Here is a 144,179-nt window from a genome sequence, read left to right as displayed (position 1 = left end):
TGTGCTCAGGTGGCCAAGAAGGCCAACGGCATCCTGGCTTGTATCAGAAACAGTGTGGCCAGCAGGGCTAGGGAGGTGATCGTCCCCCTGTACTCAGCTCTGGTGAGGCCGCACCTCGAGTACTGTGTTCAGTTTTGGGCCCCTCGCTACAAGAAGGACATCAAGGTGCTTGAGCGGGTCCAGAGAAGGGCGACGAAGCTGGTGAGGGGCCTGGAGAACAAGTCCTACGAGGAACGGCTGAGGGAGCTGGGCTTGTTCAGCCTGGAGAAGAGGAGGCTCAGGGGCGACCTTATTGCTCTCTACAGATACCTTAAAGGAGGCTGTAGAGAGGTGGGGGTTGGTCTGTTCTCCCATGTGCCTGGTGACAGGACGAGGGGGAATGGGCTTAAGTTGCGCCAGGGGAGTTTTAGGTTAGATGTTAGGAAGAACTTCATTACTGAGAGGGTTGTGAGGCATTGGAACAGGCTGCCCAGGGAAGTGGTGGAGTCACCATCCCTGGAAGTCTTCAAAAGACGTTTAGATGTAGAGCTTAGGGAAATGGTTTAGTGGGTGGCATTGGCAGTAAGGGGATGGTTGGACCAGGGGATCTTAGAGGTCTTTTCCAACCTGAATGATTCTATGATTCTACGTTACACTGCTGAAAGGCTAAAGCCTTAGCTGGAAAACGTCATGTGGAACATGTGGAACAACATAGATAAGGCTGCAATTTGCAAGGTCCTGCAGTTTTGCCACCTAACCGCCCTGAGAAGGTCCTGGGGGTGTTGGTTGATGAGAAACTTAATATGAGCTGGCAATGTGTGTTTGGAGCCCATAAAGCCAACGATATTCTGGGCTGCATGGCCAACAGGGTGAGGGAAGTGATTTTTTCCCTCCACCCCTCTTCCCCTTTTTGCTCTTTTGAGACCCCACCTGGAGTGCTGTGTTCAGGTCTGGGGCCCCCTGCACAAGAAGGACAATGAAGTATTAAAACAAGTCCAGAGGAGGGCCATGAAGATGATCAGAGGGCTGGAGCACCTCTATGAAGACAGGCTAAGTGACTTGGGGTTGTTCAGCCTGAAGAAGAGAAGGCTCTGGGGAGACCTTGAAGTGGCTTTCCAGTACCTAAAGGGGGCCTACAGGAAAGATGGGGAGGGACTCTTTGTCCGGGAGTGGAGTAATAGGACAAGGGATACTGGCTTTAAATAAAAGAGGGTAGGTTTAGATTTGATATACAGAATAAATTCTTTCCTATGATTGTGGTGAGCCACTGGACCAGGTTGGTCAGAGAAGCTGTGGATGCCCCATCCCCGGAAGTGTTCAAAGCAAGGCTGGATGGGGCTTTGAACAACCTGATCTGCCAGAAGGTGCCCTTGTCTATCACAGGGGGGATCGAATTAGATGATCTTTAAGGTCTCTTCCAATTCAAGCCATTCTGTGATAACTTCAGTGTGAATTGGGGAAAAGATGGCAGCTATTAAAACAAACTTTGTGAAGAGGTGCTCAAGAAATAGAAGGAAAAGTGTTGTTTGGGAGCTGCAAGCAGAAAATGGCAGCACAAGGAAATATGGTAACCAAGATACCATGCAAGAAAATGTGGCAGATTGATGAGAACAATGGGCTCGTAGGAACTTTGCAGAATGCAGAAGCCATAAAGCTGGTCATAACATCAGTGTCTTCCATGTTGACAAAGTGCTAAAAGTTCCTGACAGAAGGACAAAAGTCAGGAGAGGTGTATCTTTTGTACTACTCAGAGCAGGGTAAGAATTGTGAACGTGGCTGAGCCTTTCTAAATCAGCACAGAAAATGCAGCAGGAAGAGAAGGGTAACAAACTTCCCTTTCGTTTAAGTTCATTTTGAAAAGCAGTGTGACAGAAAATTCTTAAAAGTAAAGGAGGAAGGAAGCTTAAAAAATTGTATTTAAGTCAGGAATTGGCAGGGGAAATGAGCTCTGAATTCATAAAGATACCTATCATGTGTGCCAACTCATTTAACTAGAAAAAGAACTTGAGAGGTGTGTTTTGTAATTAACAGGCATGAGTTGGAATTGGCTGAGAACTGAAGGGAAACCCAAAAATAAGGTGCCAGCAGGAATTGGTCTTACTGTGCCAGGGGGGTACATTGAAAGGTGAATGTTATTGAACTTTCCCTCTGGTTAGCTGGTGTGTGAAATGAACTCTAAGATACAGAGGCCAAGTAAGGATGCAGCTGAGGGGGCTGAAAACCATCTGGCAAAGAATGAAGAAAGAATTTGTTTTATTTTATTTTATTTTATTTTATTTTATTTTATTTATTTATTTATTTGTTACAGAATATGGCCTGTTTCTGACTTCAGGAGGGATGTGCATAGTAGCTAGTTAGATTCTCTGTGGGTTGTGAGGTCTTAAGACTAGCTGTTCAGTTATTGTGCCCCACCTCACTACTGCAGTGAACTTGAGAGAGAGAAAACCAGGCAGTAAATGACTCGTGGGTGGTTGGAGGAGGAGGATGAAAATTACTAGATGCATTTTGCCTGCAATCTGTCTGGAACTCATCATATGCCATGAGGTTCTGAGGTATGCTACTTTCCGTATGGTGTTCTGAGAGGTGTGGTGCCCTACCAATGAAATAAATTGAAAAACACCCCCACCTTATGTCCTTTGTAGTTAACAATGTCTCCGTAGCATTGTCATAACCTGTAACACAATCTAAGATCAGTAAGTATTGACTACACTATTTACAGTGATAAAGATTAATGTCAACATTTTATCTTTTTTCTTTGATAATTCATTCCAGATAAAACTTGTGATTCACTTCCTTTCTGGTACAAATTGATCAAGGCTATCATGTAATAGGCTGAGTTCATCAAGTTCACTGTTTGCATAAAATAAATTGGCACGATTTCTTCCTTCCGTCAAATACAAAATGCCCAAGAAATATGGCTGAAAGCAATTACATTAATGGCAAAGTATATTTTAGAATTGCTTAGCTGTTCTAATTTTTGAAAATAATACAAGATTTAAAAAAAAAAAAAAAAGGTTTTAGAAGATGAAATAAATTTTGGCAAATATGTCTTTGACTTAAGACCTTTGACATAAGACCTTTGACTTAACCATCTGCAAAGACCCCAACACTGAAAGAAATTTTGTAATGCAGTAGCAAAGTACTATGAAAGATTCTTTCCATTGGAGATTTAATGAACGGGAACTTAGGCCTTAGGAAAAAGCAGGATGCATCTTGGTTTTGTATTGAGCTTAAATCTGAAATTTCCATGGCAGTTCTCTGGGATATGATATAGACAAGTGTGAGTGACTGTGGTGGTTTTACCCTGGTGGGCATCTGAACTCCACCACAACCACTCTCTCTCTCCCCCTTCTCAAAGGAAAAGGGGGAGAAGATATGATGGAAAAGGCTCAAGGGTTGCAATAAGAACAGAGATGTTTTGCCTATTACAATTATTGTCATGGGCAAAACAGACTCAGTGTAGGAAGATTAATATAATTTATTGCCTATCACTAGTAGACTAGAACAGCACAAAACTAAAAGCTAACTAAAAATACCTTCCTCCATCCACCCTCCTCTATCTCCTCACCCTCAGTGGTGCAGGGAAACAGGGAATGGGGGATACAGTCAGACCATGACACTTCATCTCTGCTGCTCCTTCATGGTCACTTTCTGCCCCTGCTCCAGTGTGGGACTGCAGCTCTGGCCCGGGACCTGTTCCTGCGGGGGCTCTCCATGGGCCGCAGCCTCCTCCAGGCCACGTCCACCTGCTCCACTGGGGGCTCCTCCACGGGCTGCAGCGTGGAGATCTGCTCCATGTGGAACCCATGGGCTGCAGGGGGACAGCCTGCTCAACCAAGGGCCTCTCCACAGGCCGCAGGGGAACTTCTCCCCAAGTGCCTGGAGCACCTCCTGCCCTCCTTCTCCTCTGACCCTGGTCTGCAGGGCTGTTCCTCACTCCTCTCCCAGCTCCTGTTTTGCAGCAGTTGTATTCCCTTTCTTAAATCGGTTCTCACAGAGGCACAAACAACATCACTTATTGGCTTGGCTTTGGGCAGTGGCGGGTGCCTTTTGGAGCTGGCTGGAGCTCGCTCCTATCTAACATGGGGCAGCTGCTGGGCTCTGCTCAAAAAGGCCACCTCTGCAGTGCCCCTCCTACCAATACTTTGCCACCTAAAGCCAGTACAGTGACTTGCTACCTTTACAGATATGTGAGCTTAGTTTATTCTTGAGGTGTCTCTGTAGATGCAGTCATTGCTATACCTGTCTCAGTGAATTCGTGCTATATAAATATCAGTATTTACTGTAATAATTTATTTTGCCTCCAAACAGGATGTTTGTAGGAAAAGAAAAATGTTGAGGGGGCACTGAATGAGAAAACTGTTACTTGATAAAGTGCTTGCCTACAAGATGATAGTGCTAGAAAGAGGGAAGAAATGCCAGGGCTTTCCTGTCACATACACAGATAATGAGAGGGGAGAGAAGCTACCTGCAAAAGGACGGGTATGTAGAAACAGGAAAGATGAGACTGGAAGTAATTTATGAGCTCAGTGATGGGAAAGGGATGCACACCTGCAGAACAGTAAACTAAAATGTTTTAACTATAGCTGGTGAAAAATAAACTGAGTCTGGTCAGAAAGACTTGAGTATTTTTTTCCTATAGGGAAAAGCAACATCTTTTCAGTCAGGTATGCAAAGAAAACCAACAATCATATTTAACAACGTGTTTCTAAAAATGTTTCTGTTTGGGAACAGCTTTATAAATGGCAAAAGGTGTACTGCATTGTTTATGAGAGCTTGTTAATGACATGCTTCATGGAGGGTGGAAATAGGATATAGGATATAGGAGCAGGTGAGGAAGGTACTAAAGCTCACTTTTATGCTAAATTAAAAAAAAAATATATAAAAATCTGTATCTAAAAATAATGGCTTTTCATAGTCAAATCTCTAACAGAGATCTAATGGTAGCTATCCAGCTAGACATTAAGTGAAATAGCTAGCATTTCACTGAAATATGAAGGATGACCATTGGCATTTGAGAAGTGGCAATTATCCTGAGTTCTGCTGGTTAAAGCAACCATGAAGTGAACCTCTACTAAGGAGTTGAAGTTACCCATTTTATCTGGATACTTTTTTATCAAACTCTATACCTTACTTGTTTAGAGGTCTGCCCTTTTCCTCTTATACTCCCATATATCTAAAATTTTATTGGTATTCTTTACCTTGGAGTCACTAATGCTGTGAGTGAATAAACAGGGAGCATTTGGAATTTATTTATTTTGACCAAATGACTTGTATAACCTCCATGTTCATTGTTCAAATTTCAGCCCACATTTAGATGCATGCTGTTCTGTAACTGCTAATCTGCAGACTCAGTCTGGGATATGGCAATCACACTGTTTTTTTTCCCCACTCTTCTTGTTTATCAGCTAGCATAAATAGTCTGCAAGCCAAACTGATCTCATGAATATCTATGCCTGAGAATAACTTGAAAGATATATTGGAAAAGTGTTTCATCAACAAAATAGATCATTATAAGAGAACTTGCTTCCAACTTGCACTTTTTTTGACTATATTGGCTCCAATGGGAAAAGTGTTTGTTTAAAATGTCAAAGAAAAAAAATGACTACACAAAGGAAAGAGGTTTGTTGGCTACCAGAATACTACTTTATAAAGTGCCCTTCAAAATAAAGTTGAATACTAAGGAATGCAGGGAAGATTACATAGAACAGAAGGACTTGACACTTTAAAAGAAATACTCACTGGAGAACTTGTGAGAAAAGCTATTTGACAGACAATTTTTAAAAAGATGAACTAGTGCTTGCATATTAATGTGCAGCAGGTTAGAGTATTTTCTTTCCACTAGAAAACCAGTACCTGTGCAGTTGGGAGTGATACCAGCTGGTACAGCATTTTTATCTCAACTTACAAATGCATGCAATAAGCATTTAAGAGTTTAGCTAGCTAATGGCTCATTGAGTAATGTGAAAATGAATATACCTATAAGGTCATTAAAAAAAGAATACTTTGAATATTACTTAATAGTGAGAGGAAAAATCATGTCTGGTTTTCAAGAAAAACTGTTTTGTTTTTGTTGTTTCATGTTAAGAAAAGTTCTATCATGTAGGCTAAATGTCTTGGGTAATCACTGCTGCTTCTGGTTCTGCAATTTGACTAAAGTTCACCACAGTTTTTCCAAAAGTCAGACATGCCTGTCCACTAAATCTTTGCAACTGAATTTCCCTGTTGGATCCAATAAACAAATGGTAACAATTAGATGATATGGATCATCAAAGGAAGCCATGATGCAAACCATTATAAGTGGTGGATATTCATTCTTTGTTAATCCAACTAAGTAGTAGCAATGGATGTTTGTCAATTACTGTAGTTAGGTTAGCATGACCTATGTGGTATTTCTACAGTTACTGAATATATCCAGATCGGGACACCTCCACTGTTATCAACAGCCTTTGGAAAGTATTACTTGAACACGTAGTAGTGAACAAGACTTGATGCTCTTGACAGTTATGTTGCTAATCAAGCATTAACTGAAGTCTGTGGAAAGATTTTGTTGACTTTATGAGGTTTTGAATCAGCCCTGAAATTGTGCATTCTGTCCTTTAGGGTGTTACTGATTTCTCAAACCAGCAGCCAAGCAAGGCATTTGAACTGCAGGCACCAACATGTCATGAATAGGCATATCTGAGATAAATTTCTCTGGCATCATACAACAAAACAGTTAGTCTGAAGGTCATCCTCTACTTTTCTTGCCACTCAGTTACCTTTATCCTGAAAACCTGAAAAATACCTGCCTTTTGTTATACTTTGTTGTTTAAAATGAAAACACCCTTCTGGCATAGCTAACATGCCCAAGTCCTTTCTGTGTTTTACTCCTCCCTGTTCATGAAGGTCCTTTCCTTAGATGCCTTGCTCAGGCTGTGGATTGATCATGAAATCTCAGTTCTAAACTTGACACTGATGCATGACCCTAGACACTGCAAAGCCTAATTACTTCTGAGAATTATCCCAAATGCCTTGTGCTGTGATCAAACAGGAATACTCTGTCAGTACTGTAATTGAGCAAAGGCCTCCTGAGTCTGAGTCTTAACTGCAAGAATTTTTCTGTTGATGCTGGGAACTTTCTGTCCTTGGACATATAACTGATGACTTTATGAAGTTTTTCACTTAATCAAAACCTACCTGTCATTGAAGTTTTTAATCATAAAGGTCAAAAGCTTTTCATATGCCTTACATCATTATTGCAAGCTTTAACAGTGAATGAATTATTGAGTATATGTAGCTTACAGAGTGAAATGTGCACCAGAAATAATATTTGACTTAATTCCTTGTATAATTCTGAATGTAGGTCCATTGTAGGAGGAGTGCAGAGGAGCCCTAAACACAAAAGCCTCTGGAGAGAGACAAATGAGACAGAGGGAGAGCAAAGAGACTAATGCCTTGAAATTATACTCTGCCTCCCTTATTTAAAAAGTTTACGTGTAACTACATGATGAGCTGTAGGTACACTATTAGGCTTCATCACATATCCAAAGTAGATGGCAAATACTTAAAATATTTCAAATTAGATATTAGGCACAGTTCTTCCCTTCTTGTGATGTTTGAATGTGTTGTCATGAGGTCTAGATTACAGTCTATGTATAATGAGGACATTTATATCATTCTCACAGTAATCTGATAGACAAAACATTCAGCATACAGCTATACAAGTGCATAATAAGATAGGTGAACAATGAGCTAATGGGTTGAACTCAAAGGTTTATAGCAAATAGGGTTACATCAGGCTGGCAGCCAGTCACTAGGGGGTGTCCACAGGGCTCCATTTTAAGGCCATTTCTATTCAGTGCTTTTTTTATAAATGGTCTGGATGCAGGATTTGAATTCATACTAGGTTTGCAGATCATACTAAATTGAGAGGAGCTGTTGACTCTTTCAAGGGTAGAGAGGCCTTGAAGAGAGATCTTGACAAAATAGAGGTTTGGGCCCCGATTGTATGAAATGTAACGTGCAAGTGCTGGATTCTGCACCTGGGATGGGGTAACCGTGGCTATGCATACAGACTGGGGGACAAGAGGATGGAGAGCAGCCCTGCAGAAAGGGATGTGGTGGGTTTGGTTAATGGCAAATTGAGTATGAATCAATATTGTGCCCTGGCAGCCAACAGGGCCAACTGTATCCTGGGGTGCATCAAGCACAGCATTGCCAGCCGGTTGAGGGAAGGGATTGTCCTGCTCTGCTCTGCGCTGGTGTGACCTCACCTTGAGTACTGTATGCAGTTTGGGGCACCACAGTATAAGAAGAATATAAAAACATTGGAGAATGTCCAAAAGAGGGCTACAACTACATGTTGAAGGCACTGAATATGTATGAAGGGAAGATGTATGAGGAGCAGCTGAGGTCCCCTGGTTTGCTCAGCCCAGAGCAGAGCAGAGCAGGCTGAGCGGAGGCCTCATGGCAGCCTGCAGCTCCCTCATGAGGGGAGCGGAGGGGCAGGCGCTGAGCTCTGCTCTCTGGGGACAGCGACAGGACCTGAGGGAATGGCATTGAGCTGGGACAGGAGAGGGTCAGGCTGGGTGTTAGGAAAAGGTTCTTCAACCAAAGGGTGGTTGGACACTGGGACAGGCTCCCCAGGGCAGCAGTCACAGCACTGAGCCTGGCAGAGGCCTGACTCTCAGACACAGGGTCTGATTTTTGGGTGGTCCTTTGTGGAGCCGGGAGTTGGACTCCATGATCCTTGTGGATCCCTTCCAACTCAGGATATTTTGTGATTATATGAACATTGGTCCATTTGATAAATCCAAAGTGCAATAATTTAATTCATCAATAGTTCTGTCTTTGTTTCTTACTGCGCTTCATATTTTTTTCCTTCTGTATTTATATCTGTCACATGTATGAAGACAAGAAGGTAACCTAACCTTCAGAAAATATGCTGAAGATGGGATATAATATATCACACACCTGAGATGTTATTTTTCATTGCTTTGTGCATCAACACATTTATTTTTAAGCCAGTAAATCACAAGTACAAATTTTCATGCAGTGATGCAAATTTTGAAGTAGACTTGGAGGAGGCTAAATGAATGGTTGAGTGTTAAGACAGAAGCTCTGTAAAGTGTCGGGAATGACAGATAACTTTTATGTTCTCCTGTTGTGTTTGGCTACCTTGATTTATTGGAGGAGTCTACATGTAGAGACTCACCTCATACAGCAAGCTGATTAGATGCATTATCCAGAGTTTCAGAGAAGCTTGATTCATTTTGGGAACATTGAGAAATGCTTCTCCATACCACCCACTCTAGTTCTGCTCACTACTACAAGTTTCTCTTCATGTACTCACACACTGTAGTTACTCAGAACAGCGTCTTTTCACTGTTAAAGAATTAAGAAAAACTACTTGTGAGACATGCCTCCAGGTTTCCAATTGGTTTTCTGAGGAGTGAACAGCACAGAGAATACTGTGGTACTTTAAAGAGAGCAGATGTTTGCTGATAGGATGGGAAATGCTGGTTAGCTAAACTACGTCGGGTACTATAGCTGCAAAATGGAGTTTGAGTGAGACAGAACAGGTTGAAAGAGGTGCCAGCATGCCTTGGATGTGTCTCCAGTGCTGGCTGAAGTGTATCTGCTAACAGTCCTTTCAATGAAGAGCAAGTACAGCCTCCTTTCATGTAATAACCTAACAGATGGCAAATCAAAGACCTGTATGAAGGGGCAGATGGAGTGCTGCAGAGGAAAGGAGGGTCCAACAGCACAAGAGATGTGGGCATGAACTGGGAGAAACCAGACAAGCAGGCAGCTGTCTTTACTCTTAATGGAAATCCAGATTTCCACGTGCAGTAAAATAGCAAATTTGGTATAATCAACTGACTATGTGCTGGGAGATGTGATTTTTGCAGGCAGAAATGGAAGCTACTTTGGCAGATCTGATTGTTATGGAGAACTCTTCAACTCTTTGGGATAACTGTGTGCTCTGGGTTTTGTCTCCAAATGTTTTTAGCTCTGTAACAATTTTTATGCTACCATAGATGTCTAACTGCGTGGGGAGGAAGGGAGGAGATTGCACAGGGACAAGAGAAGGCAGGGATGTAGAAGTTTGCTGGGGTGTTATGTGCTTTTGATCAAGCAGAACATAACTTGGTCCTCTGGCAAGTTGTTCTGCAGAATTGCAGGTAAATACCAGATGGGTACTTACTTTTTTGGCTCACATCCTTTGTTTTGAAATGTGTTGAAACATTTTTCTGGGGAGGACATGGTGCCATCCAGAATTTGTCTCAGCCTTGCTTCATTGATTTGACTGGATATGTGCCTAGTTCAACATACTTCAGTTACCCATAGTGTTGCCTAACACAATTTGTAGGTTTGACACCTAATTCCTAATTCTTCTTTTTTAATTGATGAACAAGTAAATAAGAAAGAAAATTCAACTTTTCTGTGACCTGTAAGTCACAAAAACGTACGTTAAGCAAATTCTGTGTTAAATAAACTGGAAGATGGAGTGCTTCTTTTTGCTCTTGGCTCCATCATTTTTATTTTTTTTATTTTTATTTTTTGAAGAGTAATAAATACAGAAATCTGGAAAATTGATGAATGGCAATACTGACTAAGACTGAAAATGTCCCTTGGGGTTGTGGTTACCTGGGTTAATTTAGGAAATTCTGAACTTCCTGCTAACCTCATTACATAGATATTGACTTCCCCATTTCTAGTGTGGCTTGCTCCAAATATTTTGATCAGGTATATAGTATCCTTCATATATATTAACACAGATACTCAACTTGTACATCCCTCTGATTATAAAAATCCTAGACTAACACATACAAAAAGATGTAGAAAAGGACATCCAAATTCAGTAATCTCATTTCTGATGTACAGTGTATTCCAGGCAAATAAAACAGCGAGGAAGGGGTGACTTCTGAGATAATGAAACATATGTGAAATGTATAGTAATATGAAGACCTTAACATTAGGTCTTTCCTAAAGTTGTAAAAATACGTTTTTCTTTTGGCCTTCCCAACACTAGACAAGGTAAGTAAGGGAATTCTGTCCACCCTCATCCATCATGCATTTTTTGCTTATTTGCAGATCTATTGACATTTTTCACTTATTTGTAAATCACTTGCACTGTTTTCTGGGTGTGGAAATAAAAGAAAGGGAAGAGAATTTGTAGAAGAGAGGGAAGACAGGCACAGGAGTAAAAAACTTTGCAGGTTGCTTCTCAGTACTTTTTTGCTCATTTAAGCTTCCTTGGTATGGTTTGGTCTCCAGCACTCCTTTTTTTTTTTTCCATGCTTTAGAAGTCAAGTGCTTTTTATATAAAATATATATATATATATATATATATATATATATATATATATATATGTGTGTGTGTGTGTGTATATATATATATTTATATATTGCAACATTGAGAAAGGCCCATTGATATGAGAATAGACACTTGTATCTTATGAGTTTAATTATCTTAAAAAATAAAAATAAAAACAAATTAACTATAGTCTTTCATGACACACCTTGGAAACTGGCCGAGAGTAACAAATTGCTCCTTCTGATAAGTTATTGCTCTTTTAAGTAAAACAGTTTTAATTAACATAGAGTCACTGTGCCCCATGTCTCTCCTTTCTCAGGCTAGTGTCAGCATTTTTGTCAATACAACTTATGATAGTTAAATATATTGCAGTAGTAACCAAAATCATTCCTTCAACAGATTTCTCTCTGCACCAGAGCCTTCTTCTAGAGAGCTTGCAATAAAAACAGACAAGAAACAACAGACAACTGCTGTGCAGTTGGGCAGAGGGTGGGCAGAAAAGATACACAACTTCAAGCCTCAAGGAGAAAAATTCAAAAAGTTGTAGTAACTTGTGATGCATGGAAGCTGAAATATAAACATGTTTTTGTTTCAGCTCATCTATGTTTTTGACAGAAACTTGCCTGCATGGTTTTAGGATGTGCTTCTGTGATCCTCAGCTTTTCTGCTTGTGAATTACAGGGATGAGAGATGGTTTCTCCAGTAAGAATCAGATGAGCGTAGGCTTTCTTTCTGTTCAGAAAGCTCCACAGAATGTTGATCTGGGAATGAAGATACAATGTGTATGCTTTGTAATTAAATAAGTTGTACCCAAGAAACACCAGATCCTTATCAGACTGATAGTTGATGAAAATAACCTGGTGAAGACTTAGCTATCTGTTAGCAATTAGGGGCTGAAAGGAACAAAGTCTGTCTTCATCTAGATTGTAAAAGTCTTACTAGCATAGACCAAAACTATATTATGAGGCAGAGATTACTTTAAATAGAGTTAATATATGTAATCTCAAATATTCAGGTGGGAGTTAGGATATTTAATATTGAGGTATTTAAACCACAATAAAAACAAACAAACAAACAAAATCTTTAAAAAAAAAAAAAAAAGGCCCATTTTAAGAAGAACTTACTATAATCGAGGCCTACATCATTGTACCTTAAATAACTATCTCACAGAATAAGTTCTGAGTTGGCTTCATACTATGCATGAAATGAACAAATTTTTTGAGGACCAAATCTACAAAAATCAGCAGGGAAAGCAAAACAAATAAGCTCTGGATCAGGAGCTCTCTCTTTCTTTTTTTTCAATACTTTTCTTTTTTTTTTTTTTTTTAGATTTGCTTTTCAAAACTTGATTGCCTCAACATAGGGGAGATGGAGCACTCATTAACCTAATGGGCCAGAAAACAATAAATGTAAGTTTTTTTTTGCTGTGGACATGGAAGATTGAATAATGTTTGCCACATCCTTAGCGTTTTGTACTGTCCCTTGCTGTACAAAAGGACTCTTTTGTGACTTAGGTCATCTTGTGAAGGGAAGGAAGAGAGTCTTATGGGTTTTATTCCAGTATGTTAGATTCATATCTGTAGGATTCTGCAGGATGGGTTGTAAAATATGTGGGAAAACATCTAATCTATGTAGATCCTAACAAGACATACACATATGAGTACTGAGAAAGGTTTAGGAATTTTGGTTTTATGCTCAGTGCGGTAATACAGTGATTGCAAAAAGAGAAACTGCATTACCCACAGATTAATTGGTAGAAGTAGTAAGAGTTTCTTACATTATCTTCCAGGAACTATGTTTTTGGAACTATATTATTAAATATTGCCCCCACAGAAATGTTGAGAGAGATGTTCAGCAGCAAGCAGGATCATTAGTTATTTCTGCATGGCCTTTACCCATTTATAGGTTGTTTACTTTAGACAACATACTTTCCTGCTCTACTGTATTCTTGTGGCATATCCACCATAAATCGCAAATGGAGGAGTAGCGTAGCTTATGGTATCTTTAATAAACTTTAATGGCTAACAAAATGTAATGTCATAAAACAATCTTATTGCTTTCCAACTGAAACTAATCTTCCCACCTGTGATCGCTAAATAGTATTTGGAATTCATAAAAATGATATAATATTTAATCAGGTTCCAGTACAGAAATCTCTTCACTCTCCTCTGAGACTTTTTAAAATTACAACGTGTGCTCTGTTAATCAAGGTCCTTGTTGCTCTGAACAGAAATCGTTTTCTTCCTAGTAATGGAATTCTGTGCCCATGTAATGCAGAAAGTGACAACATACACTAATCTTACTATATTGGTAGAGAGCATGTAACTTAATGCTTAACTGTCTGGAAGCTGAAATTTTCCCCCCAAAATTTACTGTGTTATTCAGGCTAGTGGAATTCCTGGGTGAATAAATGCAACTAAACCTGCAAATCAACTCTGTGAACTTCAAAGATTCTAAAAGGTACCTCTAAACTATTCTGTCTTTCAGCCATGGTGCAACTGTCTTCTTTCATACTGAACTCACTATGTACAATTTAGAGCACCTCTGAAACTACAGGAACAGCAAATGACCTCTAAAAATGCTATGAAACAACAGTTTCAGAGTCTCCTAATTTGGACACTGTGCATTGCACAGTTTTTGTTTTGATATTCCAACAAATACATTAAGCAGGAAAGACGGACACATTTGCTAGGTACATGTAGGTTAGGACTGGCTGAAAATCATATAGACCCTAAAGATGTCATCACTTAATTACACTGGGTCACTCTCAGTGGGTCTTTATTTCTGTCCTAAATTTCTTCTGAATTTCTTTCCAAAATCTCCTTTTCAGTAGTTTAGTTACTTCACAATAAACTGAGGCAGATCTGTGTACACATAAGAAATGTTGTAGTTGCATCTCCTGGAAAAAAATAAAACAATATTAAAATAATAATAAAATTATGGTGACAGTGAATAGACACTAGATTACCAGTTGCTGAAAGGACTGCATCGGCAATTGCATGACAAACTGTCTTGCTTCTGGTTGCAGCCACGGGGTGATAATCCAAGTGTGAGAAGTTTCCAGCAGTGTGATCACATCAGCATCACATGAATTGGAAACAGATGCCACTACGGCAGATGCTTGTAGTAAGCTGCAACATCTTTAGGACCTGTATCCTTATACACTATTTCCTTCCCCCACCTCCTCGGAATCCTCTGTCTGGCTAGCATCCCGTCAGATTTGTGTGCTACTTATTGTATACATACAGCTGGAGAAATGGTAATTAAGAATAATGGGGAAAATACTGTTTTCAGTCTTTAGACAGAACAACCAATAGAATTGAAACCGGAATAGGAGGAACAATTACTGAAGAATGCTTTTCTAATTTTTCTTTTATTAGACCACATTATTAGTAATAACAGCTAGTCTGTTTTGCAGGAAAATATAACAGCAGCAGGAAATGGAAAGTGACCCTCTGAAACAAGGGTATAAGGTCCCCTTGTTGTCTGACAGCAAAATAGTGTGTTTCTCTTTAGTACAGGTGTTTTTAAATTTAAGAATCAAACCTCTGCTCCACCCTTTACATATTACTATTAACACCTACCTTTAAACATCACAGGCAAATACTGGTGACATTTCATGTATGAATAGGACCACCACATTTCAGAAGCTGATCATAAACAATGTCGTGTGTTCAGAGCTTGGATAAAAGTATGTCTCAACCAGCAGGAGAAAACTTTAATAAGTTTTGGAATTAAAACTGAAGCATACAATACAAATTCAGTGTTCTATTCATGAAAACATTACCACTTTATAGGTCTTCGGTCTTGTTCTCCATTTTCTCAATTTAGGCTCCAGGCAGTTCAGGATGTTCAATTTATACCAATTACATGTGATTGTCTTGTGTACTTTGTAAAGCTCGGGACAATCAGGGGATGTAATCATCTTTGTTTCTGAAGCAATGATGGGTTTCATTTCCAATGTGTTCATTATACAGCATGTACTTCAAAAGCTGGGTAAATCTAATGGCTTTTTTGTTTACGTCTGGCTTACAAGCTAGGATTCACCTTGTCTGCTAACACTCCAGCTATAGATTCTGGGTAAGGTAAAAATCAAAGCAAAATAAACCTCTGACAGATTTGTCTTTAAAAAACAACAACAAAACCTAGCATAGATATAATCCAGTCAATAAAATACTCCATTTATTGGGGAGTGAATTGTATTCATGTAACAAAAACCCAACATGAACAAATCTATCAGAATGGGCTACACACCAGGCTAAAGTGGCTTCAGTGCCTTTTCCTCAATCAGTGTGTTCCTGTAGTAACCAACAAAGAGGCAAATATTCTTTACCTAAGACCTGCCTTTACTGGTAATAACTGTATTATAAACTGAGGCTTTGTATTTTTTTGTTCTTAATCTGCTCTTGACTGAAGTTTCCTAAAACTGCCTTTTTCTGCTCTGTGTTAGGAAAAAGCAAGCTTTTTTTTGAGCTGAATTAGAGAGATCATCCTGGTGTTTCTGATATCTGTGCCAGTCTTGTTCCCATACATGGTCTCAGCTACCCCAGCTCAGTCACATCCCTTGAACTATTTCCCTGTCTTCATACTCCCTGCCCACATGCACGCTTCTGCACGTTGTTAAAAAGGAAAAACAACCTCAACTTTGTTCTTTCCCTGTCAGAGGCAGCTTCTAGAGCTTTCAAAATGAGGAATATGAACACGGTGGTAGCTGAAATGCCTTCCTTCTGCAGAATTGAGGTGCTAGATACAGGTGTGCCTGGGAAAATCTCTGTCCTCAGAAACAGTTGCTCCAAGGAATGCATGGATGCTCGCTTATCTCAAAGAAAAGCCTGCTGGGAGTGTTTGGGGGTGAGGAGAGGACTGCGATAGGGAGTGTTTCCTTCTTTTCTATCTATTTACAAAGTTACTCAAGTGCTTCATCTGGTTAGGAGGCACAGGTTAATTTTCCAGGTCTGTCTGGGGGATTCAGACTCTTGTTCAGAATCCTTGGTGCTCTAAGCCTCAGCCTTTGAGCACAAGCCGTTCCCCACCTCTCATGTCAGTCTGCAGGCAGGCCTCCCATGCTGTTGTGTTGGAGCACCTGGTGATGCACAGGGCCCCTCCTCCTGCTGCTCGGAGCATGCTCACCAGCAGGGATGGTGATGCCAGTGAGAGCTGCGCATGCACGTAACCCATACAGAGGTCCTGAAAACAGTGATGATAGCAGAACCCTGGCTGATTGCTCTTCCAAACAGCATTGCAATTATAAATGCTTGTTATACTGTGCACCGTCATGTATTTTCTCCTCAGCTCTTTGCACTTGGTGGATCTTAGGTTCTTTTTGCTTCAGCTTCAGCCACAGGGAGGAGAAGCGGTCTTCTCTCACTGGCTGCTGACACTCTCTTGCCAGGTGACACAAACTCCTCAGCCTGTGGGTATGCCCCAAACCTAGCCTTGCTTCCCTGCCAGTCAGCTCTTCTAAATATGACTTCCAGTACTGTGATCCCTGTTCAGCCTGCCTGCTGCAAATGCTGTGTAGGCTGGGGACACAGATTTTTCGACATCCCAGCATAAAAACACTTACTATTTGGATCTTAATGAGTCTTAGGTATGGACTGATACAACAGCAAGGCATTTAAGGAAATTCCAAGTAGTGCAATTCGTTATTGAAGCTGTAGCTGAAAAGGAATGGAGGATAAGAAAAGAAGAAGGAGCAAGTCCTTATGTGTACCAAAATCCTTGGCTATTAGGAAGGTATACTGTGGATTTCAGAGTAGTGGGACTGGTGAAATAAATTAAGAGTAAATCAGCCACATGGCAACCTCCTTACTCCTTGAAAAATTGAAGACCTGCTTTTGTATAAGGCTTGCCAGTTAAAAACAAACAAAAACTTTAATCATGCTGCAAAGAGCTCGTATACTTTGTTCTCTTCACAAAATATCTGAATTATCTTTTTATTTTATTTTAACTTGGATTTTATTTTTCCATCTCAGCAGTAGAGGGCCTGTGGGACACATCCTCTTGTATGTGATTCCCAAGCTTACTGTCTGCAGGAACAAAGATGTTCTCAAACGAATTAACTCTAGGAATTATTGGTAGTGACTCACACTCTCTCCTAGTCTCATAGAAAAGAAAATTGACTGAGTTAAGAAATGCTCAGCATAAGGGTTTATAAGAACAGGGCTCAGGACAGCAGACCTCACCAGTTCACTTCCTTTCAAATAGTTACTTAGCAAAAGGTGCATTGAGACTCTGGCTTGTTTTTCAGAGATGAAGTTAAATGCCCTTTTATGATTCATGAAGAATTATCAAAGGTCAGATGGCAGGTTGGAAAAAAATCTTTTTTTTTTTTTTTTCTAAGCAGAAAAATATTCCTATCTATCTAATCCATTAGTGACTTAAATTCTGTCTTTTGTGTTTCACAGCATCTAGTCCAATTTTATTCAGCCTGTATTGCTCCTATGACCCTTTAAATCTCTGTAAATATAAAACCAAGTTACATGTTTAAATAAAGGATAGACAACTAAGTAACATACCCATTCAAATTTACCAAAGTTTATAGGTTCACAGCTCATGGTGTTCCCCATTTCCTTCTTATTCCCCTCTGTTCCCACAAAGCTATTCAATTTTACTTGACTGAAGTATTCCGTATAGTTTGATCTTTGTAATAAACAGGATTTCCAAAGACTAAATCATCCTTATTCAAAATACTGCAAGTAGGTAAAGTTAACATCAAAAATTAGGATACTGTTAAGTCAAGTGCATCAAGTGTTGGTGACTGAATGTCACCAGCTTTCTCACAGTGCAGCTTGAAGTCACTTGCTACCTTCTGCCTTTCATATCAGCTTCACATTTGTTTGCTTTTTTTTTTTTCCAATTTATTTCGTTTGGTCATTCTCAGTTCTGGCCACATCTTAGGGATTGGCAGTAGAAAGATAAAGAATCATAGAGCGGGTTGAGTTGGAAGGGACCTTGAAGATCATCTAGTTTCAGCCCTCCTGCCATCTTCATATCATCTGTCATCTTCATCTCCAGGGTTCATGTGTGGTGAGGAGAGTAGCAATTTATCACTGTTCCTCAAGTATAATTGTGGCTAGTGGGGCTTGTCTGGTCCTTTCTGATTCATCTGGATATGGCAATTTCTGTCAATCCTATTACAAGTGAAGCTGTTAGACAGTTACTATGCTAAAATACATGGCATTAGCTTTCAATCTCACATTTACTGATTATGAGGCAGTTCTAAAAGGCTATTGAATGACATATGCTGAAGATGACTTCTTCACACATACCAAGAATTTATTGTGTAGGAGTCTTGTGAAAGTAATGAACAGAACAAGCACTCATTCCAGATTCTTTTCTGTATTTTTGACATTATATATTCTGCATTTTCTTCCTGAAATTAACAGCTGGAGACTACAGATTTAACCATTACTCAGTGGTTCATCATCATGACAAGTGTCTGAATTCAACAAAATTGACTTAAGGAGAAGTGTTGCAGTGAGTTGCACAACAGAATTTGATTTAGAAGCCTGTCTATATATAGATTAAATTATAAGAAAGAGATTTCAATACTGAAACATCTTTTCTTTTTGTCTTAAAGTGCATTCTGAAAGCTTAAACCTGGAGAATTCTGCATACAGAAATGGAAATTAGAAAGAGGCAGAGCAAAAGAAATGTACGGAATTGGGGAACAGGATACTCTCATTCACTATATCCATGAAAATGCAATTGAAATCATTGCAGAGAATGATTTAAAGTCACCTTCCACTGAAACAAACCAGGATTGTGATCTGCTTCAGAAGCTCAGTGGAAAAGTGCTCACTCTGTGCTTTAACTCCTTTCTTCAGCTCTGCAATTTCACATCTGCCAGCTTGCTTTTATTAATTCCAGTGGAACATATGCTTCAGCGTGTCTCAGCCCAACTATTTGCCCGAAGTGGCACATTTATGACTCCCTTTGCCCTTTTTCTTCTTCTTGCCAATACATTAGCCATGGCCATCAGTTCTTTCTTCTGATTTCATATACATTTTAATTAGACAAAGGTGGGTAGTTCAAGTTTCATTGGATCATGCAGAAATATTTGTTGGTGCAATTGGTACCCTGTGTGATTTTTTTTTAGGGATATATGGGAGGAGTGGGGGAGGCTTTGTTTTGTTTTCTGATAACTTTGATTTGGGGCAGGATTTTGTCACTCAGCTGACATGACTTGATGTGCTTACAGTGCCTTGAACAATAATGATCCCCTGCACCCTGCAACCTGTTGGTCTCAACAGATGTGTGCCAGTTCGTAAAAAATAAATGTATGATATGGCAGAATTTTGCTGTAACCTTGAAAAACAAGTGGTTGTCTGTGTGGCAAAGCTTAAACACACTTTGTGTCTCATTGGACTTGTATTAGTCCAGCTACAGAATGGAATAGGCTTTTAGGTAGTTGGGATACTTCCACATTTAGCTAGAGTGTTAGTTTGTCCTCAGTATCAGCATTATGTTGGTTGATCTTCTCTATACCCACAAAACACAAAAATGCACCATCTTCTGAGGTATGCACCCATTTTTTAAGTAGAGCTAAAACAGCTAGGAGTGTCAAAAAGGTTTTGGAAAGGTTTTGAAAAGGAAAAACAGAGCATAACTGTATAGATGCACTGCCTACAGAAACCAGTCTAAAGATACTTTTTGTTTGTTTTCTGTTTCTCTAGTTTGGCTTCCCTAACAACCCAATTTCATTCTAAATCGAGGTCAGGCTTATCTGAAAGGCTCAAACATTTTCAACAAGCCTATGCTGAAGACTTTACATATGTAACGACCAGCATTTCAGGAGCTTTCGCTAAGATTCTGTTTTGCTGTATCTTGCACAGTTCTACATGTATTTTCTCTCCTGATAATACCTGCTGTTGTTCTGAATATGATTTTAATATGGACTGCAATTGTTTGAGTGCCACAGATATGCTGCTATTGAACCGTGTGCTTCAATGTGCACTTCTGAAATTCAGTAGGCTTACTGAAACCCTGACATCAAGCACTTCATCCACGTGGGAGGATTCAAAGTAATTTAACATCTGCTTAATCTTTTTCTGTGTGTTTTTCAGTTTGTCATTAAAATTTTCCAATGGACAATATTCCACGGATCACCTACCTTGCTGAATACAGGAACTTAAACCTTCTATATTTAAAGTTACTTCAGTCTCATTTATGAAAAGTGGGTAAGAAAGGTAGATTAAACTGATATCATGGAATATAAATATATTTATAATACTGCCCCAAAGCCTACACATCTTGCTTCTCTCTTTTGTATTAGGAGCTCACCAAAGTCAGTATCAACATGTGTTAGCCCTTTCCTCTATCTCACCCCCTACAGTTGTACGTTGGTGGGAATAATTCCTTTTTTTTTTTTTTTTTTGATCATCCTGGGAAGCAGCTTGGTTGTAATCCATCCAGCTGGATGTTTATACATATATAAACACAGAAGTTACATTTGTGATCATTTGCTTATCTGTTCTTGTAAAGATGTGTGGGGGGAAAAAAAAAAAAAAAAAAAAAAAAGAAAAAAATAACAAGCAAGCAAAAATGAGTGTCATTAAATATAATGCACTGACCTCTCACTTTTCTATGTAAGTGTGATGCAAAAGGAAGAATTGCTCAGTTGGCTGATATAATGATGCAGACTGCAAAGAGGAGGTAATTAGTGAAACCTTAGGGAATTATTGCCTGGTAAAAGTGTGTGGGTGTTTTGAATACAAACCTGCTAGAGTACAAGGCGAGCTTGTCTAGCAAACACTTGTATGGAAAAACCTGAAATTACCAGGGCAGGCCAAGAAGAATGGCTCATACAAACTGAAATACATGAAGGTAGATATTTTTCTGAAAATAATGTGCCCCAAATGTATCTTTTATCTTCTGCTTTTCTAAAAAGAAGGGAGGTTTATGATACAGAAAATTATAAGAGCAGTTTATGAGAGCAGAAAGGATAAAGACAGACATTTTTACCCCTCTCAGATGAGAAATTGCTTTGGTTGCTTGCATGCAACTTGCCTGATATGAAAGGCTACAGAATATGTACAGGTTATCTCCCTCAAACTACTTCTGTGCCTGCAGAAAGTGCTTTCCCTGATGCTACCTGCTTGTTGCAAGTAACCTGCTTAGTTAAGCATATTAGGCCTCTTCTCTGGCCTTGTCAGTCACATTTATCATGAAAGGGAGAAAGACATGGACATTTTGCCATATCCTCAACAGCCATGCACTTGTACTGAAGTTTGATGGTCCCACTGCTTGCAAACAGAGTTCCAGTACCTGAAGGGGGCTACAGGAAAGCTGGGGAGGGACTCTTGTCAGGGAGTGTAGTGATAGAACAAGGGGGAATGGCTTTAAACTAAGATGGTAGGTTTAGATTAGGCATTCGGAAGAAATTCTTTCCTATGAGGGTGCTGAGGCAATGGACCAGGTTGCCCCAAGAAGCCGTGGATGCCCCATCCCTGCAGGCGTTCAAGGCCAGGCCGGATGGGGCTTTGAGCAACCTGATGTAGTGGGAGGTGTCCCTGCCCATGGCAAGGGAGTTGGAACTGGGTTATCTTTAAGGTCCCTTCCAACCCAAACCATTCTGTGATTCTATAGTTCTGTGATTCTATGGTTTTGTAATGTGGATGTGCCCTATAAGCCTATGTTATTGTATTTGCTGTTTTCAAATGCTACTCCTTTAGCACTTTTCTTAAATGTGAATGTGTCTATATGTCATTTTAGGACAACTGAGGAGATCTGGGCATTTTACCTTGCTTGTGAATGAAAATAGCTTCTAATTACTTACTTTCTTGCACATGTACACCTGAACTGGCGAACATGCAACCATGCCACTTAGCTAATGTCACTGTGTCCCTGGAGTGACAGCACTAAGTCAAAACTGCCTTGGTTAGATTTGGAAAGAAGTTCTATTTACATAAAAAAACTCCTGAAACTTGAACACAGTTGTCATGGAAACACTTAATCTAACTCTCCTCTTTAGTGCTTAATAAAACCTCATCTAGAACCTAAATTCTGAGTGAAATTCTGGTTGGCAGTACCCATTTTAACTATCTACTAGGAACTTACGATCTACTTTTCTCTTTCACATCTCATCACTTAGAGTTTGCCACTATCATAAAATTATGTTTGGATTTGCAACATTAAAAAGGCTATAAAACTATTCATTTTTTCAATTTTTTATTACTCTTTCCAGTTTTATGAGACCTGTGCAATTCCGAATCTTTCCATTTTTCTTCTGGACTTCATGTTTCAGTAATTAAATTAACAGATTATATATCCAGCTGGCTTTACAAGGCAATGCCAAAGTTTTTGTAGCAAAATACATGTATTTAAAATCATGTTTAGATATGAGATCAACCCCAAAATATTCAAAGTGTCAGTAAATGTTAGTTCTGTACATTTATTCATGTGATTCATCATCAGCTTTACACTGTTTTGAAGGCGTTTTGAAGGTATCTTCCAGCAATACAAAATACCTTAATATATTAATGCATCACGTTCACACTTACTTTCAGGACACTTTTGACCAATATTCTGGTTACTGGATTTGAAATTAAAATCTGGCTCTGTTCCTCACAAGCTTTGAAAAAAGCAAAAGCTGAAATTGCCTGTAATGCAGTTATTTTCTTCAATGATCCTTAGGACAAAAAGGCAGTAGTAATAACCTACCTCACAAAAGGAAAGCTGAGGGCCGGAAAACATAAAGGAGCAGTGAGGAAGGTACTCAATTCTCTGTTCTGATGCTGCTTCCAGGGTACTATGGGTTCGTTACAAGTTGATAGCTGTTGTGGTGTACAAAATACAATGGAAACCAACAGGAGAAAGAGCCTTTTGGAAACAGTCAAGATTTTTTTGTGTGAAAAGTACCAAATTTTGTGAGTTTCTTCTGAACAAACCACCAGTGAACAAGGTCTGCTTCCTGGAGAGGGCCTTCCTGGGGAGCAAGGTGAGAGCATTGACAATGGCAGAGAACAAGACAGAGTGTCTGCTGCTGCTAATCACACAAGTAGAAAACCTGATTTTTATGATGTGGTGATATTAACTGTTCAAAAGCATCTCTAAATTTCTGCAGCAGGCAGCAGCAAGTAGTCTATTCCAGCAAGCAAGTCCTGATCTCTGTCTGATGAGAAGGCTTCAATCACTACTTTCTGTTGACTGTTTTGTAAAATAAAGCATCTGATGCATCACAATTGCATAAAAGAGACCTTGATACAGACTGGCACAGACAGGATAACTCTATCAACTTCATCTCCATCAGCCATGAAAGTTGGTTCATGAAGCGATTCCGTTGGCATTGAAACTAACTGCAAGTTTGCATGATGATCTCTAGGAATTGTACAGGTAAGTTTTGGGGGCAGAGATCTAATTTCCTATTATTTGATTTGATTTTTGTCTTATTTTATTTTGCATGCAAGACAATTGGTATATCAGGGAGCTGGTTCATATTGAGGGACCCAAAGGGCTGTTGTGTCACTGATAGCAAACATAATTTCACTCTTTCTTGCACACCATGTAAATACCTTTGGTTGGAAAATGCTGTCTAAGATTCTTTCTTTATTCCAAGTTTTTCTAAAGGGGAGGGTCAAGGCAAGACCTTCCCATGCTTTGGTACTCAAATGAGACAGTTATATGGAACAAAGGACTAGCTGCCTGAGAAGGGGCACCACTGTAACATGCCCGCTGCAGTGGCTGACAAAGGACATTTCTGAAGGTTGATCTGATTCTATGCCAGTCTGCAAAACCTTCTCAGGACACTAGCAGCCCATTGCCAAAAGACTCACAGAAAGCAGGGAAGGACCCAGGGTTGTAACTTGCTGGTGAACTTTGCCTGCAGTGAGCTCAAAGAGCTCAAACAGAAGGAGCATAACATTAATTTGCTTGGAGAATATTCCAGTCATTAGCCTAGATGCAGAAAGCTCATTAATTTGCTTTTTTATTATTATTGCAGTGCGATGAGGTACAAATTCATAGGAATTTTTGTGCTACTTCATACATTTGTAATGCAAACCATTACCACCCTGATTTCCACAACAAGTAAAACTCCAGCAGTTTTAATGAATGAATCCATCACAGTTTCTTTCAAAACATTTTTTATAATGTTAATAAATCCTAGAATTGCCATTGCTGTTATCAGGAAAATTAAAATGAACAGGAAATTAAAATGAAAGCCCCAGACTAATCAATAAACTAATAAATTTGAGGCAAAATTTTGAAAATGGTGAGTTAACTGCTGCTGTTTTACTTCAATTCAAGGACTGTGACCTAATACCGTGGTACAGCTTGCTCAGTGCCAGCTCTTTTCTTGGAGCAATTCAATTCAAGACTATAACAGCATGAGATCATACTTTTGTCTTCTTGGGTATGGATTGGAGGTGAGAGAAAATTCAGTTTTGCCAAGGTAAATTAAGTTTCTCTCCTTATTGTTGTGTTTGCCTAGGCAAGTAATAGGATTTGCATTTTGTTAATTGTTTACAGATGAGAGGTATAAAAAGATTTTAATTTAGCAAAGAATCTAATTTTGGGTGGAACTTACCCTGTCTGTTATCGAGATGAATCTGAAGTTTTACAATATTTTTAAGGATTAGCTCTGAGATGAGAGAAAAAACTGCTCTTTAAACGGCATCACAGTGGTAGGAAGACAAAGCTAAATAATTTTGGGGTGAGCCCAAGCTCCCCTTGCCACCAAGGCTGCCCATGAGTTATGCAAAGATTGAGTGATGGTGGTTGGTGCAGTAGGGCTATTGGGGCACAACAAAGGGCTGTGCTCTAGGAATTATTTGCATATTGGCTGCAAGTTCCTCGGGCTCAGCTGCATGCAATACATCACATGTGGAAGTAGTTTACACTGCAGTATGGAAACACGCACACCTTGTACTACAGCCTTCAGCACTATCTTCTGGGGGAAAAAATGGGCATTTGCCAATATAGGAAAATTTATAATATGAAAAAAAAAAAGTAGGGGAAAATAAAAAGAAAAAAAGAGGCAGCAGGAATGAACAAAACCATGACTACTTCTTAAAAATATTCTAAACATAATAAAGGATGGGTACAGTGTACAGTGTGTATTTTGAGTTAGAAGCAAAAACCTGTGCAAGTAATGTTTTTAGTTCCTAAAGTCACCTGGGATCTGAAAATATCCATAAGAAACTGGGGATACCTGCAAGAGGGTGATACATTTCACATAGACACATAACCCTTGCTTTCATTTGCAATGTATCCTACAAAATCAGTAAAATTCTAGAATGGCCTGAATTAACTAAAGAATTTCGTAGCTTAAGTTTCAGTCGCTTTTAAGCACTACTGACTAAGCTTTCACCACTGTTGGCCCTGGGAAACCACTGAAGTCTGTGGCATGTACGAAGTTGGCAACTGAGGTTGGTATGGTGAACACGTACACAACTTTTGCATTCATGAGGTTATGTTGCAAAATTGTTTTTTGAAGTTACTCATGCAATGAATACTTGAACCTCCTGTTTTCATGCTTCTGGTATGTTAATCTCAGTTATATATCGTTTATATCTCAATAGCGAATGAGGTTTGTGCAGTAAAACTTGCCATAATTGTCTAACTGCACAGATTTAGTGATGGCATTACTTGGTGTGATTAGTACTTTAATCAACAAGTAATCCCTAAACAGAATATAAAAATGCCTCTTCTACGTGAGATGCATGTAGGTTGAATTCCACTCTTCTCCTGGCATTGCCTATGTAAAGGTTTCATCATTTCTTGGTGTTTCCTGGTACCTCATCACTGTTTGTCTACATTTAACACAACAAATCTTAAAGAATGCTATATTTGTGTGAAAGTGACCATGAAAACTCGAGATGAATAAATTTGTTTTGGCATGTACATTATAGCAAGGGTTTTGTTATTGTGTCCACACATTCCTATTCTGAGATTGAAAGGTATTTCAGTAACGTGCTCTTTTGGGAGTGCTGGGTTGCATTGAATTGAGCACGTTCCTGTCCCTGGCTTTGAAACAATTTCAGAATCATTAAGCGTCATTATGTTATAGTTAATAGCAGAGACGAACGTCTTTCATCTCCAAAAGCAATTTACAGCTTACAATAAACTGACACATAAGCCCCTCAGAAGGATCATTTGGTGCATTAACTTCTCCTGCTCCTCACAAATACATTTAGCCATGGCCTAGAGTCCAAAAGCTTTGCTGGGGGGACCTTAGAGCCTGCTATGCTTTGATTAGCTTCCCATGCAGTACAGAATCAGACATAACACATTAAATGTTAGACTGGCTCCTTAGTACAGGGGCGGTATACCAAAAATACAATATAAAATTGAGTGATTACTTTGGTTTTCCTGACTATCTAATAATAGAGGAATAGCATGTGAGGGGCATTTCTGCATTGTGTTGCCTTTGTATTAACGTGGGAAGCAAACTTAAGCTTTAATTCCAAGGCCAGCTGTTATCTGTATCCCTACAACTTTAACTTCAGTGTTTTTGTACATGCTTAAGGAATGCTGATTTTTATTGATTATGAATCACCTTAATTTATTTAATTCTCTGGTTCCATTCTTAAGACATAAAATACACATGCAAGAGCCAAACGTCACTTACCATAAATCAGCTGCCTTAATGCAATGATTACATTGGTCAGAGCTGGGCAAGCAAGCTCGTGTTTTCTGTATCTGGGTTTCATAACTGGACATTTTAAGTTCTTGGAGATTGTTGTTCACTCCATAGAAGATCAATGAAAGCAGCAGAGCAATTTAATAGACTACCCCCAAAATAATGCAAACATCGTTGTGTACATGTACCATGTTGTTCTAATAGGATTTCTAGAAGAACGCACAAGCAAAGACTTTGGGGTTTAGGAAAGAGATGATTTTTTTTTGAAACCTTTATTTTTTTTCTCTTGCATCAGGTTCAGAATAGGTGTCCATCAGGAGTTGGCAGTGTAGGATTTTGAGGAGCTAAAAACAACAGAAGGAGCAGAAAGCACGTACAGTTTTCTAATACACATTAGAAGTTATAAATACATGGGTTTATTATTTTGAGTGCAGTATTACCCATTTTCTGCTTTATCTGTTTCTTAACACAGCTGCACTGCGCTTTTTGTTTTCACTGGCAGCACTACAGCAGAAGCAGGCTTTTATTTCTGGAGATGATGTTAAGTGTGCTCTCAATTTGGAACTTTTTCCATTTTAACGTGACTGCAAGCAACTTTGAAAGTTTTCACTCCATTGAAATCTATAGCAACACTCTCTCCATAACTGAACCAGTCTATTGTGACAGGCTTCTGGTGGGTCCTTACCATTCTGCTATTACTTATATTGTTACTTCAGATCATTTCTTATTATGCCACTTCCTTATGGTTGTGATTACAGAAGTCCCATTCATTTACTTTTGCCTCTGTCTGATGCAAATGGCTTGTCACTAGCAGCATTACAATATATTTGTATCTTTTTCAACTCTATCCCTCTTACTCAAGTTTCCCTAGGCTATACTTTCAGGCCCTTTGTTATTTTAACATTCACAGCCCCTTGGGAAGCTCTGAGAGGCAGCAGCAGCCATGAGTAGGGTCCAAGTCTATTGGCACCCACCAGCCCCCATGCTACAGCTTAAACAAAAAATCTTTGTAAGAAGTGCCTTTTCTTTCACATTTTCTTCTTCCATTATCATTCTCATTTCATCTCTCTTTACATTCCTTTGCCTCCTGCTTTCTTTTCCACGAATATGTAGGACACAGTTCTAGGGCATTTTTGACTCTCCACTATCAACTGGATTAGGTTGGAATACTGCTGATAAACACTTTGCTTAAATCCAAACAAAGGAAATCTAGCAAAACTTGTAACTTGAAGCATACCAATTTTAATTTTGACCTTGTGGAGAAGGGAGTGTTTGCATGATTAAAGGTCAGATTTTATTGGTTAAACAGCAAGTTTCCTTAAAATAAAGGTTGTACATAAGAACTAAACATTTTGCCAGTATTATTGATTGAATTCTTTCCTCTCCAAAACCTATGTATCTAGAACTATGAGTAATAGCTTACAGATAGCAGGTATCTATGGCTTACAGGGGATAGATTTGATCATTGCAAGAGTGAATCTAAATTCACTGGGATTCTACACCCAGGAAAGGAGGAGTTGAGGCCTCATTACCAGCAGGCACACAGTACTAGCAGCTCTGAAGCACCTTCAATTTTTGTCTGTACAGAACGTGCCATGCTAACAGCGGGATGAGAACACAGGGGACAAGTGTGTGAGCACTAACAGGCACTTTGTGCTTATGGACACCTATTCTGTAAAAAAACAGAAAGACTCGACAATGTAAAAATACAGCCTAACAGCAACTTTGGTCTTTTCAGCAGGTGATTTAATCAAAAAAAAAAAAAAAAAAAAAAAAAAAGGTACTTGCCTTAAGCTAGTTTGTATGTCTTTTTTTTGTTGTTGTTGTTTATCTTTTAAATAAAGTTACACTAAACAGTCTTTTTAAAGTTATGCAGGCATAAATTTAGAATTTCTCTAGTGTGTTTTCAGACATAAAAGGTTTGGGCTTATTTTGTTAATCTTCCTCCTGTGCATTAAGAAAGTTGCTTTAGCACTCTCTCGAGAAGACAACACTATAATGACACTTGGTGAAAAGCAGAATACCTAGGGAAATTAACAGGAATTACAGAGCAGGTCTTAGAGACCTCCAAACGATCTTCCAAATTTCTGATCCAGACTAATCATGGCATCACGCTACCACGGAGTCTGTCACCTTATCTTAGGTGAACAGTCATTATCTCACAGAAGAAAGCCTGCGGCCTTGTAGAAATGTAACATCTCCATTTCAATCTCAGTACTGTTGAATGAAACTTTACAAAACACTTCTTGATGAAGTTAAACCAGCCTGCAGCAGAAGCCAGGATTCCTGGGGGGGGAAAGACTGTCTTTTGGGCGTTTTGCCCATCAAGGTACCTATCTATAAAAGTGTTTTGGGAAGCAAGAAAATTAGACGGACAATGTTAGGAGAGGAAAGGTACTTGACGTGCATTGCAGAAGCTGAGCCACTAACTTGCGGAGTTAACAGCTGTTACCTGATAGCTTCACGGAGGAGCAAGGTGGGGGCAACAAAACAAATCAGGTGCCTATTCAAGTTGATTACCAGCTGTTTGGTAGAAGGTAGAAAATAATTTACCCCAGTCATAGGACTACAGTAATTACATTGTTCCAAAACAAGATGTCTTGGGAACAAACGAAGATCAGCCCTCGGATAGCTTTGGTCATTAATTGCTGTGGTATTTCTAACATGTAACTTCACTCCAGGTCATTTTTAGGGGTACTCCTGGGTCTGCTTGCTTGCTTTCAGACAAAACCTTCCAAAATAGGCAAGTAGGAGCTGAATTAGTACATCAGATCTCATCCATTATACTCCAACATCATTAACATGTCTAAACACTGTGCAGCCTAAGGGCACCTCAGTGCAAGAAGCAGCTTCATCTTTGCCAGTAAACATATTTTTACCTAATAAGTAGTAGTAAAATTTTGCTCTCCTTCCTTTTTAGATCTGCATGAGAAATTTATTTGGTTTCCTTGTACAGGGAGGTGGTTTTTTTTTTTTTTTTTGTTTTGTTTTTTCCCTTTTTGACAATTATTGGATTAAAACTGTTCTATTTCCTTTATCTGAAATATTGGACAGGATCACAGGATTAGGAAAATCTCAGATTCCTCATGAGCATTTCTGTATACATGAGGCTACTTAAGAGTTCATTACAAAATTAATGATCAAGAACTAAGCTGCCTTTATTTAGTGGTTCCTAGATTCAGGAACAGGAAAGGTAAGGTAGCAGATGTACCAGGGAAGGGGAAATCACACCTGTTTAGTTGATCTATTTAATAGATATAACTGATTGGATACCTTAGTGTTGAAAAATCTGATGACAGAAACCTGCATAAAAAAAAAAAAAAAAAGGATGAGAAAATTCAAACTACAAAACACTTTCATCAAAAAGATGGAGGCAACAGAGTTCACTTCACTGACAACTACTGAAGGTACTAGGAAAGCTCTTGAATCTTGCAATAGAAAAAGCTCATACTGAGTCTTCTACCCCCAAGGTTCGCTTGTGCACCTTACCTCATTTAAAATTGAAAGATCCATTTCTCCAAAACTGGTGACATAAAACCATTTCAACTGTACGTCAGGATTTTTTAAAGCTCCTTTGCAATGTCCACAAGGCTGAGAAAACTTCAGTGATGTGATACATAGGTTAAAGTAATGTAAGTCATTGTCAGGAATTTTTTACACTGGTGATGGGCTCCCATATCCAGATCATCTTTCAGTACTGGGCAATTCCATGTCACACCAGCCTGGTAGCATCCTAGGACAACCTACTAGGTTCTTCATTATCCACAAGAGGAAGGAACCAGGTGGGAGTGATTGCATCAATTTTTTAACCAGATACTGAAACTGTAATGGTCTGGGAATAGGTATTTTGGTATGTACAACCATAGTTAGTAAAAAAACAGTCTTTTAACTATCCTTTTCTGGTTTTACATCAAACTCTTTTCCTCTGCATTCTTTGCCTTGTAGTTACTAACAAATGCTTAAATTCCAAGTACAGTTTTACATGAAAATTCATAATAGTAGCACATCTTCAGCCCATCAGAGCTGAAGATTAAACTGTGGTCTGATTTGGGTAAGTGCTCTTAAGTGTCAACAGAATAAACAAGTTCATCATGTATTATAGCTTCCGTGGGAACATGCAGAAGTTGCACGTTCTACCACCTCTATAAATAAGTCTGCTAATGATTGGCTGCATGGCACATCAGTATTTATTCTAATTTTAAATAACTTGCTCAGTAGCTCTGGATGTTGCTAGGGATCCCTCCTCCCTAGGAGGAAAACTGTCATACAAATTTCTGTTTCATCAGTTGTGACCAGTTAGCTAATAGAGGAAATTAAGTTTCTGCATACTGCACCTTTCTGCTCCTCAGAGTTAGACTCTGATAGAGGAAAAACTCACTCATTTGTGGCTTAAAGGGAAATTGCCACAGTCTGTGAAGTTGCTGGATACCTTAATGAGATAGGAAGAAGGGTGCGGAGGACTGCAGCACGCAGTTTAACACAATTCTTTTGTATCTCCAGCAGAGATGAGTGAAAATGATGCAGGGGGAACATCTGAATTTGAGGGAAAGAGATCAGCCAGTGAACAGAATTTACGTGGATGTCAGTAGAAGTAAACATTACCTATGTATTATACAAAATATAGCTCATTACATCAAGAATTACACAGATTCTACACACCTATCCCTTAGGCTTTGGCAATGGGCTGAAGTCCTCCTCCTGTAAACAAAAACAGAAGTTTACATTTAACAACAGGTTTTCTTTTATATAAATGTTTGTCTTTTTGTGTCTTCATGCATTTTATGAGAAGCATGTTCTCTGGAAATCTCTAGACTCTTACATTCCTCTATTTGTTATTTTAACATTTCGTATTTTCTTGCATTCATGAAAGTTAACTATTGGATTTTTAACTATTGAATTTGAGGCTTTTTAGTGATGCCCCACTGAAAGGTGTGTACTAAACTTTTACTATAGCCAAGTAGTGCAAATGAAGCGCAAATTTTCAACAATCTTCATCTGATAGACTACAAAATTTCTCCACAATTTGATCTCACTTAATCTTAAGTCCTGCCTCATCTACTGTGCTAGAGCTCAGAGAATGCAAGATTTATAAGCACCATTATACTAAGTGCTGAATTCAGAGAAGATGATGTGTTCAGCTAAGTATTCATTTGTACATAAAAAATGTGCATTTTGGGGTTTGATTTTGGTTAATTTTCAAGGAGAACCATCCTCATTGCAGACTGCCGCAGTGATGAAAATTTTATTTTAATTTTTAAACTGAAGTCACACCAGTCATCTGCTTGACTGCATATAAAGCACACTTTCAGAGATCTGTGAAGCCGTATCTCTGCACCGACCTTTTAGCTGCTGTCTTTTGAGTGCATAGGGACGTTCTCCACTCGACACCGGGTTTGGTCCATGATATGCTGGTAGCCACGACTGCAGTCAGCATAGAAGCCTGGTCAGCAGTGCCAGTTCTGCAAGGCCTTTATTAAAAGTGCTAGGTTAGCAAACACTAGGCATAACAGTGAATATCAAGCTGATTTCCTCAGCTCCTTACTTCAGGACCGCAGTCTACTGACACTTTTTATCTACTTGTATGGAGGTGAGTTCAGATGCGAGGTGGCATTGGTAGGTTAATATTACAGGTACAAAAGTTTGTCATATTTGCAGATCTTGTTAACCCCATCACTTTCAAAAGTTAGATTTTCCATATGAAACAAATTTTATATTCATAGATACCACCCCTTCACTTCCTCCCCCATCTCCCCACATGTTCATATTCAACCATCCAACCAATCTTGGAACCAGAGAAGGTATAAACCAAATTCAAATGAAGAAACAAACTCCCACAACACAACAGGTCCCTCTGTTTTGGAAAGCAAGAATTAAAAATTCACAAGATGTTTGTTACAGCACAAACTTTCTTCATGTTTTATAAGCGAATCTTGAACTATAAGGACAATTTCTCACCAGTATCTATGCTATTGATTTAAGATTTAGAAACAAACACTGTTTAAAATCTAGAAACAGTGAGCAAAAAACTCCCACTGATCTTTGTTTGCTCAGGGATGTGAAAAAGCAGCAATACAACACAAGACAGAGTTTCAGTAAGCAGCACGGTGTTAATACAGAACTGTCAAAATGGAATACATCTTAACAAAAATGAAAACTCCATGAAAAGCAATTGTCCCCTCCCACACCACCCCAGCACCTGACATTTCTTAACCTACAGAAATTGAAAATTAGTAATTAGCATTTAAGGCATTTTGATAACCCATTCCTTCGCATTACCCACAAGCAAATAACAATACAGTGAGCTCCTCATTCAGAAGAATGTAAAATACTTGCACCTTCCAGTCTTATCATACATTGACGAAATGATTGTTTGCATGGAAAACGTCCCTTTTGAAAATTTACACACATGCACCCCTTCCTTCTCAATTACAAATGATTAAATCAAATTAAAAAACAGAAAACCCCAGCCAAGTAATTATGAGGGAAAAACTGTATTTTCCAAATACATTACCAGGACAAGTATACTACAGCCCTGTGTAAATACGTATTGAAGTCAGCCACAACCATCTGAAAATATAACTAACTTATGTATCACAACAAGACAGTGATTTTGGAGTAAAGAAGTTGCCTGTAAACTAGAAAAACCTCTATAAATTAGAATTGCATTTTAAACAAACTGTAGGACTGATGTAATTAAGCTATTTGCATTGTCTATTTCAGACACGAAGTATTTTCTTTGGTGACTGAAACTGCCACACTTGTTACTTCTTGAGTAAAATCAAGATGACATTGAGTCTAATAATCTGTAATTGAAAAACAAGTAAGTGCAACATTAGGCTGCTGGGGAAAATACTATTTATTTATTATACATTTAAATACAAACTTGAAATGTGTTGTGGACACATCTGCAGGGTTACAGGTAAAAAATAAAAAATGTACAAAGTTCCATTCTGCATCTCTTAACAAGATTGATACTTCAAAAAAAAAAATCACAAAAACACCAGAAGTTTGTCCTTGTAAGAACAGTGAAGGTAATGCATACAATCTTTTGCTTGGCAGATTATCCTTGTTCCCTCCCTGCATAAAGTACCTAGAGTTTGTAAACAGTCTTTAAAAGTGTTAATAGCTTTAAGGAATGTGTAATCACAGTTCACATGGATTTGTCCCACAAATTGTAATGCTACACAGTAGTTTCATGTTTCCATAAGCCAGTTCTAATATTACCAGTACTGTCTGCAGTGAGCAAGGGTCCATCCTGTCCACTGCTTTTAAGTGGTCCATTCTGAATGGCTAAATTTAGGCCATAAGATTTTTGCTGGTTTTCAAGTTCAACCACTATTGGCTTCCTCAGAATATCTTTTTTGTTGTTGGTAACTGTTTTTTCAGTATTTCTGCCACTTTTTGGAAGCGTACTGCAAGCATCACTACTGTCTTGCTGGGATTGGTTATACTGTCGTTCTCTATATGCCAAATAAGCTCTTCGGCTCCTTGAATGCCCTTCACTGTTGCTTTGTCGACTTTTCGGTAAGCCATTTTGCACGCTTCCTTCCACACTGGTAGGAACATCATATGCATATTCCCTCAATACTGCAAGCCTGCTAGCACGATGTCCCTTGCTTCTGTTCTTATGATGCCGGCTTGGGTGTCCATTTGTCCGAAATTGTACCTCTAATGGAGCTACATGCATTTTGATATCGTTATCCACTGAATGCTCAGTGAGACTGTTATCAAGCTGAGGACCTGTGTTCAGTGGAAGAGAAGTAGGGTGGCACTGAGCTGCAGCAGCTTGTAAATTTGTTAGTTTGCAACCTTGAGAAGAATTTTTCAGGCTCGATGCACTTTTATTTGTGCATGAAGATTCTGCACTGCTGTTGGTGCACTTGGGGGCCTCTCCATTGGTTCCACTGGAACTGGAGGGCTGAACATTCACTTGCACCGAGTACGTACTCCTTCCAGGGCAGCACGTTGTTATCCATGCATGCCTGACATCTTCCCTATTAACACAATGGTGCACCATAAGAAAGGCACTAAGGCTTAAACAAGTTGCCCCAAAAAAACAGCTAAAAATCAGGTCCATAGGATAATACAGGGAAACTGACAGAGCTCCAAAAATCCACAGAGCAACATATAGAAGCAAAGTAAGGCCCACTCCCAGAAGCTGTGCTTGAAAACTGTGCTCGTTCTCCAAAGCAGATGCAGAAACTAGTGACACTGACAACGAATCTTGGTGAGCCAGTTCCCCATGTTCGTTGGTGGCGAGACGCTGCTGTTCCTCAACTGGTTCCTTAAGTTCATATTTACGTTCAGGGTGCCGTTTTAGTTGTATGAATATGCTGAGGAAATACATGCAGTTTATGAAAATGATAAAGCTAGCTGGTCCATAAAATGCTCCTAAGCTAGGTTCCCAAGCCATCCAGCAACTGGAAAAGAAACAAACAAAAATCAGGATGAACACCTTCTCACAAGTTATTTATGCTTTATCAGTTCAAAACGGAAAGTGAAGTGACCTCGGCTGCGTTACATTTATTGGAACTATCAGAATTAATTGCAAGTAGTATTTAGAAAAGCAAGACTGTGAAACATTACGACAGAGCTCTCAGTTATACAGTACTTACTAAGGTGCATTAGGTCTGCTGCCATAATTTCGGATGTTTGCTGCTGCTGTTATTCCACAAACTATGATTGGGATCCCTCCACCAATAAGGTAGAACCTAAGAAGTAAAAACAATATATGAACACTTGGCTGCGTAATGGCAATGGATTTTATTTGGTCACCATAGGGAAAAGGAATTTCCAGAATTCTGGAAATATGCAATTTTTTAAAGAAAAAAGTGGGGTGAGTTGGTTTTGGACTCCAGTAAAAGCAATTCTTCCATGTCTTCCTCACTACGTTTTTTTTTTCTTCTGTGTAAACCACCTTTCTCTCAGTTTCTCACTTCCCTCCACAGCACTGAATAGACAAGGTATATGAAGTTAGAGGGAAGAAGCAAAAGATGACAGAAGCTATAAATTGTTACAAGAGAATATGGAAACTTAGAATGAAATAAGTGTTCTCTGTCTTATTCCTGAAGATTTTTATTATTTTTTTTTTTTTAAAAAAGAACTCTGATCTTACTTCCTGTTTCCTTGTGCAGTTGTACTGAAAACTGTATGCTTTCACAAGGATGAGGGCATATGTTGTTAGAGGATCTAACTAATCAAATCACTAATTACCAACAATCACTCCAATCAATAGCACGCTGTGCTACAATTTCTCCTTCAGTTACATCAAAAATCTAATGGCATGGATATACAACGTGTTACAACAGTAACAGAAACACAAAACCAGAAAAATTCACTATATGTAGAACATTCATGCCCAGTATTGGTACTACCATATTTTGCTTTCCATGAAGAATACTATGATTAAGATCTTGAATTTCTTTTAAAAGCAATCCTTTTAAGTAAAAATAATTTGAAACTGTTTCCTTTTGTCTTGGTTGACATGTCAACAAACTACCGTTTCTGCATGACAAACTCCATTTCCTGCTTGTGACTGGCAGCTAGGAGACTTTTTTTTTTTCACACCCTCCTGCTTGGCATGGCAATGCAATGCAATGTACTTGGCATAAAGTTCTGAACAATTAAGAAATTCCACCCAGTGCAAGTGATGTACTATCTTTGCAACATGGCATCTGTGAACCACATAAGAACCCCTCTCTGGTCTAGAGTGTTTTACGAAACACTGAATCAGTTTTGAAGTCTTTTTCATCTTGTTTATGAACTGTATAAAGCCACATTAACACACAGAATAGAGAAGATCAACAAAAATTATCTTGCATGCAATGAATTTTCCAAAATAAAGAACAAAGCTTATCTGTGCTAGTATGGAAGGAAGGCTAATAGCTATTAAGTCCACCCTCATAAGACACCGACAGGAACTGAAGATCCACGTGTAAGCATAATGGTTTCCTATCAAGTGCAGAGTGGAATTCTTTAAACCCAAAGAGTGCAAAGCAGAATAATTTGGATATGGCAAATGAGGAGAAAACTATATACCTATTTACACCTACTAGGGCTTTTCTACATCCATTTCAAAATACCCTTTGTGAATGTGAAAAGGTACATCGGAGGAAGAATCTCAGCAGTATGGTGGCAAAGAGTGAATTAGTTGGTTTTGTCTCTTTCGGTTCAAGAAACAGGGGGCCTGAGTAAAGACAGCGACTGGTTCCATACAAGCAAGAAACTCTTATACAGAACTCTGCCATATGCCATTAATGGGTAGGTTTGCTTTGAGCAGGAGCTTAACAGGCAACTCAATGAAAAAAATTTAAATCCTTCTATGGCTGTCACACATAAAGACATCACACATTGATTAAGGAAATCTTTGATCTGCAGAGACAGAATAACCTGAGAATTTATTAAGTATGCTTGCTCAGTTCTTATACTCTCTCCAGAGTTACTGTCATTATCACAGAGGAGGTGCCCAGATATGAAAAGGTATGTGCATGTTTATATTTACACAAAGCTGAGCCTCCAAGGCTGGTAACGTTACTGTAAATTTTTCCAAAGCAAGACCAGCATGACAAATAATAGGGGATGGAAAATGAAATAAAATTACACAGATGTTAAAATAGCCATGCAGTATCCTGCTGGAAGGCAAACAGTTGGTGATCATGATATCCTACACTGAATGGAACAGATTATTTTTCTGAAAACAAAAACAATGAATAAATTAAATAAAGCAAAGGGAGTGCTTAGTAATATAAATACTAGCATTCTACTTTCTGACTCATGTATTTAATATTTATATATGCTTGTACATAGTACTGCAAATTTTAGTTGATATTCAGAAGAGTATTTCTGATTTTCTGCACTTTCTGTACCTTAAAATAAATATTTGCTATGTAACTAATCAAAGTTAATCAATGTCTGCCACCTTGTGGAGAATTCCAGCTCAGCAGTCTTTAATTAGTATCTGGAGAAACAGTAAGGTATATGTACAAATTATATGAATGTTTACTACTAAAAGTATTTCATAAGGGGAATTTTACAGATTATTTTTTTTTGCATTTCAGTGATTTTAGAAATACAAATTGTAAAGAGGATTGCTTTACAAAGAATACTATTTTCATTTGACAGTGCCTGACATTTTTTGAAATGACTTGTCAGCAATTTTTCGGAAAACCATATTAAACTATGTTTACTTGAATTATAGTGGTTATTAATTGTCTGGTAACACAGTTCTCCACATTCTTTCCCCTATGATAACTTAATGGGAAGTGTTCTTATCTGAACTCCTAATCAAAGCCCCAGGAGTGATGTTAAACCAGTACCAATTTGTTAATTTACAGATCAGAAATACATCATCATAACCGTAACATGCTGAGACCAACCATCCTGCACTTCATCCTCATTAACGAGGAGCAGAGAAATCTGGAAATAACTTTGTAAGCTTGAAAGGAAAAATCTTATAGGAAAAGCACTTGCAAAAGAACAGTATCAACCTGTTAAAATTTCTGGTCAGAGTATGAGCAAGGTGACCTAGTACACAGAGTTGCAGAAACAAACAAGGCTCACCTCAGCATTGGTCTGGGTGGAGGCGGCGGCTCATCAGGATCTTGACATCTTTTTGCTTTTTTGGTTACTTGCTTGTAAATATTACGAGATGTCACTCCCAGCCACAATACTGTTGCAAGAGTGGAATAATGGAGAATTATCCCAACCTTAAAAAAAAAAAAAAAAAAGAAAAGAAAAATAGAAACAAACCCCTAAACATTCCCATTTTACAAAGTTACAAGATAACCATTTACCATGCAATTTGCATAAAACCTGACTTTACATACAGTTGCTTCATCAAGAAGCAACTGCATTACATTTAAACACAGCAACTGAATGATAGATGGCTCAATCGCTGAAGAATAAATCATTATAAAAGAGGAGTCCCAATAAAGCTGTTTGTTTATGGAAAGAACAGGTCTTTCACTTTAAATACTTCTCAGTACCTTTAAGTTATACTGAGGCAGTAAAAATAAATACTTTTATATTTGCAGAAATCACCTTTTGTGTGGTCTGTAAATGTCACCTACAGCTCTCTATAATAATTCTGTAACAAATGAGTCTCATATATAAAGCTACAAGGTAAAAAACATTTTTGTGATAGCGTTTCTGGCTAAAGAAACCCCAAGCACTTCTGAAGTACTTTTTGGTTTTCAAATAATGACCTAGTTCTATCCGCATGCATGGGTCAAAATAAGAGAAGTTTTAAGATAGAAAAAAATTGATTCTTTATCAAAATGTTACATTCTGATGAAAATACCTGTACTGCACTGTAGGAGGCAAGGGGATATATATATATATATATATGAATACCCCTATAGTATGAAACTGGTAAAACTAGTATTTTCAAATGATCTTAAGTACAATTCCAAATATTCAGTTATAATAAATAAGAGCTAAAAATAGCAAACCTTCATACTTACATAAAAGCTCAGCTTTGCCTCCCAAATGATGGAAGAGTTAAAATTCAGTATTTTAACATTGTTTTCTGGAAATAACTGTAACTTATTTTTTGTGCTGTTGTGTTTACTTACTGCTTGGCAAATGCTTGCGTTCCTGGTCTGAGTTATGCCTCCAATAAACATCACGCATGTCAGGAAAATATGAAAACTTAGGTTAACTAGCATGTGCCAGCTTTTTACACTGATCCTGATCACACTGTTAAGAAAAACAAATAAAACAAAGTTCAGCTGCATTATTGTCTTTCAGAAACCAGCAAGATACGTTTATGTTAAATGAGATATAATTAACGTTAATGATTGTTTGACTTCAAATATAATCTCTAATCTTCATTACAAGAATTTAAAACACCCTCCTATTAACCCGGGCTTATACAAGTATTTGGGATCTGATTCAAGAAATTTTAGGCTTCAAGCTTTCACTGACATTAACAGAAATGTCAAAAGCTAAACATTTTGTTAAATTTCACTGTCATTTTTGAGTGGTCTCTTCTTGCATCATGAAGGAAAAATGACAAAGAGATACACGGTTATGAGTTAAATTATCATACTAAAGAACATACGAAATAGCTACTTGCTTAAGTGTTAGTCTGCATCAACAAATTTTACAGGAAAAAATATGAATGCAAATTACTATATCACATTCATATAAGAAAGAAAAGGATCCTAAGAACTTTGAAAGTAATTTTTTTAGTCTCTAGTGATTTTGATTCATACCTGTGATGGTATATGTAGCTGACTATGATCATCATCAGGCACATTAGCAAAACCATGGCAGTGGCATAAATTACTGGATGCAAAAGATCAGCTGGCTGTGTATATAATTCAGCTCCTGTCAAGTCCTGGCAACAAAACCAAAAGTAACGTTAGTCCATCTTATCTCCTTATTTTGCGGGTGGGAATGGGAGAGGAGACAATATAAGAAACAGGAACCTTCTAGATATAATACTATACCCCTGAAGCCTACCCCCATTATTTAAGGTTATCTTTCTTCTACCAATACCCGTTATTCTGGCTGAATGTTATAAATGCAGTTATGTTTTATAACACACTTCAACTTCGTGTATGTCTTTATATACAGACAAGTTATCAGCTTAGACAGAACACAACTTTCTTGTTTTTAAGATGTGTATAACTTTGTATAGCACGTAGAACAATCCTGTGTTTCAGTAATGATTGAAATCTGCAACAACTCAGAGAACGGAACAGAAAGTGCCCTCAGCAAGTTTGCAGATAATGCTGAAGTGGGGAGAATGATCAGTAGATTGGACAATATTCAAATGGTTACTGAAAAGCCATCAGAACGGGCTGATAAAATGCCACGAATTTCAACAAAAGAACATGTGAGAGTTCTGCGTCTTGGATAGAATAATGCCACACATGCTAAAGAACAGACTGGGTGTTGGACTGAATAGAAAGCAAAAGAAGAACCTAAGGGTGCTGGTAAGACAGAATCTGAACACGAGTCAGCAGCACACCCTACAGCCCAAGCCCACACTTCACTGTACTAGTAAAAATATAGCAAGCAAGTGAATGAAAGCAATTACTCCCCTCTGTTTAGCGCTGCAAGACCACCTCTGCAGAGGTATATACAGTTTAAGACTCCCCAGTATAAGACAGACACCGACACACTGGATAATGCATGTCTAACAAAGCATCACTGGGATGATTAACAGGGTGAAGCACACAATATATAAGGCTGAGAAAGCTGGATTAGTTCACCTCTAAGAGAAAGAAGATGAGATAAATCATTACTCCTACACTGGACTAATCATTATAATGAGAAATCTCATTATTATATTGAACCATCTACTGGGAAAAAGAAAACAGAGTCAAACTACTTGGAGTTCAGTGAAACTGTGAGGAGCAATGGACATTGTTGGCAGCATGGAAAATTCTAATTAGATGTAGGAAACAAATTCTGATGACAGTGGTCAAATACTAGACCCAGACTGCCCAGTGAGGCTGTACAACTGCTATCCTTGCAAATAATAATAAAAAAAAAAGCTTGACTGAATATGACCCTGGAGCAACATAATTCAACTTCGAAGCTGATCCAGCTTTAAGCAGTAATTGGACCCACTGACATCCAGAGGTTCCTATCAGACTGTTACTTCATGAGTACTGTTTGACTGAATAGATAGCTGATAACTCAAGATTTAAGCATCTCCTTAGCATCATTCAAGCTTGGTGAACCCACTGGTCAAAATATTCCTCAAGGAATAAGTATGGAATGGAATCTTGAACTGTTAAAGCATGACAATATTTTAAATAACATCTCAGGAGTGACATTTTCACTTATGAACAAGAAAAGCAAAAAATACTCATTTGATTTGGATGCAGTTAGGTAAGTTTCCACTCATGTTGAAACGATTTACTAGGATTCTGTTTCCATAATGGTAATGAAAAAAACTTCAGTACCTTCCAGCACAAAATAAAACTAAGTTCAGTGGAAAAAAAATATATATATTTTACTTTCAGATGGGCCAAGATACAGGAACTTTTCTCAGATATTGTGAGAATTATACAACTTCTAGAAGTTTGAGTGAAGTTCAAATGCATGCTGATGGAAGGGAGAATAAATTCAGCATTCACAAAAAAAACTGTAAAACATTAGAAGGAAGCTTTAATTTATTTTAAGAAAAATCAGTGATATATAATCTGTTTTTAAGGTTACAACAGGTAATCTGGTTTAATGGTCAGGGAAAGAGCTCTTGAATCAAGGCTTAAAATTAGAATCAGCAATATCTTCACTACTCCTTCAATTACTGTTTTATCAGAAAATAAATTTATTGTTGCTAACTCACTAACCTCATTTCAAACTAATTTAGTTAGATTGTCAGTTTTATTTTTTATGTATTTGGTTTTCCTGAGCACCTGGATGAAAACACTTTAGGAACAGTCATAAGATATTGCACCTCAGGCAGGCAGCATAGTCTGATCAGAACACTACCCACAGCCCAATTAAAATCCAGCTGGAGATCCTTAACTACCCACTGCTGTTACAAGCACAAACAAAGGCAGTGGCACCCACAGTTGCTGGGTGCTGGAGAACAAGAACTGTAGGAGAACTGCTGAGCCTCCTGGTTACCTGTGCCATTATTAAGCAGTAGTTAAAATTATTTCCAAATAAATACAAAGTTTTATAGCTGTATGTTCCTAGATCACTAGATTAGGAAACTGGACACTTGGTCATGGCATTCCTTATCAGAGAAGACTTTACATTATGTTCTGAAATGTATACAGACAGGCCACTATATTGAACCTTTTATTTTAGTGTATATATGCGCAGAAGAAAGAATAACCAGTGTTATTTCACTCTTTATTAGCCAGTAGCCATAATGATGGACGCTGCATTCAGATCCTTGGTTGCCACTTCTGTTCATATCATTTTATGTTAATGATAACTGCTGAATTCAAAGCCAAGCTTCTAAAACTGAACTCAAAATAACATAACTTTATTTTTAACTTTTAGTTAAATAACACATAGGAAGTATGAAAACCTTCTTCAGCAGCTACTTAGCCAGATGTTTTGCACCAAATTATAAGAAATATAGATGAGAGTTACTCTCCCTCATCCTCCACCTACTGACTCCTCTCCTGTCTCAACCTAACACTTTTGGAAGTAGCTAAATATTTAAGGAATACCAGTTTTGAGTATGGAACAGGAATGCTTGCTCAAAGAGCCACTGGTAGAAAAGCAAGAAAGCTGCCCCATCCTCCTTTCCAACTTCTGGCAGTCAGCAATTTTCTATATGCCTCACAATATAGTTATTGATGTAATCGTACCATGTGTTAATACAGAAAGTCATTTACAGCTGCAGATTGAGTATGCCCTTCATTTTTCTTCCTCCAGATGGCAGAAATGTGACCAATTTAAAGTATAATCTCTCTTCACATGTATACTACACATACAGATGAATTCAATTCTAAAGAACATATATGTTAAGGGAAGAATTATATATTAAAAATATTTAAAAAGGGAGCTAAGAGATTATAACGGTTTGAAGTCATTTAAAACAGTACCTTCAGAGGTAAAAATCTGATAAGATTTGGCATGATGCCATAACATAATTTTGCTTATTTCTATTTAGCTGTTCGTTATTCTATTATTCAATTCTCTTAACAGGATGAATTATCAATCTGAGTTGGAAAACAACAAAAACTGCAACTTCTCATGCACTGATCATCAAGAAATGCTCTTTCTTCTGAGTATGATTACATAAACATACATATATAATTTCAAACAGCACATTAACTACAACAAAAGAAAACCCACACCAAATTTACACGTAGCAAGTTCCACCCTGTTTCCTACTGGTCAACCATTTTTAAGGTATCATTTTACATGTGGTGATGACTGATAAGCAGGGTATCAATCACTGTAAACTGGAAGCTTTTGAAACGAAGCACTCCAGGAACAAAGAAGAAATTCTACTTCTAACTGAAGTGCATGAGAAGGCACCTCCCTCTTTCCCTCCCTTCCCCCCCCCCCCAGTATATCATATTTTACAACTGGTTAACCATTTTATTGGAAGCATTACATGAAGACTAATGTTGAGATATATAGTTTTAGGTGTTTCTTAAAGGAACAGTATTTTATATAGTGTTTTGATTTATTTATTTTTTTAACCTTTTCAATTCATTTATTCCATTAACGAACCAGATTAGCTAATACTGTTCCATTCACTAATACTAGTGAATGAATAGCTAATTTACAGTAAGATAGCTAACCCTAATTATAGATAATAGCGAAAAAAAAAAAAAAGGGAAGCATTCCTATTAACAGACAAAGCAAACAAATTTTATCTAACAGATGCAATTTTTCTCCAACGCTGTTATTTTAAACTGCCATTGTTAAGACTGAAGTTCATAAAAACATCTAATTAAATGGTTCGTTAGAATTGCTTCCTATAGCATAGTTCTTTTCGTGTGAAAATTATTTTTTCTCCATCATACTATGCAATTAATTCCACTTTGACAGTTTTCCACTTAAATCTCATTTCACATCAAAATCTGTATTAAAAGAAGTAACAATTGAACATTTCTTATGTCTAGTTTTCTGTGAAAACAGACATGGGAATGCTTACTTTAATGCAGAAACAAAAAACAGGACTGTAGTTCCAGTGCTTTTAAGTTCCAGAAATATGTAATTCTAAGTGCCATACCATTAAAACTGCATAGTTGCTGAGGGAGTAGCACTGAATGGTAGTAATATTTTCATCAGACAGAAGAATGCGACAGCCATCAGACTTCCAGCCCCCTTGTCCGTTCAGTAGATCAAAGTCCCACTGAGCTGCAACAGCATCTGCTCCATGCGCAATGCGCCGCAGTGTCACATTTATAGGAATGTGGTGACTGGCTAGGTTTAAACCATCTGTTACAAAATAAATGTATTTGCACGTGAATTTCTCAGTACGTCAAACGCAAAAAAAAAAATTTAAATATGCTACTTGACAGAAATGAGTTAAGAAAAGCTTCTTATTTTTAAAGATCATAAAAGTGTAATAATAAAAAACAAACCTATCTTGGTAAGAATAACTGGTGTTACAACTGTACGACGTTTCCCATCATCAGCCAGATTTGTTGAATTTCCTGTTGCTGGAAAAAGCTTTCCATTGCGAAATGCAATAAGCTGAAGCTTGTAGACAGATTCATCTGCTGGTCTGATTTCTCTTTTTTGCTTCTGGGTGAAAAGGGAAGCTGGCAACTGGATAGAAGCCTCCACGATTGTATTCTAGAAATAAACAGATTAAAATAAATACGAATTATTATGCACTAGGGAGCATTTAATACCTATACCTACAAACAGCCTGAGAGCATCTTTCCACTTAAGATGTTTTAATAAGGGAAACCACACCTACTCATTAAAAACTAAGTCCATTAAGAAATTATCCCATAAGCAAACTATATTATCCTGTGTCACTTTAATCATCCCTTGTCAGTGTCATTCTGGATTACATAAGAATGCTACTTTAACATCAGAAATTCATAATGTAAGCTTGCTTTCCAAGTGATTCATATTTATGATATTATTACAAAGAGTGGGAAAACAGTGAGTATACAACCTTTAAAGCCAGGCTTGACAGCGTATTTGAAACGTTGCATTTAAAGCTTAGTTGCTTATCTAGATTTCCATCTGGATCTCTTCTCCCATAATCACTGAGTCCTGTACGGTCTGATGTAGCCACTTTTTGAAATACGGTGCACGTCATCCCAGTGAAACCAGCAGCCTTTATTACATAAGCCTCAAGAGCAATATTTGGAGAATACTGAGACAAAAAAAAATCAAATAAAAAATGTTACACGCTACAGGAAGAATAACAAATAATCTTTAAGGGATTCTCTGTCATAACAGTATACAAAAACAAAACAAAAACTACTTCTGTATATCTGGCAGGGAATTCAGAATACTTCTCCTCTTCCTACAGAAACAGCAGAGATTAAGATAATGCCAAAAGCTATTAAGCAAGGAAAAATAAAAAGCTATTGAAACTTACGAGCCAGCAACATGTCTTCTAAAGAAATTTGTACTTACAGTTGAATAAACTTGAGCCCCATTTGCAAGCCGGTACATAGCAATTTTCTGTAGACACTGTACAATTCTAGTGCAAGCCTTTGCTTCCCTTTGTGCCATCCACAGAACACGTTCATCAGCTAACATAATGTTACTTGCTATATCCACCATCACGTCACCAAGCTAGCAGGGAAAAGAAATAAGGTTATTTTATATCTTTGATAACGTGCATCAAGCAGGATCATTACCAGAAGATACAATGCTACTTGTCAACATAAGAAAAAGGAATTGGTTGTCCTTATTTCAATCACTGCTTGTCAAGTTGACATACTGAAATACATAGACATTTACCCCCATCAGAATACTGTACCAAAGTAATTTGTGTAACTGCATTAGAACTACAGAACAAAACCATGAGAAATACAAGTATTTCAGTAAGAGAAAAAGGCGTAATACTCCAACTTCTACTTTTCAAGTTATTCTAAAGAACAATTTATAATCAAATTTAAACCTAAAATAAATAACTATGAATCAGCAATAGTACAGTGTGCATGTCAAGAAAAGAGTAACAGAGGAAGAATTAGCACACAATCCTTCTGCCTCTCTTCCTTTTGTTATGTCTGCCTTTTCTTTGATTCCTTCCTTGCCTACTTTCAGTTCTTTGTGGACTGTTTTACGTCACAGGCTATTCAAGAAATTTAGAAAGGTACCAGAGTTGACTTCAAACCACCAATTACACTGTTAAAGTGGATGCTTGCACTCCCTACCTGGCCTTCTACATAACAGAAATACAAACCAATGAAGGGAATTCCTTCACTTAGACCACAACTGTGCCAAAATTATCAAGTACCTATATTGGCCTACACTGGATTTTCACCGCATTTAAGAAAGTGGCAAATATTGCACCAAAAGTGAAGGTGCATGTAATTCTAACCAAACTGAATGAAATGTAATTCACAGTGCCTAAACTGACAGGGTGGTGGGGTTGGGAAGTGATCTCCTTTTGATCCAGATTGTGGCGTTGTTTTTTTTGAAGGAATATCATTAGTAAGTCGAGAACACAGTTAGGGACAGAAGCTACAGTCAGTAAACATTCCACAGCTAACAAAGAGCATCAAGCAAAACTTGCAGGCTACAGCGCTTTTTGTTAAATTTTCAAGAACAAATCAAAATTATATTAACGTAAGATGCTTATCATTACTTATTACTTGAAAGGTGTTATCATGTTTAATACATCAATAGATGGAGTTGTTACAATAAATTATCAGTGTTAAGATCCTAAAGTCATAGGGCTCAAGTTATTTCACGTTCCATACATTAAACATTATTCCTTCACTTTATCAAGGTATGCCTAAGTTTCTGCATTTTAACCTAAAATGTTAAAGGTTAAATGTTAAGGTTAAAACTGCATTTTAACCTAAGACAATCTACCGAGAAGTTTCTGAACATCTTCAATTTTTCTTCTTTTCACATCAAAAAGCTATTAAATGAAGCATTTTATAATGTACAATGTTTGTATTTCAGAATAGCCACCGTAATGCAAACTAAAGAACTGAAAATGAGATGGTGTAAGTCTATACAGTATCATTCATAGCTAAGAGTTTTGTAGAGTAAGGCCAACAAGAATTTTATTAACTAATAATGAGTATTAAATGAAATTGCACTCTTTTTTAACATATCATCAAGGTTGATTTCAAATCAAACCAATTAAGATAAAAATACATCAAAGGCAAGTCTGAAATTGCCAATGAATTTAACTTAGGACATTTTCATATCAACTATTACCTTCAAAAATGGCAAAACAATGTCAGATTGTGTCACCTCACAGACAATAAATCACAGCTGAGAAAAGAATACCCTTATAATGTAACAAATGAGGCAGCAATCTAAAAAATGTTTCTACTTTCAGCTCGATAGAAAACTAGCTATTTAATGAACTGCTTATGAACTACTTATGTAATTCCAAAATACACAAAAAAAAATCCAACCTATGATAGTAAAAACAAGTTGTAGACTGAAAATTCTCCAAGAGTTCTGCAAAGAATTTACAGCTGGCATTTATGGTTTGCTGAGGGTGGAGGGGGAAATTTGGATGCTTTTTTGTGTACAAATTTAAAACCAAGGCATTGTGGTCTACAATTGCCCAACATGCACTGTACAGTGAGATCAACATAACCTCTGTTCAGCAGTGAAACAGAGAGTTCCTGCCCACTGGTGGGACTGTTTAACCACTCACATTTTTCTCCCCGACAACGAGCGTTCTCTAAGATTTTATTTTCATGTTTTATCTTATATCCTGCAAGATACAGGAATACTGAAAACCTTAGAGATACAGCTCAATACTGAATAAAGACATCCTGACACAGTGGAAGGGGAGAAGATAAGTCTTGTTTTATTCATTATTGAGAGGATCTCTGAGGCTTTCATTATTTATCTTTTTAGATAAGAACATGCCAATGAAAACCTGTGTGACCCACTCCATATTAAATAAAAACAGACTTACTGTACCTATCTCCCTGCTCCAGTGCTGACCAGAGGTGTTACTCACATTACAGGTCCAGTGAATGCTGGATGATCTCAGCGCCAATGCAAAGTCTGTGACCATGGGTCAGCAACTTCAGGGACCTACTAAACAAACAAAAACATGGAATAGCATCTAATAAACCACTAACTCAGTGCCTGCATCTACTGTTGAAAAGGCTTCACTGCTCAGAATACTTTAGGACCAACACTGTGGTTATCTTTAAAGCGACGACAAGTTATCCAGTTACCTCTTTATATTTTTCCGCAAATCTTCCAAATTTCTCTATCATTTCAGCCACAAAAATAACATCCATCTTATCAGAAAAATTTGCTGCTTCAACAGTGTAAGCCAAGAGCTGTCTTGCTGTTGCAACTGCATTAGTGAGGTTGAGAGGCATCTACATAAAGAAGAAAAACATTTGAAAAAAGTGAAAGGTTTAAGTACTATAGAGAGGAAACACTTCAGCAATTAAAAAACCAGCATTTGCCAAAGAGGCTAACAAATCCCACAGGGATCATGGGAGACTTCAAACAGTGTTTGAACTAGCCAGAACTACCAGTATATCTGATAGCAACACCACATTTGAAAATAAGCCAAAGAACCAACATTATCTGCAGCTGTAAGACCTTTTTTGTCCAGTTGTCTTGGAAAGTAGATGTTGCACCATGAACAGCAAAAGAGACTTTATTGTTAAATGCTTATTTTGCTTTGCATGAGAGCCTGAGTAATGTAAAGTTTCTAAAAATACAGCATTTTATAGTAAGAGAAGCCAAAAGAAATTCCAACACACCACTGCTGTAGCACTCACTCTTGATTCTGTAATTACTGGAAGTGTTTGGAACTGAACACGCATAAACAACAAACCCAAGGCAGATCCTCTGTATAACAAATCTGATCACTTCATTCCTGAAACAAGGACAGGCTAAAAAAAATATTTACCACTAAACAGTACACAACTCCAACACACCTGAGGTATAAGGGCCCCAAAATGATAAATTTCACACAGGACAGTGGAACACTGTGTAAAATGTAATCTGCTTGTATTCAGATGCTGTCTATCCACGATGATCTAAAGTAGAGACCTCTCTTCTTTCCATTATTTGGAGTCTGGACATACAGTCTGCCCTACTGAATTTGCAATCTGCCATGTAAACATGGCTATATGTTAGTCCCTGCAGGTCTTAGCTCACATACATAGAATTCAATGCAACTAAAGGAAGATTCTTTTTTCCAAAACACCATTTACAATTTAAATGACTCAGAATTCCATGTCATAACAGACACTGAACAATGTAAATTTTCAAATTCAGATATTTTGTGAGGGGTTTTTTTGAACTTTAAACATTTATTTCTTTTCACCAAGAACTATACCTTTATATACAAATTTATATAAAAATAAAAATGTTTATTATGCCACAAAGGTTTCCTGCCATTTAAAATATATGCCTCTATTTGACTTAAATTACTTGGCAGAGTTCTAATGTTCAAAACAGCTCATCAACTACTTTGTATACAAAGACTCTAATGATGCTTATAATATCATTATTACATTTAATGTTAGTCTCAAAGAGACAATAAACTTCTGTGCAGAATACTGCTAGAAAGACTTCCAGACCTACTACACATAAAGAGAGGAAGGCTCTAATGAGTAGAAAATAACCCCCAAAATCAAAACATGCCACTCCTCTCTTTAAAGAAAAAAAATGGAAAGCTTTATTTCAACCTGTTCCCATATTTTTAAGAAGGATCAAACGCATTTTAAATTTCCTAACACTAAATTGGCAACGTTCTTTTACAACCTGAAAAACATTGGCTAACAAAACAGCTACAACAGGTTGAAATCATCCAGGCTTCTGAGCAATTGCAGCAATAAATTGATGCTGCAGCATGCAGTCAGTAGTACCGGGCTGTTACAGGCCCTGCTGGAAAATGTGAATTCTTAAGTGAGGAAAAATGCAACCCATCTACATCAAAGGTTTTAATAAGCAAATACTTGACCTTACTGTGTCCCACAATGGGACAATAATGGGATCCCCGGCATCACCTCTCACCTATTAACCACTTATTGAGCACTCCCCCCCTTTAACCCTCAGCCACAGCATACACCTCCCGTGCTAGGAATGTAAGGGAGCGCTACACACAGTTATGTCGACCCAAGTTCAACCTGGGCCACAACAGGCAGTTTTCTCCCTTTCTCTCCCTCCCACTCATCGTACACAAGTGTTCACTGATCCCCAGGGAACCAGAGCAGAAAGGTAAATGCTAGTAAGTTGGTGCTGTTAAGTATACAGAGGGAGCGAGTCAGCAGCTACCAATCTACACAATATGCAGTTCAATGCTTTTACTTCAGGCTAGATTTAGTCCAAGCCTCTGGACATAAAGCACTCACCATACATGTAAGTCAAAGACATCCAGAGAACACATACTGGTTTAGATCTTAACTCCCGTATAGAGGGTGCGGTGCTTCTGATGCACAGTTTTCTCTAAAGGAATATGAGCTCACACAAGGAAATGTTGTGAATTGATGAAATGCGGTAATCCCTCCCTGAGGTCAGACAAGCACCACGGCCTGTGCTACCAATATCATCAACTCAAGAGGTATAGTTGTATTACAAATAACTAAATTTCTCAGACCTCCCTATTCCCCTCTGTTGCACAGGTGCTACTGATCTGACCCTAGGCACTGTGTTGATGTTCCCTAGTACCTATACACACAGGGTTTACATACACTGTTTTGCAGTGATGTACCAGAAGCATGCATTAGCTAGAGATAAGCCTCAAAAGTAGCTTGAGCAGAAAAATATTGTTTCAAAGCTACACTATTTTTTTTTTTTTTTTAGTAAATACAATCAGATTATAGAGGCCTAGGCAATAATTGCTACTTTTACTCGTAAACTCTCATTAACCACAAAAAACTATTACAGGCTTACTGCAACAGAGGCTGAGCAGCATTTGGCCACTCTATGATTATTATAATGAAAATAGCTGTTCTGTTACAAATTGAACCTGCCTTGTTTCCTTACAGAACATAGGCAGAATAGGGCATCCAGCTGACAAATATATTCAAGACATGTACCATTCAGCCTCTCTAAGCTTTACACAAGCACACTAAGGAATAGAATTTCCTCATGCTCTCAAACTTGGGGCATCCAAAATAGATCAAGCTCTTAACATAAACCTATGAGTTCTTGCATACTCAGAGTCATTCTTTTTTCATAATTCAACCAAGACCCATCAGTTTTACCTATGTAAAAGAAATGGAAAAGTAGGGTTCTGAGTTTTTGTTTTCATTAAAGAATTTGATTTCATAGATACAAACAAATTACCTGATTGAACATATAAAGAACTCGAGTCACATCGTTTGCATATTGGCACCTAGAATAGTCCTCCTCTGCCCAGTATCCTCCCCTGTCACATCTGCGCCAAGCTCTTCTCTCATCTTGTGAGTTGCCAGGATATATCCCACTGCCAGCAGAATAACGTGTACACAGCAGGTAGGCTGTGATGCCTGCCAATGTTCTAGGCCACCTGGGGAGTCAGAAGCAAAAACCAAAAAAAAAAAAAAAAAAGACAAATTTACATGACAAGTAAATAAAAGGATTAAGCACTACAACATGAAATAAAGAGACACTCAAAACTAAGCATCTCTAAACTATTTAAAGGGCCACCTTGGCTCGCCTTCAGTCCTTTCAAGCTGTTCATATTTGAGCACTATTAACAAAATGAGTACTAATGCCTGCAAGCTTTTCTTCATTCTTTCATAAGGTTGCAGGTGGAGTGAAAAAGGTGCTCATACAATTGCTAGGAACAGTTTACAGATTTTCTTCTAAAAGAAAACAAGCCTATTTCATGAAAAAAACTGTATTAAAGCTATATAAATAGTTGTTAAAAATACAGTAGCAAGCGCTGAAATTTTCTACTTGTCCTGTTCACATGCATCACTAACTTCATCAGTGACTTCATTCGTATTAACACTAAACTGCAGAAAACAACTTTCAAACTAATTCTGAAACAGTGGTAGTAGTACTACCACTGACTGATTTTGCAACCAAACATATACCAAATAGAAATTAACATGAGAGGGAAATGTTGATAATGTTAAATAGGACAGGATTCCTTTAACTAAAGTGACAGAGAACTAAGATTAAGGAAACCTGAATATTCTCCATTTTCTCTTCTGTAATTTTACTGTATATCTATAGATTCATATACACAGGTAAAAATGAGTAAGAATAAACACAAAGTTAAATTGCAATACACATTCAAAACCTAAGAACTGTTTCAAAAGAGATATAAGAATATAAAGAAACAACAATTGGATTAAGCTGCAACACTGAGAAAGGCAAGGACAAGAAATGCCAGCCAGTCTGCCATGCTTCCTGCCCTCTCCCCAGTAAGATATGAATAAAATATTGCTTACATTCAGAACACTAATGCTTAAAATTGAAAGCAAAACCACATATACCTACAATACAAAAAGCCAGGTATCTCAAATCTCACAAGCTAACATATACGGTACAACTAAAACCAACAGCAAAAGAAAGCTTCATTCCATCACCCCGGGCTTTCTGTACCATAATCAAGTCAAGCCAAAGCAAGCTCTTTGAAGAGCCTGAAGAACCAACACACTTCTCAGTCTTAAAAATTTCTATTATCTTTACACACAGCAGTTGTATCCAAAAACTGGAAAAAAGTTATTTTTTCTTCATATCTCTGGACTGTATGTCAGTAAACGGCCAATTAATCACTGCTATTATCTAAATTAACAGATTTGCGGAACAAATTACCTAAATTTGAAAAAAATACAAATTTCTGCATTTGAAGGAGACTGGAGTAAATACCTTAAAAATCGTTCCATTTCAGGGAAGTAAAATGTAAATAATATTAACAAAACATAGAAGTTGAGTTCTAGTATCAGAGTACTCTGTGATAAACAACAATTCCAGGGAATGGTTTATGATCAAATTGTCTTACATGATGCAATACATTAACCATCTCCAGTATCCTGAAAGTCCTCTCTATCTCAAATTCCTGTGAACTTCTAGTCAACTCCAAGCACCTTCAGCAGCGGAAGAAAAGCATTGCAGGCATTTTGGCAGAGATTACTTTGGTTTGGTCAAAACAAGCAACTAACAAAATGATAGCTTAAAATGACAGAATCCTTAAAATGCATGAGTCACGGCATCACCACAAAAAATCAAAAGTCAGTAAGGAATCTAATGGAAAAGATTAGACAATATAATTACAATAAACCAAAAAAGGAAATACAGGGTTAAATTTTTGTGCATTTCTAACAGCTTGGCATTACAAATCAATTTGCCATACTGCAGTGACATAATTAAGATACGGAGACTTCATATGACCATCGCCATAATATCTGAGTACTAGATGAGAAGAAAGGTGATTATTTGGGTCTTGTAGTATAGCCTCATTCAGCCTAGTACACATGCCTCAAGGGCCACTTCAAGAAATTAACAAAAGGGTCATTATTCAACCTATATCAGGAAGGAAAACTTATACCAGAATTAATGGCAATAGAGGATGTTAAAAAGAAGATGAAAAAAAAGCAGAGATTTAAAATGCCAGCAATTATGTACTGGTATTTTACACAATGTAAACAATTTCAAAAAGTAGGTATAGATTCTGTAATTATTTATCGTATCTCCTGTAGAGAGGGAAAGCCAGCAGAAAGGACAAAACCTTTCTTATGAAAATCACAGCAGCCTCTGTTAAGTGCTGCAATCCCAGTTGCAAACTTAGAGCAACATTATGTGCATCCTTGTAAGCTAACAGAATTAATGGTGTTGGATCATGTCTGGACAACTGATCGTGGACAGAGCAAGTTACAGATCTGCTGGGAAGTGAGTAAGGGAGTACAATATATACTATACATGATAAATATTTCCAAATCACTGAAATTCCTGCATGGGCAAATCAAAACAGCCCAATCTGTGTGGATTTGGGGAAAAACAACTAAAAAGTTGAGTTATTTCTAAGCTCCTACTTCTTATGGATACAAAAAGCCTTCAGAGGATGAAGTAAACAGAAAACAAGCAGCTAAAAGACAACTGAAGAATCAGTTAACAGATACTGGACGACATGCAGGCCCACGAACACTTTGGGGAATACATCCAAAACACAGCTTCCAGAAAGCAAAGATTCGGGTTTCCAGAAATACCGATATCAAAATTTCAAAATGCTATTTCCTTGACAAAAACAATTTTATTTTTTTTTTTTAAGATTAGGTTTCTACATCAATGCCAGCACTTTTAAAGGTATATCTATGTCTCTTTACACACAATTTTCTAGAAGTTGTATTTTTCCAAAGGCTTTTAAGTTGAAGTGTGGCTGCCTCAGTTTTGACTGAATACGCTGCATTACAGACTGAGCGCCACGTGGTGTTATACTAACTTGAACTCTGCGGTCCTACCAGATGTTGTGTGACATGACCTCCAAGAAGATCAGGAAAATATTTTAATCGAAAAATGGCATGTTCAATTCCTTTGCTCACTACTCAGAACATTAGGGGAAAAAAAAAAAAGAAAAAAGTGAAACAGCAGGATTCAACTAAAAAGCTTTTTTTTTTTTTTTTCCAGCAACAGTTTTAATTATTACATTTAAATATCACATTTCTAAGCAAGTATCATTGGTAAGCTATATATAGCTTCTGGAACTTCCGCAGCTGTTAAATGGGAAGAATGAGTTTCAGTGTAACACTAATTCCTTAATTCAACAAAGATTATTAGATGATCACAAGATGGTTTGTCTCTTTTCTCTTTGTACATCTCTATACTCCCCTTATTTTTTTATGCATCTCTTTCCTTTTTGTCACCATTCCTTTATTCCTACTGCATTTACTTTTCATTCATCTCCCTACAGAGCATTTTATCGTCTTTTACCACAATCTTCTCAAAAGAAGACTGGCAACATCAGAAAGTCATATAGCCACTACTACTTTTCTAGCAAATTTAATCATTTACAGAAACAATTTGCTAATAAAGCTCATACATTATGTATCTAATGATTTAGAAAGCTTTCCACTTAAACGGCCTACTGTTTATGTCCAGTTTAAACTCCCAAGCTTCCTGCCATAACTTCCCATATGCAAAACCAATAGAAATAAACACAGTCACTAAAAGCACCTTCTGGGGAACTCAAGTCCCTTGCCCTTTTCCCTCTCCTGGTCCCAGTACTCCATGTGCAGGTGTAAGTTTCTCTGTAGCCCAGCAGTGAATCAGATAGGGGAACTGACTCCAGCTGTAGCTACGCTTCCCTAGTTCCCCATTTTTCCTTAGTGAATGTTAATCTTAACTGTTCTCAGCCATAAACTGTTTCCCTCCCCAGTACGTGCATGAGATGAGGTACTCTGCTCTTCCCTGAAGCAGGGTTCAAAAGGTGAACAGCGATATGAAATTCTCATCATGGAACAAAGGCTGTGTAACTTTGGCTGCATTCTTCATTTCTTGGGAGCCTACGCTTGAATGTCTTCCACACTTTAACCGATGCTAGCAGAAGTGAACATTTGGACTGTATTAACTCTTACTTCATCACTGTTTATAATTATGTGCTCAAAATCTATCATATATACATGAGTAGACAGCTGTGGGGAAAAATAGGATTCATTTATATTTATACACTGTAATTTAAATTTCAGAAAGAAAAAGCCAGACCATGAGGTTATAGAAGCATTCTTTCTTTCATGCTTATTTTTAATGCTGTTTTGAAAACATTTCTTTGAACAATAACTTTTAGTAACAATGGGTTTTGATACCGTAATTTCATTAGCTTGCAAGTAGTCGAATATTTTTTATTATTATATCTAATAATTTTCTAAATTCAACATAACAATTACATTTTTAAGATTAATTTAACCTTGTAACAGTTTTCAAAAGGATAATTCTTACATTTATGACAGAATTCTATCAACTACCAGCAGAAAGTTATGCCAAACAACACTTAAAGGATTTACCGAAGCAGAAGCAATACGTTATATTTTAACATACAAATTATATTTTCTATTCATTCATGGATTGTAATGTATTCTGGGATGTCTGCTAAGACTTAAAAGAATACTTATATTAAAAAACACAACAAAAACGATTCCCATGATGGAGACAGCTTTTACCTAATCCTTATGAACTCATGCTAAACCATCATTACTGCACCAACTAAAGACAAACATTCTCCGTCACGACACTTCACTCTCCTATCTTTGAAAGGATAAAAATCTAGCTGCCAATTCTGAAGCAGCTTCTCAGCTAAAATGACTAGCCAGTTCCAACTAAAAAACTATAAAATCAAATTCACCTAGGATCATTTACAGCCATCTGCTCAGAACCATTTTCTCACTAGTCAAAGCCATATTTCCATATGGTCTCAAAGGTGAAAAATTACTCTTTATTATTACTCTACCTAAACTACAAATGGAAGACTGTTATAGTGAACTCAGACACAGTGAAGCTTTTGATAAGCTGAACATTCCCTGAAATCTTATTTCTTTCCCTTATTTCTTTCCACTGAATTCCAGAGGGGGTAAATCCTATTACACTCAACAGTCATTGAACTGCACAGGTTAATTTAATGGAAAACACTTTGAAAAAAGCCTTTACCATCTGTTTTCACCTCTAATGGCAAATCAAAGAAGAACAATTCACACTTGCATCATAAAAAAAGCGTAAGTGATTTAAATAGATGTGTATGTTCTTTGATGAATACAGCATGCATCTGTTTGACTTTCTTCACCTTTTATCTTGAGCAGGAAGTTCTCATTTGCTAATGTAGCGCTCATCCCTGCAGTAGGAACCACTACAGTGTAAAAGGAAGATATTCACACTGTTTCCTACATAAATAATTCATTATAACGTGAAAGTGAAACTCTTCAGTAATTCCAAATTGCCTCTGTGCAGCAAGTTGATCTTAATGTTTCTTCCCCACTAACAGTTCCCTAGTACCCAGATGGCCACTACCTTTCTCCTCAAAAACGTCCAGCTGATGAACAAGAAGATGAACTCAACACAAATGTTCTCAGCTGGGGCTTTACCTGAATTTTTGCTAGAACTGGAGAAGGCCTTTTGTACTTGAAAGCATGTCTTCTCTCCCCCCATAAACTACGTCTCAGCAACATGCTTTAACTTGCTTTTAATTTCTTAAAATGTTAATGGCCTTAGATTATTTCTACATAAAGACAACTTTAAAGAGCCCTAATGTACACAGGGAAAGGAAGAAAGTTTATTAATGTAAACAGATCAACATAGCCAAGCAGCATAAAGGAACATAAATGAAAAGCAGTTATCACAACGTTAAGAAACCCTACAACCTGTAGTGAAAACATATGCTATGACATACACTAATTCTCAGCAGGAGCTACTGTAGGGAGGTACAACAGAGAGTATTATAAAGGGAATTACCTTACATACAGAGAATCTATACAGAAGCTATCTGTTACAGCTGGCACCTCCAGGAGTAACGTGTTGTTAGAGTGACCAGCAGCAGAAAGATCAGAAAAGGGAAAACAGGTGAAGAGGTAAGAACAAAAAGACAACATAATCTGCAATATCCAACACAATGGAATATCAGAACTAGCACTACAATCCCAACAATCATAAAAAGGAAGCAACATTCTGAATATTCACTTGAATATTCAGGGAAAAAAAAACACAAGACTGTTTCTTATACAGTTATTTTGTCGTATGAAAGCAGGAAAAGTTTTTAAAAACCAGAATGACAACCTGGTGGAAAACCCAATCCATCAGTATGCATTCTAACTCTAACTTACAGCTCATTTTAAAAGTTTTAATCTATTCTAATAATTTAAATTGTATATATCATGATATCATAGTTTAATTTCCATTTATTACAAAGATGTGAGTTTACAAGCTCAAAAGTTTAGTATTCCAGTTGTGTGCATTTCTTTCAACACATGCTAACCATGAACAGCTAAAAATTTATCACTTACAAATGAACATCCATTTAATTTAGGTGCCTTTAAAGCAATAATGTTTGAGTTAAAAACAGAAGTAAACAGACTTTTTCTGAGAAAAAGTGATGTTACCAACCTGAAATCTCCTTTATTGTTCACAACCCTCTCTGGAGGGCAGTATTGCGCAGAGCTTTCTAATACCACAATGTCTACTGTCCTCGTATTATTCCCACGTCTGGTTTGTACGTGGCAACCCCAGTTTCCTGTGGAGCCAGCCTGAATGTTTGAGATTGTCAGTGCACTGGGAAGACAAAATAAACAAACAAAAACCCCAGTCTTGCAACAAGATTCCCGTAAGTTTTATCAAAAGGATTAAGCAAGTACAGAAAGACAGTGGAAGAAACAACCAGTTACACAGAACTGTGAGTAATCTTGTAAGATCACAGCTATAAGTGCACTGTGATTAACAAAGAAATGTTTTCTATTCTTCTAGCTCTCAATTACGACAAGGCAGTGAAGAAAGAAAATGGCCATTAGAAAAAGTTCCTTGACTTTTGAAAGAAGAGATGAGAAGACTGAATTCCATTAATTATTACCACTGTTCTTAAAACAAATTTTTAATAGTTGTTGCAGAAATGCCAAACTAAAATAATATTCCAAATGCATAATTTGTGATAAAGTTAACACCCTTATTTACTAATATGATTACTTAATATATAATCACTTTGTAGACAGTGAAAAATCAAAAATCTGTTGTAGGTGGAATAAATGATACAGATCTGATGGAGAACTTCCGTATTACCAGTTGTGGTGTAGTCCAAAGGAAGAGGGAACAATTCATGAGTTCACTTAAAAACCCCATTCTTGCAGTCTTAGGATGGTAAAATTACAAGTGTATCGTACCACGAAGCTGTCTTATGTGAAATGCAATGTTAAATCCATGTGTGTGTGTGTGTGTGTGCGTGTGCGTGTGTACACGTGTCAGCTACGCGATCTCTAGAGCTCCCTCCTAAGTAGTTAGAAATATCATACATGATATCTTAAATTACCTGATTTAACTGTTACTATGTCCCTGCAAGGATGTTTCTCTACTGTCGTGGTTTAACCCGGCTGGCAGCTAAACACCACGCAGCCGTTCACTCACCCTCCCCCCTCCCTCTCTGGGACGGGGGAGAGAAATGGAAAGTGAAGCCCGTGAGTTGAGATAAAGACAGTTTAATAAGACAGGAAAATAATAATAATAATAATAATAATAATAATAATAATAATAATAATAATAATAATAATAATAATAATAATAATAATACAATGATGATAATAGTACTACTACTAATAATATGTACAAGCAAGTGATGCACAATGCAATTGCTCACCACCCGCTGACCGATGCCCAGCTTAACCCCGAGCAGTCTGGCCCCCTCCCCCCGGCTAGCCACCCCTATATATTGTTTAGCATGACGTCAGATGGTATGGAATACCCCTTTGGCTAGTTCGGGTCACCTGTCCTGGGTCTGTCCCCTCCCAGCTCTTACTGAACCCCCAGCCTGCCTGTTGGCAGGACAGAGCGAAAGTCTGAGGTGTCCTTGGCTTGGTATAAGCACTGCTCTGCAACAATTAAAACATCGGGGTGTTATCAGCACTCTTCTCATCCTAAGCCAAAACACAGCATTCCACCAGCTACTAGGAAGAAAATTAATTCTGTTCTAACTGAAACCAGGACATCTATGTACCCAGCAAGAAACTGCTGGGGGGCTGAGGGGTAGAAGGGAGGTAGGGGAATACACTTTCTCCATAGTGATTTACCTTGCAATCAGTGAGCAGTTATGAATCATGTTTTTTTCAACAAAAATACCCTGGGATTCATCAGTTTCCACTATCTTTCCGTCTTGGTACCACAAGACTTGCATGTCTTGATCAATATACGAAGCCATACATTGGAAGGGTAGACTATCTCCTTCAAAAACAACCTGGCGGTGAGATGGAGTCATATAGAAAGATGGTAACTCAAGAGGAGGCTCTAGAAATTCAAGAAATAAAAGCATAATTAACACCAGAAATGTTTTATAAGCATTCTTCAGAAAACGAGACAAATTCATTATCAATAATAATAATAATTCATTAACAATCAATAATAATAATTCATCAATATCAATTATTGATTCAATCGCACTGGAAGCTACAATTTGCAAAATTTATATGCAAAGAGCCACATCTGATGCATCAGAAATTCAAACTATATCCTTTTTCAAAAAAAAAAAGTATTCCTTTAATGTAGTACATTCCCGAAGTCATTTGCTATCCTACATCCACGTGAATGAATATAAATCTGAAAGAAGAATATCCCTATGCATTTTATTTCTTTAAAATTTTTCAACATTAATATTTGAAAATCATATATATAATACTATGCTTATGAAGTTGATATTCCTCTTCTCAGCTGTTTGTCCTCTTCTCAGGATATCCTCTTCCACTGGCAGAGCACAATTGATGCTTATGCCAGATCTACCCATGCGCTTCTCTAGCAGAAGTCTGACAAAGAAAAGCAAGCCACTTCTATAAACATCTCAGTTATTCTGAAACACTATTGGCAAGCAGACTGTAATTTATAGGTAATACAATGTTTTTTTCCTCCTTTCCTAAAGCCATAGGACATACCCTGAAAGGTTATTTGAGGCAGATCTACTGTTAGGCACAGAAGACTGCCAAGCATTTCCTGAACCCGTCAAAAAAATAATCTGAGTAGTTCAGTGTGCACTCTGGTCCTTCTCTAATAAGAGAAAGCTTTAAGAACAACCCAGTGTAGTGGTATTCCCTCTTCTTCTTAAATAAAGCTACTTTCTCACAAGTTTTTCTTGTATGCATCTTAATCACATAACCAATCAGAAAATTATTACACTGACTCTCCCTACCCCAATTTTATTTATTTGCATTGGAAACTAAACAACAACAAAATTAAAAATATATATAAAATACCAGAAAATAAAATCAGTGATAAGATGAAGACCTTTTAACTTCAGACTTTGGCTTGGAAATATTTGTGTATATGAGAAGGCAGATAACTAGACTGGGGAAAAAATAATAACAGTTTCTGATTCCTCTTGTGAAGTTTAGGTAAAAATCACTTAAAACAAGTATTAGAAGGAAAAGGAGTTTATCTCCAGGCATCGCCACTCATCCTTAATTTCTACATACTAATATCTGTAATCAAAAACTTATTTCCAAAAAGCAAATAACACTGGACAAGGAATAAAACCAAGTCTTTAAAAACAAATCACTATTACCACATTCCATACAAGTGCTTTATTTCAAGGAAATAAAACTAAAAAAGCCTGTTCACTAATATTTTCTAATGCATTTGCTACTGTGTTAATAAGTGTCAGTTGTCAGAAGTGCTTACCGCAGGTCAGAAGCTCCTGCTTAACACCCGTCACCGTCTGTGACTGCAGTGATTTGGGATATGCACATTTAGTTTCACGTACAGTTATATTTCTTTCTTTTAGCCACTGATGCATCCAGAGTATGTTACAATCACAAAGAAGATAATCAGTCTGAAATTCTCTGCAACGCAAAATGAGTATTCACAATGATGAAATGAGACACTCAGAGGCCTGAAAGCTTTACAGAACAGCTGTAGATGCCTCTCGCAGGCGCAGACACGCTGTCAACAGATGACCAAACCCCACAACACAGCCGCCTGGCCTACTACCACATATTGGAAGGTACTCTGCAAGCTCTGGTGTCATGTCAAAAGTAAACAATCCTCAAGAAATGTAATCCTCTCAGTAAATACAGATAACATCTAATACTTGCGTATGAAATAATTTCTAGTAATTTTTAAATAATGTGCCTGAATATGCATCACCATGACTTAAGAGCACGCTTCATCGACAAAAGGTTTATTTAGCAATCAAATGCTTTAACATTAAAATCAACAAAAATATAAAAAGCATCCTCATTTATTTCGATTACGAGAGCCACCACTCACACAATTTTAACGATAGTTTTATTCTGCTTTATATGCAAATCACATAAGGCTTTCCATTGATTCATAAAAATCTCTGTAGAGCTTAATGCTTTCTACTAAAACAATATACCAAATCCCCCATAGGTGTCTGTTGTACTCAAAGTAAAAAACAATTAGTCTCTTTAGAAATAGTTAAAATGGATCAAAACGGATCATTGTGCCTACACTGTTTTATCCTCTATTAAAAACAATTTATTTCTATTTTTGCAAATGTCTTGAGGATAGCACATCATAGGCTGAACACTTCAAACACTAAACCAACACTCTTGTGAAACTCCGTTTGGTCTTTTTTCATAGGCATTTCTCCAGATATACGTTTTAAATAAATGTATGATCCTATTTAATATGAAGTATTTATGTATGAATCATACATACGGAGTAAAACTTCAGAAGTCCAGAAGCTGCTATAGTGTTATTCTCTCAGACCTTTGTAACACATTGAACATTTTGAAGGTTTTTCTATAAACACAGAGTATCGTGTGTTTATATTGTATGTTAGTATGCACATTTCCTATACACTTAATTCAAGCTTTAAAAAGTACTATTATGATATTTAAAAGTAAAATAGAAACTGAAGTATTAGCAAGTGAAAGCACTCACATTAATGTAAAAATCTCAACCAAAATCTGGAAAACTGTGGAAGTTTTGGATTCAACTATTTTTGTTTCACACAAAAGGCCATTCCAAGAAAACACTGAGGCATGTTTTAATAATGTAATTGTTTTTTAAAACACAAATGATCATTTTAAAATTAGATGCAATACTTACAGAGACTTTAGTGAACCAAGGTGATCAAATGTTCCCTGTGTAAGTGTAGAAAACAGATTTCCAGAAAGATTTCTGAGAAATAAAAGTAAAATGATTTCAATTCATGCTCGAGAGATTAATGTGAAACTTACTTACAAAGAAGATCCCTCTTCAACACAGCATTATTTTTTAAAACCTATAAGTAACTATTATGGCACGCTGCCATAGTTCATAAGACTAAGAATTGTATCAAGTTTGAAAGCATAGCAAAAATCCCCAGATAAACTGTTCCCCGATACTTCTTAGCTGAGGAATTTTTAAGATTGGGTACAAGGTTTGGTAGCATATACTTTATTAAAAACAATTAGCATGTATTCAGTATACACTTCCAGAATTTTTAAAATAACTTCATTGTTTTAACTGAATTGACATCACTACCATGCTGTAAAAAAAAAAAAAAAAAAAAAAATTATATAGTAAAAATTCAATGATACTTCAAAAACATCCCTTTTTTTTCTCCCCCAAAGACAGCGAAAGTTTGTAAGAAACAAATAGCTAAGACAAAGAAACATTCTGTAATCTTAGATGTTATTTTATTAAAATAAATGAAGAATATTTACAAAATATGCAAAAAAGGCAGCAAAACACAACCATACTAATGCTAAGGTAAGAAAGCAGGGTTGTGTAAGCCTGACATACATTTCTACAGAAAATATTCTGTACAATCTGCTACTCTTTTTCCCCCCAGTATAAGGAACTGGAAAAGTAAAAAAACAGTTCCTTTACTTTTCCAGTAAAGGAACTGGAAAACAATTGCAAAGCAGGCAGAGTACATACTAGTATCCACTAGCTGTCCCCTGCCCTGCCCTTTTCTTTTTATCTTAAGCTTGCTACTGACCACAAACAGGGCATGTCTTTCATGCACACACTTAAAACAAACTAGTCCCTTTAAAACACAGAATGTTAACTTACATGAGAAAAATACTTAAGTGAAATAATACACAACAAAATTATACTTACAGTCTAATAAGATTTACGAGTCCTCTAAATATGTCTGCATTCAGGCAGCCTATTCTGTTATTAGTTAGGTCTCTATCAATAGGAAAAAAAAAGCAAAAATCAGAATAAACTATTTCATTTCAAAATGACATACAAGTCTGCAAACTGAAGTAATTAAACTAAGATTCATGAGTAATGGAATGTACCATATATACATTTAGTCTTTTTCAGCAAAAATCAAAATGTATTGTTATATTGTGTGCATTGGTATGCACACACACTCCTTACCCCATTTCTATCTCAATAATGGTTTGCCTATATACAGTAAAATAAGCCTAACCTTTAACATAAGTCCCCTCAGAACAGGCTTGGCTTATATCACTACGAAGCATATTTTTGCATTTGTGTGGTATATTCATGAGCTACTTCACTGATTTTTTTTTAGCCTGCCAAAGGAATCTACACCAGTTTATTTACTGTATACAGGTACGAATATTTCAATATTTATATTAATACATAAACATTACATAATTTACGAGGTAAATCTTAATAAGGAATAAAAATTAAGCTTGCAAGTTCCAGAATTGGCCCTTCAGCTTTATTTTTGAGGTTCCTGAAAGTGCAATTGGCAACAAAATCTCCTTTTCACTGAGCCAGATCACCTGAACAGTAACAAACATACATAAACACAATGAAAATTTAAGAGCACAGTTGCACGCTGAGCAAAGGCCTGTGAAAAATAGAATTACTAGGACTTCCATGACTTAAAAGCCGTCCCAGATATTTTGAAATAACAGAGTTAAAAAAAAAAAAAAGCTGTCACACCAATATCCTGTTTTTCAAGTTTCATCTAAGACAGAATTTTTACAGCCAAGGTATAGATCCCTGAAAAATGCGTTAATGGAAATGTTGGCACAGCCTTCAGTAAAGCGGCATTAACAGCATAGTAACTTCAGCGTAATATTAATAGCAAGGGACTTTGTGTTCCACTATGACCCAAAAAAAAAATAAAAAAAAATCACAGGGAGTTTAACATTTAATAAAGCAACACTTGATGGCATCAAAGCTCTGAGTGAACAACCCAGTGTTGTCTCAAGTCACTGAAATACTAAAAGAAAGGAATAATACAAGAGAGACTGCCAGTAAGATCAAGTGAGACTGCCAAGCCACGGGCAGTAGATGTTCTTCAGTCTGAAGACTGAAGCAGCAGCTCTTTTAGACTGAAAGCAGACTGTTTTATATTTACATATAGACGTAAATGTGCGTATTAGACAGCAAAACTATATAGTTACACACACATAATCTTCAGAGATCCCTACCAACCCCTACAACTCTGTGACTGTGATATATATCCGCCTTCTAACAGACAAACAAAAAAAGATAGAATAATTTTGTGTGTTTGTTTTTATTTTTATTTCACCCCCATAAACTGGGGGGGAAGACCAGCTACTTACAGTCTTTTCAGAGATGAAAGTCCCAGAAAAGCTCCTGGATCTATAGTACTAATAAGGTTGTTTTTAAGGTCCCTGTATAGAAAAATTAAAACATTAATCAAAAACTACCCATTAAATATAGAACTAAATGCATGAAGATACACCTAGCTTGTCTTAGCCACTTTGCAAACTACCCCAAAACCCCATACAACACATTTGTAATATTTCACGTCTTTTGAAATTTGCAAACCTGTATTTTAATTAGAAAGAGGAATACAAACAGCATATATGTTGCTTTAAATATTCTATTGATTCTTAGCACATGAAAAGGTACAGTCAAAGACATTTTATCATACTGTCCAAATAAGTTATACCTGCTCAAGATGTATTACATTTGCTCATTATATAGTACAATACATTCTAGTTCAGTATTATTTTCTTCAGCCTACCTGCATTTTAATGCTTTAGTATTGCCCAACATCTACCAAAGCAACCAAAGCAGCAAAACAAGATCGTAAAAATATACCAGACCACTGAAAGTTTCCACTTTGGCTAAAAATCCCACTTAAAGACGGCGAAAAGACTCAGAGCACGAATTTTTAAATCTTTCATTTCTAGAACAGGAGACTGTAGGGAATTAAAGTGTCTATGTCATTAAACAGCTTTATTAACTGTACAAGTGATGTCCTTGTACAATAGTTTCAATTCCTGAATTAAGATATCCTGCAGATATGGCTTAGTTTGAAAGATCACAAGTAGCGTCTGCCAGTAGCTACAGAGTTTTGAACAAACTTTATCACTGCTAAAAATATTTTTATCTTCTTGCTCATCTAATATTTGTACTGTATTATTACTGAAATTTCTCAGGCATTTATTGTGACATGGAAAAGTTTTCACTCATTTGGTAATGCAGGAAAGATTCACATTTGAAAACAAAATTAGTAATTCCAATTAAAACTAATGTTTTAGTTAGCTGGGGTAGGAAAAAAAAAGCTCTTAGAACATTAATAGTTCTGCCAAAAAAAAAGAACAGTACAAGAGGATTACATCTACCATCACACAGATATGCATGAATGAAAATACAAGTTCATCCCGAGATTTCACAATAGCATTTCCTGCAGCCAGATTAGTCAGACACGGTACAACAGACAATGCCAGGGCACATGGATCAGGCCTCACTGCCATACCTAATAAATGTTTTAAATAGTTGAAATACTTCAAATCTACCTTGCAGTATCACCAGTTAGTTTTAAATCAAACGATGTGTGTATATTGTGTATATTCTGCTCTCTTATTTCAACTTTATTTTCCTGCCCTGTGTGGAGCAGGGACTGCCAGCAGCATCCAAGGCAGTATTAGGAATCTGAAAATCTGATGTTTCTAAGCCTCTTTCAGAAGGCTGATAAATCCAGTCCCGATACTGTGACAAATCTGAGAATATGAAATATTAGTCATCACTTATTTACCATCAGTCTTTGGACAATGAAGAAAAATGATAGTATCTTTTCATATTTAAAGCTTTAATTTGAAATCATACAACTCCCACTTGGGGAGAAAAAACCTTGGCAGCATGCCTTGGAAATCCACTAGTTTAGATTATCTTTAATTTCATTACTTTAATTCAAATTGTACTCTCTGATACATCTCTTACTTAAATTCCACACTTCAGTGGAAAAACAAACAAACCAACCCACAACAATGTAGCTTCAGAATTATAAGAGTTTTATTACTTCCAAAATCTGTTTCAGATTAGTTTTATAAAAAGTGACCAGTCTGATTTATACATAGTATTTTTTTTCCTCCTCTTAATAGGTCTTAAAACAAGTTCCAGAGGGATAATTAAACCAGAATTAACATTTTTTTTTAGAAAAGAAATGCCAACAATTGTCATGTTTTCATAGAACTCATTCAATTGATGCTCCATATTTTTTAAATAAGATAGCAAAGCATTAATCAACAACTATATTAAAATATTTTAAAGCAAACAAAAAAAACAACATCCCAAATACCCAAAGTGATAGCTTTTTCTCAACCTGCAACAACAACAGTTGGGGAGTCTGCATTTTGGGATTTTTCCCACTCCCAGAGGCAATCATTTGGAAGACTAGTTATGTGTTCAGCTCTCAAAAAGCATTAGCAGATGAAAACTGTGAAACGTAAGAGACATTTAAAGAGCACAAATTAACACAGTACTGACATGTCTGGCAGCTCTCCTAAAATAGGATGAGATGTTGATGCCCAGGTGGTGCAGCTGCCAGGACTCCGGGATCTGGGACAGCTTCAAGAAGTGGCAGCTGTGGCCAAACTGACAGACTGGTCACATCCTCATCAAAGGGGTAGGGTGGGGAAGATGATCTCATTAGAAAGTTGTGTTTGGCTTTTAAGGGTTTTGTTTTATTCTTACCGCTTTTAATATCTGCCAACAGAACTACTGATTTTTAGCAAATGGAATGTAATCATCTTATTCACTGATTTTAATTATTTTTTCTTTGGCAAAGCTTAACCAACAGGATATAGTGATAGGTATTAATTTGTTCAAATAAAAGTTCATTTAAAAACACAGAAATCCACTAGAAGGGTTTCAGTTAGGGTAGTATTACAACTTCAAGCTCTATCTCATTGGCACATCTTTTATTTTACAGTAACTACATCTTCCATCTAGTAATTAGAAATACTGCTGAAAAACAACAAAAACCACAAGCCAGGCAGATGAGCAATCTTGCACTGAGAAGCTATATTAAAAAAAAAATAATTTTTCTTAAATCTACAGAACACCGCAGATGAGGATGCTCGTGTATTTGTCAGGAGAGGTGACTAACTGGGATTAGGATCATAGGAAAACTTTAGTTTGCAGGGATCGCTAGAGGTCATACAGTCTGGCTAAAAGCACAACTGAGTCAGATGAACTGCTCCACTATGATATCCAGTCAAGTCCTGAAAACCTGAAAGGATGGAGATTTTACTGTCTTATCATGCAACCTCTTCCAGTGTTTAATCATTCTCATTAAAAAGGATTTTCTTATGTTCAATCGGTCTTTTTTTCCCCACAAATCCACGATTAAGCAGGCAAATACCAACTTCTCAACAAGCAAAAATGTTGATGCCTAACAATCAACCCTAGTGTTACTTGGCTAATATAACAAAAATAGAAATGAAAAAATATACTTGGATTTAACTGTGGTTTGCCATTAAAAAAAATCCTTCTATTTCATTAAAATTTAGAATTGTATTCCATTAGCCAATTGTCAAAAAAACATGTGCATAAGTATCTAAAAATTACTTGTGCATAAATACACCCTATTTGCAAACTTATCCTTTTCTGTCTCAGGACACAAAGATTGTTTAAGCAGTTACTTAAGCATCCTGCAGGCACAAATGATGCATATATGTACCTACTGGCATGTATACATCTAGCTCTCCACTACTATTGAGTAATCTTTTTTTTTAATAGAGCTTGAAAATTAATGTAAGAGAGATTAGCTTACAGGGACCCCACCCCTACTATATAAAATGCCTTTTCAAAAAGAAAATGGGGAGAAAGGACAAAGTATGAAGTTATAAAAATAGGTTAATCATTACATAAAGCCAACCTCTCCCTCCCACAGTTTTATAGGGTATACACAAAAGCTAGAGCCCAGACCAGATGCCCTATTTTTCCCTTTCCTTCAATTTCTGTGCCATTTCCCACAGTTCAGAACATTCCAAACTATTCAATTCTGGAGCACTGGCTTTTCAGAGACTAAAGGAACATTTTCTCTCGTACCACTAATCTTTCAAAAATTCTCTCTGAAGCACTGCAAGGATAGGGCAAACAAATACCATTTTGTTAGCCTAACTCCCAGTCTTCTCCTAGAACAAAAAGAAATGTGGCTCCCAAAACTGAAAACAGACCTAATGTCTGAGCAGAAAACAAGTTTCTGAATATCCATAAAACCACTTCTCTGCTCAGTGTCATTCAAACAAGAAACACACATCGATCACTTTTAAGAAGACTTCAAAATATAATAAAAATCAGTTCCACTACTAGAAGAACACAAGTCCCTCTTTGTATATGCTCTGCAGCACTATCACAACAGGAACTAAAATCAGAAAATGCTACTGTCCAAAAAGCTCCCAACAAACATTCCATCCTTCAGTTAAATAAAGCTCTTATTTTGGTAATCTCTCTCTACATAACTTCAAAAAAAATGTTCTGTAGCCTTCTCACGCTTACTCAAAAATCATTTTGGAAAAAGTAAGAGGATTTATTTCAGTGTCTTATAGTAATATTAAGTTATTCAATGAAATTGTATCTTTTCCACCCTGGAAGACAACAGTCTTAATAAAATGACAATTCCCTCATTGGAAAGTGAGAAGAAATTATTTAAAATTCTTAATTTGAGATGACAGTTAACTGAGGGAAGGTCAAAGTAGTACTTACATCAACCAGTAACGTGTTCACGCATATGACAATGGGCACAGCCCAACACAAACAAGAAAATTAAAACAAACATATCTGGAAGCGTTCTCAGCACTGGATTACATTAGCAAATACTGGCATAGTTGTAATTACATTCTCCTTTCAAAACAGGACAAACTTTACTACCAAAAGTAAATATTTCCTCCTGTTTCTACTCTTTCTAGGTCACTGAATAGAATTTTCCTCATCTGAACTTCTATAAGTTTTTATATTAAGAGGAAGAGTCCAGTGGGAAAAACTGAAATCCACGATTTCTTAGGACAGAACAAGAGCCCTGAGAACAGCTTCACAGTTTGAATAGAGAAGCACTGTTAGAGAATTGGGAGGGTGTTTCTGTTATGTCTGAAAGAAGCAGACATTTGAGCACTCCACTTTCTGCCAGAAGGGCTGAAGGCCACAGACAAACACCACTCTAAGTGTACTCCCTCTTCGGCAAAGCAGCAGCACATAGGCAGTCAAACTTTGTGGCCTCCTTACTTTCCCTGTCACACATGCACACACATCAGAACTCTGTTACTACTAAGGTAACATCTAACGAAAATTTTTGGAGGATGCAGTACACATATATTCATAATTCCAACACAAATCAAAATATTCTCTTTCACAAGAGCAGCCATTAATCTTTTTTAGTCATTCTCCATTACATTTCCCACATTTTAGAAAGCTTTCAATATCAATGTAATGGCAAGAATGTTATTATGTAGTATTATACTAAATTATCTTTTAATTTCCTTGAAAGAACACAGAAAACAGACTGTCAGACTGTTTCATCTTGTGAGTTGGCAAAAGCTAATATAAAAACTGAAGTTTTTAAAGGAGAACAATTGTATATCTTGTTTTCATCACAAGGAAGGTATCATGGCCAAGTATACAACCCCTATAACAATAGCATTAAAATATCACATATACAAAAGGAAATCAAGAAGGAAATCCAATATAACGGTGAACTATTGCCAATAGATGTTTCCAAATGGATGATCAATAGGGGGTAAGTCTTTCTTATTTCAAACATTTCAGGTAGAAAAAAATAAATTATTTTAAACTTGCAGTGAATCTTTTATTTTGCATATTCGAGAGGCACAGACCTGCGTGAGAAATGCTCTCCATTATTTTCTCAAATTATCATTCCTAAATCCAGGTTAGCACGTAAGGGGTTACAGAATAAATTCAAACAAATGTATAAATCTTGTTTCTTCAAACTGTTTGCAATAATTTTAGAAGCAGAGCTTACGAGTAAACAAGTATTGTCTAGTTCACAGAAGACAGAATTAAGAACTACGGTTACATAATGATGCCTTGATACCCTTCCAGAATACGGCAGTGGCTAAACTTCCAAGTTGAGAAATTCAAAATACAGGTGTTATTTCAAATTGTTCAAACACCAACTGCAGTACAATACACTCGTTTGGACTGCTAAAAATAATGATGAAAAGCTCACAGGAGACTCATGGTTCCTCTGGGCAAGGGTACCTTGTCAGGTTCAGTTTCCCCAGGATGAGTCTGCTATATAGTCTCAAGAGAATGACTATTAATTTAAGTTTGAAAAATTGTTTCAGTTATACAATTACTCTCTGTCCTAAAGTTAGATGCATGTCTTAGCAATATTTAAAGCAGAAAAGTTTATTTTTTGTTATTAAATACTTTTTTTTCCCCCTCATCAGGTCTTTCACACACACAAGAAAGAGTGGTCATTAAGGACTAGTGTGTCATGCCAGTTATCCCTTCCTTTACGATGAAGACACCTTACCCTCAATAATCATTTGTTGGTGTATTAATTCCTACACTAGTACGCACAGTGTGTTATCTCATTCAAATTACATCACCATACCATCTAAATACTGCCTATTCCAGATCACTTTAAACGTTCAAAACATGATGGATTACGTATTGCTTTCTTTTCCTTTTCTTGAAAAGAGATATAAAAATAACCTAAAAATCCTTACAAACAAAAGGCATTAAATGGAAGAAAGCTGGGTTATTATATTAAATGAAATTAAGATTTGGATTCATAGAGCAAATGTAAACGATCACCTCAAACTAATTAGAGTTTCAAGTATTTCCTGTCTGAAAATTGTAATGAGTTTCAACAACTAACAACTGTCAGCAGATGCTTTTATTACCTAGAGCAATGATGCCAAAATAATGTGTAAAGATCCAGAATGCCGTCCCTGCTGATAACCTTGCTTCTTTGGCACAAAGGCTTATTTCTACAATAGAGCTCATCTGTCAGTGCAGGAGACAGATCTTTCTCCTAGGTTGTGGGGGATGAACAGTGGTAGCATTTGAATTTATTTAGGCCAGGTGACTGGGATTGCAGCCTTCAAGCTTCAGAGGATGAATAAAATTCTTTTAATCCCCTGAAGCCAGAAGTCCTTTGGAACTCTTCCTAGATGTTGCAAGATTATTATGAAACTGGCTACCTTCCCAGTCAAATGGCCTAGAAAAATCCCTATCTCTAAAGTTTCTGCTTGCTCCCAGGTAGATCAACCTGCCAATCCTGACCTTCTACCAGCCGGAAAAAAAGCTGACTGTAACAGAAGCTATAATGCTTCTTATCCCATAGGCAATACATCATCTGAAAGGGAAAGTGAAAACAGGAAGCGAAAGGTGTCAAAGAGGTTACTCCCATCAGGCTCGCTCCCATTTTTCCCCATATATTTGGTATATACAGGGACTGTAAAGTAACATGCAAAACTGTTAACATGTATGTCAGTAACAAACCTACAGTGCATACAGCCTCTTTTAGAGGCTGTCATATACTTATTTCCCCTAGACAAATACTTTGAAGTTGTTTGATAGAGGGCTTGACACTTCATAAGAAAAGAAATTAAACAGCTTTCTCTACAACCTAAGTTTTCATATTATAAGGCCAACAAGAAAGCAAGTCCAGTCCATCATAGTGTTCCAGTGAACTTCCCACTGGAAATGCCCTAATCTCACCCAAATCGGGTTATGAGCTACAGCTTTCCTGTAAAATGTCACATTTCATTACCGCCCTTTAAAAAGTAGGAAAGTTTTTGTTTGCTGGAGTTCTGATGGGGGGGGAGGGAGGGAAGGAGTTGGTTGTTTTGCTGACTTTGCATTTTCTTCACTTGCACCTAGTTTGAGAGTTACAGCTTTTACTAAGCACCCTTTAGGCTGTTACATAAAATTCATTTTCATAAAGAAAATACTCAACTATGTTAACTCTGCAATCACAAAGTTGTATCAAAATACAATGGGAACATATCTTGTTACAGCAGTATTAATGAAATAAACAGTATACAATTAATTTTTATTTTTTTATTTTTTAAGTGAAATCGAATTTTGAAGAAGTACTTACAATCTTTCAAGAAGGTTTAATCCAGAAAAGGAACCATTCTTCAACTCTGTTATTTTATTGTTACTCAGAATCCTGTAAACAAGAACAGAACAATATATTACATATTTAATAGCAACATTATTTGCTACAGCTTACACTTCTGGTGCTAAGACTTCTAAACAACCTTTCTACTTAGCAGTCTTTACACCGAAGTACAATACCTAGCTATTATCTAAAATGCATATAACAGCACTGCCCAAATATCATATAGGAAAAAGGAAGTGTTTTATTTTTATGTTAAGCGCTCTAAGTAACATGCAAGCTTATGTCATAATGTATGAAAGAAAAAACGCCATACAAATCACTGTAACACCAAAAACACCATTATGGATCACCATAATGAAATGCTGTAACTGGTGTAATAGAAAGTGCAGTATTAAAAAAACAACAAGCTTACACACTCAGCATGATGTTCTGTTGCACCCATTTTGGTTTTCCAGATGACACAGGACTTGTTCATTTCCTTTTTTTGTACCTAATCTCCCAGCAGTCCCTCACATACTCAGCTTTCTACCTAATGTAATTCTTTTAAAACACCTTTAAAAGAAGTCAGCAAGCATTCTGCCTATCCATTACTTCTTCCCTTGAAGAACCAGATCACTGCATGTTTTCTCTTCCATACAAATAACTGGATCAAAGGCTATTGAACTCCTGTTCAATAGGAGGTTCAGGGAGACCTTATCACTCTACAACTACTTCAAAGGAGGCTGCAGCGGGGGTCAGAGTCTGTCTCTTCTCCTAAGCAACAAACAGTAGGAGACGAGGAAATGGCCTTAAGTTGCACCAGGCTAGGTTCAGGCTGGACATCAGGAAAAATTTCTTCATTTAAATGGTTGTGAAGCATTGGAACAGGCTGCCCAGGGAAGCGGTAAAGTCACCATCCCTGGAGGTATTCAAAAGACATGTAGATGTGGTGCTTAGAGACATTGTTTAGCGGTAAGCACTGCTAGGTTAATGGTTGGACTGGATGATCTTGGAGGTCTTTGCCAACCTGACTGTATGATTCTATTAAGCTCCATCTAGTCAAGTGTCCTGTCTCCAGTAGCCATCTGCAGATGCAACTTATCCTTAAGCTAAGAAACTCCTTGAAGGCTTCCTTACTTAGAAGGTCCTGCTTTCTATATCCAAGTCACTAAATTTTCCTGTTTTCTTTTTGAAACCATTTATGAATGTTGGCATCCACAACACTCCCGAGCAGAAAGTTTCACAGCGCACAACTGTTGCATAAAGAACCCCTCATCTCATTTGTTTGGATCACAGCTCCTACCACCTTCAGCTGGTGCTCCCTGCTTTTTATATTGAAACTCCCTGTCTACCCTCTCTTTACCACCCACAATTTTGTAGAATCTTAGATTGTCTCTTGCCAGGTGGAAGACTCATTTTCACTAATTACTTTTCACACAAAAGGTAAATTTTTGCCTTCTTAACTTTTTCTGAGCTCTCTCCAGCTTCATTAAACTCAAAAAATTTTGAGACTAAAGTACCAAAACAGAAGCGGTATTCAACACATGGACAAGTCACAGATTCAGACGGTGATATAAGGATGCTGTTTTATTGTTTCCTATGGTTTTCTTAACAATTCATAACATCTGATCTGCCTTCACTACTTGTACTGAAAACTGAAGTTTTCTGGTCAGCTCAGTGTCCATCATCTCACATATGAAGACAGAATTGTTGTCATTGTTGTTCCCAGCACAATTCTCACTTCTCTAATGTGCTGTTTCTGCCATTTTGTTGCCCAGTTAGTAGTTTCATAGACTTCTTCTGAAATTCTTCGATTTACCCTCATTCTCAAATTGTCACAACCCAAAACCCTCATTTACAGGTCATTAACAAATACACCATACATCACAGGTCTGTAAGATCCCACTCCATTGAGAGGACTGATCATTGACTTACAGCAGATACAAGTTTTCCAAAGTGTACATCTCTCACTTTTTCCAACAAACATTACTTCTGCTGTTCAGTGCAAACATCAGACTTGGAAGCATGTAGTTCCACAAAACTCCTGGTGCACTTCTAAAATCAGCAGTGTATTTGCCACCCTCCAGCCTTCAGAAATCAAGTTCATTCTGAGCAAGACTTCAGACATTCATCATTTGACTTTTTCATCCCCAAGTTCTTCTAAAAAGCTCTCCAGTGAAAACCAGCTCATCCTGTAAATTTATTCGCTGTCAGCTTGTTCCATAACTTCTGCTACAGTCACTTCAATTTCTGTCAGATCCTCTATCAAACGTGTCTCGCAGATCCAGCATGTCCATGCCCTTCTTCACTTACACCAATTATATCTTCAGACTGGATCACACTACTTCAGCATTAACGACTGCCACTAGGAGATTTTTTTTTCCAGTCTGCTACATCTTTCAGATATCCTTTATAGTAGCAGTAAAAACAAACACACACACCTTTCCTCCAATGCATAAAACTTATTATCCAATGACAAGCATTAGTACTTCAAAGCTCATCATGAATAAGACAAAACTAAAATACAGAAATACCGTCTATGAAAACAGCACCTTTTTGACACAGCCATATATTACATTAAACAGTTTTCTTCTCTGGGTTTCTCAACGATTGCCTCAAGCGTCTATGGTTTAGACAAACAGTGAAGGCAATTTTCATCTCAAAGCTTTGGCTTCGAGTCAATCTCTCTCGATCACACACATGCAGAGAATTGAGACAGCTGAACAATTTTTGTGAAAATCTTTCCATTCCCAATCTGACAGGCAGAAGGTTTGAAAACTCTTGAAGTTAATATTGAATCATTCAACCAAGGTAACAGTTCTGATGCTAAAAGGAGATCCCGTTCTTTTTCCTGCTCTTCCACCCATACCACGTATTTCAGCAGCTCATCCAAAGCCAACCCCGGTGCCCACTGCTCCATAAGCAATGTTAAACTGCACGAACACCCCAGGGAACTTTCAAGGTGTCATGTCAATTACATGAACAATTACATGTTAATTGCAGAACTGTGATCAACATAGTGCTCTACACAGTCAGCCAGTCCTGTGTGGAAACTGATCAGAGGAACAGTGGAAAGGTGAAAGGATAAGAAAAATGTTTACTTTTACAAGTATACCAAAAATATGCTGGTATGTTTGTCTATGTCTGTAATATCCACTAGAGTGTCAGCTAAGAAAGTCTGCTCTTGCAAAAATACAGTTCCAGAAAAAGGAAAATTATCCTTGGCTGCATCTATGATAATCTAGTTGACCAAACAAATGAAACCACAGAGTTTTTTTAAAGACAGACAAACAAATCAAGGAAACAAGGGTAATCTTTTCAGAGATCAGCAGGTATTTCAAGGAAGATCCAACGCAGAACAGAAAAACAGAGCACACATTTGAAAGGCTGAAATTTGGCGAGGCAGAATGCAGACATTTTAATAGTAAAATGAATTTATTTTTTTAAATCTATCTTCAACAGAGAATGCCGGCAAAACTATTAATACTTAACTGAAGTGTTAAAAGCACATACCCTAAAACCTTTGAAACTACTTTTACTTCTATTAAAAGAGAGTAGGGGTTCAACCTAGACAGTACAGGACTCATTTTTACAAACCTCAAACCATCTAGCTAAATCTACAGGAAGTACATCTTTATTTCAACATTTTTCCTGATTCCAGGAAAATGCAGAAAAAAACGGAATAAAAATAAATGAATGAAGGAGCTTATAAAAAACTAATTATTACTTAATGCAAACTGAGCATAAGGTATAACAGCAGCTTAAAAAAAAAAAAAAAAAAAAACAGGTTTACAAATAAAATGAAAAGAAAAAACCTGAAGGTCAGATATAAAACATTGAAGTGAAAACACAAGCAAACTACCATCTTCAGTGGCACAGAAATCTTTTTTGTTTTAGTTATAACTGACTTCATTTCATGAAATATTGATTTCACCTGTACTTTTTCCAGAAAAAAAATAGCTACTCAAAGAGGAGCAGAAACCTCTTCAGAAGTAGGTATAACTGACTGAACTAAATTTAAATGAAATAAAAAATTACAATTCTGTAAATAAATAATCAGTTTTCTGACATTGCCTATAAAACAAAAGGCCTGAAGTAGAAGCCTCTGAATATCTGTTCACTAGGTAAATTTCTCTCTAGAGTGTGATGTACAAATTATAGTCCGTCTGATTTAGTATTTTTTCCTGCAGAGGCTGTTAGTTGCTTAACCATAAAGGTTTAGTACAATAAATGATAGATTTTATAACACTCCATATAACGTAAGACATTTCATCACACTTAATGTTGTAAGTGTAATCTTTAAAAAATGCAGCTTAAACTTGCTATTAATATATTTAGTCTATATGTTATTAGAAGTGTTTAGGGATGTAGCATAAGACGACAAAACACAATAAAGCATTCACCTCAAAGTAGATATTTTATATCCAATTTTACAATTCCTGTCCATTAATGTGCAGTGAAATGAGCTATTATGTACCACTTAGACACAGACGATTATTTTGTGATCAATAATAATTTTAATTTATTAGTTTAAGACCATAATTCTTCCTAAGAGGCAAAAATACCCGAACCTGCACATCATTAAGAAAGTGAGTGGGAAAATGAGCATGAGTGCACACTCCACTCAACCCCATCTTGTTCAACTCTTCTTTAAGAAGTGACCTGACACATAAATGATGCTGGTTTCCATAAGCCAGTGTCACTGCTACGCCATACATCTCATAAGTTCCAGTTTAGACTCACTGTTTTCCTGTTGGTTGGGTTGTTTTTTTTCTGGTATAGATTTGGGGCGTGTTTTTTGTTTTGTTTTTAAAGGATCAACAGTACCTGCTTGGAAGAAATGCATTTTGATTTTCCATTGTCCAACCCTTGCGTAAGAACACAAACTGAGATGTGGATCTACTTTATGCAATTACTTAACAGCAGCCATTAAATGTGATGTAATCAGCCATGTCTTTATGACAGAGAAGAAAATTAAAAAAAAAAAAAAGGCTTATATTTACCTTTATAATGAGGTAATAAAACACTAAGTGAAAAAGGTTTTGTGCTGTAAAACAATTTTGGCTTGTCAGCAATAAAACAACCATTATTATGACAGAAGTCAACTAATCAGGAATTTAGAATACATCTCCAAACTTCACAAATGAATCCCTTTAATGGGGTATTACTAAATTACACATTAACATCCATTAACGCTATTACAAAATAGTCAAAATAGCCTCCAAGAAGTATCAAGACTGGGAGACAGTAACTTGTAGCTGAACACTTAAGTAGCTTCCAGAACAAAATTTAGGAGAGCTCAGCAGTGAGCTAGGAAGCAGAAAATAGATCTGATCATTTCACAGTGATGGCTGTATATTCTTAAGGACTAGGAAAAGTGACCACCAGCAAAAAATGGACTAAAATAACCATTGGTACAACCAAGAAAAATGCTTTCTGCTGAAAGCAGTGAATGTGCAAAAATAAATATATTTATCAAAGTTTATCTTGTAGAAACTATGATTTAACAAGGACATAAAAACTGAATTTTGCACAGTTAGTACTTTGCCTTCTAGCGAATTACTGGTGTCAAAGGTAAAGAAACATTAAGTAATACACTGAGCAGAACTTGAACAGTACTTGCTTAAAAGTAATCCCTGAAATGAAAACATTCTACAAACTATTATACAGAAATAGAATGGTGAATCTTTCTAAAGCCTTTACTAAAGGAGAGAGCATTTTCCAATATATAAAAATATGAGGAAATTTAGCAATGAAACATTTCCAAATGTTTTTGTATTCCAAAAATACAGGTTTGTAACAGGTAAAAAGATCTGTTCTATCTCACTATTATGCACGTTAGGCAATATTAACATTGTAAACTAAACTAATGAGGTTACTGAATTACACCTGTATCTATCTTTCCTTTTTTTTTTAAACCAGAAACATACTAACTTTATACAATGTAATGACAGACCAATTATTATTTTTTTTTCTGCACAATCCCTGTATCATTAATTTACAAAAGGAATGATGCTCATTTTCTGCAATGCTATTCAAGACTTTTTCCTGATACTCAGTGTACTGCCACAGTCTTTATCATCTTTAAGGGCATGATTCTTGATTTCCAATGAAATACAGTGCCCATCACTGGACTACCTCAATTAATTTTCTAATCAAAAATGCTAAATGAAAGAGATATTGGGAAAAGGAAGCAACGAGGGACAAAGCAGAATGCAATAATGAGAAACAATATTGTTGAAAATCACACTACCATGAAGAGAAATGCTTGTGAAATTATAAGCTTAACAACCAAACCTCTCTTTCTAGTACTTCAGTTTTTCAACCTAGGATAAGATGGAAAAGTCAAGAGAACACAGTGACATCTATTTTTTTTCCAAACACTCCACATTTCCAGTCCTAAAGCTAACCAAAAGTACTGGCAACCTAACCCTTGTGACCACAATGTTCCCAGTTTCCTCCAAATTCTCTCCTCCCTTCCCCGTATCTGTAGCAACTGCATCAGTTTAAGAGATGACTGGCTTTTTCTGTGGCCTCTTGTCTTATTCCTCTCCCTTTTCCTAGCTTTTCCACTTCTTACCCAGCAGCTATACACTTTTTAGGATTCTCCCTTGCAGTTTAGTGCAAGCATACCCTACACTTCCAAGCTCCACAAAAACATGCACGAGAAGAGCTCGCTTCATGGGAAATACTGCAGACACACAAGTCTAGCCAGACCCTTAACCAGCTTAAGCTGTTACAGGCAATATGTTCTGTACGCCCTATCGCAGAAGCAGTAATTATAGCCCATGCCGTCAAGCCCACAGTCATGTATTTATATTTCCAGCGCGCACATATTACCTGATAAGAAAGTGCTTTGTCTAGACATGATTTGTCTAGACACGTTAGCAAGTACTTCCTGTCAACTCCTAACACACGAAGACACATTTCCACAAAAATTTATATCCTAATGCTGCAGAAGTCGGCAGCTTTTGGATAGTTTAGCTCCCCGAACTGACTCCACATGGAGCTGGACACACAGCACAGCAGTGAGGAAGACCCCAGCGCGGCCCGGCCTGTGCCCGAGAGGCAGCTGAATGGGGGTGTCACTGCCTGCTAGCAGCAAGGAGATCCCGCTCTCCTCTCCCTCACACCACACCATCCCCAGGCCAAAAGCAGGGAGAGGAGCAGGAAAGGGACCCCCCAGTCTGCAGCATGGAGCTGGAATGCCGGCTCGCAGAAGCAGGCAGCTTTAACATGACCGTCGGCACAGTTTTGAGAGTTCACGTAAATGCCTGTCAACAGGTGAGGCTGTCACCCTAAAACAAGACTGAGGTATTATTAGATGGGCTAAGATCCTCCAGATATCTTACAGGACAATTTAGAAATCAGAGCACAACTTACAAAACCTGCCTGATGCTAGGTTTCATGGTAAAACCTGTTCTTTAAAAACAAGTGTTAACTCATGAGCTTTCTTTTCTAACAGAGAAAGTCTACATTCATCTCCTCAGATGGAAATACATCATGAGGACAATACCATAAGAGTTTTGTGAGATGCTGCTGTATGATCCACATCCTACTGGCAACCTGTTACTAATCCTACCCAGATTTCCTCTGTATCTGCTAAATTTCCCAAAATTCTTGCTCACTTTCATTAACCAGTTGTACCCTCCACTTCAGAATATTAACTTATTCTACTTTCTTTCCCTCCAAAGTCTTTCTGATTTTCCATCTCCATAATGAGCAAATCCATCCCAATGAACTCCCCCTGTCCTGCCACCTCAGGTCCTCCCCAGCTGCCAGCCATAGCTATAGGCCTCTGTTCCTACAGCCCTTCCTTCCCCTTCACTCTGGGGCTGTGTGGGTACCTGCAGAGCAGCACCACACTGAGCACTGGACATCACTGGAGGAGCCACAACAGGGCAATGCATGGAAACAGCAATTAATGGCCACTGCAGCACTCTAGGAGCAGCAAAACATGGTAGCTTTCACTGCTAAACAGCCGCACAGTGAAATCCAAGGGTGAAAATAAACTTCTCTCACTTATTTGCTGTTAAAGATTTCAGATATTTAACAGATGATTTCTCTCTGATTTTACAACTTAGTATTTTTTTTAATTCGTCAATTATTTCACCACAGAAAGCAAAATATAATGAAAACATACTTATCTTCTCTGAAGTTCTTAAATTTAAAATTTAATAATAAATTTTATTAATAATGAGAAGAAATGCTCAACTGGTTTTAATCTCCACGGATTAACTATTAGCACAATGAAAGCACTTAAACCGTATAGATTTAAAATTACAGAGACTATAACAGTCAAGATAAAGACTAAATAAATTGAATCTTACATCTCCATATTTATTTAAAATTGCAACACTAATGTTTGAAACATGAACAAACTGCAAGCAAGAAGGAACAAGACATGCAGTTGTTCATTCTTCATTCAACAATGCAGTACAACACCTATTTATATTCATTTAACTTTCAAATGTAAAGTTCTACAGTTTTGCAGATTTGCAGAACCAGCAAAACCAGGCATACTACTGATCAATAAAGTCCACAATAAAAGAATACAAAAGTATTAATCCTTAAGATAAAAATACCACTTCTTGAGGTTAAACACTGCACAACACAATGAACATCTAACATTCACTGAAAGGTTATGGAACATATAAAAGATGTTGCTTTCATGGATAACCTCATGGGCAATAAAAGGTTCTAGGCAATTCTGTATAAATACTTTTGCTCCAGAAATCAAAAAATTGAATTTGGTCTCATTACAAAATTTTAAATTTGCTCTGCAGAATTTTGCATAACTTACCTGTCCTTTTTTCTTTTTAAACTCAGCAGTAACCAACGTGTTGCTCTCAAACTCTGAGCCTCAGACGTGTAACAATTGACTACAGTTGTATTTATGATAAAAAGCCATATTTCTAAGTACTTCGTGTATTTGTATTTATTTAAAAGTACAATGACCTCTGTTTGAAAGTCACCTAAAACAATTCAAACACATTTGTATGTAAGAATCTCAAAAAAAATCAGTAGTAATAATAATCATTTTCACATGAAGATTATTACCAATTACAACCCACCATCTATGTTGAAGACATTACTACTACATAATAAACAACAACACACTATGCAAAACTGAGTGGGTGTCCTAGTGTGCACATAATTACATGATGATGCCTTCTGAAGTTCAGTAGTTATTTAGGCAGAACAAAATACTACAAATTAGATGAAAAAGCTGTTCAAATTGTGACCTTTGTTTTTTTGCAATGCTCTTACAAACATATAGGCATACGTGGTCATAAAAGTATATTGTATATATTCAATGTCTAATAATAACAACTGCACAATAATAAATCAGTTTTGAAACATGGTATACAGCAAAATGTTAATTTTATTTTGAACGTGGATTGCTATCTTCTCAACAAAGATGTACACAAAACAACAGCTGAATACTGAAGAGGTCTATTAGAATAAAAGTCTAACAGAAAATGAAGCATCACTACCGATTTTTACAGGTTGGATGCCACTGGTAGGTGGGCATGCACAAGTACTTGCAAATGACTCAACTGTGGATACAACAGTTCTCAAGCACTGTACTGTCTCTGTTCTGCCACATGTTCTTGAGGAAAACATTTTTGCACAGTCCATGTACCCACCAACTGAAGAAAATGTTAAGATACGTTTCCGTAGGAGTTATTAGCCCTTTGTGTCTTCAAAAAAAAAAAAAAAAGTTATCAGTTATTAGTACAGAGTATTTAGAAGTCCCTGGCAGATACTTCAACAAAAGAGGGATTAGCTGTCAAGAGAACCATTCAAATTAATAACAGAAATTATTAATTCAAAAATAATTCAAAAGAGCCATATTTCCACAGAATACACTTACTATGCCTGTATTTCCTGTTTGTCAATTTTTGGGTTATGAACATCTTTTTCTAACACATACTAAAGAAATGCCCAACTAAGTAAAGCAAATGAAATAAAACAGTTTAGCAAAGCATTAGACAATGCCTCAAAAAAAAAGGAGTATAAAAATTCTGAATATAAAGTCACTACATAATACTAATGTATTTATTTTTAAAACTTGGAAGTCCTTTTACTGCAAGTAGGAAAAAATTACTCATGTAACTACACATAATTAATGGAATTACAATGCCATCACGCACCGTGATAGGAATGACTCCTTGTGATATGAGTGACCTTTTGCTTTGAAAATCTGGGAGTATAAGAACTTGTGTTACAAAAATTGAAAGGCTTTGGAAGTACCCGAAAGGCCAAAAAAATACACCTTTCAGATGCTTAATGGATACAGTTCAATATGGTTATATTTAGAAGCTGGGCAAAAAGTGTGACGTTTTAAGATGTTTCTCAACAGCAATCCAATTAGCCATATCTTTGGACTGTTCTGAACGCAAATCCAGACTAATGTTCTGGCTTGTAAACCTTAATGCTTGTAAGTGCCAACACTGATACTCATGTTCCTATCAGAGTATGTGGGTAAGCAAAGTTGCAGACCAGTAAGATTCCTATTTCAGTAACACTTCTTTACTGAGCACACATGCTTTTCCTCTGTTTATTTATATTCCTATAACATAACCTATATGTAACCAGTAACCAAAATTCTCAACAACAAGGATTATGACTTCACTGGCGTGTCTTCAGTGGGATTACACATTCTCTTTCACAGAACAAGCTATGAGATCATCATTTGAGCTTGCATCAAAGGAAGCACAGCAATAGTTATCTTATCTCATGAGTACATGTGAATATAGCGTGCTCCTTACTTAAATGTGAATCATGGCTGTGACTTCAGTATCTAGAGAAACACAGCAGACAAAAGCACATAGCTACATTCACCCAGTTATATTATCTTCACACCAAAATCATCTCATCTGGCCGGTTAAACTACAGAGGTCAAAGCCATCTCTGGATTTTAGAGTAGGTACACCACCCTTCATTTGCATCCCAATCATTTTTTATTGTATAAGGCTACAAAATACTCAGCCCCTTCCTTAGGGACTAACTATAACCATAACTAGAGGTCAAATTCCATACTGAATTTGAGTTACTGCTCAATAAAGCACTAGCTAATTCTAATTAGATTCTAAAGGAATCTCAATTTACAGTACAGCTTTAAATCCTAAACACTACTTAGTCTCATGTACACACCTCTCCATACTTTATGGTTCTTCCTTCAGTGGTTGCTTTCCTTCTTCAAACATAAAGCAAAATTACTTTGTCCTTTATTAATTGACATCAAGTTAGGATATTTCTTCCTGAATTGTAACTAAATATTCTAACCAACCGTAACTAGTACAGACCTAAATTACAAGCAATGAAAGCTTTTGTGGCAAACAAACGTCAAGCATTTCATGATTTAAGTGACCTTGCCAAACTTACCAACACCAGTGTTAACCGCCAACTACAAAAGCCTAGCCAACATCCTCAGATGCTACTCATTTATCCTTATTTCCACTATTTTTCTTCTGTCCCTACTTTTTAGTGAGTTTTATCCTCAAAAATGTTTCACTGGAGGAAAAATACAGAAATATACATGCTAAATGCACAGCAGCTCATCTACTGAGTGTCTAATAAGAGTTTGAGCAGTGATGAAGATGGAACCAGGATCTCCAAGAAGAATATAATTACTAAATTTGAGTCCTTCCTAGCTCACTTCCAGAAGCATAATAAATTATAAAACTTTTTATAAAGTCTTTATATTTAAGATTGCTTTCTGCAAATTAAGAGTCAACATAAAAGGAAATTAACTGAATTAAATCGCAGCTGATCTACACAACAGTAACCTATTTTCAGCTACTTATCTCTACAGCAATCCACTAATCCAAAAAGCTATAATAGAACTAGTAGTTATCTTAATAGAAGGATCCCACAAGAATCAAGATTCAAGATAACTTAGGGCAGTTTGACTCTAATCAGACAACCTTTCCCACCAAGTATTGCAGTTCTAAGTATCAGCTTGGAGGAAAAAAAAAAAAAAAAAGACAAGAAATTTTGGCAAACAATTACATAACAATTAACCCAGTTGATCCACATGGTAGTGAAATGGCACATGGCAACCCACCTCATAAACTACCAAAATCTTCTAACCAGGTTAACACTGATTCAGGAAAATGATACGGAAAGTCACTCCTCAGAAGTGAACAAACTTGAAAGATCCCAAACCACAACACTTACTGTGTTCAGTCTCTTAGAAAAGTGTATTGGTTTAATAACCTTTGCCTTATATTTAAGTAAAATTTCAAAGTATGTGTTCACATTGATTGTATCAACATAGTTATGATACTTACTAGAGTAAACAATGGAAAAGCATGTTCTTGCTAAGTCTATTAAAAGTTTAAGAGAATTTAAGAGAAAAAATGTTTCAGAAGTTATCATAATCTTCAAAGGCCAGTTAAAAGTGAAAACAACTAATTACTGTATGTAGATATGCTCTAGATACACTCTAGATAATGAAGGAGTATGAAGAATCAAGATGAAAGATGAGCCATTCTTCCAAATTCTTCTGTGACTACAATTATGAACAAAGGTCCATTCACAGCAAGGCTGCTGTGTTTGATATCTGCTTGTCTTTCACTGCAATCACAGCTGTGACTCCAAACTTTTTGAATCAAAAGATCCCTACTGCCAACTTCAGCATATCACCCAGACTAACAAATACTTTTATCTTTTTTTGTGTGAATACTATATGCTCAAGAGTTAATCATCTGCAAAGCACTTCCAGCTAACAAAGACTAAAATGAGTTTGTTGATCAAACAGCTGTCACCTTCCACCTTTTGCTTTCTTGTCTACTTCAGAAACTTCACACATCAATATTTCTGGTCAGTTCTCACAGGTCATTTAGAAATATTCTCTGAGCCCTTGCATACTGACAAGCTGAGCACAACTAGTTTGGCCTCAATCATCTCCCTTTTTTGTTTTTCCCCCTTTCTCATAGGTCCACGTCCACGGGACTGGCATATACATCTCACTGTAACTTCCCAAAGAAGCCCTTCCTTCGTGTTCAGTGCTGCCAAAGTTCACAAAGACAAGGCAAACTGTTATTCTCATAACAGAAGGATAATAAACTCCAATTATCTCTAGATCTTTCAAACCTGTGATTTCCTGTCAAATAATAAGTATCTTAAGCTAGACCTCATAATAGAGTTTCTTTTCATAACCTTCTTTGCATGCTACTTTGTTGCACCCCCAAAATCGCAGTGGCTCCCTAATAAAATGAACACAGGTTGCACTTTTTGGGCCATCCACTGATAAGATTCAGTGTTGCTGCATATCTTCTTTGCTACATAGACCTGTGAACATCTCAAGGAGAAGAAAAAAACAACTTGCAAATGCTTCGTTTGCATGTGCGTGCTCTTTAGGCGAGCAGCAATACACTTCTTGCTCTGGAGTAAGCTGCACACCCAGTTTGAACTTGTTATTCAAACGGACGAGCCAGGATTAAGTCCAGGTAAAAACAACACGCCTACTGTTACCTGAAAGTAAACTGACGTTTTCCTAAGAGACAAACTAAGTCCCTTTGGCTGCGTGACAATATTTGCTACCGCCAAGCTCCTTGCCTGCCACGCACCGAGCGGCTCACGCCCGGTGGACACAGCTACCTCACGGCACGGCACTCCGAGGCTGGCTTTCCCCTGAGAGAAAGTCCAAAACACAGAAAGAAATACACCAGGGCGCTCTTTAGAAGTTTAAAGGCGACTTCGCGGGATAAAGCGACGCCGGAGTCCCCGGGCAGCCCCAGCACGGATCCCTTTCCCCCTCCCCGGTCCGGTCCTCCCCCCCCCGCCACCGCCCGTACTCACAGCGTGACCGTGCGGTTGGGCAGCGCCTCGGGAGGCAGCACCCGGGCGAGCTGCAGGTTGCTGCACACCACCTTCACCTCCACGGGGCCGCCGCCCGCCGCCACGGCCGCCTTCCCGGCGCTCTTGGGGCGCCCGTCGTACTTACAGCCCGTGGGCAGCGCCGTGCCGCCGCCGCCGCCGCCCCCCAGCGCCGCCGGGAGCAGCAGCAGCAGCAGCGCGGCCAGCAGCCGGGCCGGCCGCCGGTGGCGGTGGGGCCGAGGCGGGCGGCAGGCTGCGCGGCGGCCCGGGGGCAGCATGGCGGGGGCGCTCAGGGCCCCGCTCCTCCCGCAGGAGCCGGGGGGAGAGCAGCGAGCTGGGCGCCGCGCCTCGCCGTGGCCTAGCTCCGCGGGGGCGCTGCCGCCATGTGGCGCCGGGGAGTGTTGGGGGGGGCCGCGGGCGGGCAGGAGCCGCCGCCGCTGCCGCACCCGCCCTCGTCTTTGTGTCGGGGCCGGGCGGGCTCCGAGCGGCGGCGGCGGCAGCAGCGCCGCCTTCCGCCGGTGTCGGAACCCCGCGGCCGGAGCCCCCCGCCGGGCCTCGGCCTGACCGCGCAAGCGCCGCCGCCTGGGCGGCCTCCAGCGCGCCTGCGCCTCGCCGGCTGAGGGGGCCGGGGCGGGGAGGTGCTGCTGCCCCGGGGACTGGGGAGAGCCGTGGTGCCTCCCCGGGGAACCCCCGGCCACCCTTCTGCCGCTGTGGGGGCACTGCCTGTCGTCGGGGCCTTCCTCCTGCCAGCGCCCAGTCTGGGGGAGTGCCCCCCTCCCAGCACTCTGGGGCGTGGTGGTGCTCTGTGGGCGCCGTTCCTCTCGTTGGGTTGCATGTGTGCCTCATCTCTCAGTCCCCTGCTCTGAATCATCGGTTGTCCACAAGGGGATGTTTCCAGTCGTGCCTCATGGAAAAAGGGTCATCCTGTGCATAGGTGCTAAATGGCCTTTGTTGCCATGGCGTCTTGCACTCGTAATTCATCTGTCCTCCTCAGGTCATCCCTGTAAAAACAAGCAACTGTTATTCCCACTTCACGGCCAACGAGCCAGAAGATGGAAAAAGTCATTTCAATATCATTAAACTTACATGTTAAACAAACAAAAACATGTTACCTGTAATATGAGTCTTTTCATTATACTCTTGGGACTGCTTTTCTGGGTGTCGTTGGGTCATTTTTGCAGTTTTCTAAGCAGCCAGGCTGGCCAGACCCAAACACCTTTGTGCCGATGACAGTAGAAGTTCTCAGTATGTTCTTTGCCTCCAGCATGTGTGAGACTAGTAAAATAACTGCCATCTAACTTGCAATCAAATTACAAGAACTGGCAGCACCTACTTTAGAAGTTTAAGGAAGACTTTCCAGAACCCATGGGAAGTTGTTGGTCCCTAACTAAGAACTCACAAAGCCACATCCTTACGGAAGAGCACTGGCAAGTAACACCCTTCAAAATACCTATTGTTACACAGAAATTCGATGCTAAGGATTGGCACTAACAGCTTCCAAAATGAGGCTAAGAAAATCTTTAACATACTGTTTCCTTGAAATGATCTGGAACACCTCAGGTTGCAGCCCAGTGTTAGATGCAACCTAATAAAAGATACAGGTGGACTACTGGAGTTGTGGATTGTGGCAGGTGGACCAAGGTTTCAAGAACAGCATCAAAATTACTTGGGCGTGTTGTGGATACTCTTTATCTATCACCATGCTTTCTCTCCTCTGTTTTATGGACTCTGACAAATCAAAATGGAGCCTGTCTCACTTAATGGATTTGTTGACCAGAGTACAAAGAGACCATTGTTCCTTGAACTTTAATATTAGTCACAGAGTCACTCAGCAGGACCAGCCTGATCTGGATGAGATGCGAAGTCACAATTATACTTGACCCAAATTAGGTCAGGACACGAAATACAAAATGACAATGTCTGTGCTCTTATGATGCTATTGTGGCACCCATAAGAAAATATATATCTGATCAGCATACAGCTCAGCAGTATAAAGTCAATTCTTCAGTTTGGGGCTTTGTTTTAAACAAATTCAAACTGGAAAGTGAATTTCTGTTGGATCAGTGCTTTGTATCATGGAGCCCCATTATTTTTGATCTGGCACCAGCAGTTTTATATCTGGATTTACTGTATCAAAACATGGCCCAAGAATTGGTCTGGAGTTAAGCAGCTCTTCATGTTTTCTACTTTCTTCCTACCTTCACCTATGTCAGTTCCACAGTGTGGTTCACAGCACAGCTACATAAAGCTGGCTGAAACACAACATGTGAAGGTCAACATGGAGACAGGGCATAGAGCTGCTTCTTCTGGCAGAATATGTCACTTCAAACCATTGGCACCACCAGAGCTTTTTGGCTTAGCATCACCTCAGTTTCAGTGTTACTAATCAAGATTGCACTTCAGTGCTACTGAAGGGAACATTCCCATTTTTTTTCTGCAGCTACTTATTCTTCTCCCTTGCCTTGCATTTGTGGTAATGTGTTGTTTAGACCACATTAGTCTCCAGTTGCATCAGGGAGGTGATCAACATTGTCACATAACACAGAGGTGATGACGGAAGTGGTGACGAGGAACTATTTCTTCTGGTGACTGCAGTCACAGACCATTTTAACTCTTGATTTTCCCATAATCCTGAAGAGACAAATTCTCACCACTACTTTTCATATTAATGTCCTGTCCACTTTCATTCCTTGTATTTTATAGATACACATGTTTCTTGACCTCGGTATTTCTCAACAATCTGCTGTTCTCACCACTTCTCTGAGATCACCCCTACTAAGGTCTCTAACTATATTTCCCAGCTGCAAAGCACCTACCATCTTAAGCGATGCCTCTGTTTAAACTGGTATTATTGAAACCTCAGAGTGATTTGTTGATTTTTATTTTGTTGTCTTCTCTTAGTTACTCTGCTTCTGCAATGAATCTAATTCCAAATTATATTGTTCCTCACCTGTTTTCAAAAGGCTTGAAAGCTTTAAGCAAAAGGCTGTTCTTGAAGGCTTGTGCTTTTTACCTTCATCTTTCCTCCATTGTGCAAAAACTACAACTTCTATTTTCTGCTAAAGATTTGAAAAAGTATTTTTTACGTTGACTCAGAAAAGCTTTTAATCCAAAACATGTGTCTCACAGGAATCACTTAACATATTTCAAGGTTTGTTTTGTTTTTTGTTTTGAAATGTAATTTTTTTTTTCACATTCATTAGATCACTACCTGTATTGTAGTTGTGGTGGTCTAAAGCTATAAGGATGAAACTATGTTCTGCAGCTGCTTCAAAAACCAGAAAGTCCTGTTCCTCCTAGATTTCCCACAACCGTTCTACTTTTTAGGTTATATACCCTGTCTCTTGGTCTACCTGTGGTAGTAATCTGATTGTACAATAGACCCATTCAACTCAACAATTAACCTACCCTCTTTTTCCCTCTTTTTTCTCTCTCTCTTTTTTTTTTTGTTTGTTTTTTGTTTTCTGACAGGTTGTGGAGTTGAATCAGCTCAGGGAAAAACTAACAGATTACCAGTGTCGGAACAAGACAAGAACACTAGCAAAGGGAGCACAACCTCCTGTCTTAGCAGTAAAGTAAGCCAGAATATATACCTTAAAGAAAGACAAGATCTGTAGGGGAAGGCTATAGTAGGTGATGTGGCTGCAAAAAAGATGGAAAACTGTACCCAAAATTTACAGGACATAGTAGGAGTAGCAACTACTCAAAAATACTCTCTCTTTCTGCAGTCTATACTTCTTTTTCTTAAACAATGGATTAAAACAAACAAACAAACAAAAAAACCCTAACCTCTCTTTCCCTCAGTCCTGCAATCCTATGCCAGTGTTGGTAATGCCTTACTTGAGGTGAGACTTGAACTTTTAAAAATGTTTTTTGTTTCCAGTTTGCAAACGAGTATCCTTTGTCCTTTTTTGCTGTTTTCCTTCCCTTCATAAAATTTACCACTAACACATTCAATTTTCAAAATTATTTTTTTCTCTGTTCATTCTAGTTTACTAATTACAAAATTTTTGTATCCAAGAAATTAGGAAGAAGGGGGTGGGAAATAGGGGAGGATGAAGGAAATTCTTATCAGCATTTATGTGTAAACAAAGATAGTTTTGGCAGCACTTCAAATCCTTCATGTGTCCTCAGGGTAGAGAGATAAATAGGAGCTCTTAAGTGATTTTTTGTCTGTCTTTCATTCTGATTCTTTACTTTGCTTACTTTTGTCCATTGCTTTTATCAGTTCAGATTTCACATCCCTCCACATTTTTCTTGAGCTATCATCACCTTCATCAAAATGATTGTTCCCTAATTTTCCTCACAAGGGACCATCATACTGCCCCTAGTTCTCACTGCCTTGGAGTCTTCTACCTACCACATTTCATCTCTTTCCTTAATGGATTGGGACATATGTTTTGTTTGCTACAGCAATCACCAAGGAAGAGGAAGCATTTGGTTGCTCTTAGCTATGTCTGCAATACTGTGGTTATTTGCTATTCCAAGTAGACAGAGGTGATGATAACTGCTGGCACACACTGGCTTGCTATTAACCACTAAATCCAAGCAGGCACAGAGTCACCTTTATACAAGTACATCTTGCACAACTGTAGGTTGTAGTATTACATCTCTGCCTCTGTCAGTTCACTTACTTAATCCGAGCTCTGCTGTTGGTTTGTGACAAACACAGGCATTCCCAGATGCGTAGCTGACATTTGTCATGTTGCACACAACAAGCTTGGGCACTGCTGTATTCAAGGGTCAGGATCTTCAGTATCAGTAGTATAACTGGGTGAAATAACTGGGTGAAATTATAGTTTTCAGACTCAGTGGGGAAAACTGAGGAGGAACACTACTTCCCTTTACCTGGTTGTTCCTTTAAGTAGACGTGAGTATTTCAAGAATGCTTTGGCAGAACCCCAAACATTAGTTGGCTTAGTTTGTGAACTTCTTATGGAAAACTTTTTGGAAATGCTTAAAAGGAGACTGCTCTCTAAGTTGTTTATTTAGAAGTCTCTGGTTTTGGTTTTCAGTAAATCCCAAATTAAGCCAGAATTAGACAGTGAAATTTTGTATGTTAAAACCTGAAATATCACCAGATGCACTTCTGCAGAAAGAACAGTCGGCCCGGAAGATTTCCATGCTTGATTTTTCTTTGTCTTAAGCAAAGGGGAAAAAAAGTACCATGTGGATTCAGCAGACTCATGCAGGGATCTCATTCCTCCTCTGCTGTTCTAGTCTATAATTGTAGGTGGAAGACTGACTATGAAATACAGTCTCATTGGTAAATTTTTGAAAGCAATGCACACCGCACAGAAATGTGTAAAATATATTGTGCCAGGTTTCTTATTGACATGCAATCCAATCACCACTTCTTTAGTATTTGGCCTCCAAATAAATGTTTCATGTAACTTTGAAACCTCTTAGATTTTTATATATCCAATGTGAATTTTCAATAAAAAGTTATAGAAATATATATCTGCATGAAAGGGGAAGAAGTAAATATGGTTCTTGTAAGACCTTACACTGAAAATGTTGCTAAAATGTGTAACTCACTTTAACCCCTTCTGAAAAGATTAGCATCTGTTAGGCACATTACTCAGCATTAATAGACTTCTAAGCAATAACTACTAATAAAAATGGAAATAAAGTAGTTTTCCTTCTATTCCTCATCATATTTCATTAAATACTCTAAAAGATGTTATAATGTAAGTAGGATCCAAAGACACAGATTTAGGGGAGGGAGTAGAATTAGCAGGGAAAATACAAGCTGAACTACTTCATTACTAACACATCAGTGCTTATGGCTGAAAAGAAGGAAATGGTATTCCAAGATGGTAGTGATTATATCTAGCCAGATAGATGGGGATTTGCACTGTTGTGTGAACAATGCATACGAAAGAAAAGCTGTCTGATGCTTAAGCATTCAAATGGTTCAGAAGTTAAACTTCCTTAACATGAATACTTTGAAGAATTTCCTGCGTTCCCAAATCTTATCACCTTAGATTTTACAGAACATTAACTCTAGAAAAGTCCCAACTTTATTGGCTGTGTAATGGTGCCTGAAGCAAGAGATTCTTTTTCTTCCCCTGCAAAGTGCCTCAAACTGAGGCAGAAAACTCTGAAGAAAAAAAAAAAAGAGAAAGGTTCATATGGTAGTTGGAATAAAAAAGGCTATGCTGGCCAAAGGAGGCAAGTGATTTCAGAGTACCATTACTGACATGGGACTGTAGCTCAGACAATGTCCTACAGGACTGTGCCAGCCCAGCCACACATCTGGGCTCGGAGGTGTACCTACATTGAGATGCAGCTGATGGAGCAGGCAGGAGTCACAGGCCTGTTGGTGGCAAGAGGTACAAGTTGCCTTTGAAACAGAGGCTGTGTTCTTGTCAAGTAATCAAGATACATCTACACCCTATATGCTACGTAGACACAGTACCATGCAGAGATGCAAAAAAAACAGTGAGTGGATAGGAGATGCAATGTGTTTTACCGTGGTACTCCTTCTGAACTCAAACCCATACCTTTCAGCAGGTGGAGCCACAGCAGTAGATATAGCATGCTTGTCTGGTCGCAGAGCTAGCGCTCCTGTCATTAGAGAAGTGATCTTTGTGCCACCTTCAATTACAATAAAAACATCCAAGAAATCTGCAGTAAGACTTGTAGCGGTCTTTTATCTCACTACGTTTTATCCATAGGATTACTTTTACTTCTGTTAAGCAACCACAAGCCATCAAAAATGAAGCAATAGGAAGCATAATAAACAGCAATTAATACATCATTATAGGTTTGCTTCTTGAGGAGGAAGGAGATTGGGAAAACAAAGGATTTTGATGTCAACATTAGCAAAATTTCTGGATCCTGCATTTTGGATACTTCATCATCCTGACGTCTACTTACTTTCATAGGCATTTCAGCAGTGAAACTATCCATTGAAAACTTTTTACTCAAGCAGGCCCCACAGACTACTCAAGTTTTTGTTGTTTCTGAAGCAACGGGATTTTATCTAGATAAACACAGCACATTAAACATATCCCACATTCTCTTTTGTATTTCCCAGAAACATTTTCAATTGAGATTTAAGTATTTAATTTAGACTTCATAAAACAGTTAATATATATTAAATAAATAGCAACTACATACTCAAACATATTTGCAGAGTATTATGGCTATGCAATAGGTCCATATCAATTTCACAGTTATGAATCTATTACATAACTTTTAATCCTTTGTGAATGTTTAATAATCAGTATTCAAATAACATACATTAACTGTCCTATTAAATCTAAATTAATTGTGGCTCAGGGAACATTAATTTAAAAGGTTACCTATTTTCCCAGCAGATCTGATCTTTGTTTCATATTTTTTCATTAAAATTAGTCTTAAAGACTGAGTAAACTTGTTTCATTTAGAATATAGTTACTAGGTGCTCTGAATATCTGTGAATCACGTTCTACCAAGCTTCTCTAATAGCAATATTAAAGATTCTCTCCCATTTCCTTTCAGTGTCATTAGCATTACCTGAAGATAATAAAATATCACGTGTTTGTTTAGGAAAGGTAAACCCTTTTGCCTGCAAGAACTGACATTCAGCAGTTCATTAAAATCGTTGAGTAAAAATTCAGCTGTGGGATTTGCACATTGTGAGTTTACAAAATGACCATCTCTCAGGACGAGATGTAAGACTGAAAATTTACAGAATACATTTCTTCTCTAAATGAATCAAGATCACCACAGAATTGATTTAATAGTAACTGTATCTCTTGCAATCTTATGAATAACAAATGTGAGAAGCTAGCATAATGCTAGATTTAGACTTTAGATTTTTTTATTATTATTATTTGATAAAGACTGCATAGCAATGAGCAATAACTGGCATCAGAGTGTTTTGATCTGTGAACCAGGTTGTGTCATTGGAGAAAGGGACAAGATTCATTAAAACAAATGCCAGAAAGAACTGTTGAGTCATGCTACCTAACATATACTACAAGAAACCATCAAAAGCCTGTACTGACCTCAGTAAATTATATCGAAATCAAGCTCTCTAGAAAAAATATTTCTGAGAACATCCAGAGCTAGCAAATCCATTGCTTCTCTTCAGAATGCATTCACCTTCAGTTTTATAGAAAACATTCTGGAATAGGAAACAAATGAAGTTTGAACTGCATTTTTGCTATTTTTAGAAGATTGTGTAACTATAAAGGCATTATTCAGCATCCTGTATTTTATTCTCATTATCCTATACATACACCATGATTATATCACCTCTCAGTCTTTTTAAAGCCAGTCTCTGCCGTACAAAAGGCTTGCCAGCCCTTTTGTAGATCTTTTATTCACTCTCTACTACAGTTACTCAACATATCTTACAAAAAACACAGTCACCAAAACTATATATGGTATTCCAATACTAGTCTCATCAAGGCCATATGACTTCTTTGTCATCATTCCTTCTATCTTTCCACTGCCTGAGTTTTGTTTTCCTGCCACTGTCCTTTGAGAATCTGTTCAGGAGCCCACTGAGCAGTCTTTGGTTTTGTAGATCTGCTTTGAGTTCTTTGTCCTGTCTAGGTAGAATACCTGTGTATATCTGTGTATGTGGCAATATGAAGATGCATGTAAATTTTTAAATAGAAAGAGCACAGCAGGCTGCTTCCAGAGTGCATGCTGTTTTTGCATGAAAGACTCCTTATTTCTGAAATAAAGCTTTTTATGTCTGAGAGTTCTGTTGCATTGGTGCTATAACATCTAACAGGCAAACCACAAGCACAACAGAACAGTGCTCCAGCTCTTCCTCCCAATACAGTTCCCACTTGAAACCTGCAATTTTCAGATTACAACCATGGTGTAATTTAGGTTGGAAAGGACCTCTTTTGGTCATTTGGTTGAACTCCAGCTCAAAGCAGGACCGACTTCTGTGCTGTAAAGAATGGGATAAGGTCCCAAACAACCTGATCTAAGTCCCATGCAAGTTGCTGTGCTACAATCCTAAGGAAATTGTATTATTACCCTGTACATATTATCCATCACTATCATGCATCGTTACTTTTTCCAGACTTAACGTTAACATTTTTCATAGTACCAGAACTAAATCTGTAATGAGACACATGAGAAACATCTCATCATAAGGAGACTTTAGGTGTATTAATTATTGAACGTTTAACCCAGATAACATATATCCTAATGTAAATGTATAGCACCGATTTCTTTTAAACCAGAATGCTGTTTGGTATGGTGTTATAGTTCTCGGAGAGAAATTACATCTATGAAGTTACCTGAATTGTTCAAACTTTGTGTCAAGAAAGAAAAAGCTCAAATACATTTAAGAGGTGTACTTAAAAATGGCAGATGGTAAATTATAATTTTTCTCTGTTGAACAATTAAATCCTGTGTTGACTTTTGCTATACTTTTCCAGATTAAAAATTTGTACAAGTCATTATGCTCTGAATATTGTCACAACAGTACTATCACTTCTGTTCCCTGAAATTCACTCAGCTTTACAAGACACATTAAAGCGAACATCTCTGAGTAAGAGCTGTGTTTAGCAGACTCTCCTTGGAGTCTCAGCCACAAGTTAATTGAGCACTGCAAAAAAAATTGCATCCTTCATAGATGTATGACATTCTTCATGGTCACAGTGATGACTCAAAATCAAGTGTGTTATTTTTTACAAGACTTCCAAATACGAAATTTGTAGTTTTGAACTGTATTTGTCCATTAGTTCCTATTGTGCAGCATCTTGCAGCCAGGCTGTGTTCCTGTAAGTCTGCAATGCTGCGTTGTAGTTTTTGCACCCACTGCATGTCAGATGTGCCAACTACCCGTTGCTGGCTAGCTTCAAATCTGATAGAAACTTAATAGATCTTAAAATTCGCTGCAGAAATAAAATAGCATTGGTAAGGGCTCTTCCATAGTTCTCTCTCATGTCGTGATTATCCTGTGAACTCTTTTCCTTGAAAGCTGAATATTGAGGGAGCTGATGACAGTAACTGCCTTGAAAGAGCACAGGCCTCATAATCTTGTCCAGTCTGTGAAAACAGGGAGTGTTTAAAAAGAGTTAAATTGTGTTAGCTAAAGGAATAATAGACAGATTTACTATCCTTTAAAATGTTTAGCTGTTTGCAGCTGAACATTGAGTTTAAGGCCAACATCCAAAGAGCTGATGAGATTTAAGTAATAAATGTCTTTGTGAATCAGTCCTCAGCTACTTAAGAACCAGATATTTTATATTACTCTGCCCTTTTCAAACAGTACCTATTTTCTTGTCTTGATAGGACTTAATTTTTCTTTCTCATATAAAGCCAAATATTACATCATTTCTGGCTCTTGCCATGCTATTTCTTCCTGTAGTGCTGTAACACTGATGTTGTAGCCTTAGCTCTAGTTTGGCTAGAGCAGTGATCTTTAATTTGTTGATTCATGATCCAAAAATAATATGCAGACGGCAGTGCCAACATTTTACCTTGCTGCAGATACGCACAGTTATGGAGAACAAGTATGGGCAACAAGAGAGGGTATGGCCTTGTAGGCCAAAGACAGAATCCATTCCTCTCATCCAATTTCTGTACAACTTTCTCCTTTGCCCACTGAAGTCATTTATTGTTCAAACTAGGTTTTATTAGTCAAGTCTTACTTAGTGTTTACTGTTTAATTTAAAATCTGTCTCCACTTATTTCTTTGCCTCTGGAGACCAAGGGGGATGGGAGTTAAATTTATATTAAAATTTTAAAGAGAATAAGTGAGGGATAAGGAAAGATGAAGAATTATAGGCCACTAAATTTGACTTCAATACCTGACAAATAACTAAAACAATTAGCAAAGCAAGAGCAATCAGTATGTAAACAGCTTGAAGAAAATACAGTGATAAATTGGTAACACATTTGTAAAAAGCACAAATCAAGTGAAAACAAACTAATTGGTTTCTTTGATGGAATAATGAATGCATAAAGGAAAAGTGGTAGACACAGAACTTCTTAATATTAGTAAGACACTGATAATGGTTGCTCATTGCATTCTTAGAAAGAAGCCAAATAAAATTAGATTAGGTTGAACCACCATAAATTGACTACACAGGTAAATAAATCTAACACTGAGAATCTTAATGAACAGTTGCGCTGGTAGCCAGGAAGTGATCAAAAACATTTTAGATTATCAGACATCCTACATAGATCAATTTAGACGTGAAGGGTGTTTTGCTTGCCTTTTTTAAGAAAAAAAAAAAAAAAAAAAAAAAAAAAAAAAGGAGGGGGGTGGGGGAAGAAAACTATCATAAAGCAGCATCTAGTGTAAGAAACACCTAAATAAAGAAACTGAGCAGAACAGCAGAAATGTCATCCATTTTGGTTCCATGCCAGCACCAAATAGCTTACATCAGCATCGTTTTTCTGCTACACAGCTGAGTTTCTTTATTTAGACATATTAAATACTCCAGAGCATATCTAAATAGAGCTTTGATTACTGCAGGATTATCTCAAATTTATTTATTGACGTGGCTTCTGTTGACTGATATTTCTGTCCATCTAAAAATTGCATGATTCATGAAATGTTTATGCCTTGTTGTTGTGACTGAGTGAGAAAAATGTCTAGTAGCATCACATCTCTGATAACTTTTGCTCTGTCTTCTTTATAGAAGACATAATAAAAATTCGTATGTTTATTCATTTGTTTTACCACAGTAAATAGGCACACTGTTGGTAGTTAGCTGCCTACGCATTTTGACACGCAAGAGAATATTTTGGAAAATAGAACAAAATCTTGTTCTTGTCCCAAAAGCTGATCACTGAGATGTGACGGGAGACAACATTTGCTAGACATGCGAGAGCCCAAGATATCAGTGAGAATTCTTTGTAAGCTTTATAGACAGCAATTGTAGCAAGCACATCAGCTTCATCAACATTGTCAAGATTTTTCATAGCTTTTAAGGGAAATAAACTTTTTTTTTTTTTTTTTTTTTTTTTTTTTAAGAAATCTTAAAGAATGATTATCAGGTTAGTTTTCGAGATTCTTATGAAACAATCTTCCCAAGTAAGAAGGGTAGCACAAACCTGAACAGAGTGTGCACTAATCAGCTCTAACAATAGAAGACAACAAATGTATTTTAGATATTAGAATAGAAATGTAGTGTTGAAAGGAGACATCATGTGCAAAAGGTGAAGAATCCAGAAAAAAACTAGAAGAATCCAGAGCACAGAGAATAAGGAGATACAATTTTAAAAAAAGTGTTTTACATAAGAAGAAGCAAATTTAACAAAATTAAATGTTAACAGATGATTTTGTCTGTCCATACAGACTTCAGTAGTGCTTATTTTAATGTATATTGACATGACAGCTATTTACCATCTTGCTTTACACACTGATGGTTTGAAGCAGCTAACACAAGGTAGAGATTGTGTAAACCTCTGTACTCTTAAATTTACTGTTCTTCCTTATAAATTATAATGTATTTAAATACTTGACTTTCTATTCTAGAATTAAAGTAATTTGTTATAGCATGCCTAGACAGATTTATTCTTAAGTAACAATATTTTTACTTAAAAGAACCATACAGCATCTCACTTCAGGAGGTCTGGTAAGAGACTGTAACTCAAAATATATTTTAAAGAATGATTCCTAGAAGATTTAGAAGGGTAAATTTTTCCTTTTTAAATGAGAAGCTGTAGTGTAACTGTGTATGTACAAACACACAGAGATAAATAGTTCTCCAAGAGCTTTAAATTGTTTTAATTGTTTTAACCCCATAGAAATGCATTTGACACTTAAGCATATGTAAGAATTTAAAAGAAGATGGTATTAAGATGGTTATAGGTATGTTCTTTCTGAATGCTTCTAGTAAAAAAAAAAATCAGGCTCAAATTCTCATTGCTCATAATTACTATTCTCCAAGTGCCAGTTTACAGTGAGAAATGGAGAGGCCAGAATCTGAAGATTCTTAAGTGAGCCATCAGCATAATTTATTTTCACAGAATCACAGAATTTCTAGGTTGGAAGAGACCTCAAGATCATCGAGTCCAACCTCTGACCTAACACTAACAGTCCCCACTAAACCATATCCCTAAGCTCTACATCTAAACGTCTTTTAAAGACCTCCAGGGATGGTGACTCCACCACTTCCCTGGCCAGCCCATTCCAATGTCTAACAACCCTTTTGGTAAAGAAGTTCTTCCTAACATCTAACCTAAAACTCCCCTGGCACAACTTTAGCCCATTCCCCCTCGTCCTGTCACCAGGCACATGGGAGAACAGACCAACCCCCACCTCACTACAGCCTCCTTTAAGGTACCTGTAGAGAGCAATAAGGTCGCCCCGAGCCTCCTTTTCTCCAGGCTGAACAAGCCCAGCTCCCTCAGCCACTCCTCGTCTTTCAAAGACACCTCTCACAAATCTCCACCAATATTTTTTTCCATCAAAGAGGTACAGTTTCTTCTGAGGTGCAGTAAAGAGTATTGCACAGCGATCCATTACACAATGGTCTAAACCAAAAATCGAAGGCCATATCTGACTAAGAACAGGTGACAGGAGCAGGAAGATTCTAAACAGGAGGAACTGTAATACTGAATGATATTTAGCCAAGGGAAATACTACAATATACATATCTGTTTCATTGAGTATATTCCATTTGCAATCTGGAAGAAGGAGTTTCTAACAGCCATGATTTGATCCTCGTGTGGGACATATATCCAAGACATGCAAGACTCTCAAAATATCTATGCTGCACTTAAAACAAAACAAAAAACAGAACACTAGCTCTCACACATACTATCTATAGCAGAGGCAACCCATAACAAAGCTGCGAATAGCTGTATGTCTATGGCTAAATGGCCAACACCAAAATCAGTCCAGGCTTGCCATCTAAGTGTTTATGCAAATCCTTAGTAGATTGGTAAGCACTATTGCTGGTACAGCATCATGACTAACAGCACTTCAGTTAGCTGAAACTCTAACCTCTGTAAGCAGACAGACTGAGTTAAACATAACCTGCATAGATTTAACATAAACAGTGTAGATTTACTGCAAGAAGGAAGAACATCACTCCTGACTTGCTGTTGAGATTCCCCATTTTCTTGAAGTGGTTCTATTATTTCTGTTATTGACTTTACCTAATTTTACACAGGGTGAGGAGACCTAATTACATACAATTTTCAGCTTTGGTCCACAGGGCCTAAGCGTTCTCCAAGCATTAGTTTAGACTGAGAGAAAGTTCATTAGCTCAGTGGGGGTTCACAGTCCTTCTGAAGTATCTTCTAAAGCACTTCCACACACACAATGCTGTATGCATTGATTTCAGTCCAGTATATCACCCCTTATGCTCCTAACTGATAAACAGGTTTCAGTGAAAAAAATAACAGTAGTGAAAAACCTAAGAGAGATGGAAAGTTGGGATGACCTTCTCAGGGCATGACAGCAGGCATAGGGAGGTGAAGCTTTATGAATTACAATTAATTTATTCATGACACAGGAAAAAAAAATCTGAAGGTGCCTAAAAAGACTTCAAAATAAATTATACTGTATAAGTGCACTAGGATCTAGACATACATTTCAACATAGTTACATTAGGTCTATAAATAATAGCATGGCTGGATTTCACTCACGGCTCCAATTGCAGTAACTTCATTGTAAATCAAGTCATACTTTACCAATCTTACCTACTTTAGCCACATGAAGAAGCCCTATGTAATCCCACCAAATACCCATCCCCCTTCTTTCTCCACATTTTACCCTACTAATCTGAAATGCAGCCAGATTTTGTCTGACTCTCAGTGGTTAGGAAACTTAGCACTCATATCACTGTATTTTGACTAAGAGCATAACCATATCATAACCACTTCGCATTGAATAATCTAATCCTTTGTGATTTTGGAGGTGAATAAAAGACCTGTAAGTCTTAGTAAATTCATCTTTTTGGCTTAAAATGCTTGGAGTGCTTGAGCCAATGCTCTGTACATGATCTGTCTTGCTTAGGTAGCATTTGTCAGTGAAACACACCCACCTTCAGTATTTGCACCCCAGATAGTCTGGCAAGTCATTATATTCATATCTTCAGAGTGTGCTCCAATTTTCCTAGGCTCTTTTCTGAATCGGGTATTTAATATCAGATATATATAACACACACACACACACACATATATATGTCATTAGATATTTATTATTATTATTTATTACATATTATATCTAATATAATATATATATATTATTATATATGATATATTAACCTATAACAATTCTATCTTTATAATTAATGCCCATGTTGATGACTGTATTGTTTATAAAACTTACCTATTCTACAACCAATATATTATAAAAATGTGAAAAATATAATGCTTATTTTAGGATCTTACAGATTCCTTTCCTACATGCAAATGCTATTAAAATCACCTTTTCTGCAATTAAATAGTATTAGGTAGTCTCTCAGTTAAAATAGATTTACCTCAAAAATGCATCCATCCCTCTCTTCAAAAGTAAAGCCCCAAAGCAAAATGCATAGAGTTGCCAGCAGCTTTAGTTTAAGCTAAAATTAGCCATGCTGATTAAGTGGATTTTGCATAACCTTTACTATTAATCCTTCATATTGGTCTTCTTTTCTTTGAAAAATCTTGGAAGTACCAATAACCTAAAGGTTTATACAGTCACTTTTTAATACTACTTAGTTAAGATTTAATCCTTCATATAATAGTTAACATTGGCACCATCTTTTAATAGCCCGAGATTTCTAACAGCCACTTGCCGAACAAAACAGGCACTTTAAATTCCAGGGAAATAATAGCAGCAGACATAAAGCAGAAGAACTTTGATTTAAAGAATTAAAAAATGTACTTACAAGAGATAAAACTAGAGTAACAGTAAGCTAATCTTTCAGTTTTCACCCTTTCTTTAAACAGCATTCTTTCCACGGTAGATTCTCTCCCCCTCCATTTTCTTTAACTCAGGTCCTTATTTTCTAACAGCTAGATTGTCTCCCATCTTATCTGTCTAAGAAAGACATAAATTCAGTTTTCTAGTGAGACCAATGTGGAATTTGATTCCAGGTCTCTCTTTTATAGTAGCCCTTGTTTTATAGGCTCTTCCTCTGCAAAGGCAAGATAGAACTGAGTCTTGGATCACTCTATTGATGTCTAAGGAAAATTAAATCCCAAATTAAAATTTCAATCATTCCTATTGTCAGATCAGGACAAGGGAGAATCAGGTAGATGTTCTTCATGAGGTAGTGCATCATTGCAAACTAGACTCTTGTTTGGGGTTGGTGGTTTTGCTAACAGAGGGTGCTCTCCCTGAAGATTAATCTAATGTGTTTTGCTTCAGATTTGCTTCAGGCTAGGAGTGTGAATATCGTTAGTTACCCAAGCTCGGCCGACACCTGGAAGCTCATTAGTTTACGATAATTCCTTTGTGTGCCCAAGCCCTGCCTCAGCGTTCCACAGCATTTACTTATGTGCCTTTTCGTACAAGAAGTAATCAACCTTCACATTCTTGTAATAATTGGCATTGTCTGAGATTTATTTTTTGTCACCAATATTTGGAAGAGAGTTTGGCAGCCACAGTGATTCTGCTTTCTGAACTTTAGGTGTGTATAATGGAAATCTAAAAATGAGTAATTGTAGGTAGCTAGTAATTATAGTTCAAACCCTAAGGTTTGTCAGTCAAATGATTAAAAAAATCAATTATAAAGCAAATTATTAATTAAGTGAGCAATAAACATCTTTACCCCTTTATATCACTTAGGCTTTTTTCTTCTGTGTTCAAGCGTTTATTCATTAATTGTTTTAAACATCACTTAATCAGTAGTGAACTCGGAGCAGCTGACAGTTGTGTTTTGTTTATATGTTTGATCAATACAACCAGCTGAAAACTTTCAGATCATTGATCATGTCATATTCTGCTGAGTAATTTGCCAGTGAAACTGGATATTTGGAAACTGATGACTTAGTGGTTCAAAGGTCAATTCAGTAAAACACTGAAGTTGGCTAAAACAGACCTTTATTTTTCCTTTTTTTTTTTTTTTTTTTTTCAGTGGTTGGTTTTCTGGATGGTCCATGATCTCATCCCTGCTACAGTCTTCATTTCCTCTTAATTAATGACAGATTGTTTTTCCATAGATCACCTTACTCTGCTGTCTGTGCTATATTGAAAAACTACCAGTAATAGTATTCCAGATAGAGACCATATCGACAGCTATAATTTTCGTAATGTTTTCTTTCTGTCCTTTTCGGTTATTTATAACTTTGCCAAGCTTTCACCTTTACAGCTGAAATTTGTTAGATATGATTACTGACCAAAGGTCAGTTTTATCCTGGTCACTTACTATTTTAAGTTTTGACAAAATTCATTTCATCCAGCTTTGTGATCATATGTCATGTAACTGTTTCCTTTTTTTCTTGTGAAGGATTGTGTTTTTGCCTGCACAATTTTGAGCATATCTGAAGACTGAAATTTAGCTTGGCATGTACTTAGTTTAACCATGTTCTTTTCAGTGCTTTGTTAACAGTCTATTCCTATTTGATAGAGTTATACAGATTATCCAAGCTATTTTTATTTTTCATTAGTATGGACCATGTGCAGAAAGAAATAGAACTTCAAGAAACTAATGAAAATTATGTGTTTGCCATTATTTAGAAACTTGAATTACTTCCTCTCCTCTTGGAGAGGTTCATGTTTCAGAATAAGTGCACACAAACATTTATCTCACTAAGTGATGCAGTGACTTCGCTTAGGAAATAAGCACCTAGGAGAGACTCCACAGTGGTCAAAGAATTATAAGAGGCATTGTGCCTGAAAAAGCGAGTGGCAGAAGTGATCTCATGGAAGGTTGCAGTGGGTTGAGTAATGGCATTATTCCATAGATTTCTTTGATTTAGGCTCAAATAGCTTAAAAAAAAATAAAAAAAATAAATAAATAAAAAATTGGGCTATTTCCAGCTTTCAACAGAAACTTCCCTTCATTTATCATAGTGATGAATATCTACACTATGTATACACAAACATAGTTTGAGAAGAGTTTGTATTCGAGTTTTAATGATTGTTAAGGGGATAAATTTTAAAGTGATAGGTGGACAACAGCAGAGAGAAACCACAACAGAAAAGCATAGCAGTTTTCTGATGCTGTCCAATGAAAAAGCTATTGTTTGCAGATAGATTTGCTGCATCTGTTAAAATTCTAGTCCTACTGTCAAATACTTATCTACCTTCTTATTAGATTGTGATCACAACTCACTTCAAAGGCAATTCTAATTATTTCTTTTATAAAACCACCTCTTTCCCTGACAGATTCACAGGAGAAATTTGAATGATAAAAAGGTAATCTCTAACATCATTTACAGTGTTCGTGTTTGAATTGGTTGTATACTGAACACAAGCCTTTAAGATTTACTTCTCCACAGGAGCTGAGATATGGTAGTATTGAATTTAATAGGCAATCATTCAACTTTTTAACTTTTAAAATGCAAAGTAAATTTAGTACAGAAGACTTGCCATTGCAAAGTTACGGATGAAAAGATACGTTTCAGCATCCACTTGGCAGTACATAGAAGTTACTGCATACAAAATATTCAGTACGGGAGAGCTGGGGTACGTGATATTGAGTTTAAGGTCTTCTTTCTGAAATTTTAACATCTAAGTTATAAAGCTCTGTTAATGTCTATTTTGGAAGGGCTATTCTGAGCTTCATATTCTGTTGAGCATTTCTACACATGTGCTTTCCAGGACAAAGCAGCACAGTAACTTACTTTAATTAAATCTAACAAAAAACTTCCAGATTTCCATTTTTCTAATTGTGTATGGTAGAACAAAACATATATCTGCACATTTTCCTAACATTTCAGAAATGTGCATAGTGAGAGATAATAATTTTACAGTAGAGGCGAGAATGTAGAGGTAGGTATTGTCCCCTGAAAAGGACATTTGCTTGATGAAAGATCTAAATGTTTTCCTAATCCTGATATTGAGCTTTTATATGGATTTTAAGAAATCATTTATCTTTTCTCTAGGGACTCTATTCTCCTTCATAGCACCTTTTCAGGCATAGAGAAAGAACCTCTGAGCATAACAGCACTGGAATCTTTTTGCACTGGAAATTGTTTACTGTATTGTAAACAACTGGTGTTGTTTTGTTTTTGTTTTACAGTACTTTGCCTTTTGACAATGTTATTCCCAACTTACTGTGTTCTCGTTCCATCTGGGAACTCTTCTTATTGGAAAATTCATCACATGGAAGGAAAAAATACCCAAAAAAAGTTCAAAAATGCATGTCACCCCCTTTTAAATAAAAAATAAGAATTTAGGAAGAGAATAAACCAATGCCTACATAAAGTAATGTCTGTAGCAAATAGCTAGATATTGCCAGAAACAAAAGTTATACTAATCACAAGATCTTCTCTTAAGAAAATATTCCCAGCTTGCTTTGTCATGCTGACATTCTCATTGAACTTTCCTGGGAGAACAAAAGTTTTGTTTTGTTTGAACCTTCTCCTTGAAAGGTAAAGGTATGCTTAAGGCACTACTCCAGCTGTATAACAATTGCAAGCTTTATAACCAATAGCACATGACAGAGCATGCTGAGAGATACACATCTTGGGTCTGTTCTAGGCATCAGTCCAAGACTTTATGCTGGAACTGCAAGAGAAATACTGATTTTTTGAGTATACACAACCTGCAGTTTTTAGAAAGCCCTAAGAAATATTATATATAGCATATGTTGACTAGGAGTTGGCTAATCTTGATTGGGAGGGAGAGAGTGAAAGAAAAAATCCCAATCCTCTTTGCAATACCCATTTAACAACCCATTGCAATAGTGGCAGTGCAGCCAGGTTAAAAGAAGACTGAGAAAATAGCTTTTAAAATATCAGCTACAGCCGTGTGAAAAAAAAAATGTTTTGTGGGTAGAAAAAATTTGGATACCATCATGTGTCATATTTTCTTCTCCTTAAATTTAGTTAACCTGAATGCATACAGCACATTTTGGTGAAAGCTAAGACCTCATCCAACTTCCAATGGAAAGCTTGTGCTGATTTTGATCATAGAGGCTGTTTCTTCCCTTATAGAGTCTGAAATGGGATTTTTTTTTTTGTAATGTACTTGTCAAAACCGTGATAGAATTTGCATTTTTTCACTGCACTCTGAGGAATTCTACAATGGTATGTATAAAAGGAAGAAAACAGTAAAATTGGAAAAAAAAGATTTTAAAAAGTAGCAATGATTATGACTTTTTTACTGTTGGAACCAGTAGAACTGTGATATATTTTGTCAGAATGTAGCATCGTGGTGTGCTTTTTGTCAATAAGAAAAAAAAAAAAAAGGGGGGGGGGGAATTCAAGTTCAATGTAGGATAGAAAACACATGCTGATTATTAGGACACTCATCTAGTTCTAATGTTAACTTTACTGGGGCAATGTAAGAACTGGACTCTTTTCTTGCAAATATTTCAGCTAACAGCTCTATCTTGCACCTATTCATTGTTTTGGTGTATAAGTGCACTTGCCTTTTTCTGGTCTCAAATTTGTCCTGGTGTAGATCAGAGGTGTCTGAAACATGAGATTTTCACAGGAAGAAAGCAAGGTTACTTTAGCATCTCCAGACACTGAAGGAGGAAGTTGAAATTTGGACACAAATGCATATTACTATAAGCATCTTGCCATATCTGGCTATATTTATTAAAATTTGGAACCAGTATAAGCCTTGGAAGAAAAACTCTTTACAGAAGCCCAGTGGAGAGCTTGTTAGAGTTTGATTGTATAATTTGCCAAAGATTCAGTCCACTTTGAGAATGCCTCAGCCCTTCTCAGCTTCTTTGAATTACCTGGATTGGGCCAGTGCTGCAGAGACTGAGCAGGCTCCACTCTAGAGTTCAGAGGCCAAACAAAACATTCCCTGCCATTTTCCTACTGCTGCCAAAGGTTGTTTCAAAAAAACCAACAGGCGCTAAGATCAGGAATGTAGGTGTCGTGGTTCCGCTCGAGTGGGCAGCCGAGCTCCGCCACAGCCGCTCTCTCACTCCCCCTCCTCAAAGAGGAATGGGGAGAAAATATGTGAAAAGGGCTCAAGGATTGAGATAAGGATGAGAAAATCACGCAATAATTATTGTAACGGGCAAAACAGACTCGGCATAAGGAGATAGTAAGATTTATTGCCTACAACTAACAAGCGAGAGAAGTGAGAAAACAAAGGAAAAAAAAAAAAACAAAAGCACCTTCCCCCCCCTTCCACCCTTTTCCACCTCCTCCCCCCGAGCGGCGCAGGGGAACGGGGAATGGGGGTTATGGTCAGTCTACAGCACTTCTTCTCTGCCGCTCCTTCTCGGTCACTCTCGTCCCCTGTGCTGTGGGGTCCCACCCACGGGATGCAGTCCTTGATGAACTGATCCGGCGTGGGCTTCCCACAGGCAGCAGCTCTTTCAGAACTGCTCCAGATATGGGTCCGTACCACGGGGTCCATCCCTCAGGAGAAAACTGCTCCAACCTGGCTCCCCTACGGGCAGCAGCTCCTGCCGGGTCACCTGCTCCTGCGTGGGCTCCTCTCCACGGGCTACAGGTCCGGCCCGGAATCTGCTCCGGCAGGGGTCTTCCACAGGCGGCAGCCTCCGTTGGTGCAGGGCCACCTGCTCCACCGTGGTCTCCTCCACAGGCTGCAGCGTGGAACCCTGCTCCACCGTGGTACTCCATGGGCTGCAGGGGGACATCCTGCTTCACCATGGTCCTCACCACAGGCCGCAGGGGACTTCTGCTCCGGCGCCTGGAGCACCTCTCCCCCTCCTTCTACACTGACCTTGGTGCAAGGCTGTTCTCCCACTCCCTTGACTCTCCCGGCTGCTGTGTGGCGCAGCGTTTTTTCCCTGTCTTAAATATGCTCTCACAGAGGCGCAAAACAACATCGCTTATTGGCTCGGATCTGGAAAACAATGGGGCCCTTCCCAAACATGGGGCAGCTTCTAGATCTTTCTAACAGAAACCACCCCTATGGCTCCCTGCTACCAAAACCTTGCCACGTAAACCCACTACAGTAGGCCAGAAGCGGAGTATAAAAATAATTTATAATCAGTAGTGCACACTCTGCTGCAGAACTTGGAACTCAGCGTAAAGTTCCTCAGTCTTTGGCAAGGAAACAAATAACTGGAACCAGTGACAAGCTGTAGTAATAGTCCACATAAAAGGTAACAGCTTTCTATTGCTACAACTTCTTGCCTTGGCTCAGACAAAGAGAGGAAAGTGATGTGGGTAGCAGCACCACCAGTGGCCAGATTTTAAATGCATTTAATAAAGTGCTGTATGCATTCTGCTAACAGAATTTCCAAATTAATATTTTCCAAAATTTGCTTTTCAAAGGCTAGAAAATAATAGATTGCCTGTGTCTCCCCCTTCCCAATCCATGTCATAGATCTTGATACAGTCTTTTAATTACACAAATACCCACCATTTTTCTACAGGCCTCCTTGGGAACGTAAGGAGCCAGAACCATTTCTAGGACGTCAGTATGTGTGTTCAGCCAACCTTCCCATCCTCATGTCTTTAGTTATTGCCTCCTACTGGAAACTGATCACCCAACTGCCAAAAGCTTTCATACAGCAACCACTGCTAGGTCTATTCACCAGTTTAGTTTGAAAGAGACAATTAATATAAAAAGGAATTGGATACACAAACAGACTTACTTACCCATAAACTCCACTTTTTTGTGTGTGTTGTTTATAAAATTCGTTAGTATTTAATCGGAAGAGGACGAATCTACATGATTTTATCTGCACTATGTGAATGTTCAGATTCCTCTGAGCAAAGCTAAAACATGGGAAAAGATTAAAGAACTTAAATTGAATGAGGTACTGTATTCATCTGTGTGACTTCTTTGCTAAGTAGTCAGCCTCTCTGATGATAAAAAGGTCAGTGCTGCACCATTATACCCACCATATCCTTTAATCTTTTTTTCTATTTATTTATTTATTTATTTGTGTGTTTAAATCAAGCAAGAGACAGCTATGTTAAACAGTTATATTGATTTTTTTTTTCTTTTGATTCTATTAGTTTAGATTCAGGGTTAGGTACAAGTTTTGCAATATTTCCAGAATAACATCATCCCCAGACATCACTGCACATCTGTAACACTGATTGGAAGACCAAAAGTATATATGTAAAGCATAGGTTGTCTGAAAAATAACCTGTATTTACTGAACTCCAAATAGGTACTTGGATTACTTTGTCAAATTAAAGTATTGCTGTGCTACTTATCTCACTTTCCAGGTGCAAGCAGTAGTATTTACTAATATTTTGCAGGATAAAAACGAACAGTACAATGGATAGTATATCTTGCAAAAGGAAAAAATATTTACAGCATAATGGCATAGCACAAATCTTTTGAAAAGTAATATCAACTACTGTCTCTCATAGTGTGCTGCTGTTTAATAGTAGATAGTTCCATATTGCTGATATAGAGAAGTGGATTTTATGTAAATGCGCTAATATAATGGGATTTCTTAATCCTGACTGGTGGAAGAAGCTTTTCAAGCATATTTGCTAAAGTCATAGTCAATGTCATTAGTCATAGTCAGTGACATTGGAAACAGCATTTCTATAAGAAAAGAAAATGAAAGATACCGTTTCACTGCTATAAAACCTTGTCTCTCTATTTCTAGCTAATTCTGAAAACAAAATGTGGGAATTTACAGGACTTACTACAGATCATAAATGTTGAAATCATTGGGTTGAGACGGTATATCCCCAGTACAAAATCAGTCTGAGCAGAATCCTTTCTACCTGATTCTAGACATATGTTAAAATAAATAATAATAATAAAAATACCTGAAAGGTTAAAAAAAAAAAAAAAAAAGTGTTAAGAATTATGGATTGATAGCGTTTCAGCCAAAAAATCTTCATAAAACTGATTTAAAAAAAAAGTGTTTCTATGATCATTCAAAGTTTTAAAACCAGGTTTATATTGGGGGGTTTGCTTTTTTGTGGTTTTGCACATCCTGCTTGAAGCATTTCCCAGGTGGTATGGTGACAAATTTGGAATGCATTCTCCAGTGCCTAATATTCTATTTGCCCTCACTTTTCAGGCTTTACATCAGCTGAAAACCCTATCCACTTATTCAGCCATGTATTTTCACAGATGTTAATTTTTCTATCAAATTTGGTTGAAGCTGGAGAGTGATTTCCACTGATGTCAGCTGATAGACTGTGAGGACTGAGCTGCATCATCTTTGTAAGAACTCAGACTTCTCACCCACTTTTTTGCCCTCCATGCGATGCAACTGGAGCACATGCTTGTCCCTTCGGGGGCATGGAGTGGCAGCAGGGGCTGCAGGTTGATATGTGCATGGGGCTGCCGTCAGTGTAAGCTCTGCCTGGCTTTGGCTGAATTCCTGCCTTCCTCTTCATGTTGATCATTCGATGGGTTCAGAAACCTGCAACAAAAAGAAAACCTTTGCTGTGCAGGGAAATATGCAAGCTGAGAGTGCTACGGTGGGAGATTAATACAGACAGCATGTAAGTGAGATCCAGTAATATAACCCAAGTGATCTGCCAGGTTTCTAAGGATAAATATGATTTAGTTGTGAACAAGGCAGAAGTTTCACAGAGGAAGCAGCAAAACAGCCAGGTACTGGGCCTCCATTTTCAAGACAATCCCACAGATTTGCATTCATATAGACACATGAATGATATTACAAAGAGAGGTAACCCTTGGGTAAAGTGTTGGGATTACAAAGTGTACATATGGGGGAAAAAAATGGGGCATACTGGTTTTAAAACAAAGCTTGGTATGTGCAGTGAAGATAATACACACATTTGAAAATTCAGCCCTGTGGAGAAATATCATGAACAAAGGAATTGCACAGCTTTCAAATGCATGTAAGATTTCTGGACCTTCTATTTTAAAAATGGTAACAAGTTTCATTTAAAATCATTCAGATGTCATCCTAACCACTTTCAGTCAATCTTATTAGCTGTAGCAGATATTTTCTTGGCAAAATCAAATCAAGCAACTTTGCCAGTAGGCAGTTTCTACAGATTTCTTGAAACTGACAATTTCTGAAAAACTTAGGCAGCTCTCCCTTAAACATCGGTGGAAAGGTGCTTTCTCAACAAACAAGTGTCATTCTCAAGAGATCTTTCTCATGCCTCATGCTTTCTCTTTCTTTTTCTCATGCTTCTGGTATCATTTATTTGTGTGTGTGTGTGTGTGTGTGTGTTGGTTTTCATATGTGCGTTCTCCTTTATTCTACTTTTTTTTTTTTTTTTTTATCCTGACATTTTTGCATGACAGCTCATTGGTTTTAAGCCTGTTCACTTAGAAGGTGAACAAGCCAGGAACCTGGAACGGCAGGACACGCCGAGATATAAATGAATACAGCGTGGTTTTACATGAGCCAGTTTTTCTACTGAAGTGTGCAAATTTAAAGCTGTGGATCAATGCCCTGCTCTCTGCACACTCAGTGTTGGGTCATAATGTTGTGACAGTGACAAACTCTTGAGTGGTCAGGCCCACTTAAAAATTCTGTATGGAGGCACTCAGCAATAAAGGACGATTCCTTCAACAGCCAAGAGCTACCAAGGACTTTTGATGACTGATGACCAATATGGAATATCACTTTACATACATGCTATACATTCTAATGCTGTGCCATGCCAAATTGCCGAAACCCTCTCTGGTACAGGCAGTGATAAAACATTACTTTGGCACTCCACTATAGCTTGTGACCCATTATTCCCAGCAAGATTAATTTGTGTTAGTTCCTCAACTGGAATTAACTTGCTCACTACTAGCTTTAGCTCTCCAAGATATTGTGCACATATATCTGGTATTGGAAAGTTCATAGCAGCTGGCATTGCATCGGCAGTTTTCTCAGCAATATCAAAAAAAATCAAGCTGCATGATGCAATTAACAGAAGCAGTGGGAGAATATTTTACTTTTTCAGTCTCATGCTTTTACTGTCTTTTAGCCACTGGCTCACAGTTATGTCATTCACTCCATGAAGGACAACACTCTGTTAAATGGATGGCTTGCTTCTAAGTTTTCTTCCTGGAAAAAAATCTGTAGTTACACAATCTCTGAACATCTGACAGATAGTCTGTTTTTCCAGTGCCCAGACTAAATGCAGAGGAGAGCCGATGGTAGAAGAGCTGCTTAAGATGAGTCATTACTGCTTATTTTTTAATAGTTCTGCCCAAATTTCACTGTTTTTCTCTACTGCTCAGTTACAGACTCTTGCCTAGTTTTCCCAGTGTTCTTAATATTAAATCTCTTCCAGCATTATACCTGTAACCACCTGTTGATTATTTTTTTAACCCAAATATTATTCTTCTATTTTCTAAACTGAATGTCATTACAATATTCTGCCTGTGTTTCTAATCTTGCCATGACCCCTTGTATTATTTCTCCATTTTCAGCAGTATGCTCAGCTCCTCCTAGTTTAATAGATCTGCAGATTTCATTAATGTACCATTTACTCCCTCTTCTAGCTCATTATTGAAGCTATTAAATGAGATCAGAACTAATACTAATCTTTGTGTACTGCACTAAATGCCTCCCTTCAAAGTTATTGTTTATCATTACCCTTCATTGTTTGTCATCACCCTTCATTTCAGTCAACATGAGAGTTCATTTCCAATTTGATTTAAGCTTGGGAACAGTATTTTGACACAGCAGAAATGGGAGAAGAAAGGCTAATCCATAGCCCAGCAGAGGCTTCTAATTAAGGCTTAATTTAGGGGATCAAAGTTAGGAGTCCTCTCCTGCATCAACAGTGCAAGGTGGAAACTGTCTCTGTAAGTGAGAACACCTAAGATCAGTGCTAAAATGTCCAAAAGAAAACAGTATACTGATAATATTCAGGCACATGACAGTATATCTTCTGCTGTCTGTTCATTAATTTTGTATCACAATAAAATTAAAAAAAAATCAACTTTGTCTGGCAGGCTTCAAAGTGTTTTAGTAAATTTGTTTTCTCAATAGCTGTTCCATTATGTTGCCAGGGATGGAAGCTAAATTTATGAGTAGCAATTTCAAAGACAACTCGCAGAATATGTGAACTTCTATCTTTGGTTGTTTCAGAGACATATGCTTCCAAAGCATCTGTATCCTTCTTCTGTTCCTGCACAGCGTACTGTTTCAGGAGAGAGATTTGAATTTTCACAACCCCTCCAAAGTTTAATTTCTAAATTGTATAGTAAATGTTATTAAACATATTTATAATATGTAGATAAGAATGTAGAAACAGGATAAGATACGTAGAAACAGAATCAGTTGGGGAAAATTAATTTTGACAAGATACAGTTCCACTGTTATTAATTAATCCCACATGACTAAAGGTACCGACACCAAAACCTGTTCACCCTTGACCTTTATATAGTACCTAGCATTTTATAAAGACAGGTTGCCAACTCTTAGCATCAAACCCAATTACTCTTGTTATTTATTGACTTACCAAAATTTTATTCAAGTTTATCCAAGTTATCCAAGTGTGTTTGGATATCCAAGAACTGCTCAAATTTTCCTAGGAATACTTTGCTTGAGTTCTTCTAGTTACATACAATCTATTTCGGTGCAAATGTGAAAACAGACAGACAAACAAATAAACAAACAAAAACAATGAAATCTAGTCTGGAAAAGAATTGCCTCTAGGTAAAACTGAGTTCTGTTATAATTTTGTACATATGTATTGGACAAAACAAGGGTAGGTACATTTTTTTAGGTACAAAATTCTAGGTATAGGTGAGGCTACTTATTAGATGTGGGGGAAATTGCCAGAGGATGAAGGCTGGATGAGCCAGGCATGCATCCTAAAGGCCATGACATTGGGTGAGTCTAATGGAAATATGATTGCAAGTCCCACTTCTGAAACAAGAAATGGGTTCGTGAGTCCAGAAATGCTAGCCAAAGTGGGGTTACAAATCTAGAAATTGGGTTGCCAGAAGAGTTTGAGATTAGCTGCTATAAACTCAGCTTCTCTGAATTTTGAAGCTCTGTATCTTTCAGTATCTGCCTACTTATCTGACATAGTCTGCTATCTCATTACTGTGAATCTGCCTTAACCTCTGAGGCAAATTTTGTTCACTCTTCCCCAGACTGCTTATGGAATATTTTCCTCCCACTCAATCTCTCCTAAAACCCATCTCTGTCCCTGTTGATTCCTGCCAGAGAATCAGCAGTGACACTTTTTAGCCTTGTTTTTATGGTTAAGCATTTTTATAAAACTTTTTATTGGGTTTTTATTGCTACTATCTCCTGTCTGCCTCTTCCCCCATATTATTGAGTTACATATTTATTATATCTCTTGTGAAATTGAATTGTATGATTTTCTGGGAAAAGATTTAATGCCACTTACATTTTAAAAGGTACCTACCAATAACATTTAATGATGTAAAAATATGCATAATTACTCTGGTTCATTAATACCTATTAATCATGATTTAAGATGTCCCTGATGAGTTTTAGTGTTAACTGTCCAATGCTTACCTCTTTGCAAATGAAAGCCTGAGGAGGCTGCTTCCACCAGAGAGCATTAACTCATTCGTTGCATCAGTCTTTAGTCATCGGTAAGAAACATGTGAGAAATATGTATGTCTGTCTGAACTATGCATCAATGTGTGTTTTGAGAACAAGTTGGTATGTTGTGCCTCGTTTCCCCCTTTGTTCCTTTGTATTCAAAGAGCTTTTACCTTTTCTTTGAAAGACACTTGAGGAAATGCATGCCTGCTGTGAAAGCCTGATTCATTTTACATTGCATCTGCACTGTCTGGTTCTGTAATGTGCACTTTGGATTTAAATCAGCTTCTCTGCATCTCTGCAAGGAATATATTTTCCTAATAAGTTGACTATTTTGTTGTGCGTATTTCTGGGAAAAGTATGTGCGCTAGCTGTATTAGTGGCTTTTCTGTGTATCTTAAGGTTTTTCTTGTTTTCCCTGTAAAAGAAAGTATTACATGCATGTATAACACTTCGCAGGAGTAGGTCCTCACCTGGAAAGGTTTCAAAATCAAAAAGGTGAAAAAGAAGTAAACAAAAAGAAAAAATATTAGTTGTCAGATGTTATTGCTTAGCAGTCCAATAAGTGCAGATACTGACCTTGGCAAAAGTGGTATAGCTTTGGTAGAATAATAAATGGGAGAAAAACCTCCTCTAACTCAAAAAAAAAAAAAAAAAAAAAAAAGAATTTGCAGTAGTGCCATCTAGTGTGCCAGGTGTTGCAGCTTTCTAGAAAGGGACAGTGAAGACTTTCAGCCCATCCCACTTGTTACAGTCTTACCCAGAGTGGTCCTCCTGCTGCTGCTTCCCTCTCTGCCTGCTGGCAGGGGAGCAGTAACAGCTCTGGCAGAAAGTAGAGGTAGAGACCTGAGGGCTACTCTGCAGGTGCTGAGCCTGGCACATGTGCCATAAGGTTGTCATTGCTAATCTAGAAAGAAAAAAAAAAAAAAAAGCATCCATGGGACTTTAAAGAAAGAGAAAGATCTGCCTATACTCCCACATAAAACTTACTTTCCTATTCATTGATTTCCATTGCTTACCATGTAATGGCTAAAACATCCTTTCCCATCCACTGCAGCAGGGACAGGCCAATTGTTTTGGTATGGGGAGAGAAAAAATATACATTTGATGCCAGAAATGCAGAGGTGCTGCTGCTTTTTGAAGCTAGGAAAGGGTAGAAAGGATTCTTTGACTGGTGACTGAAGGATTTATGATGAGTAGAGGGTCCCCAATGTCCTTCGGCGGGGGAGTGGGATACAAGGGGGAGGTGAAGGGAAATGGGAACCTGCTCGGTTTGCCGATGCTGCGGACTAGGTGGAGCCCTTTTACCATGACCACTGTAGGCTTTTCCACTGCTGCCTTTTTCGCTTTCACTGTTAGCTGACTGAATCTCTCTGCTTTAATCCGGAGATATGCAAAGTGCATGGCTTACCCTTCAGCCTGTGAAGCTGCACAGGGTTTATTTTTGTCTTCAGTATAGAATCTGCTTGTAACAAGTGGAAGAGTGATCGAGCCAGAAACTGTTGTCTGCAAACGAAGCCCACATCTCCATAGCATCGCATAATGCTGTGTATTCGCCTGTCCTCTGCAGCTGGTGCTAGAGGATATTGCTTTTCCAGCTGGATTTGCTTGGGGTGCAGCTACAGCGGCATATCAAATTGAAGGTGTCAATTTTTAGCTGCCAAAGTGTTAAGGAAGTTTCAAGTGAGCAGGAAGTCAGGATCCAGGAAGGAGAGTGATTGATCTTTGCCTCACTGCCTGGATGCTGCCTCTGATGCAAATGCATGTAGCACTTCTGTTTAAACACTTCTGGCCTGAGCAGTAAGAAGAGGCTAAAAGGTGATTCAGATCTCAGAAATATGGTTAGGTAATGGGAATGGAGGAGGAACCTCCACCACTAGCTACTGGGGGGGGGGGGGGGGGGGGGGAGAGGGAGGAGGACAGAAATAAGTCATTTTCCCACCAGCTCTTATTTCCTTTCTCTAGAGCTACTTTAGGTAGGTTACTATTGGCTGTTCCCAAAGAGCACGGATGGGAGAACTCCCTCATCAGATATTGGTACTCATGGGGGTCCTCAAGGAGGAATTTATCTTCAAAGAATATGAAAAACTGTGAACTGGGAGGTTAACAGTGGGAGAACCCCCCCAAGCATGTGCCACTGATAAAGCAGTTTGCCCAGCATGGTAAGAAACTATGTGGCAGAGTAGGGAATGCAAGTCTGTAAGATACAGGGACACTGACAGCTGTAAACCCCCAACCTTTCTCTCTTCATAAATGTTTGTTTAGAGACCCCTAAAATACATATAGATCTGATTTTCTCATATTATACCCTGCAGCGTACAGGCACTTAGCTCCCATTGATTTCAGTGCCTAAATGGGAGTTGTAGATCTAAAATTGTCTTTGAGGATGTAGCCTTTAGTTCTTGGTTATTGCTGAAAGCGAGAATATTTGCCCATGCCTGGAACCTTTTAACGAGCTCTGCTCGTTTCACCTAATAGCCTGAACAGCTCACTCGTCCCCGGGAATCGATATTCTGGGCCAGATCCTAACTCAAGTCCTGCAACGCGCAGAGCTCTGCTAACTAATTCTTAAAATGTGAATTGTGTGTGCATACAGATGACATTATAATTTCCTGCCTTTTGAGTGGCTAGATGTGCAACTTTAATGTTCTCTTAATGTATTTTTAATGAGCTTTCCTAAGGCCTCTGAGTGGGAGAAACATTAAAAAAAATCTATAATGTGGTCTAGACATTGCTCAAATGACCCTTTTCCCACAGAAGTAAGAAACTCAACAGGGAATTCCTCCTCCTGAAAGCTGTGGAAGCTATGCAGCTTCTGACTTAAAGGCAGCACGATTGAAGCAATAGCTCTTGTAGACTCCAAACCCAGTTGCTGCACATATCACAAGATACACAGTAGATGAGGCAAGGGCTTGACAGTCTACCTTTTTTTTTTTTTTTTTTTTTTTTTTTTTTTTTTTTTTTTACTGTCAGCTATGTATTTATGCACAGCACAACCTTCTTCACTCTGTATATTTCAAAGTGCTAAAAAATCATACCAATTGTACTCTGCATGCTCAAAGTGCAGATTTCAGAGGTTCATGACTCAGTCAAATCAAAATCAATTTGCACCAGAACACTCAAAGGCACTTCTTCTTACTGAGGGCCATTTCTATGCTAAATTTCAACTCTCTGCTTGATTTTTTTTTTCTTTGAAAGGAGGGAAAAGTTGCAAAAAATTCTTGTAATGGTAAAAGTGGTTTTCTTCACTTCTTTCATATGCCTACATACAAGCTACATTAATTCAAACAAAATTTACCTAGCAGAGACCAGGCCAGGAAAACTTCACTCTGAAAGGTAAAAGCACATCTGAATTAGAAGAAAACCTAACTTGGAAAGCAGATGAAAACTAAAATAGTCTGATCAGTAATAGCCCCAATTCACTAGCTCCACTGAAAAGGAAAAGAATCCTATCTTATTCTATTGTAATAATTGCAGTAAATGGGGAATATGCATCACCTTTCATCATGTTCATCATTAGATTAATCACTTGATGGCATGTTGTTGTACTAAGTAAGGATTTGATAGCTAAACCTCACCTGTGTGTTTGAAATGTAAAATCAGTAAATCAGTTCCTTATTCTTTTTTTTTTTTTTTTCTTCCTGGCCCTGAAGCTTACTAAAACTCAGGGTATGTCTCCACTATGAACTGCCATGTAGCATAGAGGTTTCAGAACAAGCTTAGAGGTGCAGGCTCAGTTCATTGAAGCTAGCTGAAGCAGAGCAGAGCTCTGTGCAGGCTAATTGTGGCTCAGCAGGATACTTTAGTGTATGTGGAGCTCTCTGTTGCCTTGCCTGGATTGCTTCCTACACTTTATTTAGCTAGCTCAGGTACTCCACATGGTACAGAGAGGCTCTCTGAACAAGATGAGGAATGCTTGAAAGTGGGTCTGTTTGCCACAGCCCCCATTGGCTTTATAGTGGCTAATGACCACCAGAGAAGTACTGTCAGACTGCTGAAAATCAAATGCTTCTCCCCCTCCCTCTCATCTCCTTCACTGGAGGAAGGCAGACACAAAAAGCAATGATGCAGCTTTGGTACTAGCTGCTGATTCTTAAACGAAGGTGTTTTAGCTGCCCATTCTGGCAGCTTTTGGCTTCCCTTTACCCCCACCGTGGTGAAAAGGAGCTGTGTCATGTTGATGTGGTGCAGGAAGCCTGCTCTCAAAGGCTTCCATATTCTATGTACCACCAAAGAATTACTATTGTTTGTTATTTCATGCACTCCTCTGAAATGAATATTTATTTTTGTAGGCATATTTGAAATCAAAAGCAGGACAGAGAAAATTCTTAGTACAGTATTTTTCTAAAGACCATACAGGCAGAGCGCAAAGTCTGTGATAAAATCTGAGATCAAGAGAAACTCAAACTGTCTGGATCTAAAATTTGACCTACTTTGAAGGTTGTCCCACATAAGAGTTTAATTTACTGACCAACCAAATGTAGATGTATTGGTGTTCATGTGCTGCAATAAAATTCTGTAAAGAACATGAAATGTGACAATGATCTTTGAAAAGCTAGGTTATAGAAGTGATATTACAAATTTTAGTAATGCTTTAAATTAAGTGTCTTCAATATGCTTAACCTTGCATTAAACTTAGATTTAATAAGACAGATGTGTATTAAGTACCGAATATACTTAAGGGAGCAATCTTGCGTTGGCAGGGGATGGACTCAATGACCTCCTAATAGTTCTCCTCCATCTCTAATTTCTATGATACTAATTGATTATTAAAACACTTTTATTGAGGATTGATATGTAGCTATTATATAGTTATTAATCTTACAACCCAACTGATATTTAATTTATACATGATTTTAACACACAATGTCATTTTAGTTTTTAGAGAGTAACCCTGGAACAATGCATTCACTGGAGCTCTGAAAAATCTTGCTGGTAAATGATGTTGGTCATTTTGGGGTTATTTGGAATTTTATGATAAAATCTTACTTTGCAGGAGTGTAGGTTTACATTGCTCTCCACATTAAAAATGAAATGTTTGCCTCCGTTACAGCATTGCTCTGGAAAGACAAAGAAGCTTGTCAAGAAGGAAGGTGCATTTGTTTGGCTTAAGTTCTATGTAATGTTAATGATGTGTAATCTCAAACAACAGCTAAATTTGAAATATTTTAAACGTAATCTCACTATCTCTATTTTTGGGATTGTAAAGAAATTTCCCAAAACTATGAGAGTGAAGAAAATGGTGCAGGGATTTTGAACATTTAAAATTCATTTCTGTGAACGTTTGGCTAAGCAAAAAGCAGAAGTTTTTCAGAGCTGTGTTATTAATTCAGCTTGTATATGCCTAGGGCCATGGCTCATAATGGCATTCCTTTCTTTTTAACAGACTGTCAGGATTTTCAAAGGACATCTAGAAAGCCATAAGTGCCGATTTGTTGGATGTATTTCTCATACCCTAAAGGCTTTCTTTGATATGGACTGATCTTTTACATTTATGGATGGAAGCTGCATTAGAAAATGCCCTTTGTGAAAACTTGTAATATCTCCAGAGTTGCAAACATCTGATTTTTGGCTAAGGAAGTATGAAGTGTGTCAGAACTCGTACTTTTTGAAGCAGGATTTTCAAATAATTAGCAGCAAGCAAAAATATGAATTAACGCAAAACCTATTGCAAATATATATACTAATGCTTGAAAGTTCCTAGTTACTTTAAATGATGTGGGGAGGGAGATACTGCTTGATTTGCTTTTAGGATTTTGAGGTTCTTGTGCCTACTTCATGGTAAATATTTACATTCAACATATGCTTTTTGATGTCAAAAGTGTAACAACCAAGTTTTGTTTTTCAAGCAGAAGGCTGGAATGCAGATGGAAAGGGCCCTAATGTCTGGGACACATTCACCCATCAGGGAGGAGATCGAGTTTTCAAGAACCAGACTGGTGATGTAGCTTGTGGCAGCTACACTCTGTGGGAGGAAGATTTGAAATGTATCAAACAGCTTGGATTGACTCATTATCGCTTTTCTCTTTCCTGGTCACGTCTGTTACCTGATGGGACGACAGGTTTCATCAACCAGAAAGGCAATTGTTTCTTAAAAATAGAAGGTTGCAGCTTTAATTCAAGGTTATTGCTGCAGTCTGGCATAATTAATCCAGTATGCTATTCTGCAGTGTAGCTTTGAAATTGCAACTTTTTTCAGAGTAATTATGGGATGATTTTTTATAGGTTTGCAACAACTTACTAATTAATATTCTAGATCCCTTTGGATAGCACAATCTTTTGGGATAGGATTAGTATTATGTTTCCTATGTATTTTTGCTTACTTCAGTTTAATTGTAACTTTAAATCATTTTGCTTCATCAGAATGTTTTTAGTTACAGGAATCCTAGCCACAAGGATATTTTTGGATGGCGTACAATAGACAAATCTCTTATTTGGCAAATACATTTAGATAGATTATCAGTATACCCTGACGTACTGAACTTCATGTTGACTGTTTTACACCGAGGGACATTTTTTTCCAGATTTTTATTTATTTATTTATTTTAGAGAACTAAAGGGGATTCTTCAGACTCAGCTAGGGACTATGTCTGTGACAAACACAAGACAGCTCCTGCTCTGAGGAGAAGAGTTTTCACAACCTCAGCAGATAATATAAAAGTATACGTGTAAAGGGATACAGCACATAAAAAAAAAAAAAAAAAAAAAAAAAAAAAAAGCTGGCCAGATTGCTAGATGTCAGATATAAAATTTGTTGCACATCTGATTTCTTTATTTAATTCTGTTGGTATAGACTGGGGGAAAGATGAAGGTGACTTACTAGAAAAAAAATATGGAAATGGCAGCATTCCCTGCAGAAAATAGGGAATGGAAAAAAAGATGAAATAAAGAGAATTGTGAAGTATAAAAGCAACTGAAGCTGAACCAGAAAGAATGGGAGAATCAAAGCAGTTGGCTGAGGTCTCCTGTATGCTGGGAGGATAACATTCTGAGGAAAACATGCAAAGCAGATTTGGATGAACCTCTGAATCTCAGTTCCGTCTCCTACTCTGAATCTCAGTTCTACCAAGAAGATATATACCTTTGCACTTCTGGGGCCGTGTTTGCCTTGGAAATTCTTTTCTTCCACTGGTTTGAAGATTGCAAAAATGGAAGGCTTCAAAGAAAATGCTCTTGGTTTTTCTGATCAGTACTAAGAAGCAGAAGCAATATTTTTCTGCAGGATTTTGGTCATGGAGAGCTTGACTGTTCAATAGGCAGCAGTCTGTCCTCTGCAGATTATATTTTTCACCAGAGAGCAAAGGAGCCTTTGTTTCAAGAATTCAGGAAGGGGGGGGGAGGGCTGGGGGGGGGTGTTGGTGGATCTGCTATAAACAGACCAACCAGCCATTTTCCCCTGCCGAGCATGACTGCAAAAGCTGTGCCAGCATCCCGTAGAGGCTTGAACAGAAGACTTCCCTTTGCCACCAAAATTTACAATATGTGGCCCACTTTTACTAGCACAGCTTGTCCTTCCCTTGGAATGCTTTTTGTGGCACATTGAATTTAAATTTGGCTGGGTCCTTGTGGTTTCTTCCTGTACTGATATTCCTTCAGCTAGTGCTGCAGGCTCCATGCAATGCCACAGAGCTGCCCGCTGAACAGGCTTTGTTTTTCAGTCATCGGAGTGGAAGATAGCAGAGACTTGGTAAGGAAAGCTAACATTTTGACAAAACTCGGCTATAATTTCAGAAAATGTTCACTCGATCCCCAGTATAAGCAGTTGCCTGATTAATATTATGAACTTTACATTTAGCGAAAGGGCATTGGAGGAACTCCAAGTAGGCCAGCTTTCATTAGGCAGGAGTTCACTTCTCTTGTGCAGTGATCTGTTTAAGCAATTGTAACTGCCTAGCACGGAAAGGCCATCATCTTCTATATAAACATTTTTACAAAGAGCATGTGAAGAATTAGAAAGCTTAGAGCAATGTCCTTTCAAATGAAATCATTCACACCAAGAGATTCACTACCAATTTCACACCTAAAACAGAGGACATTTGAAAACCTTTAAAACAATTTTGTTTCCAACTCAGTGGGGGTGGGGTCTGTTAAAGAAGCAGTGCTGTAGGTGTCTTGTTCTTAAAACGTGTCAGGACCAAGTTTGGTTTTGAAGAATTTTCGCGCAATTATTTGTGCCCTAGAAGCTGCCCTGAGCAGAAGAGGTTAGCTGCTAAACACTAAGTGCAGATGCGGAAGAAGACAGAAGCAGCAGGCATGGGGCTATTGGGTCTGGGAGAGTTTGATGGTTTGCCTCACTTCGGCGTTGAGGCAGGGAACTGGGATGGGATGATAGAAAGGAGAAAAGAAGAATCCTTCAATTTACCATAACAAAATATCAAAAACAAACAAACAAACAAACAAAAAACAAACAAACACTTATCTACACATTTTCCTGGAGGAAAGTTTTCTTCTGTAGTTCTGCTTTTAGCTAACTCGCAGATACAGCCATAAACACTAAACCAGGCTACTCTGGAAGGTATGGCAAAATCTGGAATTTTGAATTGACATATTTTTCAGGGATGCAGTTAGATTTCTCTTTCTTTCTCTCTCTCTCTCTCTCTCTCTTTTCCCTAACACAAAGGATAAATCTTTTCCAATATTGTTGTTTAATTGAAATGCAAAGAATGAATGGTAGCTGGTTGAGCTTAAATGCTATAAATTGTATTATAAAATTTATAATTTTAAAATTAGAATAAGAAAAAGTATTGTCTTCTAGTTGACCATTACTCTTAACATGGTAGAATTATATACTAGTGAAGGATTGTTTTCCCTAGATTATGTTTACGTAGTAAAACTTGTAGTCCCACCAGTAACAGTTAACACACAGCCAGTCCCTCTGAATTTAAATGGGTCACTGTTCAAACGTAACAGACACAAACTGTATTTGCACCTAATTTGTTGCAAATTGCAAGAATATTCTTCTCAAAAATTGCAGTTCTGATATAATCATTCACCTTTTTATGTGGGTGTATATATCTCCTCAGAATTTAATGAATTCTTTTGGTGCTGTGCTTGGAAGAAAAAGCAAACTACCTGTGAGATTTATTGTGAATTACTTTGTAAACAAACTTATTGAGTTAATTACTTTGTAAACAAACTTATTGAGTTGAGCTGTGCTAAGACATGTGTTTGCACCTGTTTGCTTGCAAGAAGGCACTGTCTATATATGGGGTTCATAATTGATTGCTGCAGTATATGTTGCATTAAAAAAGCAATTTGACACAAATCCTTAAGATCAGTCATTTGCAATTAGGATAATTTGAAGCCTGATATCAATACACACAAAGCTGGACCTACACACTGCTGGGAATGTATAGTACAATACAGTAGAGACATATTTATTACTGAACCAATTTCCTCATATGAATTAAAAAAATCTGTGGTTCACACACTGATAATAATAATACAAACCGTATGTAATCTCCTAAGCCTACATTTTGTTAACTTGTGCAGCTTAGTTTTCCTTTCTTCCTCCTCCTTTCTGCTGAGTTCTCAACTTTTTTAGACCTTTTTCAGTTTTGGGCTTCAATACAGCAACTCCTAGGGATAGACATTTCCTAAGCAGCTGACCCACAAACCCTCAATGAATTTTAGGTTTCTAAGGTTCTTAAACACTTTGGTATATTTAGCCCAAGTCTCTGAAGCAAAGGCTGTCTGATTCTAAATTCCAGTGGCATGATGGAGACCTATTCCTGGCTGGAGCCTCTTAGCTTAACAAATAATAATTCAAGGCCTCTGTTGGCCTTTTCCAATTACCTCACTAAACCAGATAGTTCTAGTAAAAGAGCAGGCTAATTGATACTCTTTGAACCAGAGCTTATGATGTGTTTTGCTATATCTAGTGTTTTCAAAAGGCTTAAAAGCAATGTAGCTGTGTTTGGATTTAAGCAAAATTAAAAATGCTTATATGAGAGCTTAAGGTATTTTGATATTTAAACTTGCAGTGAACTCTGAGCAGCATAAAAATAGTCCTTTAGGAAGCATATTCATGTCAGCCACTGCTAAATCTGTACAGAAGGTGGATTCCTTTTAAGCCTCTAGAAATGCATCCCCAGTGCTGGCCGCTGTTAACAGTGCATCCAAGAAATTGTAGTTGAAGTCTGTCTTATCAACGGGGGACAAGAAAGGTTGGAAGTCATGAGATTTTAGAAAGGTGAGTTAATTCCTTCTGAGAACCAGAGAGACTGAATTGTCTGCGTAACGGTAGTGTAAAAGGAAGAGAGTTGGTTGCTTGGATAAAATATTGCAAAGTTGTTCAAGTTGGTAGCTAAATAGACCAGTGCCCTAAACACCTAAAATCTATCAGAGTACCATGAAAAGCCATAAATTTCATGTAGATCTGGTAGGATGCCCCATTGAATGAGGGAATGATTAAATTCACACCACTGCAAAGTACTTAGTACATCGACAATATCTTCTTTGTCTTGATGTAGGCATGGAGAGCGATAGAAAACAGAACAGCTGAGAGGAAGCAGTTTACCCAGCTAACCAAATTCAAATCATAAAAGATCAGCTTGGTTACCTCGCTGAATGTGACACTAAAGTTTTTAAAAGATAGAGTTCTCAAGGCGAGAAATACTTTCATTGGAACAAATCTACCTGTCATACTCTGAAGTGTCAGGATTTTTCCAATGCATTCTGGTTTTGTACAAGCAGCTGGGCTGCCATTCAGGCATTTTAATGAAAGGATTATATTTTCATGTGACCAGCACCCATCAGAATTATGTTTCTCCTGAGGAGCTGCTGTCCAGTGATCTACTTTGAAAATTTGCATCCTCATTTTATTTTATGTGCCTGAATAGAAGATGTTGTGTGCTGAGCATTTTTGCCAACTCTGGGGTCTTGTAACAGTAGTCAGCATGTAGTTGAGAGAGAATGTTTGCATCTCATAACAGAGAAAAATGTGCAGTGAGGTATCTTCACGTGTAAAAATGTAATAAATGTAATAAGTTAACCCGTTCATATTTCTTTCAATGTTTTGGGGAGTCAATTACATCAACAAAATCATTAATAACTTGGCAAATGGCATCCTGCTCACTGTATCACTTTGATTTACCTCAGTCTTTAGAAGATAAAGGGGCTGGAGATCTGAAAAGATCATTGAGACTTTTGATATTCATGCAAAATACTGCTGCAGAGCATTTGAAGACTGAGTGAATCTGTGGATCACTATTAATAAGCCTTATGCTGTTGGTGTAGATGGTTGTGAAAAGGGCATAGCCCCAGCTACAATAAAACCTGGTACCAGAGCTTACATGGCAGCTATCCTTTATCTTAGACAGGTTTATCAGAACAGTATTTACTGATGGTGAATATCCAGACAGAAATTCAGTATTTCAGTAACACATTCACTTTTATGAACTGATCATCAAGGCTTCTGGAATTCAGTAAAGAGTTAAAAATGATTGTCATGAATACTGCTGACTTCTTTGCTCTGAACTATTTCACTTAAGATCAAGAAATACAGACAAGAATCTAAGCATCTCAATGGTCATTGAGGCTGAACAAATAATGGATCCTTCTTGGCCTGTTGCAACTGGGAGTTTGTGGCTGGCTGTAGTACCATGGGGTTTACACTGACTTCTGTATTATATCAAGGTTCACAGGACCATAAGGCTCACAGGACTATTTAACCACTGTTAGCTGGCCAATGAGGTTTCTGAGAATCCAATGAGTAATATGAGTGATTTTTTTTTTTTTGAGGAGCCCATCTGGATGGCATAAGACATTGTACGATACATAAATAGACGAGTCACCTTGGGATTTTTAATTTAATTTTTGCATGCTATCTATTAAGAGTAGGAACCTTAGTATTTTCCTATTGCTTTTGTACTTGATAGCTATTTTACAATTTGAAATAATACACCAGTGTTATATCATCTTTTGAACTCCAGAAATGATCTTTGTGATTCCAGCAGTAAGCATTCCTGGCATGCATCTACTCCTGGCAATGGGACGTGCGGTGACTGCCAGTACCAAGGGGTTAAGGAGCAGTGACAATAAGCAGATGCTAATGCAGGAAAGATATTTTAGTCTTCTCATTAAAATAAGTCATTTCACTGTCTTCATGGATATTTGCACAGTTTTGCTTTTCCATTGTTAGTCATAAAAGGTCAGCTCATGGAAAATTAAGTTAATAGGGTCAGTGCAATTTGATGAAAACTAGTTTTAGTTTGTAGCTTAGAAAAGATAGAGGGTAATGCATCTGATTTTATGGATTTTCTTACATCTGTTCTGAATAAAACTTCTGCTCTCTTGTTCTAGGATACATATAATATCCCTGTAATTTACATCACTGAGAATGGGTTTTCCCAAAGTGACCCTGCTCTACTTGATGACAGTCAATGATGGGAGTATTTCAGGCTGAATTTACAGGAAATTTTATAAGGTACCATTTAAAATGATGAAAGATCAATTGTGCTAACTTAATATATTTTTCCTTTGTGCTTATTTGCATTCAGCAATGACCAATGATTCTTGAACCTTAAACTCTTGTAAATTTGAGTAAAATTATCTGTTTTTTGTTTTTTTTTTTTGTTTGTTTGTTTTTTGTTTTTTTTTTTTAAAGTGTTCAGCTGAAAGGATAGCATGTATTTTTAATCATGCTTCCCCATTTTGGGATGGAAATAGATGAAAAGGTACTCCATACATACATTATTTATAAACTCAGTTTTGTAGGACCATAGTTCTTCATTGAATAAAGCAACCACATTGATCTTCTGAACTGCTTATTACATACTTCTCATTGTGAAGGATGTAAAGTTGAGTGCACCTGAAAAACTGACCATTATATCTCATAATATCCTTACAGAATACAATCTCCCATACAGAATGAGGTCCGTATAATAATTCATTCCTGTATAGGACCATTAAGTCTTTATAGCTCAGCTTCTGCCTATATATCAAGATGGCCAACAATGTAACAGTGTTCAGCACCAGCATGGCTTTTTTTTTTTTTTTTTTTTTTTTTTTTCACGACGCTTTACTACTGACTTTGATAGAAATAAAGTTGATACAGTTTTGAGAACTTTCATTCCTACCTTCCTTCTGGTCGGAAGTATTCTCTGATTCTCTGAGCTAATTCACAAGGAGTAGGTCACCTCTCTATGTATCATGTGAAGCGTAGTTTAAAATGCCAGTTTGTTTATATAACAGTTAGTCTCCCTGTCATATTTGTCCAATGTGATCACAATCATGAATGTCGTATTCTTATTTAATAGTTTTTGTAGTCATTCTTACGCCTTCATTTTGCTTCTCTTTTACTTTTGCTATATTTATATTCTTTACCGTTACGTTCATTTAAATGTTCATTTAAAAAATACCTTTCTGTCTTCCTCCTTTCCATTCAAAGTCATAACGTAGATTTGTCATCCATGCCAATTTTTCTTCAACTAAGTAGAAGATACAAAGGGCCATTCTCTGAAACCAGTTGGTGGGGTCTGCTTCTATCTAAAGCAGGCAGACCATAGTGTAGCTGCCTTTGGAGAGCAGTGGCTGCGCTGTGCCATATCTGGCCCCAGGCCATATCTGGAGAAAAGTTTTGTCAAGGAGTAAAAATTAAACTCTGTGGATTAGCAAGGGTTGGTGTATGAGTCAAGCCATTGGTCCTGTTTTCTTTACTTACCAAGTTGTACACAAGATGTCTGTATTTGACTTATTCTGAAGAAGATGAAGAAATTAATAAACATTCAATTCTTACTGTTCAATGCAATATAAACGGGGTTAATTTACCAAATCTAGTTCCTCTGCAATTTATAGTGTGCATTTATTTAGTAGGTGCATTTATTTACACAGTTCAATTCATGCCCAGGAAGACAATGAGGGGAGACTAGCTCTGAAGTAGCTAGCTATATGGGAAGTAGCTAGCTATATGGGAGACATTGAGAGTTGGGTAAAATGAGCCTTACTTTGTCATTCAGTGAGTCCAACAAAGCTTTTAAATGTGTATGGTCTGGCTAATCAGTGCAACTGTACACAGGCTTAGTTATATTGGTGCTCTAATGCTATGTTGAATTGATGTCTATCTGTTTGTCCAGTAATAAGCTCTGTGGGCCACTGGTTCAAACAGGTCTCTGTAAACAAAGATAATATAAATATGAAATCCATCATCTGTAAGACACTTTATGAAGAAATGCACATTATCGCTATGTAACTTCCCTCCTGAAGGCTGGAGTAAACAGTTTGTTAAAGCCACTCCCTACGTACTGACCCACAAATAAGCAACCCATTTCAAGTTTTCAGTTCAGATATCTTGCAAAACAGGAGACTCAGAGACGTTCACATTATTTGATGCTTAAATGCTTAACCATTTATTAAGTGTCATGTGAAGCAGAACAGTTTAATTGCTCTGCATATAGTGTCTACTCTAAAGTAATTCCTTATCTTTGAGCTAACTTTTAAAATGATTAGTACAGGCTCATTCATGCATTGAGCTCTGGGTCATGACAGGGGCCTATGTGGATTTTGCTGTGGGATTTGGGCATGCCTACTTACTTGATGTCTTTTGTCTAAGAAATTAATATGCTTGACTACAGAAGACAGTATATCTACAGCCTGTGACTGCACTTGTGCATTAAAATACAGGTGTTTTAATGCATGTCTTCACTTTATTTTTTTTTGCATTAAAAATTATCCTAGCTTTTAGGATTGCTCACTCAAATACATGCTTTCTCAAATAATGAGTGTCTCTTTTTGAAAGAGCTCTACTCTTGTACTCTGAAAATCAGATACTTCAGTGCCTCTCAAACTAAGTAGCAAGAATTCTGGTGTGTAAAATGCCTAAAATTTTGGCTATCAAGACTATTTAAGTTACAAGACTTTGGAGGGCAAGAACCCTCCAAACTTCATGGCTTCATTCACCAACCTTCACCCACTAAGAATGTAATCACACAGTATGGATAAGTAGTAAAACCACTGTATGTTAACCCTACGTTTTATCTTTAGAAAAAAGATTTTGATGCTGTCAGAGAAAAATGAGATTTTTATTTTTGGGGCAGTGTTAGTAAATAAGACTAGAAAGAGCAATGTAAATGTGAACTAGGAAACAGAGTGAACAGCATGAAGCTACTGTAAATATATCACATTATAGCCGTTACAGATAGAAAATAGTTTTTAAATGGTTACAACTTCTGCCATGTTGCCTCTGCACTATGTGAATAGATAAAAGCATCAATATTTTAATAAATGTGGATATACATATTTAGCATCTCTACAGAGCCATAAGCATGCATGGTGCTTTACAGATAAATGAAAATGATGTCTTCTTACCCCAAGGAGCTGAAAATCTAATTTAGATACAATGCATGAAGAGATGATGAACAGAAGGCTGGATGAAATGTATAAAGAGAAAATGGATCAGAGTAGTGAAATGCCTTTTACTACAGTTGCTCTTCCTTAATTTTATGTAATTTATGTTAAGGATGACATCTAGACCAAAGATCAAGGCTGCCAATAAAAAGGTAATTGAAACTACTTAGTTTGGAAAAGTGGAACCTTTTAAAAGGGATAATAGAATTTCATAAAGTCCATGGAAGAGAGCAATGTAAATAGTGGGTAAACTGTTGCCAGAAGCAGATGATGGAGAAGAGCAAAGAAGTTATTCTGTAATCTGGCCAGTAGAAGATTAATAATAATGCTGAAGGGGAGGAAAGAATGAATTAAAAGAAGGTTAGATTACAGAGGACTGCAAGAAGTAGGCACTAGAAAGAGAGTTGAAGTTAGTATGAATAGAAACTGAAGAAGTTGAGGATGATGTGATGTGATACACGCAGAGACAAATAAGAGGGAAATGAGGAACAAGAATAAATGAGAATAAGCGGGACTAGAGGAGGGAGAAAATAGAAAACATATGAAAATTCAATTTGGAGTTAGCTAGAAGGTCAATGGTAAAAAATGCTGGACAAAAAGAAGAAATTATCATTAGGAGGAAGGAACAGGTAAAGCTTAAGATTCAGATGGTGTTAATTTTCTCCTTAAATATGCTTAAATGAAGCAGAAAAGAAAATGAGATACAGAGAATGCTGACTGCCATGGGAAGTGCAGAGCAGAACTAAAACTGACAGTAAGCAAGGTGGTACAGTTAAGAGGATTTTAAAAAACGTACCTTAAGTTAAATGCAGTCCCTTCTTGACTGATTTTTTTTTTGTCCTTTTTTTCCTCAGACTTCTAAAAGCTGTTATAAAACCTTTTATATATTGTTGTCACCGTACACTTTGACCTTGCTCTCATGAACTAACCATTTAGTCTGTGTTGTAGATACATACTAGCCTGCTTTTTCTGCATTCCCATGCACATAAAGCGATGAGGTTATAATACAATACTGTAGTCCATGAGAATATGATTTATTGTTAAATTAAATATGGATGTCATAATGTGAGCCCCTCGGGTCAACTATAAGCTTGAATGTTATTGAAAGAGCTGCAGCCGCAGCTCTGTTTCTTCATTGCTGCTGACAAAAATGCCTCTACAAATAGAATACAACAATGCAGACATCTTAAGGAGTCTCTGCGATGTGCTGTCCCTGGCATAACATTGCCATGTGACATTTTCAAGAACTATAAATACATTGACTGCATTATAGTATAAAAGTTAATAAGCTTTGCAGTAGTCACTGCAGAAGTGTTAAAATCAAGCTGAATTCATTGTGAATAGTATAAGAGATTCAAAGGTTAAAACAAAACGAAACAAAACCAAAACCCCATAAAGATACAGTTAGCATAGATTGATGTATTTATCATATTTTTAATACAGTATAGGTCCAGAATACATACACAGATGTGATCCTATAAAGTTCCAATTATATGCCAACTTTATAACTTCACATTATCACAAGCACATCCACATTTAATTTCTTATGACAGATGTCTGAAGCCACCTCTAGACAGTAGAAATGACTTCATAGCAAGATTCTCTTGTCTGTGGAAGTTTAAGCCTCTTTTTTAAAATTATTTTTCAATAATCCTATAATCTGAATTTTTTAATATGCAAAAGTGAACACTCATTTTTCAACTCTTAACCAGCAGTTCTCCAATGGAAAATTATGAAGGAACATTTTCTTTCTCCAAAATGCTCAGAACTGTGCCTTCAAAAGTGTCTTAATTGAAGATAAGATAAGATAAGCTCACTTCTGAGCTCTCTCTTCTATTGGAAACAGAATAGGAGACTGGCTATTATACCAAGAGAAGACAATTGTCTCTCTGAAACACATATATATGAGTAGATATCTTTCTTGTCAGTGTCTTGATTTTAAATGAAGAGAATAAACAGGAAGCAAGAATATGCAATGGTGGCTAGATGACTATGGACCGATCAGGTTGTCCCTGGAGAAAGGGATCAGCTGGTCCCACCATGGGCATTTTGTCTGTAGTGTTGAACAGTAGTTAGGCTGCATGGTGCAGCAGTATGTTTGAGTTCTGGGGAATCTGGATGTAACCAGTGTTCCACATCCTCACACAGTATCTGGGATGTGCTTTGATTCAAAAGTAATTGGTCCTCAGACCCCAGTGAACTGTTAGTCTTCAGAAGCATTAGCAACTGCAGAATAAGAATAGTTTCCATTCTGCAAGGGAGACAGCATGTAGGGGGTTTTGTGACTACTAGTCAGTTACCTCAGAACGTATAACCTAAATATTTCGGCACTGTGGATGTGTTACTGCTGCTGGTTAGTTCCTGACTGAGTCCCTTTGGGGTATAATTGGTGTTAGCAGCAGCAGATTCGCTTTGCCTAGATAGAAGTATTACTGTATTATTAAAGCAAAATTCAGGATTCTTCAGCTTTACTGCCAGTTGCCTCAGTTGTGGAAGCTAAGATGTGGGATCTCAACAGCTAATCAGTGCGGCCAGAAAGTTAGAGGCAACTATTACTTACCTGCAACTTAGAGATTTCCCTTAGGAAATGATTTGTACATACAAAACATAATCCCCACATCAGAAGTACCTACTGTAGTTTTTTGATTCCCCTCAAGATGAAAGACAATGACAACTTCACAAGGGAAAAAACAACAACAACACCAACAACAAAAATGACAACAAACAAACCCTCATAAATAAAATAGAGGGATTTGGGTCTTTATGATGAATAAGAAGACTGTTATGAAAACTGTGAGTTTAAATTCATCAGATGCGGATTGCACATAACATTACTGGGTTTGAAAATCACTTCTAAGCCACATGCTTCATTTGGAGTTACCTTTCAGAAGAACATGTACTGAAACCACAGAGGCACATCATAAAAAAATTCTGTGTTGCTGTTGTGTCTTTGAGACAGTTTTTAATTTAAATCCCCCCCTTTTCAAGATAATTCAGTTTTATATAACTCAGTCCCATTATGTGCATTCTAAATGTATTCCCTAGGATCATATACAGGATCACACACACCAGAAACCAAGTTAATATAAAATACAATTTGCATAAGCTTTTCCATATAGGCATACATCTTTCCTGCAGTGGAGAGATAGGTCCACTTTACTAGAATAAACATCTCTATTTAGATGCCTATCACTTCTTAGAGTCACAGATTTCTGTTCCAGAAAATTAGATTTTGTATTTTGATATACAACAGGAAATCTATTCTGTCTTAGCGCAGAACTCATTACCACAAAATACTAAGAAAATAGTTTTCAAAAGGTATTAGAGAATTAGTGAAAAAGCTATTAAATTTAGTGGCACTGGTACAACTTTTTTCTCAAGGTATTCCTAAATGATAATTTCCACACGAAGCATTCATGCTCTGTTTCTCATCTTTCTCTCTAAATATCTGTTATTGACCAAGTAGATGGATCTGTGATATGACAGTCCTTGTATTTGTTTGATAGTTACTGAAGAAAGGATTTTTTTTCTAGGACACATTTTTAGCAGTGCAAATAAGAGAATAAGCAGGAAGAGAACCTTAGTTAGGGTTTCCAGAAAAATAATAATAATAATAAAATCTGTGTTTTGAATAGCCTGGCTACCTAATATATTGCTATCCAGCTTTCAAACTAGTTATTTTTCATGATGTTTCTGTGATAATAATAGCTCATCATTTAATTTCATGGGAGTTATTGTAATTCTAAAGGGCTGAAAATGATGTAAATGCAGCTGTACAGGGAATATCACAATGTCAAATGAAGCAGTGTCATTGCAGTTCTATGTATATGCTGCTACAATGTCAAAATAAAAGGAAAGAAGCCATATCGATCAATAGAGCAGTGTATCAGAAGTGATTGGATAAAATGCAAACAAGGCATTATCTGTTTTAAAGTCTTATTAAATGAAAATACAACTTTCAGTCTGTTACTCAGCACTAGAATTTGAACTCTCAGATGTCTGGGCATTTAAAGCCATGATTTCCACTGCAGTTTTTACTGAGCAAGTATATGTTTCTTCAATGCATTAACACATACATTCACTATGACCTACTTTATAATTGCTGTGGGAGTTTGCCTTTGCATTTTTTGATAGCTCTCTGTTCAGATTCTCAACCATAACATTGAATTAGTTTATTTGCATTGAATCAGTTTTGCTAAAGGATCTCCCGTTTTTATATAAAGAAATACTTAGCTTCATCATACAGGGAGTGAAGTATCTCTATCTCAATTTTGAACTAGAGAAATTGAGGCAGCACAAGTTCAGTGTAATTTAGCTAAGGTCAAAAAGAAGATGAGATTAATAATAAGTATGGAACCTGGATTTTCTGCTCTCCTTTTCTGACTTTATGTGCTCAATGTCACATTTTTGCTGCGAATAAACACATTTTGAAGTAAACATTCATATCAGAGAATATGAAGATCTACATGAATACACTTATATCAAAAATACTAATGGGGAAATCATCTACTGAACTCATAATATATCACTTAAATGTAAAATATTTCAAAACATTCCAAACATACTAAATGTGCTTGTCCTTAGTGAGGTAAGCCTGATGCTTGAACAGAATATTTTTGAGGAGTTAATATTTCTGTGATAGTATAGCATCATTTGTTCTGGAAAATGAAAAATCAGACTATCAAATAACTACAAGGAATTATACCTCTTTGAGGATGTTGAGTCTATTTGGATGCAACACAATTTAGAATATAAAAGTTTAGGAAAAAAAAGACATGTTTTTTACTTCTTCATGCTCAGGCAACAAAAGGCTAGCTAGATAAAGTATTCTGGAAATTTCTCCAACAATTCACCTTCAGGAAGAAGTAAATCTAAGAAAATGTAGTCTGCAAAGGACAAATTACATTGTTCACGTTCATGTATGTTTAAAGAGAATTTACTTTTACATTCCTGACAATAATTTAGAATTTAAATGTATTTTTCTTGCTGTTCTCTGTGAGGAGGAACCCTCTGTTGGTGGCACTATTTTACTTTGGAAAAGTAAGACGTAAAAGTAAAGAATTTCCTAATACTTATAGTAATTCTGTGTTCTACTCTCAAATTGTGCATCCTGGCACATTTACCCAGTGTGAAAATGACTAGAAGCATCTGAATATAGTGTTGATTCTTTTTAACCATCTTGCATGGGAAATAAAATCTGGAATAAATTGGACTTTCATGACAGTATTTGCTAGTATTGGGCTCATGGGATTAATTGCCATTTAGAAGAAGGAAGAAAATGCCCCCGTGCTCTGTGAAAAGGAAAGATGTCTGGAAAGGTTCATTCTCCTGCATCCCAGGCCATATTTTATCTGTGTTTCAGTTTTTAAGAAGGCTTTAAGATACTCCCATGTCAGTCTTCACTTGTTTGTTTTTTGTTTGTTTGTTTATTTGTTTTTTTGGTAACACCAATGAGTTAAGTATGGCAAAGCCATATCATGAATTCCAAGAAACACTGTCTCCTCAGCTACAGTGTAATTTTTGCTGTTCATGTTCTTTGTGTTGCATAATTTATTGGAATTCAGGCAATGTTGGTATGAAATTATAAAGTTTGTATGGATATTAGCAGGGGCTATGGGACCTTTAGCGAAGTGTTTAAGCAACAAAGAATGTTTTAATTTTTCAGAAAGGATCAACTGTAATCTATAGGTGCCTTAGGTATCTTAATGTTTGTGGTTTTTTTTTTTTTTTTTTTTTTTTTTTTTTTAAATTCAGATGGTTAAAAGACAACAACAGTATTTTGCACCATCCTTTCTTGAAAGTGTATGAAAGTATGTGACGTATGTTTACAAAGAATGTTCAGAGTTACAGGTTTTTTAATACCATGTGACCTTTATAAAGAATCCTTATTGATTAGTTGGATGATTAAAAAAAAAAAAAAAAAGAAGGCAGAACAATGCTTGTGCTATTGTGAACACAGGGTCAGCATTTACAGTGTAGGGCTCATACAGTATAATTTCTGCTTGGGCTAATACCTTCACAGCAGTAAGTAGCCTGCTGCTGTAACAACTGAAGCTGCCATGCACTTTTCAAGTTTATTCTTCAGTCACTATGCATTGTAGAAATCCAATCTAAAGATCATAAAGGAATGAATAAGCATAGCTGAATGCAGAGACAGAGACAAATGCCTTAGCTCTTGCAGAAGGGGAGAAGAGAGTGCTTTCGCTTCCACAGCTTCTGAAACAGTCATTCAAAAGCTTTCTCGGACTTGCATGCCTTTTATATCTGCAACTCCGAATGTCGCCTCTGATCTCAGCAACCAGCTTTATGGCTGTCTGGCAGTCTTTTTCTCATGAGCTACCCCAGCAGTTATGATCAGCTGGGTGCATAAGTAAACAATTCACAGGTTCTGCATCCTGCCCTTTACTCAACATCTTTATAAGCTTCTGAAAAAGATCTTTCATTAAGCCATACAATTTGCAGAGCCAGAATGGGGCTAAATCAGTCTCTTCTCTTAGGTGTCGGCTCTGCAGGGTGAGCATTGGCTTGAATACTGGACCTGCATCCTGAAACTTCAGTAATTCAATGCTTTTTTATATATGCTACTACTTAAATTAGGGTCATGAAATCCACTTTTCATTTGTATTCTTTTGACCGTTGAGATTTTCTTCTCTTCTTATTTGACTACCATGGTATTTCTCTTCTTTTAAATTTCCTGCTTGCCTTACCCCTGTTAGTCTTGTGTTTTCCAGCAGGCAGATGCTGATTCCCCTCATCCATGTGTAATCCCAATGAAATTTTCATTTTCCATATTTTATAATCTGCTATATTCACCTTTCTAAACACAGGCAATAGGAGTCCAAGGGAGAAGAATTCACTAACCTCCTGGGGATACTAAAAATGATCATAGTCTAGCAAGTCAGTCCTTAAATATCCTTTCCCCATTCCACCCTCCCCTCTGCTACTCTTTAAGTATTTAAATCTGCCCCCCACCAGCCAGACTTCCTCACCAGATGGTGCCTTCTGACTAGCTCTGCCTTTCTTCAGAGGATGAATAAGTACAGTGCAGAGCGTAAGGAACTGGTGAGACAGCTACTGGAATATTTCATCAGTGCTAGTGTCCACTTTTTTAAAAGGATGGTGAAAAATGGGAGAGAGTTCAGGAAGAAGCTGCAAAAATGATTTGAGGGCTGGAGAAAATGCCTTACGGTGGGACTCAAAAAGAGCTCAATCTATCCAGCTTATCAAAAACAAGATTGAGAGGTGGCTTGATTACAATGTACAGGTACCTTCATGGGGAAAATATACTGGGTACTAAAGGGCTCTTTAATCTAGTGGAGAAAAGCATAAGAAGAGCCAATGGCTGGATGCCAGACAAATTCAAATGAGAAATCAGACACACTTTGTAACAGTGAAAGTGATTAAACATTGGCACAAATTATCGGAAGTACTGGTTTCTGCACCTCTTGCCTTCCTATCGATGCTGAGTGTAGTTTGGAAAATATGTCAAACCCAGATCTAAGATGCATCCCATGAAAACTACTGAAATTTAAGAGCCTGTGATACACTGAGGGTCAAACTAGACAATTTTATGATCTTTCTCTCTTTAATTCTATAAATTTAATAGTGCTGATAACAATGACTGTACATATATCATCAGAAAAAAAAAAAATCAAAAAATCCAAAATCATGTTAGAGTGATGTATACCCTTGCAATATTAGACACTGGTTTTGTTGAAGGAGAAAACAACAATAACAACAACAAAACAAAGCAAGCAAGCAAACAAACAAAAAACCCACAGAAAACAATGAAATGCAGTGATCCAGAGTGTATTATTTTAATATTTGAATTATTTTAAATTATTATTATTTTATTTTTTTATTTTTTTTCCAGGTCAAATTGTCCAACTCAGGACAATTTGAAAGTTAGTATCTCATTACACAAAGAAAAGTCAAGATGTTTCTTTTGGGAGGTTTTAAATTTGAATGTTTATACTTTCCCCAAATCTTTTTGCATTGCTTTTTTATGGCTGAAAAAATTCTTCCCGTCTCACACCGTAATTGCATTTACAGCAAGTTTATTTTCATGAGAATACCACCAAAGATTTGTCCAGAATAACAGGGAAACATGTTCCACACTAATGCTCATTGGTTGTTCTCACTTGTTCTCCTCTCTGAGACTCATTATCATTTATGCAGGCCGTGATAGGTTTTTAAATGATGTAATCATATATAGGTGTGAAACAGTAATGGCTTTATCCTTAAAGATAAAGATTTTTTAAAAGGTTAATTATATTCCACAAATTGTTTTAAAAGTACAATGTTAACATTATTATAAGACCCTGACTTGGAAAGCAATTCCCCTGTCTAATATATGTCATTTAATTCCAATAAACTTCCTTATTTTCTTCCTATTATTGCTACTGCTTCCAAGTGCTATGCTAGATAATCTCTCTCTTTCTTTTGTGTTCATTCCTACAGCCATTGGAAGCCCCGTTTCCTCTCCTCCAGCCACAGACATCATGTAGCCGGGCTGTGCGTATTTATCTATTTTCTTTGGTCTTAAATCATAATTTATTTTTTCTGTCTCTTGATCACTGTGGTTTTCTTTCAACTTCATTCAAGTTCTTACCATCCTCCAAAACATCATACCCGGAACATGAGACCATACTAATATCAAGTGTTGTATAGGCATGGTTGTCGCTCCAACAGGCAAAACATGCTTCAAGCAAACTCCAATTTCAGCCAAGGAAAAGACAAGCAGCAATCTGCATGTCTAAAACTGGGTGAGGGACAGAGGAAAAAGTGTCATCCCAATGTGGAAAGCAAAATTGTGTATAGCAAAGGCTCAGTGGGTGAAGCAAGAAGATAAAGGTCTCCGGAATGTGGCTAAGGCACACTAGCAAAAAAAAGCAGAGGTTAGGAGAAGGACCTCACCTCTTTTGACCACCTAAAGCAGCAGCTGTACTCATCCTCTTTTATTTCACCAGCTTCAGCTGTGCCCTCCTTGTCTTATACATATTTGGGTAACACTTATCCCTTCATATTGGCAAAAAATAAAAATAATAATCAGTGCAGTCTCTGAGTCCTGAACTACCGCCTGTGTTTCCTCGGTGAGGCACAAGCCTGGACATTGACTTCCACTATGCATTTTCCTGTGTCACAGATGATCCCCCCAGAATTTTGTATACTAATACAAGGAGTTGCGAATCCTAGGCAACTATGCAAGCAAAGACATGGAAAATGGGAAAGTAGATTCTCTTTCCTTACACCAAATGTGAGCTGTGTGGGGAAAGTATTAAGTGTCCTTAATTGAACAGACTCTAGTCAGAAGAATTTGCTAACATCGCAACATGCTGTTGCTAGTATGTGGGGACTGGTGGCTTATTTGTTTCTGTGGTATCAGTTTTTGTTATTATTTTCTTAAAAGTCAGCCGTGATCAAAGGCTCAAATGTGCATGTGGCTTTTTTGCTGGCAGTCAGTCTGTGCCTGTTGCCAGAACTCACGCCTGTTTTTCATTTATTTTGAGTGTCTGAATAATATAGACAGTGTATTCTGTACATGATCTGTAACTGGAGGTGGCAGTGTTCTGCTACATCCTTTTTGTAGTCAGTTTTAGTCATGGAAAGTCCATTTTAACTCTCTCAGTCTTAATCTATCGCTTTTAAATAAGCAAAGTGAATGCACCAGTTTGAAAGTTGTAATAGGGAAGATTAATGTGATATGAAAAATGTCTTTACTTAAACAAAAAAGGTTTTCCAGAACCTTAGTTTTATTAATATATAAACAATGTTTATAAATTACATACAAAACATACTGTAGGGTAGCACCAGTTCTGTGTGCAGCAAAGGCAAACCCCTTTCTAACGCAAAAGGCATTTCTCTTTGTCACAGGTAGCTGGAGGTATGAATATGCTGCATGGTGGCTATAGTTATGCAACAGATTTTGGAAAAAAAGCAAGCTAGACATCGTGATAAAAATCCTTTGTTTTAGCCCCCTACTAGTAATAACCAAAGTTCTGCTTCAGTGCTTCAGAGCTGCCTTTTTTTTTTTTTTCTTTCTGTGGGTGAGAAGTAGTTCACTTTGTGAAATATTGTGAAATACCGAACACTTTGTTAGTCCTGCAGAATTTGACTAATAGTGGAGATTTTACAGGAACAGAGGACTGATGGGAGGTGAGCTAAAGGAGAGTCTGTTACAGAATCCAGTTGCCCTGCGCTGGTCCCAGCTGCAAAAATGATAGTATATGTGTGTATTGATTTTTTTTACCAGCCAAACCACTGAGTGTATCTGAACCTGTAAAACAATAGAATATTGATCTATTAAAGAAAATGATCTATTTAATATATCTATTCTCTTTACTAGTGCAGGGTGCAGAGAGACATCCATTTGCTGTTGTAGCCTGGCATACCTGTTCCACAGATATGTGGTGTAAATTGAATGTGTAAATTTAGCCCACATCTCCTGTTTAAAAATAATGAAATACTGGCTAAATGTTCCACTGTCAGTTTCCAGATACACCAAGTGGCTTGCACGGAGCCATTTGAAATAGAAGACCTATTAATAAGTAGAGCTGGATTTTTTTTCCAACCAGCAATTTGTTTAACAGGTTTCCACTGCAACTCCTAAATGATTTCACTTAAAAGGACACTGTGAATGTTAATTAAAAACATTCATTAGGGTTTTAATAATTCCTTAGAGGCTTTAAACACAAATCTGTTTCTGTACAAAAAATGTTTTTTTTTTCTTGTCTTCATCCGTCTATGGAAATGAATGCATGTTGCTGGACTGTTAATACTGCTTCACCTCCAACCCCCTCTTTGCCTTGAGAAAATAAATATACTTTTTATTGGCGATGGGGAAAATTCACACTCACATTTTAATTTTCTTTTATGATAAACAATTGGAAATCAGAACTGTAACCCAGCCTTCTTCTGTTTGATCAGTTCAGACATCTCTTTTGGGGGAGAGGCTTGTGTAATGTTGGTTAGGTATGTAAGCATGATATGGTAGATCTGTTCCTATGTTACACCAGTACATCTTTGAAACCTCTGTTTGGTTGGCATCAGTATAGCTGGGAAAAAAAAATCTAATTTGTGTTGATAATTTTTGTGAGCAATATGGTTAGGCAAAAACTGAAGATGGCTGAACATGCCACATAGATGAAATTCAGGGTTCCAGATTCATTGGGAGCTTTGCCATTAACATCAATGTGACCAAAATGTAATTATACATGAATATACAATGCACACAGGAACTCATGAGTCCTTTCATCATTCATAAAAAGGAATGGATATATGTGAATCTTTTCAAATCTTCATTAGGTATATTTTGACAGTATTTGCTGATTCTTTTTGCATATTTCCATACAGAGGAACCTAACTCAAATATTTAGACTCGTGCAAATTTTAACAATTGTGAGGCTGTATGATTATCCTTGTATGCCATATTTCTATGAAAGCAAGTCAGATTGTCATTTGTATTACTGGAATTTTAATCTGCTTTCTTGGTCTTTCTCTTGTACTTTCTTAGTTCATGCAGTTGAAATCTAAGTCTCAATCTAATCTCATTCCATTGTTCAGGTCAATTTTTTCCCCTTTGTATTTCTACCAAATATTCCAATTCTGTCCAGGTGCGAGGCATAGTAAAGTACATGGTTTCAAATTAATGTTTTTTGTTTGTTTGATTTTTAATCTCTTGATTATTAAATATCTGTTTAAATCCATTTGCCCATACATTTCATTTGCATAACTGAATGTTTTTTTTGTAGTGATGCATATTCTGTATATGCCAGCTCCAGAAGTCTTCAAGGAGAAGTGTATTTCATAGTTTTCACTTTGTGGTATATAAGGATTCTTATTTTTTGAATAAGTATTGATTGCATAGTACAATTGTACAAGCTTTACTTTTATTCAGAAGGAAAAGCTTGGCTGATGATGAACAAGAGCATTCATGGCAGTCCAATAGGGAAAATAATACCTTGACACCTGTAATGAACTCACTGTAAAATTTCATAAGAGCAAATGTGTCTGTGCAATGACTACTGTAAAACCAATATGAAATCCAAGATTTGACATTTTCATTTGAAGTATGGGACACTGTCTGTGGGTTTCTAGTTCTGAAAAATTTGCGTGGCATATTCCAGTGTTGCCTGCTGTATTGGTAAGGAATAGCCAATCTCTTCTTAAAAGGACCTCAAAGGGACAAGAAGAGATTAACATTGAACAAGTATTCTTATAGCAAATACTATATCCTACCATGTTTTCCATATATTCAAGGAAGAGTAAGCAAGGGAGATATAACCATCTCTCAGATTAAATCCTTAATGCAGAACAGCTAAGGTTGGGCTCAGTCCAATATTAGTTAATAGCAGCATCCTAAAAAGCTGAAAATGTTTCTAAGGTCCCCCTAAGGAGAGCAGAAAGTGCTTTATACAGAGAAATAACAGTCAGGTTGTCATGATGAGACATAGTTCAACTCTGAGCATATCTACTTCCACTACACATTAATTCTCCAAGCTGGTACTCATTGACAGAAATTTCAAGGTGTTTTTCTAGCCTGGCAGCTCTCTTACAGACTCCTACATAGTCAGAGCTTGAGGTCAAAGTTTATGTAGGCACACACCTATATAAAGCACTTCTGTTCAACCCTTTTGAATCTTCATGGTCCTGGCTATCAGTGGCTATACCTGGATCACTTTTCACTTAAGACTTTAAAGCAGATAAAAGCTGGAGAGCTGTAATAAACAGATTTACTACATAACATACAGGGTTTCCCCCTATTCTTTGCCTTATTAACATGCCAAGTGGTTCATTGGTAATGTTTGCTTTGATACTCACAAATCTGCTTGTCCTGCAGACATTAGGTGCTATAAAGATGTCACTCTCAGAACAGCACTTTTGAAAATGCTGTTCTCAGGAAATTTTTGCTATTTCTCATTACCCATCTTGGCTGATCTTCAGTGTTTAACTTTGCAGTGCAGCTTGTAATATGAGACCAAAAATAGAGGAATGTGGAAAATACTCCGCAGTACCACTCTTTAAAATGTTTGAGCAGTCACCATAGACTTTCAGTATTTCATACCCACAAAGCAAGGCAGCTGGTTGCTGAATTAACAGCTAAGATGGCTATTCAAATCAGACTTAGTGTGTTTAAAATGACCTAACATTTATTCAGCATCACCAATTACAAAACTCTCTGTTACATGCCTAGATAACCTTGTTGTCTGTCAGATAAGTCAACTGTTTCTATTCCTATGCAGCCATATAATTGCATGA

The 144,179-nt window shown here is 37.4% G+C and overlaps 1 protein-coding gene and 1 pseudogene across 2 annotated transcripts; one reads left to right on the top strand and one right to left on the bottom strand.

Moving 5' to 3' along the window:
- Positions 1 to 33,135: 33,135 nt before the first annotated feature.
- On the bottom strand, positions 33,136 to 87,927 carry ADGRA3 (adhesion G protein-coupled receptor A3). Its single transcript, XM_082758842.1, has 19 exons — positions 87,121 to 87,927; positions 73,306 to 73,377; positions 65,546 to 65,617; positions 64,113 to 64,184; positions 63,114 to 63,185; positions 61,719 to 61,879; positions 60,125 to 60,338; positions 58,458 to 58,622; positions 51,729 to 51,930; positions 48,650 to 48,799; positions 45,900 to 46,061; positions 45,430 to 45,633; positions 44,885 to 45,098; positions 44,530 to 44,738; positions 40,079 to 40,203; positions 39,437 to 39,560; positions 38,424 to 38,569; positions 35,480 to 35,575; positions 33,136 to 35,284 (listed from the first exon to the last, which is right to left on the bottom strand). The coding sequence occupies exons 1-19, from the start codon at positions 87,414 to 87,416 to the stop codon at positions 34,045 to 34,047; spliced, it is 3,996 nt and encodes a 1,331-aa protein (XP_082614968.1). The 5' UTR covers positions 87,417 to 87,927; the 3' UTR covers positions 33,136 to 34,044.
- A 167-nt stretch (positions 87,928 to 88,094) lies between these two features.
- LOC309877823 (cytosolic beta-glucosidase-like) lies at positions 88,095 to 128,390 on the top strand (annotated as a pseudogene). Its single transcript has 7 exons — positions 88,095 to 88,110; positions 90,610 to 90,713; positions 117,148 to 117,220; positions 121,430 to 121,657; positions 126,771 to 126,898; positions 127,116 to 127,214; positions 127,881 to 128,390. The product of its transcript is annotated as a cytosolic beta-glucosidase-like (transcript).
- The last annotated feature ends 15,789 nt before the right edge of the window (positions 128,391 to 144,179 follow it).

This window comes from Aythya marila (genome assembly GCF_965140915.1).
Source record: "Aythya marila genome assembly, chromosome: 4".
Classification (NCBI taxonomy): domain Eukaryota; kingdom Metazoa; phylum Chordata; class Aves; order Anseriformes; family Anatidae; genus Aythya; species Aythya marila.
The sequence above is the reverse complement of the archived record's forward strand: the minus strand, read 5'-3'. Positions and strand labels throughout refer to the sequence as shown.

Excerpts from the sequence above, each read along its gene's own strand:
- ADGRA3 (XM_082758842.1), bottom strand. The coding sequence starts at position 87,416 with ATGCTGCCCCCGGGCCGCCGCGCAGCCTGCCGCCCGCCTCGGCCCCAC. Across the intron at positions 63,186-64,112 it reads CTCGTAAATCTTATTAGACT|AAATCTTTCTGGAAATCTGT; the intron begins GTAAGTATAATT and ends TTTATTTCTCAG. Across the intron at positions 44,739-44,884 it reads AGTTATTCTTACCAAGATAG|ATGGTTTAAACCTAGCCAGT; the intron begins GTTTGTTTTTTA and ends ATTTTGTAACAG.